Below are 137,916 nucleotides of genomic sequence, written 5' to 3'. Positions count from 1 at the left end.
TTCCTCACTCCTACCAGTGAAATCAAGTGTTGGGCAGGCTTGGGGGTCATCTGTTACGTCTCCCCCCTTCCCTGAGCAGGCTAGGTTTGGGGATGTCAGGCAGAGGAGAGAGACTGAGGAGCAGCACGGGGCCCTGACCCACTTTCTCTCAACCACAGGGGAAGAGGCTGCTGGGAGTGACAGGCTCATCCATGAGCGGGACCTGGCCTGGCTGCAGCAGGCAGATGGTGAGGGGCCCTCCCTTCTACTGGCAGACTCCCCTGGGCGTTAGATCCCCTGGACACACCTGGCCTCCCCACCTAGAAGGGACTCCCTAGAGCACCCCCTCGCCCCATCACACCCAGGCTCTGTCATCTCTCCCTCTCAAGGCCGAGGGTGAGCCTCGGTCTCATCTTTCTTCCCAGTGGTTGTGGCAGAAGTGACCCAGCCATCTTTGGGTGTTGGCTACAAGCTGGGCCAGGCTGTGGCCCTCAGTAAATGAATCCTGTGCCTGTTCCGCCCGCAGTCTGGCCGAGGTGAGCACTCCCAGCCCTGGTGGCCACCCCTGCCTCCCTCCTCTGGCCACCCCTGCCTCCCTCCCCAGCTCTCTGAGGACCTGGCCCTCAGCTCCTTCCTTGGGGAGCCCTGAGGCCACTGCCCACCCCCTAGAAAGGGACAGGACTGGGAGCTGAGACTGAGGGCAGTGTGGGAGGGAGCCTCTTTCACCTCCCTCTGCCCTTCCCAGAACTTTCAGCCATGATCCGCAGAGCAGCTGATGGCTGGCGGTTCCAGGTGTGGGACTACGAGGAGGCAGAGCTGGAGGCCCTGCTGGACCGGTACTTTGAGGTGGATTCTCCTGAGCAGGTGGCTGCCTCCCCTGAGCCGACCGCTTAAGTCAAGTTTACTTGACTTACAGTTTACTACATTCTTCTGAGCCCACGCTCTGCTCTAGTACCATTCCTACTTCTTAGCCCCTGAACCAAATTAAAAGGTAGGTTGATGATTCTCTTTCTGTCTGTATGGGGTGAGGGGCAGGTCCTCAGTAATATCCTCTTAACTCCCCCTTCACTTCAAGGTGTAGAGAGACCCTTTAAAAGTCTACAGGCCCCCAAGAGGAGGATACTTCCTAAAGCCCTCACAGCTCCCACCAGGAACATTCAAGAGTTTGGAGGAAGCCAGTCGTGGGGGAATGTCCATTCCTCACTCTGATGCTTGGCTGGGTCCCAGCCAAGTGTACCCGCCTGGACCTGGCCCTGTACCCTGTGGACCCTCATATCCCTTTGTCAGCAGTAGGTCATGAGGTCTGCTGTGGCCCCTCTGTGATGATGCAGTAGTATGGATGTCTAAAGAAAACAGTGGAGGAAGAGGAGGTTTGGGTGTGTGGGAGGGAGCGGGGAGTTGAAGCTGTCCAGCTAGCTTCCAGGGAATATATGAAAAAAGTTTATTCAGTAAACAGAAGGTTCCACAGACACGAGGAACCACCTCCCCCTGCGAAAGGAGGAAAGGGGCGCCCGCCCAGCCCCTGTGGTCTCCTGACTCCAGGGCGGCTCCAGGCCCCCTGCGTCCTGCCCCCTCAGTCATAGGCATCGTCATCATCCTCCTCGTCTCCAAAGAAGAATGTTTCCCGCTCCAGATTCTCAGAATCCTCGTCATAGGAGAAGCTGTCGTTGTCCAGCTCTTCATCAAAGTCGTCCTGCTGCCACTCGGGCATGTCGTCGTCTTCCTCCTCCTCCACCTCCAGCCCCGAGGAGCCCTGGGGCCTGGGAGCGAGCATCACACTCAGCCCCAGAGGAGGCGTGGCACCTCCCCCACTACCCGCCCCGTCGCTCTGTACCCCCTACTCACTGACTGCTGTGCACGTTGGACCCTTTTGCCTCCCGAGCCTCTAATGACGGACTCTGGAGTCCAATCCGGAAATCCTGGCAAGGAGACAGGGGTGGTGGGGAGCAGGAGAGGACGCTGGGCTTCTGTGCCTGGCATTCCTGCCACCCACGTTCTCTGAGGGCTTATGAGGTGCCAGGCCCCTGCCCGGACCAGGCCCACCTCCTCCCCTCACTCGGCACAGTACTTCACAAGCACTGCCTTTGTGGAATGGCTCAGAGGTGCTCTCCAGGGACCCAGGATACCACCCTGGCGCTTACCGTGGGCATTCATACTGCTTCTGCCCAAGTTACTTATTGCTCCGCGAGGGCAGATTCCTAGCTTAAGACTCAGTGTCAGTGGACTAGGGCTGGAAAGAACCTTGGATCCCTGGCCCCAGTCCCACGATTCTGAATCTACATCTGGGGAGAATCTTCTGAAAAGGTTCCCCAAGTGATTCTGAGGAGCAAGCACTGGCCAAATACCCTTGATCTAGGCTGACTCCTGTGTTTTGTAGGCGCCAGGCAGTGGATGGGCAGGCAGGCTGGCCTGGGAGCTGGGACATACGCCCAGGCCTCCCGGCACATATTCGCCCTCCATGCCTTTGCTTCGGATCCCCCCAGGGCTGGAGGACCCCACCGTGTGCCAAGTGCGGGGAGAAGGGCAGGTGGGCGGTACCTGGGTGGAGTGCTGCAGGATGGCCAGCAGCCGCTCCTGGATTCGCCGCAGCAGCTCCAGGCCCGTGTTGAGGTGCTCGGGCCGCAGGAGGCGCAGTGAGGAGGCCAGGTCTCTGCCTCGCAGCAGGGTCTCCTCTGTGAGGGGGCAGAGCACAGGGGATCCCTCTCTTCCCTTCCTTCCGCGGACACCTACTGACACCCACCCCTCTACCAACATTTACCAGGCATAGGCCTGGCCACTCACTCCCACGGGGCTTACATTCTAGGGGTGGGGACAAGTTGTGTCAAAGGAAAGGTCATCTGAGGCTCTGGCCTGTACATCTGCAGACCTGAACTTTACAAGGCTGATGGCAATCAGGCTCTGAAGCACAGGAAGCGTGAGAGGTGGAGTGGGGTGGGTGCCAGGGCAGGGGCCTCACCAAGGAGGATCTGCAGGGCGTCAGTGTGCAGCTCCAGGTTCTTTGTCTGCTGTTCTACCACATCCATGTGCTCTGTGTCCTGGTTGTAGAAGCTGTACACGCAGGCGTAGGCGAGCACCTGCGGGGGCCGTGTCAGCCCACTCTTGCCAAGGCTGCCTCCTCCCTCCCCAACCTGGCCCAGCAGCCCCCCAGCCCAACAACCTTTCGCGCCTGCTCAAGACCCCGGCAGGCATCGCTGAGGAAGGTGAAGGACTTGGGTGGGGGCACCTCATGGATGGCAGATACACGGTTCCGCAAGTTCACAGCGAAATCCTGTTGGGGGTGGGGGGTCAGGGCCAGCACAGGCACCCCCGCCCGCCCAGTCACACCAGCCCTCCTTGGACCTCTGGCCCTGCCCGCCTGTCTGGCCCTGCCCTCTGACCCCCTCACCCACCCAGGTGTCCCCTCCCTGCTCACCCGGGCCTGGTGATGGAAGGTGCACCGCTCGTTGTAGTCCTGGAACCGCTTCTCCTGGCGAGCTGCTCTGCTCACCTGGTGAGGACAGGTGGAGAGGACTGCTGGGTGGTTGGCAGGATAGGAAGAGATTAATACTCAGACCAGCTACCATTCATGGAGGCCTTCTGACACTTCAGCCAGATTTCTGCATTTAATCCTCATAACTCTGAGGGAGGTCGGCCTATCAACCCCTTCTACAGATGAGGGTGCTGAGGCTTAGACAGGTTAAGTGACTCCGCAGTGGAGCCAGGCTCTGACTCAAGTCCTTGCCCTGCCCTGCCCTGCCGTGCCCTAGTACCCCGAGAGTGCCCGGCCCACCTGGCTTCTGTAGCCACCTCGGTGTGAGAAGTCCAACTCTGGGGCTGAAGGTCCTTATGCCCAGACCTCCCAGGACAGAACTCCTAGCACCTGCAGGCCCAGGTGGCTTCTGTCTTCACCCCACTGAGCCTTTGCCCCAACAGCTGCTCGGCTGCTCTGGACACAGAGCCCTCTTTCCCCAGGGCCTAGCCGCAGCATCCCATCCTGACTCCTCCGGGAGCCAGCCCCTTACCATGGCAGAGCAGTTGTAATAGTCCTTGTGACTTGGCTTCCAGGACTTGAGGCAGCGCCAGCAGAATCCATGGTTGCACTTGGCACAGGTCATGCTATGGAGGAAGCTAGATGGTCCGAGGGCTCCTGGCTCTGGCCAGGGCCACGTCAGGAGCACTAATAACGCACCACTGAAGACACCTTGACCCCTCCCTTTCCCTCACAGTCTTCTTAACCTGACCCATCCCTACCGACCGCGCCCTGGCTTCTGTTTCCCTCACGCAGCACAGACTTAAGAGTGGGGGAAGGAACACTCAGGCCCAGGAGTTACTCTAGAGGGTGCCGAGAAGGTGGCTGAGTAGCTGCCCTTGTGTGCCAAGCTTTCTGGTAAGCCCGCAGCCCCTTCCTTCCGCCTGGCCTCCCACCCTCTCCCATGCCCCCTGACCCCACCGGTGCCACAGTAACCCCTTCTTACTGCAGACACCCCTCGTTCTTCTCAATGGGAGCCTGACAGCTGGGACAGCGCTTGGAGATGAGCTTGGCCAGATGTTTGCTCTGGGCCTCGACGCTCATGCCATCATAGTAGCCGCCGTCATCAACCCACTGAGACATGTGGCCACAGCTGGCAGGGTAGTGTGCCTAGAGCAGGAGGGGGCAGTGAGGGCACAGTCCAGCCCTTACTGCGTGGGAGAGAGGGCGGGGGGGTCACATCGGGGGGACGGCAGCAGGCTGAAGACAGGGCCACAAGGGGTATAGATCCTGGCTGGAGGGCAGGGCAGGGGTGGGCGCCCACCTCAGGGAAGCTACAGTTGAAGCAGGAGGCCCAGCCACACTTGGAGCAGGTGGTCCCACAGCCCAGGCCCTGGCGGCACAGGATGCGGTCGCAGCCCTGGGGGTTGGTGCACCAGGTCAGGTTGGAGCAGCTCTCCACGTAGCCACGCAAGAGGGCCTTCTCGTACTGGGGGGATGCAGGTGGCAGGAGGTGAGGGCCTGGGACGCCACACCTCCAGGCCCCCCGTGCGTCAGCCGGCTAGATCCCTGGGGCTGTGTGCCGGAGCCTCCCAGGGCAGGGGTACCTTGGAGATGACTTCTGGCGAGGAGACGATGGCGCGGATGAAGGCTCCTGTGGGCTGCGCGGGGCAGTCAGCAATCGGGCAGGTGCAGTTCAGCACAAGGTTCTGCTCGATTCGAGTCGTCAGATACTCATTCCAGCAAGACTAGGAGGGACACAGGAGGGGCGGCATGGGAGCAGCATAAGAGTGACTAAGCCAGCGCCCCTGCCGGGGTGTGCGAGGCCACACACAGCCTGCTTCGACAGCAGCCTCAAAGCGGACCCTAATCTTTCCGGCTCCCAAGGGTTTTCCTGAGATTGGCCCAAATTTCAGTTCACTTGGAGGACGTACAGGCTGGGGTAGTAACCTGAATATAATCATTGTTGAGGTGGATGTGAAAGGAATGAGTGAAGAGAATCAAGAAAAAGGAGAAGATTCAAGTTGTAAGGAAGATTTGGAGAAAGCAAGAAGGGAGGTCGGGGGGCCGGCCGGGGCCACCGCACGGAGGCCTGTCCTGCTCCATCTGCTCGCGTCACTGCCCGGCTCCATGATCCTGCCTCCCCGGACTCAGCCTCCTCAAAACAGCCCCACCTGCTGCACCCCCAAACCCTCCTCAGCCACCCCGCCACTCCCCCATCACCAGTGCTGGAGCCTTCACAACTCTCAAATCCTTTTCTTGCTCCCACATCCCAGGCCATCATCCCCTCTCACCTAACCTGCTGTGGGAGCCTGCCCTGAGAAAAGCTCTTCCCACCCTTCTCCCCACGCTGCCGGCGACGTGGCCTGAGCACCTGAGCCTCCCGAAGACTCCATTAACCACCCCATCCTTACACTGCTGACTGCCGAGCCTCCCAGACAATGCAGCTCGACTGCAGGGGAGCGGATTCAAACCTCCAAGAGAGATAGGAAGTACTTTACTGGACTATTTTCACTCAAGGTATTAAACAAAGCAAACCCCTTTTTACAGTGAGACAAGCCCAGGTAAATCGGGAAGTTGAATGCAAAATTCTTGTATTTTTGAGATCATACAGAGAAAATTTCTCCAAATTCGGAAGCCCACACTGGCAGGCACACAGGTGCCGTGGGCTGGGAGCACTGCTCTGAGGGACAAAGGCCAGCATCCCAGTCCGGAGCCCGCACCACTCCCCCAGGGGGCCCCTCTGCTTTGAGCCTGCCCTTGGCTTACACTGTCCCCACTGCCCGGCTCAGATGGAGTGCGGTCTCCAGCCTGGACTCCCCATCCCGCACCCTGCCCCGCCAGCTTCACCCTGGGAAGCCTCCTCCAGCTGCTGCAGACCCCAGGGTTTCCCATCTCTGATGGCTCCTGCTTTGCCACTTGTGCCGCTCAGCTGTGACTTATTCCTAGGCTCCTCCTTGCCTGAGACATATTCAATCAGCCTGTCTTTCTCAGTCCCATTTTCAGGTTCCCTGTCTCACGTCTATGGGGTCGGGGCATTCCACGCTCAGTGCCCTGGGTGGTACCAGCCAAGTCTCTCCACTTAATTCCAGATTCAAGAGTCCACTGTCCACTGTCCAGTCACACACAGTGTCCAACAAAGCAGCTCAAACTACATGTGGCCACAACAGATTGAATTTCCCCTAAAAAACCTGCCCTCTGCCCCAGCCCTAACATTTCCTCCAACCTAGTAAAAGATAACATCCCATCCTCCTAAAGGCTCAGTTCAAAACCCCAGGAACTGCCCTGATTCCCTTGTCCTAAGTCCCCACCTCTCACCCTGTCAGTGCCACCTCCAGACATGTCCCAACCTGTCCACTCTCCCTCCACTGTCCCTACGCCAACTGCCACCATCTCTTGCCTTAGTACAACAGTCTCTGAACCAGTGTCCCTCCTTCCACTCTGGTTCCGTCCAAGCCTTTTCTCCACATAAAGTGATCTTTTCAAAAATGGAAATCGGATCATATCACTCCCCTGCTTAAAACCCACCATGGCTTCCCATGAAGTAAAAGCCACTGTCTCTGATGTCAACCCAATCGGGCCCCTGTCTGCCTCCCAAATCTCCTCCTCCTGCTGTCCCCCAGCATTCCTGGGCTTTAGCCACCAAGCTCAGCTTCTCTGCACTTGCCATTTCCTCCATCTGCCATGCTCTTCCCAAGACAGTCACCTCCTCAGACTGGCCTTCCCCATCCAGAGTCCCTGATAAATCCTTCATCCCACTCCTAACCTTTGTCACCTCCTATGACATGACCCCATTGTATTATCTTCCCTGCACTTATAGGAGTGTGGAGGGGGCGCCCTGGGGTGAGACTGCCAAAGTCCACATCCTGACTTCGGGCAAACTGCTTCTCCTTTGAATGCCTCCATCTGCTGGTAAAATGGGGCTGTAAAAACACGTACCTCACAGCACTGCTACAGGAATTTAGCAAGACGATGCCTGTAAAACAGCACAACAGCACAGAGAGAGTCCCCTGTGTGTCAGCCGCGGTTATTGCTCTCGGGTCATCTGCTGGCATCTCCCCGCTCCCTCGCACAGCACCCAGTGCTAGGCACGGAGTGAGTCCATGAAAAGTGTTAGTTGAATGAAAAAGTGAAAAGTGTAAAGGAAATAATTAAGAACCTGGAAGAAGGGAGCAGAGGCAGCTATGTGAGAAGAGTAGCCTGGAGCCGAGAGAAAGGGAAGGAGAGAGGGACACGCACATGCCCAGGCCACCCACCACCGGGGGGCGCTGCGGGGACAGGCGGCTAGAACTCATGGCAACAAGGCGCTCCTCCAGTTACGATGGGTTTGGACCTGGCAGCAGTTCTAAGAGCTGTGAGGCACCTGGGGGTGCCTGCCTGTGGAGACTCCATCTTCAGCCTCTCTGCTTCCACTTTACAACAGCCTGACTCCTCCTACTTCCCTTCTGCTTCTGTGCTGTTTTCTGGCTTAAACCATTTCTTTTTATCTTTATATTAAATAAGAGTATATATGATAAAAGAAGTGATGTTCTAGGATAAAGAGCCTAGAATGGTGTTAAAGAAACCATAAACCATCGTCATCAGCAATTTAATAACACTTCTCATTCGCAAAGTGCCCTGATGTATATTCTGTATGTGTGTGTATATACCATCTACCTACCTACCTACCTACCTACCTGAGTTCCCTCCCTCTCTCTACCTGTCTATCTCTCTATCTCTAGTTCTCAAATCTGGCTGAACATTGGAATCACCTGAGGAGTTATTAAAACTCCAGATGCCTGAGTTTCTGAGTTAATTGGTCTGGGTACACTGAGCAGCAGGATTTTAAAGGCTCCCAGTCATTACAATATGCAGCAAAGTTTGAGAACCACTGATACACGTTGCCAGATCCTAGCAATCAACTTTCAGAGTGTCACAGCAGGTGACACATGACAAAACCAGCTTAAGAGGGACTAAGAGACTCGTCCAACATTATCCAGGGTGGGAAATGGCAGTGCTGGGGCTGGAACCCAGAGGTTCCCGAGGACTGTGCCCGGGGAGGAAAGCAGGGGCAGGAGGGAGCGGGGCCTCACCTTGCAGCAGTAGTGCATGCAGCAGAGGGACGGCAAGTCATCATCGGGCTCCAGGGGGCTCACACAGACAGGGCAGTGGTCGGGGCGTGCGGGGGCGGCCTGGGCCTGGGGGACGCACAGCCCAGCCGCCAGCAGCAGTGGCTCAGGGTTTTCGCTGTAGCTCTGCAACAGCTGTTCGGCACCCCAGTGGGAATGAGCCAGCAGGTGCTGAGCCACATCGGGCTCCAGGTTCAGCGTCTCCTGCACCTGCTGCACCATCTGCTCCATCAACCCTTCCACCTCCTGGGGGCTCATGGTGCGGCCTGCGGGCAGCTGCAGGGATGCCAGGGCGGCCACAGCTTCTGGGCTTAGGGGAGAGAGCAGTCAGCGGTCAGTCTCTTTGCCCTGCGTGTCCAGCCTATTAGCTGAACCCCATGCCGGCCCCGCACCCCCGACTTGTGCATCCCTCCTCGCGCTTGCTTAACCAGCCTGAGGCTAACCACCCAAGCCACGTGTCCGAGCACAGCCCCCACAGAAGCACCTGTAAGTAGGGGTGGGGCTGGCTGCTGCAGTGATCTGGGCACTACCGGAATCTAGAGGGCAGGGGTAAGGACGCCTTGCTCCTCTCCAAGGGTGGTCTGTGGACCGGCAGCAGAGGCGTACAGGGAGTGCTGCTGACTCAGGATCTGCATTTTAACAAGACCCCCGGGCGCTGTGTGTGCACGTGAAAGTCTAAGAAAGACTGTTCCAGAGAACGCACTTTACACACAGCGCAAACAGCGGGCATAAAGGTAGAGCCGTAACAACTTCTGGTGAACTGGAGCTGACGAAAAAGCTTTAGGGGTGCCAGGTAATTAGGGGCATCCTATGGCAAATTCCTCTGTAGAACAGATTTCCTGAAAACTGGGCTTTGTGTATTTCATTGAGCAGAGTGCACAGTTAGTATTCAGTACCCATCTGTGTAAGATTTCAATTTTGCTTAGAGTGAAAGACACCCAGAAAGGAGGTTACATGTCTGGGTCCCTTGCCTAAGGGCTGGCTTTAGGAGGATGGGGACAGCAAGGCCCCCAGCTGGGAAAGAGGCAAAGAAGGGGGTGACAGTGCTGGGAGCAGGGGATGAGGATGAGCAAAGTGGGGGAGATACCAGAGACAGGGAAAACCGGGTTAGACAAAGAAAGAAGCAAAGCGTTTTTCCACTGGAAGCCTGGCTTTGGCACTACGACCCCATGCACATCACTGCAGTGCCATCTGTCCTGTGGAGCCCACCCCTCTCTACTGGCTTGGAGCCCAGCAGCAGGGGGGCAGGCTAGGGGTGGCTACCTAGGCTTGGAGGTCTCGGAGGTCTGGCTGCCATAGAAGGGGACCTCTGCCTGGCCCCGGCAGGGCCCCATGGGCTGTGGAGAGGCATACGTCAGGATCTGGGGCCGGTCATCGCGCCGGTTCACGTAGCCCTGGCCCAGGAGGTGCAGGATGCAAGAGAGGACATCTGTACTGGTACAGGCCACGCCCCCAACAACAGCACGGCCCAGGCTTCCAGGGGGATTTGGACCCTTCTGCCAGGCCTCCAGCACCTGGACGGGAGGAGAGGAAAGAGGCGGGCCGCTTTAACCTAGATGGGCCAGCCCGCCTGGGTTCAATGCCCGGCTCTGCCACTTACCAACTGTGTGAGTATGGATGACTTACTAAATCTTGCCTCACTTTTCTTATCTGTCACATGGGGGTAATAATAATAATAACAACAATACCATCATCTATCTTATAGAACTTTTGTGAGAATTAAATGACTTAGTCACATACACTCTTCGAATAGGGCCTGACACACTGTCAGCACTCACGTCTGGTCTCTACCTTCTAAGTGCCCGTCAGGAACAGAAAACGCAGTTGGAAATGTCACCCTGCAAGGCCTCGTACTGACTTTGCCTTCCCTGTGATGACCCCAGGCTCCAACCCCCAACCCCGAGCATGACGCCCTTCCCGCCTTCCTCCCTGGTCCTCTCTGCCTACCAGGCAAACCAGCTGGTCGACGTGGAGGCCCTTTTCCCCGTGGGCTTTGAGAATACGGACAAGAAGACAGTTCAAGAGGTTCCTCTTCTGCTCCAGGGTCCGGCCCTCCTCCTCCTCTACGTTCAGGTACGTCTGGGGAGGCAGCAGCCACAGGGCCTCCCCACAGGGCCGGGGCCCAGGCTCCCGGAGCCGCAGCACACCTGGAACCCACTCCCAGTCAGGACCTGAGGAGGAGAAGGGGCCCCATTCTCGCCCCCTATTCTACCCCCACCCAGAGAGCCCCACCCCCTCGGAGCAGAGGCTCAGCCCCGACCCCACTGACCTACCCCCGTGTGGAAAGTCCTGACCCTCGTGCAGGGTCAAAGGGCCACTGTCAGCGGTGAGGGGCCCGAGTGCCTGGAGCAGCAGCTCGGGGCTGAGGTCAGACGTCTTCAGCAAGCTCTCTACTGACACCTCCTGCTCAGGAGAAACACGGCCAGTCAGGAGTAGGTAAGGGAAAGGAAAACAAGAGGAAGGATGGAAGGAGGAACAGAGTTTGCGGGAAGGACAGAGACAAAGGAGAGGAGAAGACAGCGGGAGGTAAGGGGCTGCGGCACCTCCGCCCGGTTGAGCTGCAGCAGCAGCCACATCTGCATGGTGGACACATGCAGGGTCTGGTCCCCAGACTGCAGCTCAGCCCGGCCCAGCCACGTCCACTGCAGCCGCCGACGCGGTCCCACGTCCAGAGCTGGATGCTTCTGACCTGGGGAAGTGTTGAGGGAAGAAGTGGAGACAAAGAGGAGGGAAACAAGGGGTCAGGGCAGAGGCGAGGGTGTACCGCTCAGCAAGCTCTGCCCGTCTCCGCAGGGGCAGGGCCCAGCAGTCACCGTCACGGAGGCGCCTCGTCCAGCCTCCAGAGCTCAGCCTCCTCTCTGCCTGGCCCCCTGGCAAACCGCAGGGATCAGGGGGCCCACCCCGTGCCCAGCCCTGTGCCAGGTGGGCTCCATGGAACAAACACCAGAGAGCAGAGCTGCCCCAGGGAGCTGACAGTGCCCTAGGCTGGGTCTCTTCCTCCTCCTATGAGCCTGGGATGTTTGCTCAGACTAGAAAGCAAGGACGCTGTGGAAGAGAGAGGGTACCAAAAGGGGCCAATCTGAGAGGTGCTCTCTGGCCAAAGACGGGACAATGTGAACAACAAAAATATAACACCTATGATGGACTGAAACACACAAAATATTTTAAAAGCCACAAGTTCATTATATATTTTTTTAAACAGACCTCACAGGTCATCTTTGGAAAAGGCTAGAGAACCAACATGCTATTTTGAAAACTGGTTAAAAACAAGGGAGAGGAGAAAAGAATCAAGCTTCCTGTATAAACTGTACTTCAGGGTAACCAAAAAGTTGACGAAAGGAAGTTTCTCCTTATAGAAAAGGCATTCCAGCTAATAGTTGAAGAGGGAGTAACAAAAGCAGAACATCACTAGCTCATACCCTAATGGCAATGAGATTGAACGAGTGTCTAGTGAACAGCTGATGGGAAACTATAGGCAGTTTACAGATCAAACTGACAGCACCGAAACCCACTGGCCCACCTTCACATCACAAAGAGACAGCCTCCCGGTGGAAGTACACACCACCACCTACGAAGTGTTCTTGCCCAAGAAATAGACCCTGACCCTGAATAAGCTTCTACTTCTAAATATCGGTTTCAGGAAATAAAGGAGACAGAGGACCATGGCAGAGGACACCGTGTGGATACAATCAGCAGAATCCAGCCTGTGGACAACTCAATTTGGACAATTCTATTTGGCCAGCACCAATTTCCTCCACAAACAACCGCAAGGGAAGAAAACAGAGGCAGGAACCTACAGATGAAGGGAAATGAAAGATATCACTCATCAAATGCAATGTGTGGGCTTTGTTTGGATCTTCAATAGGCGAAAAAAAAATTTTTTTAAAGCTCGAGACAATTAGGGAAATATGAATACTGACTGTATATGTGACATTAGAAACCGCTGTATTCATCATAACTTTGATCATTGTAGTGTCCCTGCTTTTAAAAAGTGAGTCCTGATGTTTTAAATTTGAGGGCTGGGGAAAGTGGGCAGGGTACAGATGAGGCAAGATTGACCATGAATTGATATATGTTGGTATACTGGAGTTCATCTATTCTGTCTACTTTTGTATATGTCTGAAATTTTTCATAATAAAAAGATCTTTAAAACGAGGGTGAAAATAAGCCATTCTAAAATAAAAACTGATGAAAGTTTTCCAAAAATATTCCCTCAATGATGAAACTTCTAAAGGATGGACTTTAGGAAGAAACTGAATTTAGAAAAGAAGGATCAAGATACAAAAGGCATGGTGACTAAAGCAATTGGTATGATGGCAAATCTAAATATCAACTGAATGAAACAATAATGAGTAATTGGGAGGTTAAAAGAAGATAATTTTAAAATGCTGAAAAACAGTAACAAGTAAGATGGGAGTTAGAGCTGGAATTAAGATTTTCTATGGCCCTTCTATTGTTCAGGAAAGTGGGAAGTGATATTAACAAGTCAAACATATTAAAAATATAGGGGCAATCAATTACAGAAATAGAGTGCATAACTTCCAAAACTGATAGAGACCAAAAAGGAATTTTAAAAAAATCAATCCAAAATAATAAAATGCACAAAAACCCAGGGCAGAATCACATCTATGGTGTTTGATTTATTAGTCTTATTTTAACTGCACATGTTTTATATATTTTTTGTGTGTATGAAATAACTAAGATTTAAAATGGTAAGAAGGGTAAATGAAAAATAAGATGTTAGAAATAAAAGCCAAATATATCATCACTTATAATAATTATAACTAGGCTAAAACTGACAATTCAAAAAGAGATTAAGTTAATCATAAAATAAATTCTAGGTATTTACAAGACACATTCCTAAAATACAAAAGTATGGCAAAGTTAAAAGTAAAAGGATACTGGGGGGAGGGTATAGCTCAGTGGTAAAGTGCATGCCTAGCATGCATGAGGTCCTGAGTTCAATCCCCAATATCTCCATTAAAAATAAATAAATAAACCTAATCACCCCTCCCCCCTAAAAAAGTAAAAGGACACTGGGGGAAATTCTGAGAGGAGCATACCAGCATGTTTTAAAGTATATTGCTGCAGATTGCTTATTAACAGCACCAATGGAAAAAAAAATTAGCTACACAGTGGGGAAGTCAAACAACCTCTTGACTAGGTTGTCAAGATTAAAATCACTAATGAGGGACAGATGGTAACTGTGTGCTGAGAAGTATAGAAGATTGCTTAGCTAATATTCTGGCCAGGAATGCATAACTTGAATCTAATCATGATGAAACATACAAACTTAAAATGAGGAACTACTTAGAAAAATGTAAAGTACTGTATTCTCCCAAAATGTCAATATCATAAAAGACAAAGAAAGGCCGAGGAACTATTCCACATGAAAGGAGACTAGAGACATGACAACTAAACGTACAGGTGATCTGAAACTGGATCCTGTCCTGGAATAGAAAAAAATAAGATGACATCATGGAGTCAGTCTACAAAACGGGAATATGGAAGGTAGACTGAAAGTATGACATGAATGTTAAATTTTTGAGATTAATAAATGTACTGTGACTTAATAAGAGAATACTTTATTCTTAGAGAATTTGTATTAAAGTATTTAAGGGCAAAGGGCCAACATATATGCAATGATTCAGAGAAAAATGTATGCCTATATATGTATATATGTGGATATATATACACACATGTATACATATATACATACTTTATATACACACATATATACATATTTACATATGTATATATACACAAAGAGCAAATGATAAAAGCAAATGGAGCAAAGTGTTAACAAAAGATAAACTTTATAATAAAGAGACTTCAATAAAAATATATTATAAAAGAAAAATTTTTTAAAGTATATGAGGGCTTTTTGTATTACTCTTACAAATATCCTGTAAATTTGAAATTATTTCCAAACAAAAAAATTTTTAAGTAAAAAGAACGGAATTGTACACTTAAAATTGTTAAAATGGCAAATTTTATGCTATTCATATTTTACCACAATAAAAGAGACCTAAAACAATTATCAATCCAAAAAAAAAGTAAAAGGATAGAAAAAGATATACTAAAAAGTTACAAATCGAAGAAAGCTGGTATACTATTAATACCAGATAAACATAGACCTTAAGAGGAAAAACCTTACTAGAAAGATGGTCATTTCATAATAATTAGGCTTAACTGACCGCGAAGATTCTAAACGTGCATAGTCCATTACAGTAGCCACTAGCCATGTGTGGCTTTTTAACTTTAAACTAGTTCAAGTACATGAAACTAAATACTGATTTCGTCAGTCACACTAGTCACATTTTAAGTGCCCAACAGCCACGAATGGCTATCATAATGAACACTGCAAAAAAGATTTTCCCATCACTTGCGGAAAGTTCTACTGGATAGTACTGATAAATGATTTTAAAACTTGTATCTGATAACATAGTCAAAAATATAGAAAGCAAAACTGACATGAATATTAGTTTAAAAATTCACTATTATAATGGCAGATTTGTGCACACCTCTCAGTAATAGATCAAGTAGACAAAAACGAGTAAGGTAGCAAGGTTATAGAGGATTTGAACAATACAATTAGCAAGGTCAACTTAGTGGAATATGTAGAATCCTTCAGTCAGGAGCTGAAGAATATAAAATTATTCTTAATCACACATGGAACACTTATAGAAACTGACCATCCAGTAGGCGATAAAAGAAGTCTCATTAAATTGCAAAGATTCAGAGTCACAGAAATTATGTTCTTTGGCCACAATGGACTGAGGGTTAAAATCTAAACCAAAAAGATAACCAAGCAAAAAAAAAGCTTAGAAATTTAAAATATACTTCCAAAACTAATAAATCAAAGAAATAATAATGAAAGTCAGAAAATTCTTAAACATAAACAACAAAGTGCCACATGAGTAAAAACTTATGCAACATCCCAAAAGTCCATCAATAGCAGAACGGGTAAATATATTCATGCAGTGGAATATGACTCAGCAATGCAAAAGAACAAAGTAATGATACAACTGACAACCTGGATTAACACCCACAGACATTATGTTGAGTAAAAGAAATCAGACAGCAGAATACATACTCTATGATTCCATTTATATGATGTTCAATTACAGGCAAAAATCTCTGGTAATAAAAGAATAATCATTTCTCTTGGTAGATACTGACTAGAAAGGGGACACAAAGGAGGAAGGCTTTTGGGGTGCTGGAAATATTCTGCATCTTGATCTGGAGGGTGATTATGGGAGGGCATATGGATATTTATAACCAAAATTCATTAAGCCATAGTTAAGATTTGTGCACTTTACTGAATACTAATTATACCTCAATTAAAAAAAAAACTAAAAAAAAAAAAGGCAAAACTTATATAATGCAGCTAAAGCAGTGCTGAGAAGGAAATTTATAGCCTTAAATACTTTTATTTGAAAAGAAGTCTGAAAAGACTAAAAATTAAGTAAGCATGCAACTTGAAGTTAGAAAAAGAAAAATAGAACAAATTCATACAAAGTTGAAGAAAACAATAAAAGAGGAATAAAGATCTAACCCACACTTTTCACCCTTCCCTAGGAGACTGTTGTCTCTAGACTACTTTTTCTTCATATCTACCCAATCCTGTCCAAAGGTCCTCTCCTCGTCCTCTCTTGCCACCCCAAATCTCACCCCAATCTCCAACTGCCTGTCCCTATCTCCTCACTCTGGTTGTAGAAATTGGAGAAGTGGTCAAGGGCATCACAGAATTCTGTCGGAAGGCACTTTCTGGGATGGTACAGGTAGCAGAGTGGGGAGACCGGCCAGCAGCGTGGTGACAGGACCAGTATAGAAACTGTTGGACTTGGGTCTTCGATAAATAGTTCTTTCTCAGCCTCCTCTTCCTCCTCTTCCTCCTGAGAGAAAGAAGGATTTCAAGGGCTCTTGGGCTCTCTTCTTTGGTCCAGTCTTCTCTGCTCTCCTATTCTCCCACTCTCTTCCCTTGCTCTTACCTCCTCTTCTTCCAGGCCCTGTTCCTCCTCATCCTCCTGCTCCAAGAGCAGCTTGTCCAGCCGCTGGAGCTGGAAGAGGCGGAACTGACGCTGCAGCTCCTCCGAGGTGCTCAGGCTCCGCAACATCTGCTGGGGGAGGCGGTTGGGGAAGCAGAGGCCGATCTGCTCCAGCACGGCCCCCTCCAGCCAGCTCGAGCCCACGCCCAGGAGACGGTCCGCCATGTAGTGCCTGCAGCACGCACAGCCCAGGCCCAGCCTCAGTGTGGGCGCTCGGCATGGCCCAGGTCCAGCCTCCCCCTCCAGAAGGTAGGTCCCTCTGCTGTAGCCTGCCTGGATCACAGGCCATCACTCACCTCGTCCTTCCCACCAGCGCCACGGCCATCTCTGCATCTTAATCCTCGCCTCCCCACTGCTCCTCCCTCATCTTCCCTCTAAGACTCAAATCCTCCCCCTCTCTAGGTGCTAGGCCTCCCATGCGTGACCTCTCCAGACCTGCACTCACTGGTAGAAGTGCTCAAAGGTAGTGGCCAGCTCCAGGCCAGAGAGGACCATGATGGGCTCCAGCTGCCGCTGAAGCCGCCCCAGCATTTCCACCCCAGGGGCTCCGCCAATCAGGCCACCCTGGATCTGCTGGTCGATGTGCCTGGCAAACTGCTCACTCATCTAGGGGTGATGGAAAGGGAGGGAGCGGAGGAGGAAGGTGGAGAGTAAAAGGACGTGAAAGGGCAGAGCAGAAAGAGACAAGCTTCCAGCCCGATGTCCCGGAGGCTGGTGGTCCCCAGGTACTCACATGAGCAGCAGTGAGAAAGGACTGCTGCAGCAAGGCGCCAGAGAAGCCGCTGTGCAGGGCTAACGCAAAGGCCGCCCGGGGCCCAAAGAGCTCTGAGCCTGCTCTCTGCAAGCGCTCGTAGAGTTTACAGTAACGGGGCACGAAGTCTGGGGCCCTCCAGGCTGCAGCCAGGAACCTGCTGACCTGAAAAGAAAGGGGAAATCACATCAGAGGAGCAGCCCCAGGCTGTGGGCAGCCCAGCAGCCCCTGCCCCTGCCCACCTGCTCCTGCACCACGCCCAGCCAGCACTGGGTTATGTTCCTCAGGCTACTGCTCGGAAGCACTGGTGAAGGCCCGGGGCTCCGGTCCCGACCTTTACTGTTCCTGCTGACTGTGGAGACAGAGCACAAGGGAAGGGTTTCATCTCAGCCCCAGGTGAATCCTGGGGTCCTGGGTACCGACCCCTGGAAAGGCCCACAGCAAAGCAGGTAGGAAGACTAAAACCCCGGAGAGGGAGGAGTCGGATATCACCACTGCCCGGATTCTTAGCTCAACCTGCCATGACTGGGACTCACGGGGCAGAGCTGGACGGCTCAGGAGAAGGCGCGGGAGGAGGCTCCACGTGCACCAGCAGGTGGCACAGGCGACGGACTCGGGAAGCAAAGGAAGCTGCTCGACTCAGGGGGTTCTGAGAGCTCTCCCTTTGTTCTAAGTACTGATCCAGCAGCCAGCCCAGGGAGCTCATACCTTCTGCATCTAAAAGAAGATGAGTCCCCATGGGCAATGGGTAACGGACAGTCCAGGAGGAAGAGAGAGAAGGAGCAATCGTATAAAAAAGGATTTGGGGGTAGCAGGGCCCTAGTCCTCCCCTCACCAAGGTTTGCTTCGGCTAGAGTCTGGGGCTACGGGAACAGGTTGGGGTAGGGGGGAGGTTCAATACCAGAGTCTCAGGGAGCAGTCCCTGGGGCAGGAAGGAGAGGAACACTGAGGAGTCAGGCCTTCAGGGATAAAGACAGGAACCAAGAGAATCAAGAGCATTAACTCAGGTCATCCCTGGGAATAACTAACAAGGATGGGTTAGTGGGGCCAGGGGACAGGGTGGTTACCGGGGGAGGTGATGTTCTGCACCAGGGGGCTGACCAGGGCCTCCCAGCAGGTCTTGCCCAGTGCTTGGGCGGCCTCATCATCAGGGAGGAAGCGATCGGCAAAATTCTGCTCGTGGCGCAAAACCCTATTCAGTCTGGGAACAGAGTATTTGGTCCAGGATTAAGACTTCCCTGAGGCCTCTGCTCAAGCGCAGTCAACTCCTGATCACCCTCCCAGTGCGGTCCCTCACCCTGCTCTCCCCGATCATCACACACTTCTCACCTCTGCCCTTTCCCCTCCTGTCTGGCTGCTGCTTTACCTTTCAGACACCCGGGGAGCATATCTCCTTGGCGGTGTCCTGCTCCTTAACCATCCTTCCTCCCACCTCAGCCCTGCCTGCGGCCTCCTGCCCACCCACCTGGGACAGAGCTGGAGGAGGCGCCTGCGGTCCTCCGCAATGTCCTTGCTCCAGGCTTGTGCCCGAATTGTGTAGAAGAGACACGTACGGCGACACAGTTGCTCTCGGAATAGTGGCCAGAAAGTGGGCTTGGGGCCCAGGACCTCCACACCCCGAACCCGGGTGTCGATGCCGCCCTGTAGTGTGAACAGGCCTCACACCCTCAGCTCCCTGGAGGCATTTTCGCATCTCTGGACCCCAACAGATACCTGGGCCATCCGGACACAGACCAAGGAAGAACCTTGGCCTGACCCTGGCTCCCAAATGCTGGAGAGACCAGCCATAATGGAGACCCAGTGCTACCTCCCTGTCCCTGGCCCCCAGCCCCACCTGCTGGCAGCGCTTTATGCGGATCTGGATGACAGGCCAGAAGCGGGTCAGGTTCTCCAGGAGGATCACCCGGCTGGCGGAGGGCATCACACTCACCTGGCGGGGTTGGGGAGAAGAGAGAGCTGTCAGCTCCAGAAGTGGAGCTAAAAGGACTGTTGACAGCGACCACGTCTGTGACAGGAAGTGCCCTTCACTTCTCCCGCACTGCGCTCAAGGACCTGCGTGCTCCACCACCCTCATTCCACTCTCGCCGCTTAGGAAGCAGTGCCTGCCCCAGAGGAAGGGATGTGGGCATTCCCCTGGGGCTGGTCCTTCCGATAAGGCCCTGGGACCAACAGAAGGATGGAGAGAAACATGAAGGGAGGCCCAGGGTCCCCACCATGTTGAGCTCTGTACTGATGCAGCTGGCATTGTCACCCCCAAACACCATCACCCTGGCTGGCATGTAACTTGAGTCCTCACTGGACACCAGCAGAGTCAGCTGCCTGGGAAAAGAAAAAGGAATCAGTCAGAACCAGGGCTCTGGTCTTGATGCAAAACAACTTCAGACCCCCACGTCCCCCTGGGACGCCTGTCCCTCTGCTTGAGTCAGTCTTCCCCAGAGCCCCTGCTCGTCCCTTTATCCTCCCCAAAAGTGACTTCATTTAAACCCATAGTTTCAACTGAAAGTTAACAACCTAATGACTCCCAATCCATATCTCTACCCCAGACCACTCTCCTGAGCTTTCATGCTGTGCATCCCACAGACATTTCTACACCACACCCCAGGGGCACTCAGAGTCAACACACCCAAATGGAACGATCATCTGTTCGCAGAAAACTGCTCCTCTTCCTACTTCTCTCTTGGGAAAGAAAACTGCTACCCACCCAGTAGTCACTGTGACTTCCCCAGCCCGGCTTCCCGCATCCAGCCGATGGCAGGTCCCGTAGACACAGATGCCACCTCTTAAGACCTCCCAGTCCATCACTTCCTTGCTATCCATTCCCGTGCCCTCAACCTCATGGAACATTCATCTCAGCTCAACCAGGCCACTGCATACACCTTCCAACTCTCTCCTGGCCTGCAACCCAAACTCCCAGAATTATCGGAGGCCTCTAAATTAAAAATCTACTTTTGTCTCTCCCCTTCTTCAAACCCTTCAATGGCTCTTCAAGTTTCAGAATAAAACTCAAACTCCATCTCCTGCCACTTCACTACACACCCTTCATTCCAGCCAAACAGTCCAGTCCCCCCAGCACGTCACTGTTTCTTGCTTCCATTTCGCACACATGCTGTCCCTCCACCTGGAGTATCCACTGCCCTCTCTTTATCTAGCTAATTTCTAGTTCAAACTCAACCCGGTCAGCCCCTCCTTCTGGAAACCTTCCCTGACCTCTCAGTTGGCCTCAGGATCCAGTACACTTGTCAACTGTAACTTTTTTCTTACTCTTTGCTCTTCCTGATTTACCAGCCTGGCTCCCCAACAAGACTGTAAGTTCCCTGAAGACAGGGCCCATACCTTACTGTTTGTATAGCTCCAGCCCCTAGCAGGGTGCCTGGAACAGAGGATACATTAAACAAATGCCCACAAGAAGAGTGGGTAAGTGAGCTGTTGACTTCCCTCAACCCGAGCACAGGGCGCTGACATCTGACCTGTGAGGGGAGCACGTCACAGGCTCACGGAGTGAGATGTCTGCACTTAGTACAGGAAGAGCAGGTCAACGTGTCTATCTGTTTGCTGCACAAAATGGGTTTGAGTGGGTGCTCAGGCACAGGGGTTAAGTCGGGGCTGTGTGTATGTGGGTAATCCGTTACGGATGTACACTGGGGCACATCAGAGAGAGTGTGTGTGTGTGTGTGTGTGTGTGTGTGTGTGTGTGTGTGTGTGTGTGTGTGTGTGTGTGTGTAGGCACACACATGGACACGGACGTGCTCACACCTAATGAGAACCCCGCGGTGCATGTGCAAGGTGATGTAGTGGGAGCCGGTGCTGCCGTTGGACTCCCAGTAGGTCTTGGGGTTGCGGTCGGTCAGCTTGCTGGCCCGGTGCGGGTTGGAGGACACCTCCACCTTCTCCCAGCACTTGTCCTCCTTCACTTCCACGCTGGAGCCTGCGGGCAAGGGGGAAGCCTGGGTAGTTGAGAGAGAAGAAAGGAAAGGGCTAGGGAGCAGGAAGGGAAGGGGAGCAGATGCTGGGGTGGGAGCCAGGAGAAAGCAAGTCGGGGTACGAACCCTGGCAGAGATGCCTGAGGAACACGTCAAAGAAGGGGATGTTGATGGGGCGGTGGGTTCGTCGGTGGTCCTCGATCTGGCCCAGCACCATCTGCACCAGGACAGCAGAGAAAGGGTGGGGGACAAGGAAACACATATGGAGAAAGAGTCAAGGGGCAACAGAACACTCTGCCCTGTTCTCCCCAAATTTCTTTAGAATAGAACCACATGGGGTAAAGGTTGTGGAATAAGTGTCCTAGATTTGCCACCTACTTGTGCCAAACAGGGATGCACACTGAATCCCCTTCCTTTGCTTCTGGCTTATGTTCTCCCTCTGCTCCAGACCCACCAGCCTCCTCACCTGAATGCAGCCAGCCAGGATGCTGGAGGTGAGGTTACTATAGAGCTGGGCGTGTTTCTCACACTCTGTCACCAGGTCCCGAAGCTCACAGGCCAGCAGCGGCGGAGCCGAGTGCTTGTCCAGGACTTTGGCGAGGGCCTCTTTGGCTCCCAGGCAGCAGAGCACCACGGCATAGTCCTTGTGCATCGAGGCCAGGTGATACAGGAAGCAGAGCAGCTCCTGAACAATCTGGCCCAGAGCCACAGAGGTTACCGCGAGGAAGCAGAGGGCAGGCTGTGTACAGGCCAAGGGGTGGGATCAATAAAGGGCGTGTGGGGGCTGAGATTCTGGAGAACCTGAACGCCAGGGGAAGTGGAGCACCAAGACAGGCTGGCACAGAACCCTGGGGCGCCGGGACTCCAGCATGAGCTGCCAGGGGCAGAGTTCAGGCACAGCTTCTTCCTGTTAGGGCCAAGCTGCCTCCAGAGCCAGTCTTGGTGCCTGAGCCCTGCTACACAAGGCACAAGCCCCGAGGATGGAGAACAAGGACGGTGGGGACTGGTGAATGTGGGCTTCTCCTAAGCCCAGAAGCTAAAATTCAAGTGTAGCCAAGAGTCCCAGTTCTGGAGACTCAGATGACACTGGCCTTGTCTTTCCCACACACATCCCCCTCCAGCATCCAGACCCATCCAGAAAGGCTGTGTTGTGCCCTCTGGAGCCCCACAAGGTAGCTGGTACCCAGAGGCTGCCCTTCCTTCCCCCACCTTTGCCAGGGCCCAGGTACCTCAGAGTCACTGCTTGGGCCACTCAGACAGCTGAGGCAGGGCTCCAAGACCTCGTGCCAGGGGAGGACCATTGCTTCAGAGTGATCCAGCAGCCGGGTCATGACCCTGGCGAGGGTTGCAAACAAGTGAAGTCCCTGTGGTCAGCCAGTGCCCCGGCCTCTGACGCACAGGCACCCCCTCCAAGCAGGCCCCTACCTCAGCGCCGTCAGCAGCAGAGTTTTGTTGGGCCCAGGAGCATCCAGGGTCCGCAGAAACAGGAGGAAAGGCTGGCTCTCCTGCTGGAGGCGCTTGAGGAGGGGCCTCACAGCGCCCCCAGGGCTGCCCTCGTGGCACAGCACGCGCTCCAAGTCCAGGAGGAGTTCTGCAGACGGGCCCCCCACCAGGGATCGGATCAGTAGCTCAGGGGACCCATCCTGGCCCCGGGCGCCAGGGGTCTCCAGTGCTGCTGCCCAGACACACAGGAAGGAAAAACGGGTATGAAGAAAAGTCATACAAGTCAGTCAAACTGAGAAATGGGCAGAGGCAGAAAACCACTCCCAGATTTTCTTCCCATTGTGCGTTGTGGATGTCTGCAGTTTCTACCCAATTATGGGGGATTTTTTTTTCTGGCCCCTAATATATACGTAGCTATATCTGAAAAAAGAGTCTAGCACGGCAGACACTGTTAAGTTAGTCACAACACAGTTTTAATCTCACAGTCATGCAATTACCTTTTATTACTGAAAGTCAGCTGTGCTATTCCATAAGCCAATAAATATTAGCTATTATAGTTACATCCACACACTACCTAGTGTGGTGGCTTCACACGTACAGACTAGAAGACACACAATGCTCACTCTGGTTTCCCCCACACTCCTGGGTTTTTACTTACTTGTTAAATACAGAGGGCTTCTTCACTATGACATCAGTATTTCACATTCTAGTCACAAACTCTCTACCATAAGTTACAATTCCTCTAAAAAGAAGGTCTCTCTAGAAGTTATTCCAACCAATCTTCCAGTGTCCAATAAGAGAGGACCAGACCCAGCCCAGGCAGACAGGCATCCTCATATATTTAAAGCCATTCAGAGAAGGCAATTTCCTTGTACCTGTTCTAGAGGCCCCCTCTCCTCTTGGCCTGGAAGCTTTCCTTAGGACCTAACTTGAGCACCAAAACCCTCACTCATTTGCTGAAGGTTCATAGTGTCTTTCCAGAAGGTACCAATATGTACAAGTTAGCCCTCCTGGCCACGGGCTGGCACTGATTCCTCAGCACAACCACCCTGTCCACAACCATACCTGCATGCTCGCGACTGCCTAGTGGCTCCGAGTAGCGATTGAGAAGCATTGTGAGGATGGTGCGCGTGGTGGGCATGGGTTCTGTCCCCGGTGCCATCCCCGAGTGTCTAAACAAGGTGTCTCTCAGCTCTTGGGTTATAATCTGATCTCCCAGAGTGTGGTGGTTGCACAAAAGCAGATTGAGCAGGAGCAGGCCGTTTCTCACAGCAGAGGAGCACCTGGGAGGAGGGAGGTAACCCAGGAAGAAATTGAAAGAGAGTAAACGCGCGCTGGAATCTGGAAGCAAGGACAGAGAGGAAGGAGGGGCTCCAGGGCTCCCTCTGAGGCCAGACATCTCCCGACCCTAGCAGGAAGGGCAGGGTGTCTCTGCTCTCCCTGGAATGTCCCTACCCTCAACTACTTGGCCTCTCTTCCAACAACAGTCGGAGAGGACGACCAGCATTTTACCCAGAGGTAACAACGGGAGGGGAATTTCTGGGGAACACATGAGACTTGGGCAGGAGCAGCAGAGCTTGGGGCTTAGCAGGAGTTTGGAGTTTGGAGGATAAGGTCCTCACCCCTCTGTGTTCAGCATCAGGACCACGGCTGCAGGGATAGTGAGGAGCAGGCTCTCAGAGCCCGGGCGGGTGGCTGAGTCAATGCTGGCGAAGATCTCTCTGGTCATCTGGGCATCAAACAAAGGGTGGGCAGAATCTCGGCCAGTAACAGAAGTGGGGATATCCGAGGAGCTGGCAATGGCCAGCATCTTCAGTGCCTGCGAAGGGGTGTGGAAGCAGAGTCAGAAGTGGGCAAAGCCACCAGGCAGAGGGAGAAGCCATCGTTCTAGACCTAAAACTTTGGGGCAGCTGAGCTGTTTGCAAATAGGTCAAGGGGGAGATGGAAAAAGAGGTAGTGATGGGACATCAAATGCCAAAAAAAAAAAAAAAAAGAGAAGGGAGGGGAGGGGAGAAGAGGCAGAAAGGACGGGGAAGTAAGCCAACAAAAAACCCTAAGGCTGGATGGAAACAGAAACCTGCAGCTTCTCCCTGCCAGCACCGAGGCTGGCGGGTGCCAGGGTGTCCGCCTGCTCCAGAAACTCCCCCTCGGAAGGGAGCCCTTCACAGCCTCTACTTGTCTTCAAGGCTTTCCTTGAAGTTGTCTTCCACCTCACTGGACCACTCCTCCTCTGTAAAATCTCTATTCCCTGGAGTTCCACAACTTCTCATCCTCCTGGTTGTCCTATCTCTCTGGACTTCCTCTGCATGGTACTTAAACACGGAAGTTCCTTGTCCCCCTTTCTCTTCTCTCTGCGCTCCCTCCCTATGCAACCTCATTCCCTTCCACAGCCTCTGCTGCTACCTGCACACCTGCGCTCCCACACCTACATCCCCTGGCCTCCAAAGCCAGTATTCAACCCTCCCGGACAAGGTTACTTGGGTTGATCACAGGCAGAGTGGTTAGAAGTATATGAAAAAAACACTTGTAATGTGTAAGCTTGTTTGCTGTTACTAGAGAGAAACCTCAATTAAGATGAACACTATACAATTAGGATAGAGAATGTCTTGGCTGGTGAAAGGGTTGACTCTTGAGAAGAAACCCTCTAGGGATGCAGTAAATTAGAATTAATTCCCAGGACAATCTTCCTTATGAAGGCTGGACCCGTCAAGCAAATGCCACCTCCTAATGAGGCTTTCTCCTTTCAGCTACCCTACTTTCCCCTAACTAGCTGAATTCTGTAGACCTTAAGTTATTTTTAAAAAGGATGCAATTTTGTTATAGGGGAAGAGTCTGAGTTTAGAGACAAATGTTGTAGTTTGTTCATGCAATTTGAGAGGACCAGGGAATTCTTTGAGCAGACATGACCTAGACTATAACTGCTTGGCTGCTCTTGGGGGGACCAGCACCTAGCTGGCCCCATAAAGGAAAGAGCCTCCAGGCCTCTCCTGGGACAGCCTGCCCTGAGAGGACCTATGCTCCCATCCCCGCTGTTGCCCTTACACTGTCGGAATCCATTCTCAGAACTGCTCTGGACGAGGCCTACCTGACCCCAGGGGGTCTCTCAGGTTACACAGAGCACACCCTGCCCATACCTCCCTAACAGCCCCACTGCTGTCTGGGCTACTCAGGAAGCTACTTCTCCCTCCCTGAATGTGGGCCTCCCTCCCCATTCTCTGGGCCCTGGGCAGCAAGACAATGGCAACGCTGGCTTCGCCTTACCCGCATCTGGTAGGGGAGGGGATCTTCAGGGTACCGGTACCGCTAAGGTACAAGGGTTAAAACATACTGTCACATCTAGAAAATTAGTCTTTAATCAGACACTTAGTTATAAATAAAAAGCCGCAGGAAAATCAGCACACCTGAAAATTCAGCCTGAGCTTCTCCCCACGCCTCTTCCTCCTCCAACATTCTCCCACTCAGCAAATGACAACCTCATCCTCCCTGCTGCTCAATTTTAAACCTGGGAGTCACTCCTAAAAACATTCTTCTCCCTTTCTCCAAATCCACAATCTCCAGGACAGTCCAGCTGGAACGCCTCAATCCACCTGCGTCTTTTCATCCCAACGTCTCCTCATCTGAATCCCCATAGAACCTCCCAGGATCAGCAGCCCCGCAACCTGCCTGCCTCACCCATCACTCTCTACCGCCAGGTCCAGTCCACTCACCGCCAGCCCTGCCTGCTGCACCAGGACGGAAGTCTTATATTCTTGCATGCAAACCAGCACAGCATAGATGCCACCCTCCCTGGCGAAGAGGGGGCGCCATTCGTGCTTGGTCATGAGCAGGTAGAGGAGGCGCAGGGCCAGCACCACCACCATCTTCTCTCCCACCTGGTTGGTCAGCAGCTCCACCAGCGTCTTCACTAGCTTCTCTCTGAGAGAGAGAAGAGACATAGGGGTTCCCCCTCCCGAGGAAGGCCTCATTACCTGTCCAACCCAACCCATGAACATCCAGTCTATCACACCCACGCCCCTCCAATCTATTCTCTCTCCCTCAGCTTCATTTCATCCCAATCCCTCTCCTCTGCAATCTGTCTCGGGCTCTTGACCTCATGAAGTAGGCAGTAGAGCAAAACGGTTATAAATGCTGGTTCATCTTTTCAAATAAATCTATAAATTCAGTGAAATTCTAATCAAAATGCCTAAAAGATTTTAAAAACATGATAGACAGATTCAGGCACAGGAAGAGAAAACATGCAAGAATAGTCAAGAAATGTTTGGAAAGAAGTAATGGTAAACTTGCCTACTAGTTACCAAAATACAAATAAAAACTTTAGTAATAATGAAAACCCTGGAAACTACACAGGGTAGCCAAAGAGATCAAGAGACGAGGAGAGAAAGGTGGCATCTCAGACAGTGAGGACGGGAAGGAGCACTGGAAACATGAGGCAGGGACACGAGACTGCCATCTGAGAAAGTGAAAGCTGGAGCTCTGCTTCACTCCATTTGCAAAAATAAACCGCAAACAGATTTTAAAATAAATGTAAAAAGTAAAACACAGATATTTTTAGAAAGTATAGGGAAATATTTTTATAATCCTGGAATGGAATAAAGCCTCTTAAAACCTAGAAGCCATAAAAAAAAAAAGTTGAAAAATACAGCAACATGAAAATCTAAAACTTCAGCCCAGTGAAAGGCACTACCCACAAAGCTAAGAGGGCCCCGCGGGAACGCTGATCTGAAGGAAGGAAGAAGTGCCTCCTAAGTGCCTAGACCCGCTGCGCTTCACAAGAGGAGAAAGGCTGGACTGACATCTTTCTCCGCAGTGACAGAGACGCATATCGAAGAGATGGCCTGGGAACTAGGGAGGGACTAACGACAAAAAGAGAAATTCTGAGCAAGAAGGCAAATAAAGGTACTGAGAAAGCTCGGCCTTTTCTCATGAGCTTTATGATGACCACATGTGAACCAAATGTGCTTCAAATATATATTCCCCTCTGGTAGCCATGATTTACTAAAAATAAGTTAATATACACATGTAGGTAATACATATGAATAAATATAGAAATATGAATAAGGATGTTTACCAAAATGTTAACAGTGACTATCACTGTATGAGGTGTTTTCAGATGATTGCTATCTTCATAATTTTCTAATTTTTTTTACAGTGAACGGATATTATTTTGTATTCAGAAAATAAAAGTTAGTATGATTTGGGGGGAAAAAAGACAAGCAAAATATTTGTAACATATGTAATGGATTAATACTCAGAATGTCTGTAAATCAACAAGAAAAAGACAAAGACCCAGTAAGAAAGTGAGCGAAGGATAAGAATATTTACAGAAGAAATATAACAAATGCATGCAATATGCCTAACTTCACTAGAAAGAAGAAATTAAAACAAGGAGCTACCAATTATTTTAAGTTTTGCCAATCTGATAGATATTTAAAAATGATAATATCCACTGGTAGCAGATGTGAGGGAAAACAGATCCACTAGAGCACTGGATTCGAACTTAGATATAATCATACTGCAGCGCCCGAGGCAGCAGTGGGGATGAAGCAGCGCCACGTGGACTGATGTGGAGAGCCCTCCCAGACACACAGAGCACAGGGGGAAAGCTGCAGGAACAGGCAGCGTGTGAGCACGTACACTGAAGCACAAACTCAGAAAACACACGAACAAGTGTACATCTCTAGAAGGTCTGAAGGATACATGCTGGGACGTGTGACAACAATGGTAAAAAGGGACTCTGGCTTTTCATTCTCTGTTCTCTTATATCCTTCAGGATCTTTTAAAGTAGAATGCAATCATGCATTATTTGTATAATTAAGAAGTATGTAATAGAAAGAAAGTAGGGAGGGAGGAAAAAGAAAAAGGAAGAAAAAGAAAAGAAAACTCAAGCTCTAAAGCCAAAAGGACCTAGGTTTGAATCTCGGCTCTGTGATCTGTCAAACTCTGGGTAAGTTTAAATTCTCCAAGGATCAGTTTCCTGACCCGCACAATGGGGTGAGAATAGTGTCAGGTCTTCCTCAGGAGAGAGGATTTAATGAGAGAAAGCTTATAAAATTCTAAGCACAGGGCCTGGCCCAGAGCAAAAGCTCCAAGAATATTAACCATCGCAATATTCCGCCCTCCTGCTCAGCACTCCTCAGGCTGACCCTTCTCTCCCCTCAGCCTTTCTCACTCTTGATCTCATAGCTCCTTCCCTCCCACCACCAACCTCCCCCACTGAGAGCTTAAACCATAAGCCCTTCCCTCCATAGCATTCTAACCTCAGGGATCTGTCAGGATGGACCAGAGGGTGGTCCTGCTCAGTGACCTCCTCCACGGCCTGAGAGAGGGCAGAGAGCCCTGAAAGCTGCAGATTTGTGTCCAGACTGGATATCTGCACAGTGGCCACGACCCCTGCCACGTGCTGATCCAGGGTGCTGCGTGGACCGGGACTCCGCAAGGCTCTAGCCATTTCTGAAATTGATGAGCGAAAGGCAGTGGCTTAAAAAAATGGTGGCACCTCCACATTGGAAGTCTTTAAAGGTCAAGCCCAGTGATCCTACTGACATTTTAAGACACTGTTCACTACTGCAGCTTGCATCCAGAACTTTTCCAATTCTGTGTGAGGAATTTAAGAGTCCAACAATGAAGATGATGATACTCTGGAAAATGGGCCCTCCTCTCCCAGGAATATGAAGAAAGGGAGTAGTGACTGAGTAGACATTATCAAGGTCAAAGGAAGGAAAATGGATGCAAGCTTCTAAAGCAACTTCCCACACAAAAGTGACCTCACTCCACGCTTGCCTGCTACCCTGACTATCCACTTCTCTGAGGACTGCCCCAGGACTTGTTCCAACCTCTCTGCCCTCCCGTCCCAGCACCTGACTCACCACTGGCTGCCTCCTTCGTCTCAAGGGGCAGAACCATCCCCTCGGTCACCAGAAGCTGGTTGAACAGCTGTGAATCACTCTGTGCCACGGAGGGCTCAGTTTTTCCCTTGGCTGGCTCTGCCTCTGCCTTAAGGGCCTCAGCCTTTGCTTTGGGGGTCTCAGTCTCTTCCTCTGAGAAGCTGGCCTCTGACTTGGACTCCTCTTCTGCATCTGGGGTACAGGAGTGACTTTGTGAAGAAGACGAGCTGCTCAGGGTGTCGGGCAGCAGTCCGTACTTGGTGTAGATTTGGGAGTTGACCAGGTCACTGAGGGTGCTGCCCTCAAACCGATTACTGAGAACCTGCAGCAGACCCTCAGCCATCGTGATGGGCACGGAGATCTCACCGAGGGCCTTCTCACCCAGGGTCTGTCAACAGAAATGGCATGTATTCCAGGAACAAGCAGACACAAAGGGCCTGGGGACAGTAACAGGAAGGGTGGCCACCTCTCACCGTGTCTTGCATACCTTCCACGTCTAGATCCTCCCAGCAGTTGTCTCCTCCCCCAGCAGGACCCCGCATGCTGTCTACCCTCTAGCTCCAGCCTCCCCTCAAGCAGTCCCACGTGGAGAACTACCTCAGAGAGCCCCACCTCTAACCCCGCTCCAAACCCCCCAGGTATCTCAGGCCTGCAACACCTCATCCAGGTTCTCCTGAAGATTCTGGAAAATCGGCTGCTGCTCAGATACATCCAACTTCTTGATGAAGAAGAGCAGCTCCCACCACTCAGCCTGGGTCAGGTACCCCAGTTCATTCTTCCGAGGCTCGGGCTGGAGGTATGGCAAAGAGTAGAGCTCGTCCACCGGCTTCCAGTCCCAGGAGGGAAGTACTGAGGAGACAAGTATAGCGGGTCTCAGCCCCGCCAGGAACAGAGTGGATTTCTGAAGCTCTGGGGCAGATCCTGGTCAGGAGCGGCTGCATCCCAGCCACTCCTCCTCTGTTCAGAGACATGATGCCCCTGTCCCCGCCAAGGCTCACCTGTGCCCAACCCTGTAGCCCCTGCCCCCTTCTCCATGGCTGCTGAAGCTGTATCCTCAGCAGCTTCCTCAGGGCCCAGGATCTCCAGCATATACCAGTGCACCCGGCAGGTACGGCCTGTCGACTCCCAAAAGACCTGGTATTGAGGGAGGAGGCGAGAGAGAAGGGAGAGGGCTCGGCCCTCTGTACCCTGTGCTGTGCAGGCTTGACAGGACATGGCCAGCCCTAGAGCTTGGGCACACAGCCCTCAGATGCACACCTGGCTAGGCTTGTGAAACCTCCAGAAACAAAAGACTCCCTTCCCCCATCAAGGTAGGTCCTGCTTCTCATCTCTTCCCAATCCTGACTCTGCTCCAACACTCCCTCCAAAGCCAACTCCACTGGTCGGGGTGAGGGTGTCTGGATAGGTGAGTTACGCTTCCTGGGTGTGAGTCCCTCCTTGACCTCACAGCCCACCCACTCCCGCCAGATTTTCTCAGCCCTCCAAATGGCCCCCTCTCTCAATTGCTGACCTCTTTAAACATTCTAATTCCCTTGGGAATTTTCTCCTTGGCCGGCCTATAAGAGTCCCTTGCATGGATGCCCCAGCTGTGCCCCGCCCAAATAAGGCTCCCAACAGTGTCCCCCCACCGCACACTCACTCACCTGCACAGGGGGCACACGATTTTTGCTCCGCCGGAACTCGCCCTCGTCCCCAGCATGAATCTCCTCAAAATCATCCAGCATCCTCACTCGCATCCCGGGCTGTAGCATCTGCTGCACATACTCACTGTAGCGCTGCAAGTAATACTCACTGTAGCCACTAAAGAATTCACTAGAGAATTCGGAGCGCTGGCGGAAGGCCCGTCCTTGCTTCTTGGGGGTGGCAACAACGGTGGGCAGTAAGGGGCTGGGGCCTGAAACGCCAGGCTGAAAGATGGACCGCGTTGGCCGGGACGGTGGTGTGCCCTGTTTGTTGAGGTTCCGGGCCCAGCCCATGCTCCGCACCAGCTCTGAGATGAGGCTGCCCACAGCCATGCTGAACTCCAGCTCCCGCTGCCCCCGGCTTTTCTCCCGGCCCAAATCCTCCCTTGAGGATGGGGAGCCTTGGTCTCCAGCCCCTGGCTCCGGACTGTTATTCAGCTGATCCAGCAGGGAAGTGACACACAGGTAACGTTTCACCAGGGAGAAGAGCTGCTTTCCTGGGATCTGTAGGACACAGTCTATGGTGTGGGTTCCCCTCCTCCCAGCTTGAGCCCCTCTCCTTTCCCCTCAACACCATCCTCTACAGAAGAATATAAAGGCTTCATCCCCACGCCTGTAGTTCTCAGACTGTGAGTCATGTAAGAAACACACCAGGAGTGCCTTAACACAGACCCTGAGTTCTAATTTCAGAAATTCTGAGCAGGAAGGGTAGCGTGAACCTTCATTTTAATAAGCTCCCCCTGTGGCTCTGGTGCTGATGCAGTCCTGAACCACATTTTCAGAAATGATGCCCCAGGACTTGTGCACAGCATTTCCCCCACAGCTGCCAGGGTACCTGAGGCAGATGAATGCCCTCAAAGGCCATGCAGTGTTCCTCAGAAGATGTGGTCTCTGCAAACAGCTCCAGCAAAGTATAGCGGCTGTCAAAATCCATGTGCTGCTCGATGCCATCTTGCTGGCTCAGTGACAGAAGGACGTGAGCCCGACTTCCTGTAATCCACACCCAATCCGTGTCTTCTCCATCCCTGATTCTCCTTCCACCCTGCCCTCTTTCCCCAGACTCTCTACACAACAGGCTTTCAAATTTCTTTGTGGCTGAGACTCACAGCAACATATACATTTTTCTGGGGTAACCTGATACAACTGTGCACATGTGGAACTAAAACAGTTCTTGCTACAAAACTTACATTATTAAGTGCTACATGCTGATATTTTACATCAAAAATGTTGATTGTAACCCACCAAATTGACTTCACAACCAACAAATCTCAAACCAGTTTAAAGAGATAAACTTACTCCCTTCTCTTCCCTGCTACTGCCCTGAGAATGGACAGATAAACCAGATTAAAAAGCTGTCATTTTATCCTGCTTATGTACCTGTGGTAGCCTATTAATCTTATTTTCCCTTTGCAATCAAATTGATATTCAGCAAACATTAGGTGTTTTGACAGAGTTGAGAAACCCTTCCTCCACCTGTTCTTACTCCTAGTGGTCCCATTCTCTCCAGTGTTTTCCTTCTTCCCCTGGCTGTCTCTTACCAGCATCATGGGCTGCCAGAGCCTGTAGCATCTTGCCTGCGCTCCGACGGATCTGAGGCTCAGAGTTGCATAGCATGTGCATGAGCAGGTCCAGGGCTCCCGTCTCCCTAAAGACCCCAGTGAGGGGCCCGATGCTGGCGTAGGCACTGAGCACATGGATGGTGTGGAGCACAGCGGCCGTGAGGCTCGAGGTTCCCCCTTCTGCCAGCTGCCTGGCAGCCCTGTGTACCAGTGCCCGCACATCGGCTTCCATCTCTCCCATTGCCACAACATCCAGGCCTCCTGGGTCTCGCGGAAAGCTTCCTGAGCCTCCAGCTGTTTCATGCTGAGGTCCCTTAGATAATGCCCGCTCGCCTAACAGCATGGGGCAGTTGGCGTAGACCTCGGGGGCTGACAGCCACATGAGGATGTGCTCTGCCTTGCCCTCTTCCTCACTCACTCTGCCCACTTCCCCACACTTCAGGACAGTCCATCGGATCAGGTATTCAGGACGGCCATCATGCCCAGGCCGCTGTCTAAGAAGTTCTTCAGGATATGCCTGCAGCCGGGGCCCCAAGGGCACCATGAGGTCCCCAGTGCGCCGTTCCCCCACCATCCTGACCTCCTAGGACACACAAGGAGAGAAGTAAAGGCAGTATGGGAAAGGGAAAAGACTTCATGTAGGCAGTGGAATCTTGAGGCATAGACAGGATGGGTGGTGACTGGCAGACTGTATGGAATTTAGAAGCCAAAGAGAAAAGGTCAAGAATAGGCTGAAATAAATTACTTAAACATACTCTGGGATTTAAAAGAGAGGCAGAATGGAGTGAAAAGAGAGGGAAACAAAGAAGTTTAAGAAACGGAAAAAGTCACAAGAGAGGATGAAAAGAATTACAGGCAAGGTATCAGAAAGAGCTGAGAGTTAAGTAGGACCGCCTGGGCAGTCTGCATGGCTGAGGGGTACAGATCAGGACTTAGGGTGACACAGGTGAGCAGGGAGGACGGCAGCCTGTAAGACAGTGGAGCCAGAACAAGTGAGGAAAGTCAGGACGGGGAAAGGACAGGACAGGGAGTATAAATGGCAGGACAGAGCTGGAATGTGAACATGAAGGGTTGGGCCATGGCAGAGAGAGAGATGAAAGGAGGCCCCTGTATCCAGATGGCTGGATGGGAAAAGGGTATGAGACTACTGTGAAACGGGGAGGGGCTTAGGGGGCCAGATAAAATTATGGGAGAAAAAGACCAGGTCCCACCCTGCACTTATGCCGTATGAAGACGTAGGTATAAGTCAGGTAGATATAGATGCAGGTGGTAATCCCGGCACTGAAGGGTAGGGAATGAGGTCAGGAGATGGTAGAGGTATTAGACAGGCAATACAGCACAGATTTCAGAATCAGATAAATGTGACTCTGAATTCTGGCTCTTTCACTTACTGTGTGTGTAGTTTTGGATAAGTTACTTAATCTCTAAGCCTCAGTTTCCTCCTCTGCAAAAAGGTAATAATATTCATACCCAACCCATAAAGTTGTAAAAACTTATTAAGATACTATATATAAAGCATTCAGAATAGCCTCTAGCACATAGTGAGAGGTCTGTAAAATATAATCTAATATTAACATTCTTAGAGAAGGTAAGGGCAGTCCTCAGATAAATGCAACATTACTAAGCCAGAAAAAGATTATAAATGATGGCTATGCTAGTGATCAGGGAAAGATACAAAACAGTGTAGGGGCAACGGGGAATGGTGAGAATAAGAATGGACTGCAAACCCAGAATGAAGAAAAGGTGATCAGGGCAGGGGTCATGTTGGGGTACAGGTAAAGAAGATGAGAGTAGAAGGCGTGAAGAGGAGGGGAAACAGATATGGACCTCAATTGGGATAGGGGTCCAGTTAGCATGGAGGGCAGGACTGAGAGATAATCAGTGACATGCGACGCACAGATGATGAGCAGGGTGAGGTAACAAAATCGGAAAGGCCTAAATGGGGAGAGAGCAAGGTACTATGCCAGGCCTAGAACAGGAGCAATTAATTGAGGTGTGAGGGTGAGGTGTGAACGCAGGGATGAGACAGCAGGCAGGCGCAGGTGGCAAGGTCAGGCCCAAGCTTGCAGACCAGCGGGGGTGGTAAAGGAGGCTCGCACCGCCGGGGGAACGGGCTGCGGGGAGGGGGTGAGGGGTGGGGGGCGCGGTCGGTGGAAGCTGACGGGACAGAGCGAATCTCAGAGACCAAGACCTGGCTCCTGTCGTCAGCCCCACGGAGAGTGGGCAAGGGACTGGGGACGGAACGGGGCAGCGGCCGAGGGGTGCAGAACTCGCCTCTCACCTCCCACCGCCGTGGCCCTCGGCCCTCGCTGGGATCCAGCGCTGGTCCGGCCGTCCTGGCCCCGCCTCCTCAGCGGCTCCCTTCCGGGTCACACGGCGAGTGCGCGCACGGCTGGGCGGCTACGGGTCCCACCGCGGCCCACAGTCGAGCGCCGCGGCCCCGCGCGCAGGCGGAGCATGCGTAGTACCCGCGGGCCGCTGCGTGGGGGCGTGCTGCCCGCGGAGCCCGGGGTCGTGGTGGCTTGGCTCCTTACTCTGCAGACATAGGCAGCCCTTTCCATCCAGTATCAACTTTGAACCCCGGCCCTCCCCTTCCCTAGGTCGGCCTTCCTCCCCTGGAAACCTAATAACCCACACTCCCACCCTAGGTCTGTCCTCCTAGTTTGCACTAGGTCACGTGGCCATGAGTTTCCCGAACTGGTTGCTTTGGATTCGTTGAGTCACTTTTCCTGTTAATTAAGATTTCTCATCTCTGTGTTGACTTAAGTACCTAGTGAAGCTGGGGCCAAAGATAAAGGCCCCAGCCCTCCCAAATGTTCCTTAATTTAAATCGCAGAGTTCAACAACCCAAAGCACCTGTTAGCATTTCATCAAGTAGCTCGGCTTGCTTCTCAGAGCAGCAATTTTGGGGTTTGATTCGCGCTGGTACCTCCCACCCTACCTCCCTTTATGGGAAAACAAAGGCAAAGACCCCACAGTCTGTGCACAAAAATGATACATTTATTGAAAGAGTATTTTTTCTTAATACAAAAGAAAGCTCTGTACATAGGACTGTGACCATGTCCACTATTCCTGGGTCAGCATCCCAGGGGAAGTAGAAACCACTAACATACACACCCCACATTCACACACACACACACATTCACTCAGGCACGCGCGCGCTCAAGAGCGCGCGCGCACACACACACACACACACCCCAGAGCCACCAAGGAAGGGAAACACCAAGGGTTGCTGCGCATATAAATGCCACCTCATTCCTGACGCACGCATGTTCTCCCAAGGGCACGCTCACACAACACACCTTATAAGCACTTCGCCTGACTCACTCACTGGGTCTGTCTTTTGTGGGAAGGAGAGGAGGAATTCATCAAGGTCTCCTCCCCTGGGTGGGGGAGTGGGGAGTGAGTGAGTGATGGTGGAGTGAAACAAGAGCAGAGAAAGGGGCTGGGCAGTTACAGACCTGAGTCCCAAGCTCCCCCACTCTCTGGCCCCTGATTTGCCATGCCCCAATCTTGTAAGCCACCCATAAGCCCCCAGCTATCTCCAGGAGAAAGCCAGAAAGATGACTTGACTTCCATCTTGGCACCCCAAGTTGGGGCAAGACAGCAATGGGGGTTAGAGATTCGGAGGTTCTCAAACATGTTGGCAAATCATCCCCTTGATAGCTAGGCTCTGCGTAAAAACTTCCCCCACCCCTTCACCTAATCACAGAAGCAGGCTTGTTCCTACTGAAGGCAGTCCTAAGGGGCTAATTAAACTCCACCCCACAGCTGCCCTGTTCTGAAACAGCTCCCTCTCTGGATACAGGTGGTGAAAGTAGGCTCTGACACAGGGACCCTCTCCCTATGTTGGCCCACCCTCAAGGTCTACTCCAAAGTGGGCAGAGGGGGTGGGGCACGGCCCCTGTACAAATTACATAAATACTGAGGTTACACTTAGAAAAATAAAGTCATTTTCTTCAAGGCTTTTTGTCTTAATTTTAAAAAGTTACAGTAGCTGCTCACTCCCTGGGAGAGCTGCCATTTCTGGCTCCCCTATCGCTGCACTCAGCCCAAAAGCTGCTCCCATTTCTTCTGCCCCCATTCCTGCCTCTCACCCCCTCCCAGACCCCACCCTGCTCACTGCAACTTGGGCCCCAGGCAGCTGCAGGCCTGGGGGAGCACAAGGCTGCAATGCCCATGCGTGTGGCACAAATGAAGTCAGTTGCCTCTGAAACCCTCCCCCCACCCCCACATTTGGTCTCCCTCTTCCCACTCCCTAGCACAGCCTTGAAGGGCGAAAAGAGGCCCAGGGCTGTGGGTCGCCCTCCCCACCCCGTTGGGGCATGGCCTGAGGGCCCCTCCCCCGGTTCTCTCCTGGAAACAACCCAGGACCGGGCAATCCCAGAATCTCCCCCCCACACTGGCGGGCCCCGAGCTCGTGGGGTAGCTCTGTCCCCAGAGGCCCAGCCAGTTCTGGGGAGCCCCAGGGCTCCCCAGGGAAGGGGAGCTCGGGCAGGGAGGGGGACGAGAAAAACGCCATAAAAAAAAGTTAAATATTTTAAAAATATATATTTATAGATTTGTTTTCACTTCGTCTCCTCAAATAAAAAGTTCAAAATCAACTTTAAGTAAAGCAGCTGGGAGGAGAGGGGGGAAGACAGGGGAGAGGGAACACTGGCGGTTCCCTCCAACCCAGCAGCCCCTGGAGTTCCCGGGGAGCAGCAGGGAAGGGCAGGTGGCCCCAGGACCCTGCTTCATGCACAGGCCCCGCTGCTCAGGAGCTGCAAGGGCAACAGGTGCCACTTAAGGGAAGACACCACATCTCCCCAGCTGGCTCCCTGAGGGGCAGGGGTAGGGCTCTTTCGACCCAGCCTGTGGCAGACAGTGCTGACGTGGGGTCAGCAAGGAGGCTGGGGAGAGGACCCCAACTGCTTCCTCAGGGGGGACACAGTGCCTAGTCCCACAGAGGCCTGTGTCTGGGAAGGGGAGCACGGTCCCACGGGTAAGCTAATACTCATGGCAAACACGGAGCCAAGCTGGCAAGAGGAGTCTGAGGAGGGAGGACAGCCCCACCATCAACAGAAACGGGAGGTGGAGCGAGAAGGAGGGGAGGCTGAGGGAGGACGGGGTGGAGGGCAGGCTGGCCTGTTTCTTTGGCTGGAGTGAGAGGGCTCAGTCCTGTGGCTGCCCACTGCTCCTCCCTGCCTCCCTCCTGCGGCCCATCAACGTGTGTGTAAAGAAAATGTGAAAAGGCAACAATAAATAAGTGGTGCCGTCCCTCGGGCCATCTGTCCAGGGCGGCAGGGCGGATCAGTCACTCTTGGTGCTGTGGGCGGCGTCCAGGTTCACCACCTGTAATTCGGTGAGGTTGCTGCTGCTCCCGGCCTGCTGCCCGATCACCGCCATCTGGAGGGAAGGGGGTGTGTCAGGAGGGGGTGGGGGGCTGCCCCCTGCTTGCCGGCCTGCCTGCCCCCCCACCAAAGGCCCATCAGGAAAATGGATAGGCCTCCCAGCTAAGGATCTTGGCTTGGACCACCCAGTAATGGAATCCCCAAGGTCAAGATGAAGGGGCTGGGCTGGCCATCTGGGATTGGGTGAAAGGTGGCCCCCACCTACCTGGTGAAGCTGAACTGCAGAGACAGGGATCTGCACTGTCCCAGATGGCGCTGTCAGGAACACCTGGGGGACGCCACCTGTGTTAGCACACAACAGGAGAAACTCAAATCGATTGCTCAAGAGAAACTTCCAGATATTGGAGGAGTGGTGATAAAGGCTTTAAGTGACCAAGTGAGTCTCAGATAAAATGCCCAAGAGTGAGTGTCCAAATGTGTCTTAGTGTGCATGTGAGTGTGAGTTCCAGTGTGCATGAGTGTCCGAGTGGACAAGATGGGTGTTGCAATGTGTGTGTAAGCCTCGGTGTGTGTGTACATGTATGTATACGTGTGAGCATCTAGTTTGTGTGTGTGTGAGTGTGCACATCTGAGTTGTGCAGAGTGTTTGAGTATGTGTGTGTGTAAAGGAGGAAATGGTCCTCCTTTCTTCAGCCCTGCCCCCCCAACTCACCTTGCTCCTGGACCTGGCTGTGGGACACCTGCATGGTGGACGGTGCCTGGGAGAAGGCATTGAGCACGGTGAGGCTGCCATCAGCCAGGCCCGAGGTGGGTGCATACATCACCGCATGGGGGCTAGGGTACATCATGTGGCCACCCACAGTCGTGGGCACGGATGACGTCATGATGGTGGCGGGCAATGTCACTGGCAAACACAGACACACGTCAGGGAGGTGGGCACTGGTCCCTACTGATAACCCGCGTCCCACCCCCGGGAACTCCAGGCCTCCAGAGCTCTCTTGCCATTTCCCATTGCTGTGTTCCCCGTCATAGACTAAGAAAAGCCCTATTTCTTCTTGAACACAACAGCGCCAACCTTTAAGTGTATCCTCTCACATCGTACTATTTGATTATCTACCTGTTCTCTTCCAAGACCCCAAGGCCCTGGGAAAAAACAAAGATTACAATGTCTGACCCTACCCAAGGAAACTCAGATGCTCTTCTTTTAGAGAGCTCCTTCATCCCATTTTTTCATTTGTTCTCACTCTTCTTTCCTCTTCCTCAACATATGGCTGACAAATTCACCTTTTAAACAAGCACTTCTCAAGTGTTAATGTGCATACAGTCACCAGGGGATCTTGTTAAAATACAGATTCTGATTCAGTAGGTGTGGGGTGAGGCTTTAGAGTCCACATTTCCATCAAGCTCCCAGGTGACACTGGGGTGGTGCTGGGATGATGCTGGTCTTCCTTCCATAGACCACACTTTGTGTAACAAGGTTGTAAACAACAAGAACTTAAAAGTAATTTTATTTTGAAGTGTCTCATCATTCCTGAAATGACTAGAGACACAGAGGGGAATTATGGTTACTCAAAACCTAAGACGCCCTTTCATAAGGAGACAACTGCTCTGTAAAGTCTCCCTGGTAATTGAGCAAATGTGTGTCTCTGGGCAAATACCTTCTTTCTGGGCCTCAGACTTCTCAGCTGAGTAAGGAAGAATGTAGGGTCAATGGTCTCTAATTTCTTCCTGAAAACCACAGCCCTACTGCAGGGCAGGATTCAAAACCCAGCCATCCTTACCTGACTTTATTGTAAGGATTAGAGTAAGGGTTAACCCCAAAGCCTCAGTGTCCACATTCAGAAATTCTCTGACCTTAGTTATAGGACGGATACTGCTGGACACCTGCTGTTAGGCCTCATGAAGGAGGCAGAGCAGGGAGGTGACAAAGCTTTGAGCTATACCTGTCCCGCTGGAGGAGGTCTGCGTGAGGTCTGTGCTGCTGTCGCGAGAGGGAGACGCTTGCTGTGGGGCCTGGTGCACCTGAATGGCCTGCACTGGGACCTGCTGGGCCACTGCCCCACCTATGAGACACAGAGACTTACTCGTGCTCTGTCCTACCCAGCCACCACCTGCACCACCAAGCACCCTCAAACACCCCCAGACCCAGGGTCTGGCACTCTATCCCCGACTCCCATCACTATCTTTCCTGGGTGCCTTCATGTCCAGAATTGTGTCTCCAGGGGTTTCCACACTCTGCTCTTGCCCTTCCCCCCTCCTCCCTCCCCAGGCCCTGCCTCTACTGTCTTTGGTTGACACAGGAGCAGGCACTGACCCATCAAGGACATGATCTGCCCCCCAGTCAAGGTAGGGAGGTGGTAGGATGTCTACTGTCCCTGTGGCAAGGAGGGCACAGGGCTAGGCTTGCTAGACAAGGCCAGAGTGTATGGCTGAAACTTACTGACAAGGACAGTTGGGGTCGCAGTGGGGAGGGCATGCCTGGCAATGGGACATAAGAGTCTTCTCTCAGGCTCTGGCCCTAGTTCACCTTCCTTCTGAGTAGGGAAAGAGGTTCTTGTGCCAGCCCTAAACCCACTCTTAGCATGCTCAATTTGCCCCTTGTGACTCACCAGGCATGAGGGTGAAGCTGGTAGGCAGCTGCATGAGGCCCCCAGAGGAAACGGGGCCACTGCCTGTACTCTTCAGCACAGTCCCGTTGGCACTGCTGACAGCACTGGGGCTGACGCTAGCAGACACCGGTGCCAGGTAGTTGGTGATGGGGAAGGAGGGGCCGCTGCTGACTTGCATGGTGGTAGAGGTGCTGGGTGCTGTCTGGATGGTGGAAGTGGTACCCGGCAGGTTGGTGACGGTAAACGCCGGTTTCAGTGTATCCTACACCCAGAGTAAAGATGGAGTGGTGAGCCTCTACCAGACCCTGCCCCTGCAGGTGTTCTGTGTAGATTGATGGCCCAGAATGGAACCACTGTGCTTGGGATCAAATCCCAGGTCCACCATTTACCTGGAGCCTGACCCTCAGGCAAGTTACTAAGTTACTGAGCTGCTGAGCTGCTTTTTCTTTACAGTTTTCTGTCTGTGAAAGGATAATACCTACCCTGTAAGTGTTGTGAAGATTAAGTAGGTTATCATATGGTAAAGCACTTAGAACAGTGCCTGGCTCATAAAAAGGGCAATAATAATGTCACCATCATAATTCCCTGAGTTCTCTGCCCCCAATGAACTGTGGCAATCACATTAACTGGGGATCAGGACACTCAGGATCTGTTCCCAGCTCTAGCAGTGCCAATCTGTGTGACTTTCTTGGAAAATTACTTCCTCTTTCTGAGCCTCAGTTTTCCTCTTCTGTAAACATGAGGGGGCTGGTCTTTTAAAAAGGGTCCTTCCAGCTCTGATTTGCCAGGCTTCTGAGATAGGGACTGACAATTTTTCAGGAAGCTTAATGTTTGAGAGCAATCTTGGGGGTTTGGCAAGGAAGCACTTTATGCCGAATACTTAAGATTTAAACTACCAAAGGAATTTATTCATTCAGCAAAATTTCCTGGGAATAAATGAACCCTACTGCTAAGAGTTTGAAAATTATTTCTGATGCTATACCACTAAGACAGTAGGGAGCCTAGAGCACTGACTCTCCCTTCAGGGAGCCTTTGTTCTTAGAAGGGGACGGAAGAAGCCACGAGCTGAGCCGAGAACCAAGCCCAGGGAACTGAGGGGGCTCAAATACTGCGGTGGGTCAGCGCGGGATGTTTGCTAAGCAGCGGAGCTCGAAGCCCCTGATTGGCGGACGCGTTGCTAAGGCAAACAGTGCCGCTTCCTCGGATTGGTCAGTTAAAAGGGCCACCCGGAAGGTGGAGCTCCCCAGAGCAGCAAGGGAGGAAGCCCCGCCCCCTCTCCTTACCGGGAAAAGGAAGGGGGAGGCGTAACCAGGGCCGGCATCCCTAGCAGCCTGGCGAATAAGCTCCCTAACGTGCGCAGGCCCGGACATCCTGAAGAGGTAGGCGGCTGGCTAGTAAGATAGTCTCCAGCCCAGTCAGCCAGCCTGCCTGCTGACAGAGCTGGCTCCCCAGAACCCTGGAACCCATGAGTGCTCCCTTCCTACTCCCCAGCGACCCAGCCGGCCAGGAGGGCAGGGCTAAGCGATGCCCCCGCCCCCAGCGGGGAGACAGCTGGCGGGAGGAATGCAAGGGCCCTGCCAGGCAGGCGGGCTGCAGGCGGGAGGCCGGCGTGGAGCCGGAGCCGGCCTTATATGGGCACGGAGGCCGCCCGCTTATCTAGGGGGCCGGCCTCCTGTCAGGATAGCGAGGATGGACACCTGTACCCTAGGATGTGGGGCACTAAACCGACTCCATCACGGGGCACCTATCCACCTGTCCTGGGTGAGGGAGAAAGAGAGAGACCCCCCTCCTCTCTCTGCCAGTCAAGTCCCTCCCCTTCCTTCCCCTTAGATAGAGGACCCAAACATACCTTGGTCTCCCCACTGCTGTCGGACTCCGACACCTGGTAGGTGAGGTCTGTCTCTTCAAAGCCCGTGGCACTCATTCTCTGGTCTGTGGTGGGGTCTGAGCGGGGCGGAGAGTCTGGCGAGTTGAGGCAGGTCTGAATCAGTGCCTTGCCAGTCTCACTGGTGATCATGGGCTGCAGTTTGCGGGTGGCAAAGGTATACACATGGCCTGTCTCACTGGCCACCAGCAACAGCACCTGTGTCCCTGTCAGCGTGGACAGCTCATAGGCCTGGGGGTAGGGGGGAGGAGATGGGTAGGTCAGCAAAACTTTTAATCTCTACCTTCCTTGGGAAGTAGGAAAGAGAGGGAAGTACACAGTGATATCAAGCCCCCAATCCCACAGTGACCTTCCTCTCCAGTGACTCTAAGGGGGTCCTATCAGGATATCTGAAGGTGAGCTGAAGAGTAGAAAAACCCCATGCTCCTTTGAGGAACAGCTCCACTGACCTGCAGATACCCCAAGCAAATAGTCACAGCTCCCAGTGACAGAACATACAACCTAAGCAGACACGGAGGGGCCCAGGGAGCTGCTCCTCACTACAGCTTGGTGCCCAGAGCCTCATGAAGAGATGACTCCCACCACCTCCTCACGGTCACAGGGACCAGGATGAAGTTGCAACTACACTGGAGGTCACAGAGATATTAGGGATAAGGGGCCACTTAGGCTCCAAAATGTCCATGTTTCTTCCCAGAAACTGCACAGGTGCTAACCTGTTGCCATTTGTCCTGTTCTATAATACTAGGCTCCCCTTTTTTTCTTTCTTTGTCTTGATACAACCGTGTCTGAAGTGATGGGAGATGGCAGATAGATTAGCAGCTACCCCTGCCATAAGCCCAGGAAGGGGACCTTCAAGGATGGCCCCATAGGTGGCATCCTCACTCCTAACAAAGTTCCACAACCTACTCACTGGAAGCAGCCTTGGTTTCTATATGGGACAGATATAAACACCAGCCAATGTTCCCAGAGTTCTAGCTTCTTGTTTCCCAGTTCCTCTGCTTCCATCCCTCCCCGTATCTTCTATAACCCAAGATAACTCCTCTCCTCATCCCTTTCACTGCACAATCAGCCAGAAGAGGAGGCATTTCTAGATACTTCTACAAAGCTTCTCCCCAAACTCCATGCACAGATTTTTCCCTAGGGCTGGATATCCCAGTTGTCCCAAAGGCTCTGAAGCCTGCAGGGAGTGTGCCGGCTTCCAGTGGATGCACAGAAGAGACGCGGACATTGTTGGACCTGGTTTCTGATATTCAGGGCAGCATCAGTTCTACTGCCCTGCTCCCTTACCTGGGGCTTTTGAAACCCATTCGGTCATCAGCCCTGTCCGTCCTTCCAGCCAGCACTACTCTAGTGATGCCCACCTTCCTCCCACACATGTTGGCTCATTGTTATTATGCAGCTCCAGCCTCCTCACCCCCATACCTTCTCTTCTGTTCCCTGCTTTTCCGACGCCCTCCCCCGAACACCAGAGCGCACTGGACCTACTGACCCCCGGGTCTCATTAACTACCTCCCCGGCAGCCTCGCAGCCTCCCACTACCACTCCTCATCCCGCCGCTCTGCAAGGGCCCCGTTCCTCTCTCGCGCCCGTCACTCCCACCTAGGTGCCTTTCCCCTCTTTTCCGGACGTTCACGGCATCTCCCCTCTCCCCACATTTCCCTGGCGGCCCCTCCCCTTTCACCCTTCCCGGGGCAACAGCCATCCCCTCCCACACACCTCCTGCAGACTCGCCGCATCTCACCTCCGCCTCGGCTCTGCCTTCCTCCCGGGCTCCCCTTGCGCGTCCCCACCCTCCCGGTCCCCCGTGGCCAGCCAACCTCCCGGCCGGGTACCTTCTTCATGATGCCCGTCTTCCTCTTGCTGAAGGTCGTGTAGCGCCGCAGCTTGTTGTCGATGAACTCCATCTTGATCTTCACGCGGCCCCGAGTCTTCTTACCCGGCTTGGCCCCGCTCACCGCGCCGCTCACCGGCCCGTAGCCCCCGGTGGCCGCCGCCGCCGCCTCGGGCCCACCGACCACCACGCCGAGCTCCATCTCGCTCAGGCTCCGCTTCAGGCCGCGCCGCTCCGCGCCCAGCTCCTCCTCCTCGCCCGACTCCGAATCACCCTCGCTGCCGCTGTAGAGGGCCCCCGCGGTGGGCGCCGGGGTGGTTGTCGCTGCTGCTGCAGCCTCCCGCTCGAGCCGGCCGGGCCCGAGCCCTGCGCCGTTCCCGGGGACCCGGCCCCCGTTAGCCCCGCGAGTCCCGCCGCCGCCGCCACCTCCACTGCCCGGCCGCCCCGTCGGGGTCCGGTTCAGGCTGCCCCCCAGGGCCGAGCCCCGGCCCAGCGCCGCCGCGGCCCCAGCTTGGCTCGGTAACATGGCGCTCAATGCAGGAGGGCGGACGGGCAGTCAGCGAGGAATCGGAGCCGCCGCCGCAGCCATCGGCTTCCCGGCTCAACCCGGCGCTCCAGTTGCTGATAGTGCCGCTATCGCTGCCGCTGCTGCCGCTGCTGCCGCTTCGAACCCGGGGCCCCTGCACGCCCGGGCCGACCTGGGCCCTCACTTTCCTGCCCCTGTGGCCCGGGTTGCCCCAGGCCGCGCGGAGCGCCCCCTGTCCGTACGCTAGGGCGGCGCGCCCGGCGGCCGTCAGCGTCCCCCGGGGGGCAGGGGCTGCTGGCCGCGGCCGAGACGGCGGGTGGAGGGGGCCGGGACCACGCGCTGGCGGCGAGGGATCCCCCGACCCTTCCCCCCATATAAAGAGATACAATGTTTCCTTTTATGGCGAGGCCGCTCCTTATATGGTGAGCCCCTGCACCCCCGCCCCATTGGTCCGCGGTTCCGGCACCTCCGCTCCCCATTGGTCCACAGGGGGCGCTTATTTGCATAGACATACCGAACTCGCTGCTGTCATCCCGCGTCAGACGGCAACTCCGAAGGGGGAGGAGCCGACGCCTCTTAAAGGAACAGGAGAGGAGGTACGACTCCGCCCCCCCCCCGAACCAAAGAATGGTAGAGAATTGGGAGGAACCTACGGAGAAGGCTGGGAGAGCACTGGAGCGCAGTCTTGCGGAGGAGAGGGAGCAGCACTCTGAACTCGGCGCTGGAAGGGCTTGAGGTTTACAGTGGAGTAGTCCCTGAGCGGATTGTGCGGGTTGCAGTAAATGATATACCACCCAAATTCCAAGGGAGTGCAGGGATTGGAGCACTTCCCCACGCCTTCCTAAGGGAGTTTAAGTTACTGGCCGAGCCGAGGAGGCTTGGGTCCCGGCTATCCAGCCCCGGCCTCTAGGCTCTACCTCTTCCCCTCCCCACCCCCCACGACTTCCTTTCCCTTTCCCTCTCTTTTCAAGGCGAGAACACTTTCCCACCACGCCGGCTCTCGGGTCCTCATTCATCATCCTCTGTACTGGGATGGGGGCTGGGGGAGTAGGGGGCGTAGTGTCAGTCTTTGGCAGACGTACATCTGGAAAAGACCGGGGGAGACAGTCGGCCTCCCCTTCCTCAGTGGGGGCAGGGAGAAAAGATGGAGATCAGTGAAGAGTTCCAGCTGCGGCCTGGGCTGGGGGAGGGGGTAGTCCCAGGGATAAAGCCCACCCCTCAGCCAGTGCAAAGGCATGGGAAAAAGTGTAGACTCTCTCTCTCTCTCTCTCTCTCCCTCTCTCTCTCTCTCTCTCTCTCTCTCTCTCTCTCTCTCTCTCTCTCTCTCTCTCTCCCCCCCCTCTCTCTCTATCTCTCTCTCCCTCCCCCCCCCCTCTCTCGCCAAGAAAAGCCCATGAAGGAAAAAAAAAGACTGCAGTGCTGCAAAACCCAGGGTCAGGGTCAGGGTCTCGTTCTTAACTCCAAGGCAGTGAAAACTTAGCTCCAAGGCAGTGAAAATAGCTTGAGCTCTGCTATTACACAAGTTATTATAATCTGGAAGCTGCCTCTTCCTAACCTTGAGTCTGGAAACAAGTGTTCCACGTCTCCAAACTCCCCATTGCTCATTGTTGGTACCCATCCCATGAAGTTCTTAATGAAGATTACATGAGTTAAGCACAGTGGTGGTCTGAGTAAGTGGTCAGTGAGGTAATCACCTCATACCCAGGATAAACGTCCTCTTGTGTTTAAGATGGGAGATGGTGATGATTTCTGCTTAAAAGTTGTTGTGAAGATTAAATAAAGCCCTTGGAGGGGGAAGGGTATAGCTCAGTGGTAGAGTGCATGCCTAGCAAGGTCCTGGGTTCAATCAGTACGTCCATTAAAATAAATAAAAACCTAATTACCTCCCCTGCCAAAACCAATAAAAAATAAATTAAAATTTTAAAATGTGAAATTATTTTTAAAAAAGCTTAAATAAAGAGGTTGGTTGTGAATCATTAGTAACAGTGGTAGTGAAATCAATTTAGTGTACTGCAACCAGCATTTAAAATAATAAATTAATTGGTATCACAAAAAACAAGAGCAAATGTTGCATAAAACCTTTGTTTGCATAAATGTTAGGTTGAACCAAATAAAATTGCCATTTTATAGGTCCAGAGGGTGGGATATTGTCCATTTCATATGGTTCAGTGGGTGTGTGTACTGGATGACAAACTGCATTTCTGACTGAATCACAATGTAAAGACTTTGAAAAATACTGAAATAAAGTATGTTCAAGTGATTTGTGAGCTAGCACATGTGTGTATGTACATACACATACATACACCCATTTATTAAAAACCTGGGCTTGTTCATCACCCTAAATACAGGAATTAAAAGCCCTCCTCTTCTCCATTTCCCAATAGTTTTTCAAAGAGTTTTTTTTCTTTTCCTAATTTACTCTGCACAACAGGTAGTTAAACATATGGAATGAGTTAGCTCAAGAGGAAGAACAGGTCAAATAGATAAATAGGTTCCAGAAGGGCTTCAGGGGCCACAAACGGTTGCTTGGGATTTGTCTGAGTCACAGTTTTACAACCACAGCCGTGGGGGGTCATGCCTGCCTGGCTTCTGAAGACTTTTTGGTTTGAGATGTTGAGTTTAGACACACAGGGAGGCAACTGGAGGCAACCGGCAGCGGTGGCATCCCAGAGAACAACAGCTGTATGTCACACCCACCCAGAAGGGTGCCCGGGGGTGAGAACAGCTCCCATCTTCCCTTCACATAGGCTGCCCTCTCTCAGAGTTCACCCAACCACAGGGCCACTGCACACCAGTGTTAGTGCCACAGCGCCTTTGCCTGCTTGGAATGGCTTCATCTTCACAGCCCTTTGTCACCAAAGGGCAGAGGGAGAACTTACACCATACTGGATTATTGCAGGTTCAGGTGCCAAAACCATTGATGTGGATAAAGTTAAAATTAAAAACTGGCTCATATATATGTCTTATTTGGACCATATTTTAAAATCAGGAGGTTTTATATAAACATCTGAATATCCGGCATCTCTCAAAAAACTGGAATTTTTAGCAACTCAGGGCCTTTGTGGCCACAGGATCACAATAGCCTGGAGCGGAGTTGAATGATGTGGCTCGCAGAAGAGGCATCTGCTCTCAGGTTCACTACAGACTCTGCACAGCCCACCAAGCTCAGATAAGTCCCCGGCCTGGCCTCTCTGGAATGTGAGTTTGGTGCTTCTCCGATAAGGCCTCAATCACAGTAGCCCCCTGTCATGTCCACCCAGACTGTGAAGGGCCTCCAGAAGGGCATCAGAATTCCCTCATACCACACCATTCCCACCCCAACATTCCTTTCTTTCTCCTGGTTTTATCACCCAAATAAAATCAGAAGAAAAATTAAGATTGCTTTTAAAAAATTGCTATCACCCTCTCCCCCTACAAAATGACTAACACTCTGAAATTGTTTTCATTGGAAATTAACCTTTACTCAGGGATTCTTAACTTCACACAGAAGAAAAGAGGTCTCAGTAGGGATGGCAGTATTAGAGGAAATGGAAAGGTTGCGAGTCAGTGTGCCCAGGCAAAGTCAGGAAAGCCATGTTCCAAACATTAATAGCACTTACGGCCAGAGAGTAGGGTTTGGGGACTAGAGGAAGGTGTTCTTTGCTTTATACAAGTCTGGACTTTTTGACTTCTTCTATGGTCAGTATTACTTTTATGCAAATTTTTCCCTTAAAACTGAGCAAAAATAGAAACAGGGCATAGGTAGCATAAGCAGATCTTGGTGACAGGCTGCACAGGGAATGGGATGCGCAGAGAAGAGGGCTCATGATGGATTGAGATGCTAAGTAAGGGTGACTATTCTCCAAACAGTGGTACCATGAATGGAAACAGGAAAGTTGGCTGGAGGAACAGGATTGGGAGAGAGGTAAGTTCAGTTTGGAGCCAAGGAAACAGGTAGAGAGAGGTGTCCTGTAGAGAAAGGGGAATGTGAGTCTACAGCTTGAGGTAGAGGCTGGAACTGGAGCAAATGCTTTAGGAAGTGTCTACACCAAAGGGCCAGTTAAAGCCACATGAGGTAAGATGAGATTCCTGAGGTTGAGAATATAGAGAGAGGAAGGCCAGAGACAGAATCCAGCCATCCTGGGGGCAGGGAGAGGAAGGAAGCCACAATCAGGGCTGGAGAAGGCCTGGTCAGAGAAGGTGGATTCGGTGTACCATCACCAAAGGCAAGAGAGGAGAGTTTAAAAAGGCAGATGTGGCCAGCAGCGAGAGCCACTGCAGACTGGTCAAAAAGACTGGGAGTGAGAAGAGGCTTAGTGATTAATGACCTTCTAGAGTAGTGCCCCCACCACCACAGTAGGCAATCATTTTTACATTGCAACCTCGGCTGAATTTGATTATTATTCCCAATTTTCACACCCACTGTTGGAACTAGATAGCCACATCCTTTGCAGTCCCATCCTAGTGGTGCTGATGTTGGGTTTTGACACGTGACTTGCTTTGGCTGATAAAAGTGTTAATAGACTAAAGCTTTTGAATGTGCTGGCATGATCTGGTTGGACTTCTTGTGGTCCTGCTACTGCAGGAGAGCATGCTCTGGGGCCGGCAGAGTAGACCCAAACCAGACCTACAGCCTGGTGCCAAGCCCAGCTGAACTCAGCCAAGTCCAGTCAAGACCAGCCAAACTTCACCAACTTTCAGATCTGTGAGTAAGAAAAATAAATGTTATAAGTGACTAAGACTTATTATGCAGCAGCACCACCCCAATAGCTAATATGTAACCCAATATACACAAACACATATCCAACAGAAGAACAAAATTTTGCAAAACAATACTTACCTTTAAAGTATACAATATACTGTGATACATTTTATTATGTTTCACGTTTTTTAATGCTTGTTGCAACCCATAGTTTGAAAAATATTGCTCTAGAGAAACTGTTCTTGGTTTGTTTGTGTTTTTTCTTTCACTTCAACACACCCCAGGGATGTACCACTCTGTGTATCAACAACAGTGGCTCACTTACTAGTTGTGTCACCTTGGGGAAATTACCTGGCCTCCTTGAGCCTCAGTTTCCTAATCTGTGAAATGGGAACAATAATATCCAGCTAATAGGGTAGTCGCAGAAATTCGATGAGATAATGCAAGTTAAGTGCTTAGCAAAGTGACTGGTACAGAGCAAGTATTTAATAAATAATAGTTGTTATTTTCATTATTGAGAAATTTGGTCAGGAACAGAAGGAACTAGAGCAAGTCCAGAGTTCAGGACTCATTTCTTTAGGAGGGGACCATGCTGAAGTTACCATAAGGTAGAGTAGAACTGATGATACCCTGTCCAGGTAACGAAGAGGCAGGATCTAATCCAGTTGAGGGCTGAATGCCTGGGGTCCATGAAGCATCAAAGCACATCTCTGCTCAGTCCTGTCTCCTCCATCACCTTCTAAGACTCTTAAAAGGAATCAGAGACCTGAATCTGTCATTAACTCCTTCTCCAATCCTGTCTAACTAGTCCCCTCCTCATACTTTTACGCTCCCCACCTGAGTGAGTACTAGGCCATCAGTTGGCAGACAGCAACACAGGGTCATGTGAACAAGAGTTGGCCTCGCGTCCAAGCCCACACTCAACTGCTCCGCAAACTAGAGAGAAGGACCAGTGTCTGCCAGTCATCCCTGCCCAAGCCCCACAGACTCTGGGAAGGCACATGGCCCCTTCTGATAAGCAAGGAAAGAAGGGACATCATTCATAGGCAACAGTAGGGAATGAGCATCAGCAGGAGGTTGTAAAAAAGGCTTCTTTATTGAGAGCAGCAAGTGTAAAAAAAAAAAAAACAAACAAACAAACAACAACAACAACAATAAAGGTGTGAGGCTGGGGTGGCCCACCCTCCCATCTCCTCCAGGACCCACCCCTACCTCCCACGCCCTCCCACCCCACGCTGCAATTACATAGAAAAGCCGCCCATGGTGCATACAAAAAGGGCGGGTTATATAGTGTCAAAAGCTCCTGAAAACTCCTTCATCTGCCAGGCACTTAGGATGAGGAAAGGAGAGAAAGGTGGGGAGGAGGCACAGGTCTGGGTCAGTGTGCACAAGTCCACGGGGGGAGGACTCACTGGCTGTGTCCTCCGTGATCCTAGTACAGACCCCAAAGTGGGCCCACCCTGGGCGCCAGAACTAACCAGGAACTTGAGTATAGTAAGGAGCTCCCCTTGAACCTGGCTCACCTCCAGCCTAGCCCTCCGGGGATGAAGTTGGCAGGTGAGTGGCAGAACTGGACCCGGTCAAGGGGAGGAGACCCATGCCAGAAATTGGGGTTACCTGAGGCACCCACACTGTCCCTGATGGGGGAAGGGGTGGCAGAGAAAGCTGCCTAGCCCAAGGCCCTAGTCACCCAGTCTGGGTCTGAATCAGCCTCCCCACGGGCTGAGGATGAGGAAGGGGAAGAAAGCCCAGGCCCTGCCAGACCTCAGCAGTGCCTGGGGTGCCAGGGCAGGGCCCCTGGGGCCCAGAAGGACGGGGATTTGCCCGTCATGCTGTGGGCACCCCTCAGGAGGTCCTCCCCTGCCCGTGCCATCCTGAGGCACAGCCTGCCTGGGCTCCCTCCTCACGGCTTGCTGTCTGCAGAGCTGTCTCCCAGGGTGTTGGTGATCTCACTGAAGGAGGGCCTGTCCTTGGGGCTGAGGGCCCAGCAGCGCTGCATCAGCCTGTAGAGCTTGGAAGGGCAGCCCTCAGGCTGTGGGAGCCTGGCCTTCCCAGCCTGCAAGTCTGCAGAAAGATGGTGGGAAGAGGGTTGGTCAAAATATTTCACCTGTCGACCCTCTATGGAGCCTGCAGTTCCCACAGGCAGCACGTGAGGGAGACCCTGGGGGGCACCAGCCAGTATTGGGGAGCCCTGACTCAAGGAGTTTATGGCAAGTATCTTGCAACCAAAGGGGAAGACCCGCCCTGGCCCCAGCTCCCTCCGGATGGTGGGGGGCAGGGTCCACACAGCACAAGCAGCAGCCAATGCGTGGGGGCTGAGGTGTGGTCAACAGGCAGGTGTTAGAGTGGCCTGAGTGAGCAAGGTCTATTTACCAAGCAGGATGAAGGTATTTCAGTGATCTAACAACTGGAGTGGCCATACCCGTGGACCTGCTAACACCAGCCCTGAGAGAGGAGGCAGGCTGAACGGGCCCCGGGACTCAGAGCAAGTTTTAGAGAGCATCTGGAATTGTCCCTTGGAAATGCAGCTGCCTACCTGCTAGCACTTCATCGTCTGCCTGCCCACCATGGGGCATCTCCCCGTGGGTGAACACTTCCCACATCAGCACTCCGAAGGCCCAGACATCAGACTTGGTGGAGAAGTCGCCATCCAGGATGGCCTCGGGGGACATCCAGCGCAGGGGCACCCAGGCCTGGCGGAAGTGGTAGTACTCACTGCAGCACAGAACGACACACAGGCATGGGGGTGGGGTGAGGGGCACAGCCTGGGATGCCAACCTCATCCAAGGTCTGGGTCTCATACTCAGGCTAGGGCCCCGCTTTTCTGTAGCAAGACATTTGGGGAAATTGGAAACATTTATGCTTAGCATGGGGGGTGGGAGGGGCGTATACTGCATGAAATCTGGGGTCATCTACATGGGGTCTGATGGTTACAAAATTCCATGAAGAATCAAATGTTGCCTAAATGTCACTATTTTTAAAAAGCTAACTAACAGACATACTTTTTGCATTAGTTTTAAAATGTGGAAAACGAACACATTCAATGAAAAGAAATGTTAAAGAGCTTTACTAGTGATAAACCAATCATGACTAAAGCAACAGACAGCTGGAGTGAGTCAGAGCTCGGCTGACTGCAGGGGAAGTTCGCGGAGGCACCACGTAGTGTGTATGGGCATTCCAGAGCGATCTCCAGCCCTTCGTGGGTGCTGAGCTTTAAGTTTTAGGCTTCAAAATAATAATTACTGAATTCAGGAAGTTACAGAGGGAACCATATGAATAGTTAAATTATATAAGCATTTATAAAGTTCAACTTTTTTTTCAAGGTTTGTAATTTTTTTTATCACTAGAGAAAATGTGTAAGCATCAGGGACCTGTGTTCCTCTCCCACTGCACCCTTGGGAGAAGGTGGGAAGGTTCTGCCCGTCCCAGGCTCTCCAGCTTTGGCTAAGCCCCTTCCCATACACCCCAGCTGAGTCTGCCCTCTGCGCCTCACATCCCTCCCCGTGCCCTCTACCTGTTGTACACGTCCTTGCTGAGCCCCAGGGCCGACACCTTCACCTGTCTCTGAGCGCTGACCAAGCAGTTGCGAGCGGCCAGGTCCTTGTGTACAAAGCGGTTGTTGGACAGGTGCTCCATGCCCATGGCCACCTGGGTGCACAGGGCCACCTGGAGAGACAAAGGGGCCTGTCAGAGCAGCCCAGGACCAGAGGGTTGGGGTACCGCCCTCAACACAGCCCTTGCTGGGGTCTCAGTGCCCCCACCTCAGTGATGTGATGTTTCGGAAGCCCCAAGGCAAAGGAATAGCAGCCTATTTCCCTCTCTGTAAAATGGGAATAATAGGACCCGCCTCACTGGGTTTTTGGAAGAAATGAACTGAGTGAAATAAAGCACTTGGCGCCGCTCCCACCACAGCAGGTGCCAGATTAAGTGAGTGGCGTGGGGGGGCGGGGGGAAGACACAGTAACCACCTGCAGAGTGAAGAATAACTGGGCAGTGATCACCGCTCACATCTTTACGAGCTGCTCCTTTTTCTCTTCCACTTCAAAGTTACATATTTTCTACTAGTTGTGTTTCATAAAAAAAAAATTAACAGTCACACACATATATATATAAAATGTGGGTGAGTGAAAGGAGATGGAGACACACACACACACACACACACACACACACTGGTTGCCTCTGAGGAGGGGCGCTAGAGGCTAGAGAGAAGGTAGAGAAATTTTGGTTTATATTTGTGTTGTGAACTACATCTAGAAAAGTTCATAAAACATACGTCTACTTTCACGAATAATTAGAACGCCCACACCCAATGAAGAGTCACCAGGTTAATAAAGCAAAAACCAACAATGTTAGGTCGGGGAGGGCTTAGTGGTAGGGTACGTGCTTAGCATGCACGAGGTCTTGGGTTCAATCCCAAGCACTGGTAAGTAAATGAATAAACAAAAATAAACCTAAATGCCTCCCCCTCCAAAAAATTTAAAAAAACACAATGCTAGGACCCCAGAAACTCCCAATGGCTCCTTCCCCATCACAAATTCTTCCTCTCCTCAAGAGGTAATCGCTATCCCAACTTTTGTGGTAATTTCTTGGCTGTCCTCTATAGTTTTACCACTTACACATACGTTCCTAAATAGCATAATCCCGTTTTGCCTGTTTTAGAAGCAGATAAGGCTGGAAGCATACAAAAATGAATAATCTTTTGTGCCTTGATTCTTTCATTCAACATTGTGAGATTCATCCTTTCTTTGGGATATCAGTGAACTGCGTTATTTCTCACCATGAATACACCATAATTCATTCATTCTAATGCCAATGGATATTTGTGGGGATCCCCCCCCCCTGCCGATTTTGGCTATTAAGGACAGTGCTGCTGTGAATGTTCTTATGAGTGTACACATGCAGGAGTTTCTCTAAGATACCTAGGCATGGGGTCATGGACTGGGAGTATCTCAAGCATTTCAAAATAATACAAAACTATTTTCCAAAGTGTAAGAGGCTTGGGAGATTTTTCACTGATACCATTTAAAAGATTTTGAGCTATGTGAATTATATATAACACATTATATAACATATTAAATGTAATTGTAATTAAGATACACTGACACTTTAAAAGTATACATCAATGCACTGAACAAATATTAACTGAGCAACTACTGTCCGCCATACACCACTGGGTGCTGGTGGGATGTAACAGGGACGGCAAGACAGGGCTCCCGGTGACAGGGCAGTCTAGAAGGGAGATAAGAATTGTACCTGCAGAAGGGTGCCACCACCTGGGGGAAGGTGATTCATGCCAAACAGAGAAATCAGGAGACTGCTTGTAGAGACCAATGGCCCCTTTGCGTCCGTCACCTTATCCAAACCTTGGGAGCAATGACCAAGGGACATGTAGGACATGCAGTACTTCCTTGTGTATGAAAACAAGGCAGACAGAAATGCAAAGAGGTCCCCGTGGAAGATTATTCAACAAGTTACTGGCCAGCTGCATGTTCCTTGCAGCACGCAGACTCACTCTCAGGATCCATGAGGGAGAAGCGCCCCAACACATGTGACATGGAGAGAGAAAGAGAACGTGACCATTGACCGGTAACTTGGGTGATCTAGAAAAATACTAGTAAGAACCAACAAGGTATCATTTCCCACACAGCTGACTGCAGAAGGTCAATTCTGCCTCCAACTTATCTCCAATGGTTCAGAGAAAAAGCTGTAAGTAATATACAGACACAGAGAATAATAAAGCAAAGGAGCAAAATGTAAACAATTGAATCTGGATAAAGGTTTTGTAGGAGTTCCTTGAACCATTCGTATGGTCTTTTAAGTTTGAAATATCGAAATGAAATTTAACCACACACATACAAATGGCCAATAAGCATGTTAAAAAATAAGAATAAGTAAAAGCAGCCTGTGTGTGGACCAATAACGAGAGTATGTCACAGATTAACCAAGATTGTGGTTAATCTGATTCTATGTTCCTGAAGTTCAAAAAGGAACAAAGGTGAATGTGAGTGGTAGAGGGGCTGCTGCCCTGTGACTCAGGGCACAAAGGAGACCACTGAACCAGAGAAAAGGGGATGGAGAAACTTGTTGAGCACCTACTGTGTGCTGGGTCCTGAGCTAGGCTGGCCGCTCCCCTGCCTGCACTGTGAGGTGTACTCATCCTCAGCTTGGCCCACGGTCCCAGCTTAATGCCAAGGCCTGGCTCTTTCCTCAGCACCACAGCCACCTCTCCTGTCGGCCATCAGTGAGCCTAGGGCCGCGGCACTGGCTACGGACTAGCCCTGCAGCATCCAGCTGCTCCAAGCAGCTTCACTGGCCTGGCTCACGGGGTGACAGAAAGGCTGGCAAAGGAGCCGGGTCCAAACACTGGGAGAGGGGTCACTGCGAAGATAGATCTCAGTCTGTGCGCACCGGCCAGTGACATCCCTGCGGGCCCCACGACCTCCACTGGAGGTTTGCCAACTGTGGTCAAAACCTATGTATGTCATAAAACCAATTTAGTGAATCTTAACCAGCATTTTTTTTTAATAAAATGGAGTAGAAAATATCAGTGTATCACACTTGGTAAGGGTTTGAAAATTTTTTCTTTTTCTTTTTTTTTTTAGAGTAGAGAAAAGTTTATTCAAGGATCAAGCAAGAACAGGCAGCCCTTGCTCCAAAGACCTGAACTCTCCTTTTTTCAATTTTTATATATGTCTGTATTGCACTGTGATGTATAATGGTTTGTTTTTGTTTTTGGGGGGTTTTTTTGTTTTGTTTTTTTGCTACTGTAGGTCTCAGTCAAGAACAGTTTAAAAACAAAGGTCTACACCAGTGCTGTCCAAAAACGGTGTCCCCTAGCCCCATGTGCCTATTTAGGCTAATTAAAACTTCATAAACTTGAAGATTCAGTTCCTCAGGCTCTCTAGCCACATTCTCAGTTCTCAGTAGCCACGTGGAGCTGGTGACCACCGCGTGGACAGCACAGGTGTGGGATGTTTCCACCACTGCAGAAAGTCCTATTACAGCCCTGGTCTAAGCCACCAGCAACCTGGACCCGCTACATAGCCAGTGTATTGATGGACATGCCCGTGCAGAGGTGCTGAATGCAGCTGGGGAAAATCTCATCTTATTGGTGCATTTTCTTTATTAAAAGTGAAGCCACAAAATCTCCAGATAACTTCCAACCAAATGTGTATAACCAGTGAGAAGAGATCAGGTCAACAGGCCCGCCAGGATTACTGAGCCCTCCTTGGGTGCAGAGCCCAGCACTGTATCGCCAAGGAAAAGTAGAGGCCTCGCTCCCAAAACAACTCCCAGTCTGCCATCCTCAAAATGTCCCAGGTGCCACTGGTGGTAAACGGGCATCATAAATGGACAGGCTCTACTTTAGGCTTCAAAACCCCAGGGCATTGTTGGGCCTTGCCTGGTTGTCTGTAAGGGGCAGACAAAGGCTTTTGTAATGTGCCCTCATCAGACTTGCCTTTCCCCTCGGCATGCTCTCTCCGCTGTAGCTCACAAGCTACACAATCTGCTGCTAGTCATGGGAAACAGAAGAGGGAGGACTTGGCATGGTGACTAACTTGCTATCTTTCCAGAGAGGCAGTGCTTCTGGAAATACTGGCTAAGCGAGGACAGTAAAAGGGAATTCTGTTAACCCAAGCCAATTAAGTGTTTCCTTACTACTGGGCAGGCCGCCATCAGATGGCCACGGGATTAATTTTCAAATACTGTTATAAAGACCTGCACTTTGGTAAAGACCAGACCCACCCCGCCTTTCCAACTTTAACACCCCGAGGGCTAGCCCGAGTTCTGGATAAGCCACCGTGATGCTTCTGCTCTCTCCCCACATCAGGTTTCTGCTTCCCATCGGGGCATCTGGCTGTTTAAAGCAGAGCGGTGACCCCAAGTGTGGTAATCTGCCTCTGCTCCTCATCCTGCCATCAGCTTGCAGGTGATCCGTGGAGAAATCACAGGTTACAGTGCTTGGGACTTCAAAATCTCCATCATCTTATCAGCTACTCTAACAAGCATCACCTACAATTATGCCAACACCCAGGGCCCGTTGTCTTTGATTTCGATCACCATCCCCCTGCTATCCCGGAATCCTGCTGGGGCTCTCCCCAGCCCACCCACACCAAGTACGGCGCCTCATTCCAGCTCTAGCCAGGCCGGGAACAGCCTGCCTGCTCTCCACCTTCCTTTAAAAACTGAACTTTTTCTCCGTCCACTCCCCTAGGGCCCTAGGAATATGAAGTGGCACAGCAGCTCACTGAATTATCAGCACAAGAAAGCGCCTACAAGTTTTAATGTATCTTTTCTAAGAATCATTTTCATGGAACTTTGAAAAAAGAGTATTTTTCAAACTACTGATCGAGACCCACACGACTCTCAAAACCGATTTAGTGAGTTAAAAGAAAAAACAATAGGATAGGATAGGAAACATTAAGTGCATCAAATATAGTGTGAGAGATTAACTTTAGCTGTGTGTGTATTGGGCCATAATTTAAAATGCATTTCTTATAGGGAACTCTAACCAAAAACCATTTCAAAGCCACTGTCCTACCCCAGGGCTCCTTGAACCTTAATGAGCTTAAGAGTCAGCTGGAGAGCTTGTCTGAGAAGTACAGGTCCTCAGACCTCACTCTCAGATAGTCTGCCCTAAAGTCTGAGGTATGGCCCAGAAATCTACAATTTTTTAAGCAATGCCCTTCCCCCACCATCTAATGCAGAATATTGTCTGTGAAGAGTGTGGAACCCAACTTATTGAAGCTCCCCCACTAAGTTCGAGATGCTCTGGCAAAGAAGTATGGGAGAGATCTTTGGCAGAGGTGATGACTTGCAGCAGAACAGGGTCCCTCAGGTCATGTGATGGTGACAATCCTGTCAGCCCGCCTATGTCTTCATCCCAGCCACAGCAATGCAACTAGACCCCCCTCTCCTGATGCCATCTGCTTCCCACCATTCACCTACTTCCTGTCCTTGAGAACTGAACTCAAATGGCTTTCTCTACCAGGAGACCACAATGTCTGTCCACCTAAAGGATGTGGACATCTTCCATATCTTTTAATTTATGTCTCCCACTTGCTTTCTGCGTTTTACCTGAAGTCAGTAAGGAATACGCCAAACTCACGTACCCAAGCTCTCCCACTAGATTCTGAGTGCCCCAGGGATGTCTGGCAGTTTTAATTTTGCATCATCCCAAAGGTCCTTAGGGCCATGACAGGCTCAGTAAAGATTCACTGGCTCCATGTGTGTCCTGATTTGTGAGCTCTGGGTCCAGACGTCCCCCCAACTGGAGAGGCATGTCCTGTCCTGTGGCTTCCCATCTACAGCCACGGCAGGTAGCCCTATGGCTTCTCAGAGATGCAAGCAGGGGCCCCATATCAGGAGGCCAGCTGTAGGTGACTGGGGCCAGGTCACTAGCCTTGTCTGGGCCTTACTAATTCACCTGCAATGGGAGGAGGTCAGCCTGAAGGACATAGAGCTGCTCCCCCAGAGATCAGGGGCAGCTGGGGTCCCACTCGCCTGAATGATCAACCAGCCCCGCCTTTCTGCCCAGCCCCGCCTTTCTGCCCAGCCCCCAGAGTCTGTGCCCTGGGTCAGCCTCCAGGCAAGGAACAGTCACCTGGAAGGGAGGTCCAGCAGTCGGCCTCCCTGCCCTGGGCTTTGATTGGCTGAGCAGTGACTTCGCTATCACCTTGGATGTAGAGTGCCTGGTCACATGGAAGGAGGTAGGTCCATTTCAGAGGGGAGTGGAGAAGGCTGTGGGCAGGAAGAGCTGGGCCACAGAAGGTATTGTCTAAGGTGGGCAGGGGGTAGTAAGCAAACTTTCCCTTGTTCACTGTTTCAACCCAGGTCTGCTCCATCTCAGGGCCCCAGCCAGGGCTCTGTGCCCGGAACCACCCTCTGCTCAGAGGCACGAAGAGGAAAGGCCGGACAGCCCACAGCCCAAGTGAGAGCCGAAGTGTGAAAACCACAGAAGGTGAAACACGGGCAGCTGGTCCACAGCAGGGTCATCCACACTCAGGGGAATGAAGAAACGCACTCAGGGCCCCGCCAAGCCCTGCAGCTCCTCCAGCTCAGCCCCCACGGCCAGGGGCAGACGTCCTACTCCAGCAGCCAACACGAAAGGCAGCTCTTCTCCATGAAGGTCATATGGCCACACAAAGCCACCTGCAGGCTCTATGACTGAGACAAGTCCCTTAACCTCTCTAAACCTCAGTGTCTGCCCCCATCCTGGCTGCGGACAGTGACGTATACTTCAAGGATCATTGTGATCACAGAGGTACCACATGTGAAGCACTTACCACAGGGCCTGGCCCACAGGAAGTATCAATCAGTGCACCTCTGTTCGGGGACTGCCCCTGCCTCAGGCCCACCCCGCCCTCACCTTCTGCTTCGTGCTTAGGGGCTGAGACTTCAATTTTTCATCCTTGCTCTTGGAAATCCTCAGGAACTGTTTGAGGTCTCCCTGGGGAAAAAGCCAAGTGTTTCTGTCAGGTCAGAGCTCAGCTGTTATCTCCAAAACATCAAACCCAGCAGGTGCTCACGGGGTGCCAGCCCCGGAGGTGGTGAGGAGCCCTGACCTGAATGCCCAACCCAGCCCAGACCCCCACCCGTAGGGACAGTCCAGCAGGAATGAAAAACATATAGGAAGTGCCTCCTAGAAGCTCTCAGAAAGGGAGGACAGTCACTGCTACCATCAGGGAGGCCCCCAGACAGGCAGGTGAAGAAGCCTGTGTCCCTAGGAGCCAGGAAGAAAACACAACCCCAACCCTCTGTCTTCACAGTGGCAGCTGGAGGACTGGGGGATGGGTGGGGAATGAAGAGTGAGGGGCAGATCTGGGCATGACAAGGGGGTGGGAAGAGAAGGTTGGTGGCGGGGCTAACACTGCCCCTCGGATGGTACGGGCTGCTGGGAGGGAAGGAGAACCAGGTTCCGGTAAGTTTATTCTCAAGGGCTGACAAGCACTGGGGAGAACAAAAAATGACAAGCCAAAAAAGAACCAGAGTCAAGGAAGAAGACACGAAAGGCATCCATGCAGTGCCCAAAGGGAGAAGCGGGAAGAGCCCCAGACGTGGGGCTGACAGACAGGAAAGAAGGGGGCAGGCCAAGGAAAGGCAGGTGTCGGAGGGGGGCAGGAGGCTGAGCATCTCAAGATGGCAAAAGCAGGCAGGCCGAGGTCTCGGCTGAGCTCACACGAGATGAGGTTCCCACAGTGCCCCCATCCCCTGCCCGAGGCTCCCAGGGCCCCCGCCGACAGCATACCAGGTCCACATACTCCAGCACCATGTAGTGGGGCTCAGCCTCCCGGCACAGCCCCAGGAGCCGCACCACGTTGGCGTGGTTCAGCTTCCCAAACATCTCGAACTCCCTGCGGAAGTCCAGCTGCTGCTGCTCGTCCCGGCTCTGCAGGCTCTTCACAAGCACCAGGGTCTCTGGCACCCCCTCCTCCAAGCCCTGCGCCTTGGCCAGGAAGACCTCCCCAAACTCGCTCTTCCCTGCAGGTACAGGGCTGAGTCAGCCGGCTGCCTCCACCTGAGCAGGGGAAGCCCCTTGACCTGGGGAGGTGCCCGGCCTGGGTCACACAGTCGGGGGTCTCTGCCACCCTGCCCTCCAGACAGAGAGCAGCCCCGGTTCTGTGTGACCCTGAGCGAACCACTCCCTCTCCCACCCTGGGCGACAGTCTCCAGCAATGAAATAAAGGAGCTGGATTAACAGTATTTTCTAGAAGGTGGTTTGTATGCAAATTTTAAGTGGCTCACCATAAACATGCCAGTTATGTATTTTAAACTGTGCTCAGAAAATTTTTTTAATTTACTCTTTCTTAAAATATGATTTTCTTTTTACTTATCTTTTCCTGATTTTTAAATTTAACTTTACCTGGGGGGGTAATTAAGGTTTTAAAAATTTATCTATCTGTTGGAGGTACTGGGGATCGTTCTATCTTTCTATCTATCTATCTATCTATCTATCTATCTATCTATCTATCTATCTATCGGAGGTACTGCGGATTGAACCCAAGACCTCCTCCATGTTAAGCACGTGCTCTGCTACTGAGCTATAGCCCCCTTACCTCGACCCCAGAAAAAATTTAACTAGCACAAATCCGTAACTTCTCACAGTCTTTTCTAGAAAAAAGCTAAATGTTTTTTAAACTTCAGCTGAACGTTTTTTAAAAGGTGAAGGGGAGTCAATCTAAAGAAAACATCAACTAAATAATACACAGGAATGACAAAATCTGTAGTGGGATATGGACGACAGGCATGGGGAACACACTGGACCAGGCCTCCAGATGCTCCCTCCATTTCTAAGGTTCTGGGCTTCAGGGATTTCAGAGCCACTAGCCTAACGTAGCCTCAAGACAAGCAGAGCCTTTAGTTAAGCAGGGGTGATGGTGGCCAAGGCAGTGTACCCAGCGTGGTGATGGGCTGCAGGCTGGCCCGCGGGAAATGCATCTTGTCACTCGTGCTGTGGCGTTTGTTGGTGGCCGCAGAGCCGGAGCCCAAGCTGGTCAAGGCCACCTCCTCTTGGATCTCTGCTGAGGGCTGTCCATTCTGCAAAGGCCCACCTGGGAAGAGGGGGCATGGGGGAGCGTCAGGATGAGACCTGACACACAGGCCACCACGGGGACCTCAGCTCTTTCCAGCAATCTCCCACTTCTACCAAAGGGGTCCAGTCCTGGTGTTCCACACAAAATCCACACACAGTCCAACAGGTGAACTGATGGGGCTAGGGGCAAGGGAAACAGGCACCCCTTAGGGTATGAGCACTTACTGATGCAGCCAATTACAACCTCTGAAATGGAACAAACTGCACAAGTCTCATCTGAATCATTGCTCCCAGGACACCATGTTGACATAAGGGGTTTTGCTTTCATAGGGTCTCCTATGTACAAAGCTCTCAACAGGCACAAGGGGAAAATCACAAAAAGGGAGACCCAGGCCCTGCTTCCTAAACTCCTAAACTGATGGGGGAGACCCTGCAGTGTCCCCAGGGGGCTCCCAGTCAGAGGAAAGGGGGAGTAGGGGGAGGGAAACAGGCAGACAGATCACCCTTGGGGGAACTCAAATACTAATGGGGGGAGATAAGATGTGCAAAGAAACATGAATACAGATACTAAATACGTCTGTGGTTTAGAACTGCAGGGAGAAGGCAGGAAAACACAGAAGGCTGGCCCAAGAGCCTCCAAGGAGGAAATCTTGAGCCAGGTTGCTCAGAGGCCAAGGCGCTGGGAATTCACCAACCCCAGGCTTCCAGCTGGGGGCGGGGGCGGGGGCGGGGTAAGCTCTGTTCTGGCTCCAGCTACCAGCACCTCGCGGCTGGCGGTTCCTTCCAGCGCCGCAGCTCTCTCCCCCGTAGCCACGGGAGGGCGCTCAGCACCTGCGCACGGGCACCACCTCCCTCCTCCAAGGCCCCTCACCGTTGAGGCACTCCATCTCTGGCTCCTCGCCCTCCGGCTGCTTCTGAAGCCGCTTGGCCTTACAGCGCTTCTTGCAGTAGAACATGAGCCCCAGCACGGCAATGATGTAGGCCACCGCGGCGCCCACCGACAGCCCGATGGTCTGGATCATCTTGTAGGGGGGAGGGCTACCTGGGCCTTCAGACTCCTCCAGCACTGGCTTGTCTGAGAGACACACAGAGATGTGAGCAGATGCCAATGAAGCACACCTGGCCCTACTTCTTTAGTGGTTCCCTCCTCATCACACATATGACAACCTCCCAGACACTCATGACGAAGCCAGAGTGACACTGGGAGGGTCACCACCATCAACTGGACAAGGGCCAGGTCCTAGGGGCCCCACCAAGGTCAGAGGGGGCTCAGCAGGAGTTGAGGCCAGGGATTCCCAAGCTGGCTCTGCATCTGGACACAAGGACCGGGACACACATAAAAAGCACACCTGTCAGCATCACCTCAAACCCACACGGTTAAGATGCTTTCTAAATGACTTGGTACCATGACTCAGGTCCTGAAGAGCTGCATCTGGGAACTGCTGGTTTAGAATCCCAGATATCACCCAGCACAGAGCAGGTTCTTCAAGAAACGTATCTGCAGAAGGGATCTTCTAGTCTAGGGGATTTCAATGGGCTCGGATCCCACGGAGAAAGAGGCCCAAGGGGGAGGCCATGAGGATCCCCAGCCCCCACACACCCCCAGTGGCTTCAACCAAGGGGCTTGTCACTTCACTTTATCCACTGAAAGATCCACATAAAACTTTTAGGAAACCATTTCTGCTGCTAAACCAAAGAAGTCTGAGAATCTCTCATTTAAAGCACTCCCATCTTACAGATGGAGAAGCAAGCTTCTGGAGAGGAAATAAAACCTCTAAGGGCACCGAGCTGGTTAGCAGGAGAGGCCAGACCGCAATCCCGAGTCCCCGACCCTAGTCAGAGCCATTCACCTGACACATCCTCCTCTCTGGGCTCCAGGGCAAAGGAAACTGCGCTGCTGCCTCCTGACCTGACCCGGGGATATGTGCGGAGACCCGAGAGGACGCATTTTAGGGTAAGAGCATCCCCTCCAAGAGGCACACCCCCCCAGCTGTGGGATTGAAACGACAGCCCAAGTTTAGGCAAGGAACCGGAGACTCTGTAGTGGCCCGGTGGTGGGGACACAGCTGAATCCCTGCCCCTCTGCCCCACCCCCCAAAATAGTTTCAGTGCCTTCTGTGTACAGGGGGCCAGTGAGTACAGGGGTGAGAAAGAAGTCCAGCCCCACCACTGGTGCAGGACGCCCCTCCCAGGCCCGTACCCACGACGTAGAGGGGGGCCTCTGTGTGCTTGATGTTGCAGCTGTTGCCCGCGATGCAGGTGTAGCGGCCCGAGTCCTCGGGGGCCACGTCGTGGATCACCAGAGATCCGTTCTGGAAGATGTGCATCCTGCCAGGAGAGAAGCCCTAGCGTTGCCCACCTGGCCAGCTCCCGGGAGACAGGGCTGCAGAAGTGGCAGGGTGGGTGTGGGAAGGGGACAGCCTACCTGGGTCCTAGCTTGGTGGGGTCCAGGATGCGGTCTTTGCCCTTCCACTGAATGAGTGGCTTGGGGTCCCCCTGCGCCTCGCACCGCAGCAGGGCTGTGTGGCCTTGGTACACAGTTGTGCGCTCCGGCTCCACTTTGAAGGTGATGAACACTGGATGGGAAGAGTCCAGCAAGGAGCAGGGAGCAGTGAGCAACGGGGCTGGCGGGGTGCATGCTGCCACTCCACAGGGTCAGCCAGCCCCAGCCCCAGGGCCCTGTGCAGTCGCACCTGCCACAGTGAGCTGGACGTGGGCACGGATCTGGCCCTGCAGCCCATTGGAGGCAATGCAAGTGTAGTTGCCAGCGTCATCGCGGGTCACCCTGGAGAAGTGCAAGGTCCCAGCGTTGTCTGTCACCCACTCTGGGAGGCTGCTCCCATCTGCGGGGCAACATAGGGAATGATGGGACTGACCAGAGCTCCGTGGGTGGCTGGCAAGGCCCCCAGTCCCCCACCTCTACTCAAAAACACTCCATCGCTCCTAGCCACCCTCAGACAAGGTCCAAGACTCCTGAGCTGGGCCTTGGGAGTCCCTGTTATTTACCCCTTTTCTAATTTTTCAGTCTCACCTCTTACTGCCCTGTATAACAGTCCACTTCTGCCAAACTGGACTTCTGACTGGGCCTGGAGCTGGCCTTGCTCTGGCCCTCACTGCCTGTCATTCCTTACTCCTAGAAGCCAGTCCTGCTCTTTGCCCTCGTCCCAGGCTGCAGATCCGCTGTGAGCCTCAGCTCCCATAGAAAGCTCCCCCAGACACCTGAGCAGACAGCGCCCACTTGTTCCTCAGAACCTATAACCCTACCCTCTCTCTCACTGTTAGTGGGAATGTAAAAGCCCTTTTAAAAAAAAACAATTTGGCCATTCGCATCAAGGGTTGTAAAAACGTGCATACCCTTTTATACATAATTATTACATTCTGGGAATCTTTCTCAAAGGAAATAAACCCAAATCCAGAAAAAATTTTGGCTCAAAGATGTTTACTGCAGCAATAAAAAGAGAGACAGAGACAGACAGAGAGAGGGAAGGAGAAAGGGAGGGAGGATGGTTAACAACTCAAATGTCCAACATTTAGGGAATATTTAAGTAAATTACAGTGAATCCAGTCATTGGAATATTATTGCAATCATCCAAACCAATGTTTATATACAAAAACATGGGGAAATGCTTGATAATGTTAAGTAAAAAATATATAAAATTACCTAGTTTTCTGCATCTTTTATGTCTATAGTAAGCATGACTTACTTATATAAGCATAATAAGTGAAAATTATACGTACAATAAAACTGCTATGTAAAAACAAAAAGATGTGCACAGGAAAAGGTACACACCCACAGATAACTGAAGGGGGGATTATGCATTATTTTCTCCCAAAATTTTCTAAAGGATTACTTTTATGTTGGAAAAGATGACTATTTTGAAAAGGACGAAGGGAGGACTTTATAGCCCTGTCTGGACCAATCCAATCACTTGATGCCTTGAGTCGTCTTATATGTTGTCTAATGCTGTAACCTGACCTCTTTTGTTTCTGGCTTTTTTCTTCCTAACTGGACTATAAATTGGCCCTTACATTTCTTGTCTGTCCCACAGTTCCCGGCAAGGTGCTGGGCACTCAGCTGGTCCTCTGACAGGCACGTGTCTGACCAGTGGACTGCCCAGCTGCCCCCCACCCCACACCCGCACAGTACCCACCTGCCCGTACCCACTTAATAGTGGGCTTCTCTCGGCCTGTGGCTGAGCAGGGCACTGTGGCCTCCTTGTCAAATTCCATGCACTGCTGCGGCCGGGGCGGTGGTGTGAACTTGAGCTTTTCTGTTGCAGGAGAGGGGAAGAGGAGGAGTTGGGGTGGCCGGATCCTGGGCCCTGCTGCTCCTTCCCTTTCACTCCCCTGCAGCCAGGCCAGGCGCCCTCCCCCGCATGCCAGCTCACCCAGCACTTGGACCCGGGCCTGGGCCTCGATGCTGCCTGCAGGGGTGCTGCTCACGCAGCGGTACCACGTGCCATCGTACACCTCCACGCTGTTGATGCGCAGGGTCCCGTTCTTGGAGACCTCGAACCGCGAGTCCTGCAGCATGCGAGATGTGACCACCAGCGCTCTCAGCCTGCCCCTCACCAACGTCTCCCTGGGGCAGCCTCGGGGGTGGGGGGAAGCAAGCTATGGAGGTGAGCATGGAGGATGAACTCTCCTCCCTTGCCCTGCCCCCTGCAGCAATCCTCGTTCTCACCTCTGAGATGAGCATCTGGTTTCTGTACCAGACGACTGTGGGTTTTGGTGTTGCCTGGGTCAGGCAATGCAGATAGCCTGGCTTGCCCTCCTCCAGCTGGCTGTCTTGGGGCTTCTTCAGCCACATGGGCACAGCTTAGAGGGACAGAGAAGAAGCAGAAGGTTGACTCACATGTCTGCAAAACCAATGGATCCAATCCCAAGAAATTCTAGTAACACCCCCACCCCCACCCCAGGCCCTGAGTTTAGAAACCCTTGTCCTATCTGGTGATAACTGAAGCAATTATTCCTTAGTGAAGGCCTATGTGCCCGCCCCTTTTGAACACTGTCTTAGTTATGGATCAGTATAAACTCCCCAAGGTATGTGTTTCCATACCCACTTTACAGGTAAGAAGACAGAGGTTCCAAGAAGTAATGGTAATTTACTAACACATGCTAGAGATAGGATTGAAAGCTTTGGTATGCATGACTCCAAAATCCTTGCTTTCTTACTACACCGTAACGTTCCAAGCTCAGTCCTCAGATCTCTGTTCTGCTTTAGCCATGTTCATTTCCTGACTGATCTCATCCAGCCCACGGCCTTCAATACTATCCAAGTGGATGAGTCCCACATCTACAGTCTGGCTCCTGAGCTCCCCCCATGAACTTCACACTTGCAGATCCTACTAGCATCTCCCACTGTGTATCTAACAGTCACCTCAAGCTTTCTATGTGCAAAAGAGGAGTCTTGATCCCTCCCCAAATCTGGTCACCCCGGTTTTCCATATTTCAGTAAATAGCGCTACAATTCTGCCAAGCATACAAGCCAAAAGCTAGTACTGACTTCTCTCTCTATGGCTCCCCCACACCACATTCATTCTTCACAAACCCTGTCTACCTCGGCTCCAAAATAACTCCTGAATTTCACCACCTTTCACCTCCACTGCAACCACTTGTTCAAGCCCCTTCAACACACATGCCCTGCAGGTAATTACAGTCATCTGCTAACTGGTTTCCTGTTTAGACTCTTGACCCTAACAGTCTAGTCTTCTAGAACAGCCAGAGTGATCTGGAAATGTTACTCTTGGACTCAAACCCTGCAAGGACTTCTCACCTGTGACTTGGTGGGGCAGACTGTTTGCAAAGATGGCTGTAAACGGTCCTCCCATCCCCCACGTCTTTTTCTACCATGATGTTGCCACTTTCCCATCAAGGGGCGGGGTCTAGAATCTGGGTGGCCAGCCACGTGCCCTGTCCAATAGAATATAGTGGATGTGACACTACACTTTCTAAGCCAACGCCTTGAGAAGCCTTATAGCTTCCATTTTTGTACTCTTGGAACCCGGTGTCCATGTAAGGAAGCCTGAGCTAACCTGCTGGAGCAGCCATGTGGAAGAGAAACAAGGCACCCTGGTTGATATTCTCTGTTAAGTGCCAGAAGCCTGAGTGAGGACATCAGGGAAGAGCCAGTCACCAGATGTATCAGTTGACTGCATACACACCCCTAAGCCGAGTCAAAAGCACGAAGAATTGATGAGCTGTCCCAGTTGAACACTTCCCACAGAATCATAAGCAAAACAATGGCTACTGTTTCAAGCCACTAAGTTTGGAGTGGTTTGTTACACAGTAGTAGGTAACTGATACACTTGCAATACAAGCCAAAGTCCTCACTATGTTTTTACAAGGCTTCATGTGATCTAATTTCTACCTCTCAGACAACCTCAGTCATAGTCACCATCACTTATTCAACCCAAGCCACACAGGCTACTGCTGTCCCTCCAACTTACAAGCCCATTCTGTCTCTGGGCCTGTCCACATGGTTCCTTAATTTAAACACTCAAATGCCACCTTCTAGAGACGTCTCCCCTAAATTCCGCCTGGCCCTTACGCCAGCTCTCTGAGTCACTTACCCTATTTTATTTTTCTGCATGGCTCTATTGCCACCTAAAATTATAATATTGTTCATTCAATTGTGTTTCTTGTTTGCTCTGTTGCCCCTATTAGACTACCAGCTCCACAAGGGGAGGGATTTTTGCCTGCTTTGTTCATCACTGCATCCCAGTCCTGGGAACAGCGCCTAGCACAAAGGAGGCACTCTATAAACCTGCTGATGGAATGGAGGGATGGAGCCCTCCTTCCTCCAAACTATACCCTCCACCTCTCTGCACCTGGTCCAGCCCTGCCTGCATTACACACTCTCTAATTTCACAGGCCTCCTTCTCAAGGGGCAGTGCAGGCACAGGGCATGGCTCAGTTGGTGCTTGTAGATCAAAGCCAGCATCCCCACATCCAGCATCACCTGGAGCACATGTTAAAGACTCTCTGCCTGACCCCACCCCCAGAGAGTCTAGGGCAGGAGATCTGGAGTAGGATTCTAGAGTCTGCATTTTTAAAAGTACCCTCAATGATACAGGTGATCCACAAACCCCATCTGGAGAAGGGCTGACTGCGGCTGCTTGCATTTGTCTGTGTGTCTTGGTGGAAGTTTCCTGAGCACAGGTTACCTGCATGCTGCAGTTTCCCACCAGACCAGGGACCTGACCACGAGGGTGCATGTCTCTGAGGTGTCAGTATCTTAACGGGAATGGTATCATCTCAACTTACAAATGTACAAAGCCCTTTTTATATTTGAAATCTTTTTGAACTTTTGAAACTTACCTACTTGGAAAAAAGAAGAGGTAAGTAGGAAGAAGCAGGTCACAAAATGGTGTGTGTGTGTGTGTGTATAAAAGTTTGTCTTGTGTATCTTTTTAAATTATCACAAAGGCTTTGGCACAGCCATGCTGTAAATAAGTAAATCTCCATGCTTGAAGCAAGGGTATATAAACCTTTATCATAGGCACTTACAAGCATTTTTATTACTTTTTCCCCTCTTATTTCACAAATTGTATGTTCATTGTAGAAATTTGGAAACTATAGCAACATATAAAATAATGACCCTATAACTTTGTCCACCAACACTTTCCCAAAAAAGAAAAAGAAAAATCCTTTTTAACTATTTCACTGATCTTTCTGACCACCTTATAGGGTAGAGAGTTTGTTATTGGCCCCATCTTATGGATGAGGAAACTGAGCCCTAGCAAGGCAGGTGACGTTTTACCCGTGGTCACTCCATGCACTGGGGACAGAGTGGGAGCCACTGTGTTGACTGTCCCCTGCAGCCAGAGGACCGCTTTTCTGTGAGGGCTATCTCTCCAACCTTTGTGCGTGGCTCTCCACTGTCTCCTCCAATAGCACCTCCCAGCAGCTGACTGGTTCCCAAGCCAGCAGGGCTAAGAGCTGAGAGTGCCTCAGGGGAGCACCACGGAAGCCTCTGTCCAACACACCCAGAGCCCAAGCCCTCCTGGGACCTCGGCTCCCTTCCTCCTCGCCTCGCCCTTCAGGGCAAAGGTGCTCACTGGCCACGGTGATGTTGACATCCTGTCGCCGCTGACCGGCCAGGTTGGCTGCATGGCAGGTGTAGACACCAGCATCGCTCTCAGCTGTGCTGGCAAACACCAGCTCGTGTCCCTGCTGATAGACTCTGCCATGGGCAGGCAGCTGGGCTCCTGCGTGCTCCCACCACACACTGGGCTCCGGAAGACCCTGGGGGGGCGGGCAGGCCACACGCTCCTCGCTGCCAGCTGTGAACACCCGTGGCTCAAAGGGCGGCATATCTTCAATCTCTGCAGGGACAGGAGCAGACAGCCCAGTTTCCGTGGGTCCTGGGTACCTGATGTTCTCCCACAGCAAGCTTTGCCCTTTCCAGCACAAGCCCTCCCCATGACCCTCAGCACCTCCTCTCCCTACCCCCGCATCCTCTTCCTCCCAATGCCGTCCAAGCCGCTCTGAGTGAAAACAAGCCTAGATCTTTACATGCCAACAGCACTGAAGACAGTTCCTACCTCGGCACTTCAGACAGGGACCTACCTGCCAGGTGGAGCGTGGCCTCCAGGATGATGGGAGGGCCCCTCTGCCCCTGGCCGACACAGCGGTAGACCCCTGCATTGCGCGGTCGGACCTGGGTCAGCAGCAGGGACCCATTGGCAAACACCGTGGCTCTGCGGAGGTGCGGGGGACTGCAGAGGGGAGAGGGTGCTGTTTGAAAGGAGTGGCCTCCTTCTGGAAGGGAACGCAATGGAATCCCATCCTGCGCTGGTTAGGCATGTAGGAAGGAATCCACCAGGAACAGGACAGAAAGAAGGAAGCCGACATGCCACACTGGGGTGTGTGTGTGCACATGCATGTGTGTGCACTTGTTCATGTGCTGGGGGGGGCTGTGTGAGGCGAGCAGCAGGGCAAGTGAGAAGCCGCGAGTCATCAACAGTGTGCACCTGCGGAGACGGAGGGGCCCCCGCCCCCCCGGAGTCAGATAAGCGTGCTGGTGAGGCAGCAGCCCCAGCAATCAGAAGCTCCTCGGCTGCACCAGATAAACTACTGATGTCCTCAGGGCTGAAGCCAGGTGGGATGCCAGCCCCTAGTCTAGGGAGCCACATCCAGCACCACAAAGGGGATCCCTGCTCTCATAGGGCCTGGATGAGGATAGATGTTCTACAGAGGCACTGGCACCTCCTAGCACCTTCTGGAAGTGTTTGCTTCCCCAAAAATATATGCATGTGTGTGCATGTGTGCACATCTGTGTGAGTGTAAATAAGGTATCCTTGCTATCTGGGACCTTCCTACCTAGACTGTGATTGCCCAGGGATCCCTCCAACCCTGAGACTCTACCCCTATCCCAGAAGACCCATGTGGGCAGGAAGCGGGTGGTGACGCAGAGCCACTGCTGGCTCACACGGTGTCTCTCTGGGAACTGGAAAAGATACCCTTCCTGGAGACTCTTCCCTTTGCTGGACTCATTTGGTAACAGCAAGAAATTCTATTGCCATCTGCTGGCAAGTTGAAGTAATACATGTATAGATCTCCGATGTCTGTGATAATATCCTTCCCTTTGAGAGAACCAAGTGTGCAGTACACAAGCTTTACCACCATAAAGGCTGCTGCCAGATGCCTTACCGACTGCGGTTAGTGATGGGAGTCTCATCCTCAAAGATCCACTGCAGGGTTGGGGAAGGCTGGGCGGAGAACTGACAGTGGAACATAGCCTCCTCGTTCCTTGCCACGACCACATCCTGGGGCGCCAGCACCACCCTGGCAAAGCTCTCATCTGGAGTGGGGGGAGTCCAGACATGTAAGCAGACAGAGTCGGGAGGCCCCTCCCATCCCTCACCTCACCCTCCCCATCCCTGCCCCAGGCTCACCAGCAATGCTCAAGGTGAAGTTCTGGCTGCTACAGGCCTGGCCAAAGGCATTGTGGGCACAGCAGGAGTAGATGCCACTATGCTCAGGGCTGGCCGGCCGGAGGGTCAGGTTCCGCTCCTTGCTGCTGACTGTGTGGTTGCTCTGGCCATCAGCGAGGGGGCTCCCATCTCGGAACCACTGGTAGGTGGGCCTGCAGGGCCGAGGGGGTCAGCAGCAGGGGGACAAGGGGTTCTCAGGTGGCCAGTGGAAGGGTGCAGAATCAGAGGGTCAGGGCTAGACCCCTCAGTTTACAAATGGGGGAACTGAGGCCTGGGGATGGGACATGACTTGCCCTAAGGCACACAATTCAGGGGAAGAATCAGACTGAGACTCTGGATCTCCCAGCTCCCAGAATCCAGGACCCCTCTCCAGTGACCAGGGGTCAGCATGGAGCAGCACGTGGGCGGGGGTAGTCACAGAATGAAGCCAGATACAGCTGAATGGAGTTCGGAGTTTGTAGGAGACAGCTCTGCTGGTCTAGAATAACCCTTTCTCTCCCCATCCACAAAGTCGGCTTCTTACCGAGGGTGCCCATCAATGTGACAACGCAGTGTGACCTGGGTCTGTGGCTGGATCTCAGCTTCTGAGGCTGGATGCTTCAGAACCACGGGACCGGTCTCAATCCCTGGAGCAGAGGCCATGGTTGCAGAGTGAGGGGCGGAACAGAGCAAGGGTGGGAGGGCAGAAGGGAAAGGATGGAACCTGGAGGCTCTGGAGCCAAGAGACAATTCAGGGAAACCCAGTGAAGCTGAGGCCAGGGATACTGATGGGGACACCAGAGATGGAGTGCCAGCCTGGTCCCCAGCAGGTCAAAGCTGACACTTTGCTGCATGGCTTCACTGCTCTTGCCATTTGCAAAAGAATCCAGCAGATCAATGGGTCCAAGACTTGAAGGGGAAAAAAATAACTTGGAAAAATTATAATGTTGAATTTTCTTTTATCAATCCAAGCCAAGAGCTAACCACAGCTACATTCTGCCCAATCCATTCAACTGGAAATGGGAGAAGCGGAGGGGAAGGAGGGATCCCGCAGGGCTCAGGAGCTGAGGGTCTAGCAGCGGGTGGGCACAGCCCCCTGGCTCTCACATTTGATGTTGAAGGAGGCGTTGGCACTGCGGGCCTCCTCGCTGGTGGAGTCATCCCGAGCCACACACTGGAAGGCACCCGAGTCCTGCAGCCGGTCCACAGCTGTGAAGCTCAGGCTGCTGCCCTGGGCGAAGCGCCGCTCCGTGTCCTGGACAGGGGCCCCATCCAGCAGCCAGTACACATGCACTGGGCCTGGGGCCTCGACCTCACAGCGGAGCAGCGCCCGACGCCCCTGCAGCGCATCCTGGGAGGACGGCTCCTTGATGAAGACAATGGCTGCCTGGGCACCTGCAGATGGGGACCGTGGGAGAGGCAGGGTCAGGGGGAGCTGCAGACACTGCCCTAACATAGGCCACCCATCACCCTGTGCACAGGAGGAGGAAAGGGGCTGTGTACACAGGGGGTGTCCAATAAGTGCAGGTGAGAAGGATCATGAGACCATAACTGCCAAGGGTCCATTGAGGAATGTTTACACTGTGTTGGGTGCTCCGCAGGATACGAAGATGCAGTACCCTCCAGGACTCTAGTCTGGAGGGAGACATAGGACAATTACACAGGACATGGCAAAGCTCGTGCTAAATGAACGGTGTGGGCATTCAGTGCCTCCAGAGCACCAAAGAGGGAGGAAGCCCCAAGGGCTGAGGGTGGGGAGGGGCTGAGATGGCACATGGAGCAGCTCCCTAGAGGAAGAAGGCCTTGGACCTCCAGGACCAGATCATAGGAGGTCCTAATGCCAGACTGAGGAGCAGGGGATATTGGCAAGCAACTCTCCCCACTATCTTCAGAATCCAGGATATTGAGCAAAGTTAAATCATGATCCACTGAGCTTCTTGGAAGGATTATGGCACTCACACACCCACTGACAGTCAAGCATCAGAGATGGCTTTGATCCTCCTATGGCAAAGGCCAGCTCTTCTGTGCTAAGTGAGAGGTGAGCCACATGGTCCTAGGTTTTCACCTGAATCCATTCCCCCTCCTGCACAGCTACAGTGCAGCTGTGGCCGGGAGCAGGGGGCACCCTCAGAGAAGGTGCCCCTGCAACGAACGGTGGAATCATAGCCAAACAAAGGGGAGAGTGAGAAGCCGGTGCCGTGCAGCAGATGGGCTCAGGAGGCGGAGGGCAGGGCCAGGCAGGTGGCATGGTTACAGGGCAGAATAACACCCTGGGCTTTGTTCCTGGCCTCTGTGGACGCCCTGCAGAGGCCTGGAGCTGCTGGGCCTGGAACACCAGCCACCATCGGGTGGGCAATGGCACAGAGGAGGCCGTGCCACCCCTCCAGGGAGAAGAAACAGGCCACCTGGGGCTGTTAGGTGAAGAAGCAGACTCTGCCTCTGCCCAAATTGGGCCCAGCAAGGGCAGGAAGGAAGAGGCCAGCGGAGTCCCATTTGTCCCCTCTCAAACCACTGGAGAATGATCTCGGCCCACAGAGCACCCTTCCAAGTCCCAGGGGTTGGGGAAGAAGAGTTGGTTCTTTAAGGCACAAGAACCAGTCTTCCATTAAGTCAGTGTCAAGATAAGTCCCAGATGCCCCAGGGCTGGGTCCAGAGGAGGGGCTGTCCCTGATGTTGGTCTGTCTCGCAACATTCGCAGAAGGGCCAGTCCAAAAGACACACGGAGCTGGAAGCAGCTCAGAGCACCTCCATTACTTCTCCCTGGAGTCCTGCCAGCTCTCTGCATAAGACAGTTCTCCAACATGCTGGGCTACCCCACCCACTGCACAAGTTAGCAAATCTGCCCCCAGTCACCCAGACAACAGTGTGTCAGAGTGTGGTCCTACCCCCGCTGAGCAACTTGGTACAACCCCTTTGTAGTACAGATGAGTAAACTGAAGTCTAGAGAGATGAGGGGATTGGCCTGAGATCAAACAGCTAATCTGTGGCAGAGCCAGGACCATGACCCAGGGAGGCCAACTCAGAGCCCAATGCTCTTCCCAGCCATGCCCAGGACCTCAAAACCAACCCCAGAAGTATCTGATCCCAGAATGGGTCTCACTCCCTTTCGGCCAGGTAGAGAGGTAGACACGCCTCGTGCAGACAATGCCAGGCGCACACAGGTGCTCAGTGAACACTGGCTGAACCGAGGTGACCTCAAAGGAAGTGTGGGGCAAGAGAAGGCAAACACAGCGGCGTCTGGAACACTTCCAGACGCCTGAGCTGACACAGATGGGCAGGCTCAGGCTGCAGCCCCATGGGCCTCTTTCAATGTGGATCTCCAAAATCTTGAGACCCTCAACCCAGAACTACAGATGCTCATCAAAGAGAGAGATCACCTGTGTCAAAATTTGACGAACCCCTACTTCCCCTCTCAGCTTCTCCAGACCCAGCGGGGAGCCAGGAGTCTCATCCTCGCACAGGAGCCTTAGCCCAGGGTTTGTGATCAGACAGGTGCAACTCAATCCTGGTTGTCCTGCTCAGTGTGCCTGAACTTGGGTAAGAAACACACACTGTGCCCCAGCTTCCTCTGCCTCTTCCATGCAGCTGTCAGGAGTCGCGAACTAGGGAGCGTGGGTGAGGTTCCTTGGAACAGCTGACTCGGGGCAGCTCCCGTGATTGTGACCATTATCACCCTTCCTGCCCAAGGACTCAAAAGGCTCCCCCAATGCAAGGCCCAGCACCACTCCCAGACCCAGAGCTGCCACAGCAGAGAAGTTCAAAGGAATAAGCAGGTAGAGGGGTGGGTAGGATGGAGGGAAAGGGGCTGTGGGGTTGCAGGAACCACAGACCACTTGCCACAGAATCCTGAGCTGGGAGAAGAGATGGCATGACTCAGAGGGACCCCAGCTCAACCCCCAGCATCCCATCCTGGAGCTGTGGCGAGATGCTGCATTCCCAGACTGCCACTCAGAGCCCCCTGCCCCCACGGACAGGGCCTGGGAAACATCAAAGCCAGCCCCGTGGGGCCCTGTGTCCTGACGTAAGCTCACAGCAGGTCCTGGTTAGTGCTTGGCTGGGGCAGACTTTAGATGTTACAAAAGGCAGGGAGGGCAGCCACCAGGACCCCTCCAAGACCCCAGCCCCTGCTCGGAGCCCCAGCCCTGGCCACCAGGGCCTGGCCCAGTGCCATGGCACCCAGGTTTACTGAGAAGACAGTGGGAGATGTGCCCAGTCCTGGCCATCTGCAAGGGCTGCAGGAGAGGTTGGTCTGTTGTTTTGTTTGCGGTGGGGTGGGGGGTGACGGAAAGACGAAGGAGCCCCTGGTAGAAATGCCAGACTCCAGACGAGGAGGGGCTGGGAGGAGAGGAACTCTTCAGAAGCTTTAGCTGAATGACAGAGGAGGAGGAAGGCTTGGGGATAGGGTGGTACCTGCCTTGAGGTGGCACGGCCCCCAGCACATCCCTGTCCCTGTATCACCTCTGATGTGAGGATGCCCCCTGGGCTGGGGTCTGGGGGAGGCCCACCCTGGAAGCACACTGGTCCTGGTCTTCCCAAAGCTGCCCCATTTCTCAGTCTGCCCTCCGTGCGTCATACATTCTATACACAGGCCCTCACAGAACACATGGCCCACGTGGCCCTCGAAGCAGCCGCTCAGTATACAGCAGCTTCCATGCTGCCTGGTGGTCCTCCTGCTCTGTGGCAAGGCCACCTTAGCTGGTCTCTTTGGACCCCTTCCCTTGCCATGAAACGAGGACCCCACCCCTACCACTAGGGCTGTGTGAAGCTAAGTGGGTTCACACGTGCAAAGCCCAGAGCAAAGCCCGGAGCACATGGTGGGTTCAGGGTGCCCCCCGCCCCCACGACTGGCAGACAGAGCCATCTGCCCACACCAAGCACGATCCCAACAAAGCTGGAGCAGCAAATACCCAATAAGGACATTTTCCAAGCCATTTCCTTGGCTCCCCAACAGCCATCTATATGCAGACACTCACTCTGCCTGCGCCCTGGCCCCAGCTCCTTGAGAATGGGCTGTGTGGGCAGCGGCCCAACTCCTGCTCCCCACACACCCGCCCCTCAAGCTCCTGGTCTGGTGCCCACCCTCCTTGCTGCTCTCTGGGCCCCAGGCCCAGTCGACCCATGTGTATAAACTGTGTGCATGTGTGCACACACATATGTGTAAACATGATTTTATGGAGCGCCGAGAGCAGCAGGAAGTTTTTCTGCTCTGAAGTAATTTTAGCTACTCCAGGCCAAGTACCCATCTGGGCCACTCAACAACCCATCTCGTGGGGGCTAGTCCTCTTGGTTGAGGAAAAACACCCCCTGGACCAGTACAGATCCCAGAACCTGACCAGGTGATTCCATCCACTTTCTCTCTCTCTTACTAAAGAAATTTCACCCTTTGGACAGCTGCCTGGGGACCAAGCCAAGGTACCAAGATGACCCTGGCTGGCTCTGGCACAGGCATTTTGCACAGGTATGCGTGGTCACAAGTGACTGTGACCCCTCCCATGCACCAGGCCAACCAGCCAGGGGCAGGAGGCTGACTCCTCCATGCCTAAGACTCAGTCCCTGGCTTCAGGGCCCATATTCCTAGGGGGACATCCTGCCTCCCAGGTGACCCTGAGAGCCCAGGCCAACGCGGCACCTACTGGGGCACATGGACCCCTGAGGGAGAGGTTTGCCAACTTCCTTCATCCTGCCTGGGGCAACACCATCAGGACATAGGCCAAGAGAAGTAGTCCTCAACACAAGAGGCACAAATGCTCTGTTCCAGGAAAGAGAGTGGTCCCCACGCCTTCTCACCCACACGAGGTCAGCCCTGCTACAAGTCCCCTCCATCCAGAAACTCTAAGGGCACCAAGTGAAAGGTCCCAGGGGTCCCAAGGTCCCTGCCCCACACCACCTCCCCCAGGGGCCCTTAGCCTCCCGAGGTTTAACTGGCACACTTTCAGCTGCTCTGGGGCGCTCCAAAGATCCATGGTCCATAAGAATTAGTCTCTTTTTTTGAGGAACAAATCTCAATCTCTGCAGGAGTAATTCGCTTGGATGAACAGCAAGTCCAGTCATCCCCTGGTTTACCTGGGCTGGCAGAAACTCAGAATGCTGCAGTGGGACTTGTGAGTCAAGGGGTCTGGAGTGGCCCCCTCAACTACCACCAGTCCACCACTAGTGTTCCACACGTGGTTCTAGCACCAACAAGCCTGTCTGAGGATAAGCCCAGAACGTGAGAGCTCAGAGGGTTGCTGAACATTGTCCACAGCTGACTCCGAGACCCAGAGGCAGAGCACAAAGTTCCATTCCCCTCCTGTGTCCCCAGTGTCCACCAAAGGCCCCGGACTTGCTGCCAGGAGCCCCGCAGCCCACCACAAGCCATCACAGCCCTGGCTCGGAGCTGTGCAGGAGGGAGCAGAGCCAGCGAACCAGCTGAGTTTTCCTGCCCTGGGATTTAACTGTAAATATCTGGAGAGGCTCCCACATCCGGATTAGAGAAACAAAACAAAATCACCAGGGATTAGGGCCGAAACAACCGAGCAGGCCAGCTCTTCCACCTTAGATGAAAACCACAACTCGGCCCTGCCCGCTCCTTGGAGGCCCTGGAGGGGGCAGATCAACCTCTAACGGCAGCAGCGGGTCCTCGTGTCCAGTATCACATGGCATCTGAGCCCAGAGGGGCAAACACACCGGTCCGAGGTGTGGTTTAAGAAGCTCCTCAGCCAGCAGCCACGCCACCTGACCCTGGAACCAGCCTGTCTTCTGCTGGGGCTCAGAGGGCCATACCATGCCCAGGACACGTCTCTCATCCTTAAATGGCTACGATGTCTCCAATGAAGCAGCAACGAATTAAAAACCCAGCCAGAGTGAGGCAGTGTGATCAGGCAAAAGGAGCTTGGGGTAGAGAGACCTGGTTTCCAGTCTTAACACAACCTATAACAAGTAGGGTGACCCTAACTAATCACCACCCCACTGCCAGGCACTAAATTAGAGCATTGAGAGTATGTGGCTGAATAGTCACCAAGACCTAGCCCAGAATTCGCTGCGATGAGCCTCAGAGGCAGTTTCAGAAACAAAGGGCTCGCTCCCCAGAGTCCTCTCCCTGCCCCCAAGCCTCCAGCCACATAGCCAACTCCTAGAGTCCACGCACCACATGGAGGGCCAGCCTGGGAGGGATTAAGAATGATGCTATAAATGGCAGGTGTGCGGTTGGAGGCAGCTGGGGTTGCAAACTGGGACCTGGCATCACTGCTGACAAGCTGCTCCCGTTCCCGAGGCTCAGCTTGCATCCTGCCTCCCAGGAGATCCCGCTTCTGCCTTGGCCACACACTTGCACTGATAGCTCACTGCCTGCAACACTCCTGATATTCACGCCTGTGCTGTGACTGAGAGCAGTTCCTCCTAAGCCAGACAGTAAGCTCAAGGGGAAGGGAAACGTGCATGCACAACATGGTATGCTGCGCCCCTCCAGAGTGCCTGGGCCACAGGAAGAACACCCCAGAAGCATTTGTGGGGGGACAAAGGACCTGAAATCTTGTCCTACCTCTACCTTTATCCAATCTTAGCCAACTTAATTTTCCTCTCTGGGTCTGTTTCCTCATGGGATTTTAGTGATTCTTTTCAGGTCCCTAAAATATTCAAATTAAATCCACATTAGGTATAGACACACAAAAGTTGGCATATTTTTCACAGAAGTAAAAAACCCCAGAAGTTCTAGGGAGCTGTGGACCCCAAATGAAAATGTTCTGGGTAAGGTGATCCCTGGGGAGTCCAAAGTCCTGGTGAATGGAAGGAGGCGGACGGCTGGAACAGAACCACCAGGAGGAAGCAGGCGTTCTCTGCACCCTCTATGCCCATTCTCAGCCCCAAGGGGAGAGAGAGAGAGAGAGACAGCAGCCAGCTATCCTGAAGACGCCAGTGAGGGGCCCACGGAAATAATATACATTGCAGGGAAGGCAATGGGGCTGCTGGGCCAAGAGCCTGGGAAGTGAGCCAGGAGCTCAAGCCCAGGAAGTTCTCAAGGATGCTCAGCTGGTGTGCTCCGGGACCGCAGAGGGGACAAAGAATCCGCCCTCACCACCCAGAGAAGATGGAAAGGGACTCGCTGCAGGCCCAGACCTGGGGCCCAACCAGGTCTGACTCCCAGCTGCAGCAGGGAGGGGCTCTGGGGGACCACAGCGAGAAAGGCGCTGGGGTGAACCTGGAAGTGAGCTTCCACGGTCTTTCCTATGGAAGCAGAGGGCAAACTAACTGACAGCCTGAGGATCACTGGGAGTGACTGGACCGAAACTTCGTCCACTGATTTTCAAAACAGGCTCAGAAAACTCTGGGAGACTCCGTTTTCTGCTTTCTTTTTACCCATCTCTAAGGCAGTAAGCACACACCATACAGCCAGCCAGAGTGGCCTCCGCATTTCACTCCAAGTTCCCTGTTGTGGGGGGAGACATGATTCCCTGCCCTTTAGGTGGGGTGGTCTCAACTCCACTCAAGGAGGAAAGTCCTCTCTGGCTCCTGAAGGAGTCAAAATCTCTTCCACCCACTCTGTCCAATATGGCAGCCACCAGCCACCTGGGGCTATTCAAATGCAACTTAATTAAAATGAAAATTCATTTCCTTGGTCACACTAGGAAGTACCTGGGAGCTGCCTGTGGCTAGGCAGCCACCATACTGAACAGCACAGACATAGAAGAGTTCAGTCCCTGTACGTTCCATAAGTCAGCACTGCCTTAGCTCCTCTGACTGTCTGCTTCTTGCCGGCCCTCATCGCACAGACACATCATTTCTCATCCAAAGAACCCTCCACGTGGTTCAGCCTCATTGCACAGAGGAGGAGACTTGGGTCAAAGCTGTCCCCGTAAATGGTGGGGCCGTTCCCCTGGATCTGTCTGGCTCCCATGTCTGTGTTCTTCCCACGCTGGCTACTCTTCATTTCTTTTACTTTATTTCCTTTTATCCAAATCCCCCCCAACCACCATTCTATCCTGTTTAATGTAAACCCTCCCTTTGTCCGTGCTCTGCTCAAATGTGTTGCTGCTTCACGTGGGCCTATTTTGAACCCCTACAAACGGTCTTGCATCATCTCTCTGCTTCTCACTTTATTTCATTTAGCACTACGTTTTGAAACGCCTTCCTGATGGGCATCACTTACATCCTGCCTTTCTCCCCAGCAGAGGAACATACCGCTGGGCCTGGGGAGGGAGATGAAAATGAAATTTTTTTAAACAAGTAAGTGGCTGAACATAGCTGCCCACAGTTTAAAAATCACTCTTTGAGTCTACACCCTCCTCTCCATGTACCCCCAGCACCCTGCCTGGGCCTCTATCCCTGCACCCAGCCCCTCTCTGTTTGCCCCACACATCTGGGTACCATCAGCGCCAGGGAAACACACACGCAGGCGCACCCGTGCACACACACACACGAACACCAGCTTCTCCTGTGCCCCTTCCCCCTCCCCACAAACCCAGAAAGTGACTAAAGAGACTGGCCCTCAGCTGGTTTCAAAGGGTAAGAGAAAGACGCGGTCTCATACTTTTATATTTAGACGGGCTCTGCAAACCACTTCCCGGAGCAGACAAGAGTGGGGAATGTGAGGAAATCGCTCTGCTATGTGTGATGTGGAAAGCACGAGCCACACAGGGCCTGCAGCAATGGGCTGCATTTGCCACACACTTGATGACACGTGGCGATGCCCGACACACGTGCAAGAGACGCACGCGGCCCTCGGCAGCCTGGCCATCCCCTCCGGGGCCAGGGGCAAGGCAGGCCCAGAAGTTGAAGCTGGGCCCTGTCCTCCAAGCACCCCTCCCCCAGCCTTCCTTTCTTCCGCTCCCCATCTGTCTGACCAACAGCTGCTTCTGGAAACCCACCCTTCTCTCCAGGGAAAGGGATGCTCCAGGCTTTAAGCCTCAATCCGAAACACAAAGAGAAGAATCCAGACTGAGGGAGGAGGCTGGGAAGAGCCGCTGGCTCTTGAAGAGGCAAGGGTGCCCTCCTGGCATCTAGGCTGCCAGGGAGAGGAGTGGGGGGCTGCCTCCTTCCGAAGACAGATCTGCTTCTGCCATCAAAAGCCCTCCTCTCAGCCCCAGCTGCTACCCCGCGTGGTTGGGAAAAAGGAGGGGGAAGCTCTCTTGTGGTGGTCAACCACTGCGGCCACGACCACAGCTCCAACATTACCCAGACGAAACGGAGTCTGGCCCAGTTAGGTGGGGTGGTCGGGAAACAGTGGGGAGGGGAAGGCAGGCCAGCTGCTTAATTAGAGTCAAAGCATCAGACACTTCTGTACTCCTTATAAACTTCACTTTACGGCTTCAAATATAAACTCTCCAACAAGGCAAAACTAATTGTATTGTTTTATTTCTTAACTGTATTACTGATGATTTGTTCCTTTATTTTTTCAGGACAATAACCAAAAAAAGAGTCAATTTTGAAAAATCAGCTGTTTTGAAAAAGCATTTTGGCTAAAGATGGCAAAATGCGTATTTCAATCTCCAAATCAATAACAACAGCTGAAAAAAATACAAACTGATGAATAATGGGACAGAAACAATTCCTTGTAAGTTATTTTTAAAAGCACCAAAAACTTGCAACTCATTACCAGATGCTTAAAGCCTAGGGATTGCTGACTTTCGGGGGAGGGGATGCTTTAAAACATAAAGCACACACACACAAAATAACTGAACGGGAAAAAAAAAAAGAGTGGCTGATGCAATAACTGAATAGCCAAAAAAATGACAAAGACTTAAAGTTTATTTTATGTCTACTCTGTCGATCTTTAAGGCACCAAGATCTGGCTTCACTTAAGTCTGGAACTGGCTGTCCCTCCATCCCAGGAGGTGCCTCTTACAGGCCTCTAAAGTCACGCAGAGAGAGAGAGAGAAGCAGACACTGACGAAGAGAGACAGATGGAGACAGGAAGATGAAATAAAGGGGCTGGAGACTGACAGAGAGCAAAAAAGGGAGAGAGAGAGAAGGGGGGGCAGGGAGAGGGAAGGAGGTAGAGACAAAAGAGGGAGAGAGACAAAGAGAGACCCAGATCCAGACAGAGGGGGACAGTGACAGATCAACAGGTAGAGGGACACGGACAGAGACAAACTGAGAGACAGAGTCACAGAAAGACCCAGAGAAAGAGACAAGAAAAACAAAAGACACAGAGCACACAAATGTGCACACAGAAGCACACATAGGGCTCCCTACGCCTGTAAAGCAAGGCCCCAGCCCCACATTTACCCCAGCTTCCCTCCTGCCAAGGAAACCCCCACAGGGCTGTCCCTGTGTCTCCAGTGGGTTGGTCCCCACCACCCACTCCTGCTACCCTCCCCAGTGGCCACAGGGACTTCAAACTCAGAGTTCCTGGCTACAGGCCACAGGGCTACCCAGTATAACACTGGACCCAAAAGGTTACAGCTGATCTGTATCTGGGAGACCGGGGAGTGAGAGGAGACAGGAGGGGGTTCTAGCTATACCTGATTCAGACCACTTATAATGGAGAGCCCTCAAATTAGAGGCTCCTGGTAAATAATTCACCGGGAAAAGCACAGTACCTTCCTCAGGCTCATCTATTATTCACCAAGATAAATGTACCATATTGTTACACTTCCTGACATCTAAAAATGGTCGGAGCCATTAGGCCAGGAGCAAGAAGATAGCGGGGCATTTTCCACCCAACTTTTCCAGAACTCCTGACCCAGCAGTCCTGCTGCTCTTGGAACTCAGTCTGCTGTTCCTCACCCAAGGGCAAAGAATTCATCTTCCAGAAAGGGCCAAACTGGGCTCAGACCAGGAGATCCCGAAAACAGGCCTCCACACAGCCCTCAAGAGCCCGGTGCCAGAAGGTCAGAGCTGTGCCCAGGAAATTCCTGGGTTAAGACCAGCCCCTCCCAGTTTACCAGACCCCAGAGATTTGGGCCCTCTCAAAGGGAAGAGGCAAGCACTATTTCCATCTGTCTGAGGGCACTTCTGTTCCCAGTTCAGAGAGCCTGACTGTGACACCACATGAGTGTCACTACCAAGTGCAGAAAGACCTGCATATGAGTCGTGTTGATGGCTCTGAGCAAGTCAGTCTGTTCTTCAGGCCTCAGTTCCCCCATCTGTAAAACCAGCTGCTCCTTCCCCTGATGAAGTGCCCTCTGGAAAGTCTTAAGAGGAGCACCACTTTGAGACCCCAGCCCACAGTGTACAGACCGGATGGAGATGGGGCAAGAGCTCAGAGTCTGGAGTCAGACTGTCTGCACTTCAATTCTCCTCTCCCACTTACCGAGTATATGACCTTGGGGCAAGCTGTTTATCCTCTCGGTGTCTCCATTTTCTGTAGCTATAAAATGGTGCTAATAACAGTATCCACCTTCTAGGCTTGTGAAAAGTAAATTCACATGGTAACCAACGCAGCCTGTTTGGAACAGTGCCTGGCACATATTAAGTATCATGTGAGTTTGGGCTCTTAGCCATGATTTCTTGTCATTATTATGTTCAAGATTCTTTAAAAAAATCTTTTAGGAACTCCATCCCATCACAACCATCTCTTACCCCGCACAGGCCTCTGTTGGCATTCCTCTCATGCAGACCATTTGGAGCTGCCAGGTGCCCTGTCTAACATGCCACCCACCCAATGTCCGCTATCTGGACGTTGAGGTTTTCTCTGAACAGACCCTGAGGTCTCAAACTTGGCCCCACGGCTGCCTGATAGAGCCTAGGAGCCAGCTGGTCACAGCACACACAGCGCAGGGCTCCGCTGGGAAGCTGCTGACTGCGGGGAACTTCGCACTCTGTTGCCCGCGGCCCTGGGAACCTCCAGGCAGTGCCCAGGTTAACAGCACCTTCAACATGAAGAAGAATCAGAGTGTGTCTGTCTGGGCAGAAATGGACCCAGACCACTCTGGAATGAGGCAGGCCTCTGGCCTCAAGGGACACAACTGTAGTTCGGTGAGGACAGCACAGCCAATGCTCAGGCATCAACTAATGCCTGGAGACAACTCTCAGCTTCAGCTTTCTGATCCTGTAAGGCCCCAAGGACAACGAGAGGGGACTGGAAAATTCCTTGCTTTGTAAAGGAAAACATCTGACTACATAAAATAGAAATTGTAAACAAGTCTCAAAGGCAAACAACGAATTAGGAAAATTATTTCTAGCAATTGACAGAAAAGGGATTGCTGGCCTTGATGCACAGTTACAATCAACCACAACAGCGACTAAGATTCGAATAGAGATGTGGTCAAAACAACAGGAAGAGTTCTCAAAACAAATGTACATGATTAATAAATATAAGAAAACACTCCAACGCACCAGTAACCTGATGAATGCAAATGAGAACATAGATGCAAATAAGAAATGCAAATTATTCCGCCCTCCCAAATGAATGCCAAGTTCTTTAAATAACACTCAATACTGGTTGAGTGCATGGAGAAAATGGTCATCATGCTTTGCTGATGGAAGTGTAAATTATATTAATTCCCTTCTGGAAAGTGGTTTGGTAATATTGTACTGATATCCTAAAAAAGTCATGCCCTTCCTCCTTGGAGAAGTACTTGACTCCAGGTCTGGGGCAGGAGATGTGCAGGGTGAACCTGGAACATCTTCTCATTGAAAGAAACGAGCAAGATGAAAAGGGTCACATCAAAAGGTTCAGACCCAGCTTGACGAGGCTTCCAACAGACAAAGAAGGGACCATTTAAGCACTCAACAGGGTAAGAACTACATGGCCTTAACAAATTGGATAAGTTTTAAATCCATGAGTTCATAATAAGTGTTTTAAAAAAAAAAAAGGTCCAAAGCCCTCCACTGGCCACCTCTGAAGGATGCTAGAAAACTAACTCACTATTTTTAAAACTGGTCAAGAAGCATTTACTTTCCCTTTCTTGAACAGCTATACCTCAGGGTGAACCAACGGTTAATGAGGAGAGGTTTATCTTTATAGAAGTCTCCAGCTGATAAACAGAATTTCACCATTTTACAAACCCTAATGAAATAATGCATCTAGCAATGATTACTGATGGCTGCTAATTCCAGAGAGACAACCAGATGTCATGTGCCTACTGATGAAAGTATACATGAAAAAAAAATCAAATCTGAACATGACGACGCCTCTAGATCTACGTTTTACGATTAGAACAAATATGGAAAACAAAGATCCAACTAGTTCACTGTGAATGCACATTCTCTGTATCCTCTTTTGCTCCCACAAACAGTTATTAAGACCTAATATTGCTGTTGTTAACATTTCATGGGCTTCAACTCTCTTCCCCACCAGATTCTCAGCTCCATGAGGACAGGGGCTGGTCTTCACTCTTTCATCCCTTCACTGCGGATGCCTGGCCCATTGGAGGTGCTCAGGAAACACCAGCTGATCCGGCCCCTGTGTGATGTGGAACCAGCAGAGGGTCAAAGCCCAATATGGGATCCTGGTAGACAATTATATTAATTACCATCATTAATTCAACAAACATTTATTTAGCACCTACCATGTGCCAAGTACTCTGCAAGACACTGGGGACTGTGAGAGAAAAACACAATTACTGCCTTTAAGTATCTCCGTTTAGTAGGGGAGTCAGAGAAGTAAACATGTAATTATTACAAAAGCGAATGCTTACTGACCACTTATATTTGCCAGGCACTGTTCCAAGAGCTTTAGCCACATTAGCTTGTTAATGCTTATGACCCAGTTAGGTACTGTGATCCCCATTATGCAGATGAGGAAACTGAGGCACAGAGAGGCAATGTCACACGCCCAAGGTCACACAGCTAGTAAGTGACAAATGCAGGATTCAATTCTCTGGTCGTATGGCTCCAGAGGAAAGCCTCCTGTAATCACTAGGCTTTACTGCATCATCACACAGTGTGGTGGGTGGGTGCACAAGACAAGCTTTTAACTCAGAGTTGGGGTATAAGGGGGTGCGGAAGAATCCTGGAAAAAGGCCCTTCAAAACAAGGTTTTCAGAAGGAATTGGGGCTTGGCAAGACAGAAGCACAAAGACAAAGCATGAACTCGGGGAAATTTAGGATGCTTAGAGTTTAAGGGATGATGAGGGGGTACACAGCAAAAGGCCGCTGGAACACTGGTTTGTGGGGAGTGGAGGAAGCAGAGGAGGTGAAACACAAATTTACCTGGCTCAGGCTAACCCCTGACCAAAAAATCACCAAAACAGGGAGTCCGTGTTTCCAAGGAGGTGGCTGTTAAGGTAGAAAGTGGACTGAAGAAGCTCTTTGTCAGGGAGACAGCAGCAGGCGCACACACAGAAGGCGTGACTACGGGATAGCGCCATACCTGTTATATTCGGTTCTTAGGGCGGCCGGAACAAATCACCACAGCTGGGTGCCTTAAAACAACGGAAGCTTATTCTCTCACAATTCTGGAAGCCAGAAGTGCAAAATCAAGGTGTTGGCAAGCTTGGTTCCTTCTGGAAGCTCCAGGAAGAGTCTGTTTTGCACTCTCTCCCTGCTTCTGGTGGCTGCTGGCAATCCTTGGCGTCCCTTGGCTTGTTGCATCTCTCCAGTCTCTGCCTCCACACCACATGGCCGTCTTCACCGTGAGTGTCTGTGTCTCTTCTCTTCTTGTAAGGACACCACCAGTCATGCAGGATTAGAGCCCACCCCAATTAGGCTTCTCTTAACTCGATTACATCTGCAAAGACCCTATTTCCAAATAAGGTCATGTTTACAGGTCCCGGGAGTTAGGACTTGAACATAACCTTTTAGGAGACACCCTTCAACTCATGCCACCTGCTGCTATTCTGCAAAGGGCTTTTTTTTTTTCCTGCTCTGTCGTTAACCAGATAGCTTTCCATGTCTGTCCAAATGGCTGTAGCCCATTCATTTCAACCACTGTGTATTATTTCACTGTACCAGTGACCCATAATCTATTTTTCTAATACCCTAATAATGGACATCCAGATGGTTTTAAATTTTTTGCCATTACAAACAATGTTCCAACTGAACCTTTCTGTACAGGCACCTATAAACATTGGCAATGAAAATGTTTCTTGTAGGATGACTTCCTAGAAACAGAACTCCCCTTGGACAAAAGAGAATACAATTTCAGGTTTTTGGCAAATGACAAAATGCTCTTTAAGAAGACTGTGCCAATGTATGCTTCCTTATCAATGCTGATACTTATTAATCTTTGCCAATTTGAAGGACGTAAAATAATACTTCGTTTTACTTTGCAATTCATTTGAGACATTTAGTTTGTCCTTAGCAACATAAAGCAATCTTTCCTATGTTTACTGTTCAGCTGAATTTTCTATTCAACTTCCTGTCTACCTTTTTCCTTGTTTATTTTTTACTGCTATCTTTTCCCTATTAATTTGTAATCAGTAAGACCACGAATATAAGGCCTTTTCTGCATTATGCATCCTACTTTCTCCCCCTGAAAATAGTTACTGAGTTACTGAGTGCCTGCGAAGTGCCAGGCATTTGTTCTAAGTGTTGGGAAGACAACAGTGAACAAGACAGTGAAGGTTTCTGTTCTAATGTTATTTAACTTCTCAGAAGAAAATGTGTATGGCCCATGATTGGGGGTGGGACATAGACAGGAAGTAAATCTTCACCATTGGGTGCAGAGCTGCCTTGGAATTAATTTAAATACTGTCCTGAGAGGAGGTGGGTGGGCAGGCAGGCCAGGAAAGAATATATACCTACTGTCCTGATGTGATTCATTTGAGAGTCTTCTGGGGAAAAATCTACTGTGTTCCCCAGGTGTCCTGGAAGCATCCACAAAGGAGCGGTGTGGTTAGTGGAGGTGGACGCAGGATCAGTGGACCGCTGCACCCTTTCTTTGAAAGGAAGAGCCACACCCCCAGGCACCTACACCCACCCCCAGAAGTCCAGGGCCTGTGAGTTCAGAGAGCAAAGGAAGTTTTAAGGGGAATAACTCCCTATTTCAGTAGAGTGGGTACCATCGGAGCCTGACTCCGCCGCCTCCCACAAGTTCCAGGGAGGGGTGATGTCTCACTGAGCTTGTTTGGCTGATCCTTCCTCCTCTACCCACTTGGGTTGGGGAAGGGATATATACCCCCTGCAGATCGGACACATTTTACATAGGTAGCCTACACATACACACACTCTAATTCAGGGATGAATCAGACAAGATTATTCTCCTCAGATTAAAACCTTGTTCCTCAACCTAGCCTTTATCAGTAATAAAAGATACACTAATTTCCATCTGTCTAATTCCTGTCTGTCTGTCTTTCCTTCTTCCCTGCCTTTACTGGTTTCAAATTCAGAGGGGAAAAAAGTGACAGTTACTGACTATTCTATTGCTTTATGCCTGAGTATTTTGGTTTTTGCTGTTGTTGATTTTGTGAATGGAATGAATGTTTCCATTTTATTTTCTAAAAGATTACCTGCTAGTAAATAGTGAAATTTCTGGGTTTTGTGTAGTTTTGTATTTGGCCAAATGACTCAACTCTTACTGATTCTAATGGTTTTCAGTTGATTCTTCAGTTACACACATTAAAAATGACACCCTCTGCAAAGAGCATTAACTTTGTTTTGACTTTTATTTTCTTATAGTATTATTTCTTCTACAGTTTCTAGAATAATATTAGCTAGTAGCAATTTTATTATTTTAAGGTAGTGACTTCTTTAAAGAGAACAGCATTATAATTTCATTTTAAAATACAATGTTAGCTGTGGTTTAAAGTAGAGAAAAAGGATATTAATTTGTATCTAATGTCATTTTTGCATCTGAGATAACTACATGACTCCTGACTTATTTTGATGAATTACGTGAGATTAAACCACCTGTGCATGTTTGGAGTAAGTCTTAATTGTTTACGGTACATTATCTTTAACATAGTATTAGATTTGCCAGTATTTAACCTTTGCCAGTGTTTACATTAGACTTTCACACCAATGTCTCTGCATCGTGCATTTCCCTTTTCTGAACTATCAGTCAGCATTTGGGAGCAAGGTTTTATAACTTTGTGACAGGGTAGCTGTCCATCTGTTCCTTGGCTCTGTGACAGCCTATAAAGGATTACAAGTCTCCATATTCCTTAATGTTTTTCTCAATTTCCCTTCAAGACTGGCTGATACAGCAGTTTGGTGGAGGACTTTTTTGTTTGTTTGTTTGTTTGACTATCTTTTAATTGTTTTTAATAGTTACTGGTCTAGTTAGTCATCCAAATGGCTCTTGAATAAATTTCAGTAATTTGTATTTTCCTAACAGAATTCTTAGCATAGCATTGTACACAGTAACCCTTGATAATTAAAAAATCTTTTCCATGGCAATTGCCACAACCGTATTATTATACACATTTTCAGGAGCCCTCCCCACTGAACAGTAAGCTCTATCTCATTCCCGGCTCTGTGTCCCCAGAATCTACCAGGTACCTAGTAGGTAGGTACCTAGTAGGTGCTCAAGAAATTGTTGTGAAGCCACAAATGAGGTTAAAGCCTCTTTTTCCCTTCTTGTTTTGCCTATTGACCTTTCTTCTCTTTTTCTTGATTGGATTTGCTTAAGTTGTATTTTTTATTATTTTTTAGAGCAATGGAACTCATCAATTCTATATTTTTATTTCAAATTTATTAATTTTAAAGTTGTATTCAGAATAAAATTAATAATCTGAAGTTATTTCCTAAAAGAATTAGCGAAATAAGTTAAGCCATCGGCCTTAAATTAGAAAAAGAATAAAACAGACTTTGTCAGTATCTTAGGTTTATCTCATGTAAAGAACATGAAATTTTTCTAACTCAATTTTAATTTTGTCTTAACTCAGTGGGAGACACATTCCACTGAAATGAATCATACTAACTGATATATCTGTCTTTGCTTTTGTTTGGTTTATGTTTCAAAACTCCAATTCTTCCTTTGTTGTATGTATTGTGTTTTATTTGCCTCTTACGACCTGCAAGGTATACTTCTTGCTTTTTAATTCTACTTGTATATCCTTTGTTTATTGCTTTTCAAAATCTTGAATCTATTTCTCTAATTATCATGTTTTTTCCATCATTTTCATCTCACTGGACATTCTCCCCTGGATCCCGGGAGCTCCTCCACGGCAGGACACTGATTAGATTACCTGTCCTTTTACTTCAGCTCCTTCCAGGCTGCACAGGAAACTCAGTTCCGCTACTGCACTTTCTGTCTCCTCCCTTCTTCAGTATCTCAGCCAGCCCCCTTTTTACTTCTCCACCTTTGTTGGTCAGCTTCCTTTTTATCTCAGTCCATTGCTTCTCATCTGATGTTTTTATCTCAAGTTTCATAAAGTGCATGTCTTCTTGACACTTTTGAGGGGGGCGGGAAAGGATGCTGCCTTCAAAAATTCACTTCTTTCCAGCAGTATTCCAAGGGAGAAATGCCAAGACCTTAACAAAGCCACAGACAATGGGACAGAAGGGGGAACAGGTACGAGAGCAATTAAGGGGGTGGTAATAAATGGAGAAGCGGAAAAAACAAATCTAGACAGCTAGCTGTGCCTTACGGGCCCCCAAGTCTATGTCAACGTGGGCCACTGTGAGTGTCCCCGAAGCCCACCTCCCACGAACAAAGGCAACACCATACCCCCCTACACAAACTTTCCTGCATTAGACCCTCACCACAGCTGTGCGAGGTGAAGATTATCATTTTCATCCTGCAGATTAAGAAATGGAACTCATAATACACTGCTTCCAGAACTCAAATCCAGGTCTTGGGAATCCAAGAACATCTTGGCCAACCCCTGAGCACCCAGGAAAATAGAGGTCAGGAATCTGACCCACCCTACTAGGCTCAGCATCAAGTTGAGAGCAACAAAAAGGACATGTCTGCAGAACAGAAAACAAAAAGAAGCAGGTAACTCAGAGCTACATGGTGCAGAAGAGAGAATACACAGGTCTCAGAGATCTGGGGGAAACTTACCAGAACAACCCTGGCTTATGCTGGTTGTTTTGGCGTAATTATTAATAATAATGCCCCAGGTTGGATGATACATTCTCCAGTCACCCTAGCAATGCCCCACATTTGAATCATGCTTACCAGTTTTCACACGTTAACCCGTGCGATTTTCGCAGGCCCACTGTACAGCAGTGGTTCAGAAATCTGATGAAAGCTATCAACTCCCTCCCCAGAAAAATAACATAAATACAGGACTGTGTACCCAACTTTGATATATTCCCACCCTTTGACAGACCAACTCCACTTCAGGGAATTTATCCTTCAGATACATGAGCACAAGGGCACGGATAGACACAAGGACATTTGCGGTGGCGTCATTTAAAAGAGCAAACCCTCGGAGACAGCCTGAAGTCCATCAGGAGAGACGGGGGTGGGTGGGGTGAATTTAGACAGCACTTGCTTTAGGCCAAGCTTCCCCTAAAAATATGTAGGAGCCTTCCTGCCCTGCTTCCCCCCCTCCATGCCCCCAACTCAGCAAGGTCCCAGGGGAGGAAGAGACACGAGCGAACTCGCAGGAGGAGGCTAAATAATGAATTGTAAGTGTGTGTTTTCTTTGGCCAGGGCAGTCTGGCCAAGCTCTGGGGGCTGCTGGGCAAACATTTTTCATATTTTAGTAGCTGGCCTATGCCCAAGGCAGTCAGAAGTTAAGTAAGCTTTGAATGAGCTGCGCCCATCCTCTCCCAGGCCCCAAGAATTCTTAATGAGGCTCTAAGGCAGCCTCCTCCAGCAAACCCAACGTGTTGCCTTAAATATCACTCGCCCTTCACTACTATTAATGAATGCAAATGATTCAGCAACAAAACACTTAGCCTGGAGTGAAATCCACCTTTGTGTGGCTGGTTTCTCCAGCTTACAGCCCAGCTCATGCAGGGCCTCACCAGGGGGGCAGCCCAGCAGAGCCGGGGTGCCCAGGCTAGCCCAGGCAGACTCCTGCACATCCAGCGCAGTGGGAGCAGGATGCAGGAAGCGCACAGCATGAGGGAAGACCACGCCTCCACTGACTCCACCCACCACCCCAACCACCAGATGCAGACCCTCACAACTCCACCTCTTTACGACTCTGGCTCCAGGGCAGAGGAAAGTGTGAGCGGAAAAACAAAAGGTATTTCTTTGATCTAATGAATGGGGCTGGTCCCAGGCACCTCAAAGGCCTGTCCGGTCACCACACTTCCTGCATTCAAGGGCACTTCACCCCCACACTCCCACCTCTACCCCCTCTTCACCTGATACCAGGTACCAGAGGAACCTGAAAATCTCCCTTGGACCGGTGCCCTCCTCCACCAACTTCATGGAAGCAACAAAAACAGAGACAGTGTAAATAACCCAATTTACACCCTGTTTTCAGAGTTCTCTTTTGGCAGCAAAAACTGAAAGCAATTTGTCAGGAGTCTAAGAGCAACTTTTCAGTAATTTACTTCCAACCTGGGGCTCGGGGGATTTGTTGCCCCATCAACCTGATCAACACCTCTCCCGGGGGCTGAGGCCGAGACCAGGCCCAGAACAGGCAGCTGTTAATTCAGCTGCCACCGTTGGTGCCCCGCAAGGCCAGCAGCTGGCAGGAGACCCACAGAGGTCCATGCAAGTCCTCTCAGGGTTTTTCTGGTTACAGATGTCATTAAGGAATTGGGGTGTATTAGACCCAAACTGGGCAACTGGTTAAACTCAGGACAAGGGAGAGCCTGAAGTTATCACTCTGGGTACCTCAGATATAAAAAGGGATTCAGAGAAATTTGTTGACCTGGTTTAAAAAGAACCACTGCCTCCCAGGACAGAAGATGGGAAGATCAGCTTCCCCAGAATAAAACTCACGTGGAGTTTTAGAGTTTTGTAAAAATACATGCTTATATCATCAAAAATGCCCTTACCCCTATATCAAAGGCTTTCAGGAAAAGAGGACTGGAATTTTCTTAACCTCAATGCTGTTCTTCCTGATTGTTCAAGGTACATCATATACAATACTTCATTCTTCTTTAAAACATTCCTAGAGGGAGTAAAGAAGGGCATTCATTCACTCCATAGAGGGGCTGGGTCTCCAGACCTGGGACTTCTGAGTTCTTGCCCTCCAGGCGAGCCGTTAATCAGCCCCTTTCCTAGCTGGACACACCTACCAAGGGTTAAAATTTTGGGTGACCACACAGAAAGAATGTATTCTGAAAACTCCATAAGATGGAGTGCCTGAAACACGTATCTACACAGCAATCTATTTCAAAAAAGGAAACTTTGCTCTAGATATCCACTAACACGTACAAAAGGGACATAGCATTCTCCCTTCATATACCATCCAAACCCCAACCCGGCAGCCAATCCATCCCACCACCGAATGAATCAGAACGCAACCAAAGGAAGAATTCCCTAGCCTTTGGGAGTTCTGAGTTGTGTCCTGAGGGGGAACGGTGCCATCCAGCCAACGCTTGGGTAGCACAAAGCAGTATGATTAGCACCAGCTGTCTCCACAAGGCTTAGATCAGCCCTGCACAACTGTGCTGCTGGGAGGGGAGGACAATGCTATCTCTTCCTGTCTCCCACCTGCCCCACTCGGGTCTCCATCCTCTGAACACCTGGCATTTACTGTGTCCCCCTCTTTGGTGCCTCTCTGTATCCTTGCCTTGTTCATTACTCTCTTCTGGTTCTGCCTCAGTTTGCCTACCAGACAATCCACTCCTGGAGTGAATCTCCAGTCTCCCCAGGAAGAGCTCAGCCTTTTGAAATGGAGACTCAACCATCAGAGAGGTATTTTCTTTCCACAATAGACCGTTTGCCCTCTTAGGGACATCAATCTCCTCTTCTAGATTATCTCTTGGTTTCTAAGGTTTTAGGAGAAGCCCAACCCTCCCCTGTTACCTATCATGACACCTCTGCCTTAAACATTGTTTGTTATTTTTGCGCCAGACTAAAAGGAAAACAGTTTCTATTGAAAATTACTGATAGGAAACAAAAACAGGCCTGTAAATAAATCCCCTCCATCACATTTGAACTACCTTTTATCAAGAATTCACTGATAAATGCTGAAGAGGGTGTGGAGAAAAGGGAACCCTCCTACACTGCTGGTGGGAATGTAGTTTGGTGCAGCCATTATGGAAAACAGTATGGAGATTCTTCAAAAAACTAAAAATAGACTTACCATATAACTTAGCAATCCCACTCCTCAGCATATATCCAGAGGGAACTTTAATTCAAAAAGATATATGCACCCCAATGTTCATAGCAGCACTATTTACAATAAGCAAGACATGGAAACAACCTAAATATCCATCGACAGATGACTGGATAAAGAAGTTGTGGTATTTTTATACAATGAAATACTATTCAGCCATAAAAAATAAAATAATGCCATTTGCAGCAACATTGATGGACCTGGAGATTGTCATTCTAAGTGAAGTAAGCCACAAAGAGAAAAAAAAAATACCGTAAGATATCACTTACATATGGAATCTTAAAGAAAGACAAATGAACTTATTCACAAAACAGAAACAGACTCAGACATAGAAAACAAACTTATGGCTACTGGGGGTTGGGGGAAAGGGGGTGGGAAAGGATAGATTGGGAGCTTGAGATTTGCAGATACAAACTACTATATATAAAACAGATAAACAACAAGTTTCTACTGTATAGCACAGGGAACTATATTCAATATCTTACACTATCTATAATGAAAAAGAATATAAAAACAAATATATGTATGTGTATGTATGACTGAACTATTATGCTGTACACCAGAAACTGATATAACATTGTAAACTGACTATACTTCAATTTAAAACAAAAAAAAAAAAGGAAGAATTCACTGTAGGACAGACTAAGTCCTTTACACATACAGAATTTCAAAGATGTCACTGATCTTAAGATGCACCATTATTTATGTTCCACCAAAAAGAAATGGTACCAGTTAAACTAAGACATAATACTACATAATTATATTACAGCTTAGTTTCAAAGATCTGAAACTGGTGCCGGGGGAGCAAGGGGAGTTCATAAAATACAGTACTATCTCACTCAGTTCTCACAAGAAATCTAACAGGATTGAAATTATCACCCTCATCTCACAGAAGAAGAAACTGAGGCTCAGAGAGGCAAAGTGAACTGTCTAAGGTCTCTCAAGGAGCAAGTTGTGAAGCCAGAACCCAGTTCCTAAACATATTTCTGAATTTCCCTGGGTGGTAGGAGGCCTCAGACAGGCCATCCTTGGTTAAGCTGTCCCATCAAAGGCAAACACTTGCTTGCCTGATTCCTAAAATCAGGGTCTTTTTGCAACTGCACTGTCAGAGATCCTACTCCCAGAAAACAACAAAAGGAAAACAGGTTTCCCGAACTCCTTCCTCACAAAACGGGCCACAAATGAGGGGGAAGCTCTCAGCCAACTTGTTATATATAAAAAACATTTAATGAGCCTTTCAAGCTCTGGGAGTGGGAGAAGGAAAGGTTCGCTGGAAATCTGATACTTTGGCAGCCAAGTGAGAGGGACAGGCCCTTAGCATCAGCCCTGGGGGATAAACACCATCCCAAACCCCTTTGTCTGCCAGACGGAGATACTTCCTGGGGGGCAGGAGGCAGCAATGCTTTTATGACAAACCCCACCTAACAACAACCCTCCACCGGAGACCTGGCTGGGGCCTTTGTACAACCCACCTAACCATAAACCCTCTGTCCTCTCCCAAACCTGCTGGGGTCCCTCTTCCCACAAATACCTGTGACTGTCATAAACGCCCTTAAACAGCCCCCGTTTACTGCCCAGCCTGCCTGCTGCTAAATGAGGGCATTTGTTTCAAATTTGCAAATACCAAAAGCTCTGGAAACCTAAGTCCACTCCTAAAATGAAATGTTCTGCATTCCTCTGGGCCTGGAGCCCCGCGCTTCAAAAGCTGCAAGAGGCCCTGGCTGTTTACTCATTGGTGGGGCTATTGCGAGAGGTATTTCCCTGCTCCCTGAGGAGGCTGCTTTGATTCTGGCCCGGGTGGGAAGGGGACAGAGGGAGGTGCCACCCGAGCCCAGGCTCTCCAGACCCCTTCCTGGGTCGCCGGCAGCAGGTTCAGGGGCCAGGAAAGTGAGGCTCCCGGGGAGGCTCAAGCAGACGCTTGCTGGAGAAGACACAGAAGGCCAGCTCAGCGAGACCTCTCAGAACAAGAGTTCAAAAGATCCTCAAAACAAAGGTAACGAGCATAAGGGAAGGCATCCAGATTGAGAAGCAGCTGACAGCACCCCAGCCTCTTACACAGAAATAAAGGGGCAAAGCCCCACTCATCCCTCTCTTCATCAGGCAACTCAGGACAATGCATCCAGGCTGGGTGCGGTGCGGGTGTTTACTAAATAAAAGCCTTTTGTTTTAAGTTTTCAGAAAGGGGGCGGTGGTGGTGGAGAGATGACAGAGATCCTGCTCCAGGCCTCAGGGGCTGTTCCAGGGCACTGCACTCCCCCCCCACCCAGCTCCTCCTGCAGGAGGCCCGGACCCCTAGGGTGGAGGAGGCGCCCCACCATCACAGGCTGCAAAGCTGCTGGCAAGTTGGGCATTTTTTAAATTGGTCAGTTTAATAACTGGTTTAATCTGCTAAATTAAGCAAACAGAATGATTTGCTCTTTGTAGCTGGAGCTACAAGACCAACAGCATTTCCTTTTTTTTTCCCCCAAGACTGCAAGACAACCGTTTTCTTTGTTTGTGATTTGTTTTGTTATTCAGGTGCCTGGAAGTGAACTTGGGATCACAAATGCCATCCTAGTGCATCACCTCTCTAATGACCTGCTGGGCTGGAGAGGCTACTCTTCCTCCTCCCAGCCGGGACACAGCTTAGCTTTGTGTTCTTTTAATACATGAGCTACAACAGAATCAGAACACCAAAGTGTCGCTTTGTACCTTCCCACGACAGAACATAGGTTCCTGGGTTGCAACCTCAGAACTTCAGAAGCAGAACTTTAGAAGCAGAACAAACTCAGTAGGACTGCCAAGAGCGGTCAATAGCTCAGCCAAAGGGAACTTACGTCTTCCAGGAGGTCAGAGGTCATTGTCCAACCTCTTCTGAAATCTCTTGAGAATTAAAAGACTTGCCTTCCAAGTCAGAAATGGAAGGGAAACCTACACCCAATGTGCCCCTACTATGTGCCAGGGCCTATACCACCAAGTGTGGGCACAACTATCTGTACAAAAGGAGTTAGAGGCAGCAAACTCAGAGCAGAGGTGACTATTACCACCTACGTGGTCTCCACCACAGCACAACCCCAGCGTACAGCTCTCAGCAGGCACACCAATCTGGAATGCGGCAGCGCACCTGCAAGCCGGGGCCTGTAACTGCTGCCCGTGACGTGACCTTCCAGAAGCACCAGGCGGAAGACGAAGGACTCACAGGCACATGAGAAACACTCCAATATTGGGGGTGCTGGCACAGGGTCCTGAACTTCTAGATCACATACAGTCTGGCCATAACTAAAAACTTTAAGATGTATGCAAACCTCTGAATGGGCCACTGAAAACTTTAACCTGCCTGTTTTGTTAAAAAAAAAAAAAAAAAAAAAAGTGAGGGTGAGAAAAATTGGCAAACCTGAATGCTGTGGCCCAAAAGCTCTCTCTAGGTTTATGTCACTGACACACTCCCTCTGACTCTAGAAGACTGCTCCTAAACCCACCCCGTGAGTTAGCTCAGCTGCAGAATCCTCTCCACAACGTTGACCTGCTTCCGAGGTGTGTGTGCAACATTTTATAGCTTCTACTGGTGACGTACATACAAGGATACCTGAGAAGACGGAAACAGCTCTATTACTTACCAGCTCTGCAGGCCTCAGCAGATCATATTTTGTGCCTCAGTTTCTTTACCTGTCAGATGCTTCCCAACCCAATTCTTCCAGGAAAAAAACAAACAAACAAAAAAAACCCAACCACCCTCATCCTGCCTCTGAGCCTTGTGGATAGGATGGAACGTCAACGTGAGTAAAAGCACTCTGTAAACTGCAAAGCTGGGTACAGCTGTCAGGTATCACAGACAAGGCTCTCCAGAAGCACACCAACCCCTTCTTCCCAACTCCCTTCTGTGCAAAAGAAGAAAAGGGGTTCCCCACCCGGGGCTGGTTCCTCAAATGCTGAGGATGAACCAGGTAAGTATTTCTGCCTTCCCATACCCAGATAAAAAAGTCTCGTTTTGTTTTTTCTCATAAGAACTCCCTCCCCAAACTCTCCAAACCTTTCCATTCCCCTTGGCACCCAGGGAATTACACTCTAATTCCAGCTGATCGAGTCTGAACACATGTGTGCCCACGCGCTAGAGCCTCCAGAATAAAACGCAGCCCTCAGATGAAAGTGCTCTTCCCAAACCCAAGGGCGAGGAGGACAGTCTTACGAGGTGTGGGAGGAGCACAGCTGGAGGCTGTGGATGGCAGGACTGGGTTGGCCTCAAAGGTCACCACAAGAAACGTCCTCCAAGATCTTTTCAAGCTAAGGCCCAGGAGGTAGGTGCGATTTGTCCAAGGTCACACAAGCAATCTGGGGCAAATGTGGGAAATAAATTCTGAGTGGCTCTTCTTCCCTGAAGACAGCCAGCTTCCTACATCAATTATCACAGCAGGCTAGAATCCTGAATCTACAAGGCAGCAGAAACCTTTGGCAGGGAAAGGAGCCCAGAAACATGCTGAGACCTCCAGAGCCACAGACATACACTGTGGAGTGGGTACAGCACTGGTGGCCCAGCCTCCCAGGCTTCTCTTGTTGTATATTATGAGCAGCAGTGCCCCACTCCACCACCACAGGAGGCAGAACTGTAGTGGAAAGGGCTCATCTGAAACACGTTACTAGAAGAGAGGCCGCCAAAATCATCATGGCCCACCAACTAGGAAGCAAAGAGCCACAAGTTGCAAGGCTCTCATTCCAATGGGACAGTCATGTATGACTGTACAGGTTGTGCACTGCTCAAATGCCCGGCCGAGGGGGACGTATTGAAACACTGCCTGTGCTCCATTAGCCAAAGCCCTGTGTCCTTGTGCAGGGCTGCATTCACTTGGAGGAAGGGCATCTATTTCTAATGTGCAAAAAGACACCTGAGAGCCAGCTGCTACAACCCCCCAGCAGTCCCAAGAGCAGACAAGCATTCTCCTCATTGCCCACCCCCCAACAACAACCCAAGAAGGGGACAAAAGAGAGCCGGTATGTCCTCTGGAGGAGAGCCAGTGTATGCTAGTGCCCACTCTGGCCACCTTAACCCCCCGTAGGGAGACCACACAGCACCTCAGGAACCTCCCCATGGCGCTCACTGAAGTTCCCACAAGTTATATAGAGTGACTACTGGGGAAACCCCACAGCCATCCTGCAACGAGAGAAGCCCTCCCTCAGGGATTATAAAAACCTGCCTCGCTGCAAAAAGCACAGTTTACTACTCATTCCCTGGAAGAACTTTCGCAAGCCGGGGAAGATGGTGGTTCCAAACCAGCGCTGACCACCTGGGGAGAATCTGCTACTGGGATTCAGGGAGGAAGAGTTCCCACCAGGGAATGCCAAATGGCTGTGCCCACATTGCTGAGCTGCTACTGGAATACTGAGACCCATTTAGAAAATCTGTGCTTTCAAATGAGAAAACTATTTCTAAAGCTGCCAGTCAGAGCGACTTGGTTGAACCCTCACAAACCATTTCAGAGACGGGACTGGAAAGAAAGGCTGACACCTTCAAGGGAGAAAAAAGGTCAGGGAAGAGACATCAGGGCTGGCCAGAGGGGCTGCTTCCCGGGGTCAGCCGCCTTCACAGCTGAGAGCACTACACCATAACTTCCAGAGGCAGCGGGCAGGGTAGGGGGTCAGTATCATCTGCATTTTGAAGATACAGAAACCAAGGCTTGGAAAGCTTAATGCACCAGCTCAGGGTCATGCAGTAAGGCAGCAATTGAGCCAGAATCAGAATACAGAAAAGCAGGTGTCACAGCACCACAGATATCATTTCTCTTCCTTTGTCACGTGTGATATTAGAAAAGAACCACCCAAGTTTTCAGACTCCTGGTCCAATGCCTTTCCGTCAGAATGATGGGTCACCACAGACAACCGCTACTGGCAAAGTCTGAAGCCCTCCCATGCTCCATGTGCTCCTGCATTATGGATTCACCTTTCCACACATTCTGGAATGTTCTTCTATCTACTTAGCACTTTACCAACTGGTGTTTTTCATTATACTTCATCTGATTCTTATCATCTTGTCTCCTTCCTGCCTCCTGCCCCACAGCTTCACTCACAGAAGACCCCCCAAAACTTCGAACTGAGCCCACCCTGAACCCCTTGGATTAATATCAACCTCTTTCTCATCACCACACCTCCACTTCTGACAGATAAGGCCTCCTGACGGGTAGGCAGTTGTTTCCAAACTTGGGTGTAGATAAGAATCTCCCGGGAAGCTCTTTTAAAATGAGTTTCCTTTTAAGACTTGAACTATGTGACTGGTTGGCTATTCAAAAATCACAATGTAATGTAATGAATGAGAAAATAAAATACTTGTCCCGGCTCATCCCCCGATGATTCTGATGGACAGACCTGCAGTAAGGCTCAGGTACCCCAAATTTTAATCAGTACCTCTGGTTACCCGCTTTCCCACTATATTCCCCGATGATCTGTGGACACATTTTTGAGAAACACAAATCCACTCGTCTTAACATGTGACTCACAATCCCTACCCCCATGACTCAGGACCCACTTATCAGAAGTTACAGAGACATCTAAACCAGCAAATGCATGTTCTGCTCACCACGATCCAAGCTTCCTGCAGGGAACTTGGATCTGCAGGACACCTGGTAGACTGCATTCTACTCACCTGTGTGTTCATTCGGTGTTAATGCATACAGGGACACAAGGGCTCAGTGACTCCAAACCAAGCTGCAAGAGGGGAGAGGCCCCCCGCCTAGATCAGCCCTTCCAACAAAACTTCCTCCCTGCCCCGCTGCTGCCGGGTAGCATTACTGGGAGGGAAATGGCCTGAACTCAGAGAAGAAAAGAGGATGGAAAAAGTGACATACTGCAGAGGGCTTCCTCAAACCACTGATTAGCTGTAGCAGCTCCTGCGCCAGCTCCACCAAAGCACTGGGGGGCTCAGCGGAGCTGAATGTGGGCTCAGCGGAGCTGAATGTGCACTCAGCAGTGAACTCAGAGAACCCCAAACAGGGCTCTAACCCAGCCACCATGCAGGACTTCCACACCCTCAGGAAAAAGGACCAGACAGATGGGAAGTGGGGAGTGGCCAGAGCAGGACTCAAGCAGAGAGGCCGGCGGCAGCTCGAGGGCCAGGCTCAAGACAGCACCAGCAACTGTGGCCCCACCACGGAGCTCTGCTCGGGGCACAGCTGCAGAGAGGCATGCACTGAGGTTAGGGAGGGCCCAGGAACACGGGCCAAGGATACCTACCCCTGTTTAATGACCCTTTCTTCCATCAGGAACACACCAAAGACTGAATCCCTGGCCCCAAATGCTCTTGGCTCAAATATTAAGAGTCTGAACTGGCCAGCCTCCATCCCAGATGAATCTCACAGAAGCTGCACTGGCTTAAACACACACAGAACTCACACAAACCCGCCTCACTCCAAAATACGAAATCCTCCAAAACCTTAGTAATTACAACAACTGTCGCAGCCCAGTGGACACATTGCCTCCATTGATGGACTAAATGTATTCCTGAATAAAATAAATAAATAAATAAAAATAAAAATAAATAAATGTATTCCTGAAAAGTCGTCCACAGACCAAAATTCTACCTAACAAATCCAGTTTCTCCACTGGCTCTCATTATAAAGTGAGACACGCTCCCCTAGGAAAAGCAGAGGCTCCAAGAGGAATTGAACTTTGCACTTAATGCTGAACACCTTCCGGAGTCACACATTTAGTGGATGCATTTCCTGACACAATCTAATTCAAATGCAACCCAAAATGAAGTAATTTTTAAGTGTATACATAGCACTGGAGAGTGTTCACATGACCTAAAAGTTACTGAGAGTGAGTCTTCAAATAACATGCAAGATCTAGGGCCCCAGATTCCTATTGTTGCAACAGGAAAGCTCTGTACCTTGCATTTCTGTATTAGGAGCGACGCTTCAAGCAGGACTTCTGGAGCCTTGAGTGCAGTCACCTGGGGCATTTGTTAAAATGAAGACTGGTACTCCAATTCATGCTCCCAGGGAATGCTGATGCCGCTTGTCTTTGGACGTTGTTTTGGGTGGCAAAGTTGTGGACAGTCCAGGTCTCTGTTACAGAGCTCATAGTTGTTAAGCTGTGGCCTTTCCGGGCAGGTCAGCTTCATACAGAGAGCAGATGCCCATGCCCAGAACTCTTGGAGAAAACCCGAACCCCTGCCACAGCAAAACTCAGAAAACCACCACAAAGGACAGACAGCCCAGAAACAGGGAAGGAAGATCTGGTTCCTTGATCGCGTCATGGTAGAGCAGACAGAAGGAGGGGAAACAGGCAACCCCAACCCAGAGAAGACGGAAAGGGCACAGAAGACCCCCTGCTGCCTAGCAGGCAAAGGGGCTGTTTACCTTTGCACTGGTCACTCTGCCCTTTACCCGAAAGCTTCATTCACCTTTTAATAAACCTAGATAAGGACCCACTATGAATAAGATACCGTGATGAAAGTTAAATCTCGTCATTAAGTTAAAACCCAAGTGGGGCCAAAATATGGAAGGTGTCCTAAGAGACCAGAAGTTCTCTAGGCGATCGTGTTCTGGGAGGAAGCAGAGGTGGGGCGAGGCAAAAGAGAGGGGAGGCAACACATACTAGGGGACTGGCCAGAAAGGAAAGAAAGGTCTGAAAGAGCCGAGATGGGCTGGAATGGAGGGTTTCAGTGAGTGGAAAATGTTTATTGTTGGGGTGACTGCACAGCTGGGAAGGTATGTTGGGAGCACACCACTGGAGAGGAAGAACAAGAAAGGGCCCTTTCTATACGTCATTACATTTAATCCTCAGCACAACTCCAGGAAGTAAGTCCCTTGACAGAGAAGGCAAACTGTGAGGTTAAGAAATCTGCCAGGGCCACAGGGCCTGTCAAAGAGTTTGAGTTGCTGTTTTGCCAAACACTGCATCTCCACAGCCTGGGCTCTCTTCCCCACTTAACCCTGCCCTGAATGCTAGGAGTGTGACTAGGTCCTCTGGTTAAGTGACATGCAGAGATTACCCTTGTCCTCCCGCCATACTCCCTAACATCTGAGAAAGGCCTGAATCACTGATAAAAGGCTTGAATTACAGGCTGCAGAAACTATCTCAGGACGTGACAACTCAATTTCCCCAAAGAAACAAGAGCCTAGAGGAAAGTACCCAGAGAGGGGGATGGGAACAGGGGTGGGCAGTGACCACAACTTACCATTCCAGCGGCGGGGTGAAGAAGCCCAGGTTTCAAACGTCAAGCCCCCTCCTCCTCCACCATATTTATCACAATGGGGATCTCAAAGTTTGGAAAGATCCTCAGACATTTACAGCATAATTACCCAAACTTCAAAATGGCCTAATCCACAAAACTAGTCGGCCTAGGTCCCTTACTCCAGCCTTATTAACAGCGGGGTCTCACTACAACTCCAGCTAATTACACAGTTAAACAATGAGATGGAAAAATCTACTGTAATCCATTTAAAAATCGTTGCCCCCCTGAAGTCATGTGTCCAGGGGTGGGTTGAGTCCCTGGATTTCACTGGAAGACAGACAGCAGGCGCCCAGCCTCGGCTGAAACTGTTTACAGCACACGGGCAGGTTCCACACCAAGGCACATTTGGTGGAACTGATTTAAGGCTCTCATTAAAATGTTCCTTTGTTGAGCACAAGACATCTCTCACCCCCAGAGGAGATTCCAGACCTCCAGTCCCAAGCCCTCAGCCTGCCCTAACTTCCCCCCGACCCCCCGCCCCTGACCCCCAGGAACCCTCCCTCCGCCCCTGCTAAACACCCGTCACCGGATTAACATTGATTAACATCAGAGTCGTCTTCTCACGGAAGGAATTTAGGAATTTGGCATTTGTTGAACAAGAGCCCGTCTCCACCAGAATCTTCCCTGGACTCCAGAACTCTAAACATCAGCAGTGAAGGCAGCCATATCAGGTGACCCACACACCAAAACTCGAACAGTCCACCGACCTAGGAAAGCTGTGAGCTCGGGCTACCAGCCCATATGGCTGGGCCCCCAATCCTGGCCATGCAAAAAACTTTCATACTTCCTCTGGGAGCAGATGTGGGTTCTGCCATGAGCTTAACCATCCCACACATCAGAAGGAACACAGAGCGGCTCCAGAAAAACCTACAAATCCCGAGAACTTGTTCTTACCTCGGCCCCAGGTGACAATTACCTCTCCTTTTACAACTAGGGGTAGAGGAGAAGTTGATTTCATCCATACCAAACCCCCTTGACAGCTGGCAGGCCAGGAAGATGTCAGAAAAAGCAATTCTCTACCCCCCACCCTCCCCATGGCTACTCTTCAAAGGAAGAGGAAAGTGATAAGCCAGGACCAGGTCTCCTGGGCAGGGTTCCCCAAGCAAGGGCTGCTGCCAGGATCCTCACCAAAGATTTCGTGTTTTGGAAGTGGGGTGGGGCAAGGGTCAAACTTCCACTCCAGACTGGTTGGGGTGTGCGGGTAGCTTGGCGCTTTCCTCTAAAGCACTTCAACATCTCAGTGGTGACTCTCAGGTGTGACCTGGCCAGGAAATAAAGGTGTGTGGGATAGAGGGGTCTCGTCCAGTCGGCCCCGGAGATAGAGGCCGCACCCTTCTCAAAATGCTGAGGCCCTCCAAGAAGACAGAATGAACTCTTTTTTGCCTTTCTGCCCATAGAAAAGAGAGATTTTCTTTCCGTGTGGGGAAGAGAGAGGATGGAAATCCAGGAAGGAGCAGAACCAATCCCGTCCGCACCTTTGCAGGCCGGCCATGCCCGATTTTGGCAGCGGCCTTCACACATTAGTCACCGCGACAGCCTGGGATTCTCAGCTCCCCAGATCCGACCCTGGCAGGGAGAGGGTTCAGGGATCGGGCCCAGGAGCTGGAGGAGATGGGGCGGCCCCTCATTCTTCCTTTCTTCCGCCCTCACCATCAGGGCCATCGGGGTCCCAGCCTAGCCCAGGAACTTGGAGGAGGGAAGCCGGGAGCGCCGGGCCGGCATAGGTAACAAAAGCTCCGCGCCCTGCGCGCCGCAGGTCGATCCCTCATCCGGCCCCAGGCCAGCCTCCCTCACCTAGGCTGAGCCTGTCGCGGGGACTCGGTCTCCCCCACCGCCAACTACCGAGTTGCACCCCCTAAGTGGAGGGCAGTCGTTTCTTTCCCTCAAAGAAACTCCCCACCGGGGCCCGGGAGCCGACAACTCCCGAGCAAACTCTCGGCTCAGGCCGGGAAAACTCTAGGGAGGCTGGAAACGCGTCCTCGAGGGCGCGGGGGCGAGAGGGGCCCTGGGCGAGTGCCGGGGGGCTTCGCCACCTCCCAGTTGCCGGGACTTCGCCCCTCCCCAGCGAGCCCCTGCCCTACGTCCGGGTGTCTCTCCCGCTCCAGCCGCCCAAGCCCACCTCCCCGGTGCTCACTTTACCCCGCGGGGCTCCCGCGCTCCCCGAGCCGAGCTCCCCCAGCTCGCCGGGACTCACCGCCCAACAGCGGCAGCAGCAGGACGCTGAGAAGAGGCAGCCGGCGGGGGCTCCTCAGGGCTCCGCGCGCGGCTCCCATCGCCGCAGGCCCGGGGAACGGAGTGGGCGGGAGCACGGCGGGCTTGCGGTCTGCACTCCCTGGCGGGCCAGGAGGCCGAGCGCACAGGAGCGCGGGCGCCGCTGCAGCAGCCGGAGCCCGAGCCCGAGGCGTCCCGACCCGGAGCCGCGCGCGCCGGGTACCTCCGAGTCCTCGCGCGCCGCCGCCGCCGCCGCCGCCGCCGCCGCCGCCGCCGCCTCCGCCACCGCCTCCAAGCCCCGCCCCGCGACGCCCCTTCCCCGCTGTGTTGGGGAGGAGCTCGCAGTTGGGGGAGGGGTCTGGAGATGGTTCCAGGACAGAGGGAAGGCGTCCCAGGGGAGTGCGGGGACCTCCTGAACGAGGTAGGGGAGCGGAGGCTGTGCCTACCGCCTAGTCTTCAGGGAGTCAGGGGGCCCAAAGTGACTTTTGTGATTCCATGGCTCCTGCGGAAGATGGTTGGTTCTGGGCTTTCTTGAGGGCTCTGACCAACACTTCCCCCAAATTCTCTGGGTAGTGGGGAGAAAGGTGGACTCTAGCTCACTTCTCAACAACCTGAAATCCTCAGGGAAACCTAGAACAGAAGAGTGTCCTTGGTGTCCCTAAGCAAGGTACCCTGGAGGTACTGTGGAGCTCCAGGAGAGATGTAGCCTGGAAAGTGAGGGACCAGTTAGTGCATGACTAGGGTCTGGTTTGACTCTGGACCAATCTGAGCCCAAAGGTGTAAAGAGAATGGGCTCTCTGAAGGCTGTTAAACTGACAAATTCATCCCAAGTCCATCTACAGGCAGTCTGGGCTGTGTCAGGGCATGGCCAAGTCTCCAGCTGTGGGGAGGCCCAGTACAGCCCTTGTTCCAGGCACCCCCCCCCCCAGCGACACCACCCCCACATTCTTTCTTTGTTGTGAAAGCAGCAAGGGGTGTAGGAGGCGGGTCAGGAGGAGTCAAGCTTTAGAAGATGGGCCCCAGCTGCTGCTGGGCCTCCAGGATATGCTGAGAGGGGATGGATAGTTAAGTGCCTCGTCCCCCTCCGGAGCTCTGGAGGGCCCCCCAGGCCTTCTTAGACCTCCCTTCCCCCAAGCAGCTGGGGGGAGGAGGGGCCGCCACAGACGGCCTCACAGGCTGGGAGCAGTGGCGCCAGGACTCCAGGGTCCTGACACGTGGCTACCACATGTCCCTGATAACCCAGTACACAGCACCTTCTCTTTGGTTTTGGGCCTCCCCCACCCCCCAGATGCCTTCCTGCAGGCCCTACTGGAGAGGATACAAACAGGGGACGGACGAAAGAACAGATCCAAGAAGCAACGTTCCTCCTTCCGCCCCATCCATCACTGCCCTTCGCCCTCCTGGGAAGGGCCCCAACTCAACCCTTGCTTCCTTCCCTTTTCAATCAGGACTCCTGTGGCTGAATGGTTACCTGATTCTTTTATTTAAGAAAAGTGAAATACATGGACCTGAAGTGAGGCAGCAGAGGGAACAAGGAAGGCCAGGGCAAGGCAGGCTGGCTGGCCAGCCTCGAACCCTCTGACAGAAAAGCCAGCAGCACGCTGCATCGGAGGTGCGTACCTGCTCCTTGCCCACCTTGGGGGCCTTGGAGCTATCTACTCTAGAGGACCACAGGATGGGGAGAAGATGTCCTGAGGGTCCTTCCTGAGGGGGATTCCTGAGGAGGGAGCCAAGACCCTAAGGGCAGCAGCAATCTTCTGGTTATCTGCTCCCCCTTCACTGCCCCACCTTGGGGTTGGAAGAGCTAGGAGCAACAGGGAATGCTGTGAGGGCTGTGGGGGTACCCAGCAGACCTGGGGTGGGGGTTGAATGTCAGCTGCTTGAAGAGAGGTCCATACTGCTGGCGCTGAGGCCCCGGGAGACCTGAAACCAACAACATCATGCCATCAACCCAGGGACCTCAGCCTCCCAAAGACTGTCCCCTGGAGCCTGTCCATCTCAAGGCTGCAATCTCTCTCTGGACCTAGGACGGACCCTGTAACCTCAACCCAAGCTCTGGGGCTTTGTTTAGCCTTTACTGGGATTTCCCAGAAAGCCACAATGTGATGGAGAAAATACCTGGAAGAACCACATGAATATTGGCATATACTTTGAATGCGTTGATACAAGTGATTATTTCCCATTAAATTGTCATTGCTTGATAACTCACAGAGAAAAAAATGTGACAATGAGTGTGTATATGTCCATGAATAACTGAAAAATTGTGCTGAACACTGGAATTTGACACAACATTGTAAAATGATTATAAATCAATAAAAAATGTTAAAAAAAATTGCCATTGCTGTTTGCTCAAATGGAGATGAGTTAATACTTTTTTCTTTTTCCTTTCTCATCTACAGAGTCCTGAGTCCCCCAGGTGAGGAGTGTGGTGGCTGAATAGGAAAAGCCATTAGTATCCCCAAATCATTCTTGAATGTTCAGAGAACATCAATTCCTGTTCCCCTCCTGATTAATTTATTTGCTACTATCTCTAGCCCGAAACTGTCCCTTGGTGGTCACTACCCACAACAAGCTGTCTGCCTGATTCCTGTCTGCCCACCTCCAATTCCCTGACAGAGTCTTCATCCCAGATGACTCTCCCCTCCCCCACTGGGCTTGTCCTTTCCTTCTCACCCACCAATATGCTTACGAGCCCTACTCTCACCTGGAGGGGTGCTGCACTGGGCTGGTTCAGATAGTTCAAGGAGGCTGCCCGCTTCATGTTGCTGCTATGATGGAAAAGAAAGAATTGAGGCCTCTTCTCTTCCCTGTGGGTGGCCCAAAAGCTATGGGCCTCTTGGGCACAACCACCCACCGGAAATGAAATCACTGCCTCTCCACTATCCGACCCGCCGCCCCAACACACACGTACAAGCTCTCTTATCTGCATCAGTAGCCAGCATCAGCTCGGGTGGTGTTCCCCCCCAACACCCCGACTAGGGTAGCCGTTTTTCCCACATTCTCTGTCCATGCCATCCCATTGACCTCCTCCACTTTTCTCTCCAAGACACTTGTCCTTCAGAGATGAGGGGCCAAGAGGAGCTGGAGGCCAGGGCTCACCTGGCTGCTCTGCCACATCTCAGTCACACTGTGTACCTGGAGGGTCGGGGCTCGGTCCCCTGGAGCTTTCTCACCAAAAGTTCGCTGCTTCTACGAAGCACATCCCGGATCTTGCCTAGAGAGCCACTCCTCTGCAGGGCCCCACTGCCATCCTGGCAGAGAGGGATGGGGAATGGAAGCTAAGGGGATCCCAGGCAGACTGGCTTCTGGGTCTCCTCCTGCCATTTATTCTGCACATCTCCCCCGGCTCCCAAAAGCCCAGTGACTGACAACGAGAGCCCTGTCCACAGCTGGCTTGCAGAGAGACCCCTGAGAAGGATGGGAGAACTGAACTGGGATGGGAACAACGTGCCCTCATATCCCATCCACATCCTACGGGATCACACTGGCAGCAGCAGGAGGGGCAGGAGAGAGCAAGGGGAAATGATCAGACTTACCCCTGACCACTCCACAGCCACGGAGGCATCTTCACCTCCCCCAAATTTCACGCTGCCTCCAAGACCCTCGTGGAAAGTCCTTCCACTGTCACCCTCCCCAAGCAGCTCAGCCACCTTGGTCTGGCTGATAGGGTCAGTGCCCTGGAAGGAAAAGGAAGGAGCTGGAACTTCCCACTTCTGAACTCCTCAGGGTGGGGCTTTCCAACTTCTTCACCATCAGCCACAGCAAAGACAACATTTTCCCTTGTGCTGCCTCAGTACATTCTGGAAAGGAAATGCCCACCTTTTCTAACTGCAAAGCATCCCTACATATAGATTCACATCTATCTTTAGCCATGGCCCACGCTGAGTGGATTTCAGGACTCACTAACGAGCCAAGACCCGCAATTTGAGAAACTCTGATTTAGGGCTCCCCTCAACTGCCACCCTCTCACCCATTCCACCATGCCCCTCCTCAGAAGGTTCTTCATGTTGTGAGAGAGCAGGGCTTCCCTGTTAATAGTCCCATTTAGTGGAGTGAACCTTGAACCACAAACGGAAGGTAGGGGGTAAGAATACACTTAAAAACAACCACAACCACAAGAGTGTCTCACCTTCCTCTCCTCGTCTTCCTCTTTACTCTTCAGAGACTCACAAGAAGCCTCAGTGGTTCCCCGTCCCATCCCAGGGCCCTACCTTCCTGACCTCCTTCCCCTCCTGGTCTCTGACCTGTTTCCGGGAACGCAGGGCACATTCCTCCAGGGTCTCAGCTGCCTCCAGCTTTCCCTGGCGCCTGTACAGAGCTCCCAGGTTTCTCAGAGTCGTGTTCACTGTGGGGCTGTGGTGGGTGAGACCAGGGAAGGAAGAGAAGGTGGGTTCAGAAAACTAGGAGGGAGTGGAGCTAAGGCCAAGGGAAGATGAAAGGGAAGAGGGGGAAGGTCCAGAAGGCTGGGATCTGGGCTCCGAAGACATCGGAGCCAAACCGGCTTCTCACTGGCAGCTCACCTGCTTACTTTGCAGGCCTTGTACCAGCCTCCATACTCAGCATAGGGTGTGCTGCCCTCTCGGTGCCGGCTCTGCGGGAGGACAGAGAGGGAGGAGAAGGCAGAGATGAGAGTACAGAGATGCTGGGGTGCAAGCTGGCACAGGGCTGGGGTGCAGGCTGGGCTGGGGAAGGCACCGTGCATCCGGGGCTGGTGCTCATGTGGGAAATGAGGAGCTGGGCTGGTGCAGGGGAAAGTCAGAGGCCCTGGTAGGCTCAGGTTCCCCAGGCTGGGCCCCCTCACTCACTTTGCTCATTTCCTCCCGCTCTTCTGCATGCATCCAGATGGGCTTGTGGTTGTCTGGGGGTGATACATGGGATGGGAGGGCAAGATTAGAGAACAGAGCTGGATGGTGTGGGGGGAGCCAGGACCCAGAGGCTGACAGAGCTGGACTAAAGGGGTCTGGCTCCCTCGAGAACCACTGTGGTCAAACCCCCAACCTTTGATCTGCATTTCCTTTCCTCCCTGCCCAGGCCGTCCCCACTCACCATCCACAGACCCAAACTCCTGCACGTGGGCGCGGGTCAGGATCTCTTTATAGAGCGTCTCAGCCTCAGCATATTTGCCCTGTTTCAGGTAACAGGAAGCCTAGGGCAGGAAGGGAAAAACACAGGAGCAAGAGAGGAGGTCAGGACACAGCCAGGTCTGGGATGTCCACGTCTTGGTCTCTTTATGACTCTCCCCAGAGATCCTCCTCACACCTCCTTTTCGAGCTGCAGGGTCCCAGGTGTTCCCACTCCACTCTCAAGGGGCAATGGCCCTTCTGCCTTCCCACCGGGAGGAAGCAGAACCCTCAGCCCCAAAGGCAGCCCCAGAGATGGGCACAAAGGCGATGAGGTTAGTGAACCAAACTATGATGCTTCCTCCAACCCCCGCCTCCTCCCACGGCCCTTACTCCTCCATCCCTTACCAGGTTGTTCTTGGTTCGGGCTACATTAGGGTTGTCCGGCCCCAGCTGCCCCTCGTAGATGGCCAGTGCCCGCCGGTAATAACGTTCCACGGCCTCATACTTGCCCTGGTTTTGGCACAACAGGGCCAGGTTGTTCAGCTGCTTTGCCACATCGGGGTGGTCGGTGCCCAGGACCTGAAGGGATGCAAAAGATCAATAGCTGTGATGTGTGTGTGTCTGTGTGTGTGTCTGTCTGTGTGTGTGTATGTCTGTGTGTGTGTGTGTGTCTGTGTGTGTGTGTGTGTCTGTGTGTGTGTGGGCATGTGCCCATGCAGGGAGCAAGCGGAAGGGAAAGATGGAACAAAGCACAAGGCAGAGATGGGGGGTGAGACAAAAAGAAGTGAGGGAAGAGGGCAGACTGGAAGAGAGACCATGGAGAAGGGGTCACCGCAGCATGCAAGGACGGGTAGAGGGCACGAGCACCTGTTCTCGAATCTCCAGTGCCCGCTGGCACAGCGGCTCCGCCTCCTTATATTTGCCCCTTTTGCCATAGAGCACAGCCAGATTGTTGAGTGTGGCAGCCACCTGGGAAGATAGGCCTGTCGCCATCAGATGCTGATGCTGCAACGGACCTCGAACAGCAGGGCCAGAGGTAGGGGAAGGGACACTGCCGAACCCAATGGCTCTAAGTTTCCCCGTGAGGTGAGGGTGGTCTCCCCATCTAAGGAGAGTGTTAAGACATTCTGGGAGCAGGGTTTTTTTTGGTTGCCATAAAGATTGGGGGCACTGTTAACCTTTGGGGAGGCAAGGATGTTACAGATGTTGTGCATGTGTGGGACAGCCCTGCCAACTTTTAAATGTCCTGCCAGACATTCAAACGCTGAATAGATGCTTTGACACTTGCTGGGATATCAAAACAGGAGTTCTGTTTTCTGAGATGCATCACCCCTGTCTATCACACGGCATAAGACAGGGAATTATTTTCACGGTCAGCTCATTTTCAAAAATAGCTGATTTCTTATTCCACTCTGACAATCTAGCATTTGTCTTGGCATATTATCCCTACTTAAGGTTATTTCTCTCTTTCTCTTATCATGAACAACTAAATCTGGTTTGTTATTACTTATTCTAACACTGGATTTTAATCTCATATGCATCAATTCTTCTGCTTTGTCATTTTCCTGGTACATACTTTTACATAGAATGACTTGCTGGCTTTACTTCTTCTAAATCTAAAGTTCTTCACTCGTTACGTATGAGACTACTACATTATGTCCTCCACTGTTGCTATACTCAATACAGCTGTTCTTTCATTTTATTGTGATTTAGAAATTATATGTATCATTTTATTATAAATTACTTTCCTTGATTCTCTTTCATATTAATAGAGTATCATTCAATTTTTTGGGAAACTATATGTGCAAGTAGGTTACATTATCTATGAGTTAAATTTCAGGAAAATACTCATTATAAGAAGGGGTCATTGGGTGGAGGGTATATAGCTCAAGTGGTAGAGAGCATGCTTAACGTACACAAGGTCCTGGGTTTAATCCCCAGTACCTCCTCTAAAAATAAATAAGTAAACCTAATTACCTCCCCCGACAATAAAATTTTTTTTAATTAATTTAAAAAAAAGGAGTCATTGGGTCTCAGAGAGTTGAGAACCACTGGGATCAGCAGCCAGTGCCTGAGAGAAAGGCATCCTCATGCCTCTTTCCTGAACACCCCCAGGGAGCGGGCTGAGGGCAGAGGATGGACAAGCTAAGAAGGCACAGGGTAAGGAGGGCAAGGACTACTGACAGCAGGGTGGTCCGGGCCTAGGGTGCGCTCTCGGATGCTGAGGGCATCGTTTAGCAGGTGGGCAGCTTCCTTATACTTATTCTGGTCCCTGTAAGAGGACAAAAGTGAAAAAGGGTTACCCTGAACTCTGCCCCCAAGCCATCTCCTTACCTCCTTCCCTTTGGGACAACTGAGGTACATTTAGGGATTGGGGTCCCCCATGAAGGGAATCCTGGTGGGAGGGGTGAGAAGGGTTCACCGACACACCTGGAGTGTTGCCATGCCCAGAGGAGGCCACAAGTTACAGGACACAAGAGACAAAAACAGAGAGAAAGAGACCCTGCCCAGAGCTGAGGGATGTGTATTCTCTGAGGTCAAGGGCTCAGGGATGAAAGCATGATTCCTAGTACAGGAGAAAGCCCCCTGGTGGGGTACACCGCGGAGGGGGAAGAGGTACCCTATGGAGAGGAGTAAAGGGAGCCAAAGGTGGACGAAGGTGGGAACGTAGAGGCAGGTTTGGGCAAGGAGGAGGGCAGTGCTCACCGGTACACCAAAGCCAGGATGTTGAGCATGGTGGCCACATCAGGGTGGTCGCGGCCAGATGTGCGCTCCAGGTCCTCCAGTGCCTGCTTACAGAGTGGCACAGCTACCTCGTAGCGACCCTGGGCTGCATACTGGATCACCAGGTTGTGCAGAGTCCGCAACCTCGCTGGGATCTCGTAGCCGCTGTGCTGGGCGCCCCGGCCGCGGGACACTGTATCACCGCAGAAAATGACTAGGAGACTTCCTCAGACAACGCTGCCTCTCCCTTTGCAGTTTGCCCTCCCCCACTCCCACTCCACGTCTTGTTCTGGGCCTGTGCCCACCCCCACCAGGCTCCCTCTAGAGACCAGCCTCAACTACTATTCTTTTGCCCATTCTCTTGCCTCTGTGTCCAGCACAATCCCATCTGCTCCCCCAGTCATTCATTCAACAAACATTTACACAGCCAGCATGAGCCAGGGGCTGTGCAGGGACGAACTCATGCTCTTCCCCTCCAGGGTCATCCTCCCACTCGACAGTGAACTCCTTACTGGTGAGACCTGTGTTGTGCTCATCGTGGTCTCCCTAGTGCCCAGCACAGTGCCCAACACACACTAAATACTTAATAGATGTTGATGAATAAGGAGGAGGCTTAGGAAATCAAAGCACTGGTCCCCAGCCCATCTCCAGGGGAAATGGAGAACCTATCCCTGGATGGTGAGCACCCTGTGTTCAGGGTGAGCCACAGCTGGGACCGGCCTCCTGCTGCCCCTCTTCCCCCTCCAACTCCAGAGGCAGACTCACAACCATTGCTGGGGTCCTCCTCCTCCTCATTGGGGAAGAGGTCATCCAGAGAATCTTTGGAGGCATCACCTTCCTTCTCCTCCTGGAAGGGAAGCAGTGGCATATCTGGGCCAAGATAGTCCCAGTGGCCTCTTCAGGCCCCCTCTAAGCCATGAAATCGCTGACAGGTGGGGCTTAGGCTAAGTCCCTTGTTCAAGTCCCCGCCCCTGGGAAGGCCAGCATCTGTCCCACCAAGCTTAGGCCTCTGTTGTTTGTAAAATACAGAGATGCTTCAGCTAGAATCTCATGACTTTCCCTTCCTTCACATCCAGAGAGGTTCCTTCCCAAGCACCCTCATCCCCCAGCCTCCACCTCTCTCCCCCTCAGCTCTACTAATTATAGTCCCGTGTTGATCCCTGTGTGCTTACACTGATTATACGTCTGTCCTGTTTCTCCTGAAGGCAGGGCTGTGTCTGACCTTATGGACACGTACCTGAAGTGTCTAGTTCAGCCCATGCCCCTCATCAGCCACCACTTACTCTGGACTTAGTACCCAAACCTCACTGTCCAACCTGCTTCCACACTGGGTAAAAGTGCTTTGCCCCTCCAGGCCCTGCAGCCTTGTACAAACACCTCCAACTCTCCTGCTCAGATCACCAGTGTGTCCCATACAAATCATCCCACTGTCTCTGGGGCAGACCACCTTTCCAGCCCTGGAGCCTTATCTGTCACACGCACACACACACTCTGTCTAGAAAGCTCCACCCTCTCCCTCCTTGACCAAAATCCACCCCAATTCCTAATCCATTCAAATAAAAAAATCCAACCTAAATCTTACCCATCCCTGTACGCCCCTCCTCTGTGAATCTTTCAGACCATTCCAGCCCCCATGAACCTATCTCCTTGGAACTCCTCCCACCCAACCACTCCTCCAGCACCGGGCACTGCTGCTTTGTGTGTTCACATACATGTTCCCACATGTAAGCCTTGTTCCTACAGCTACAGTATAAGCTCGAGAGGACAGGAACTCCCTTTTGTGGTTCCTCACATCTACCCGATAGACATCTTGCACTGCCTAAGGCACAGAGATATATAAATGCCTGTTGAACGAGGGTTAAATTCCACATACTTTGAAACCAGATTTTAGAAGGACTTGTTCAACTGGGCTGTGCTCTCCCTAACTGGGGTACTTAGGATTCTGGATTGGAATTGCCTCGGTGCTTATCTGTCTCCCCCATAAACCTGTGAGAGCAGGCTCTCGGTCTGTCCTGTTCATTGTCCATCCCCTGCAAGTGCATGGTGCCTGACATGTTCATAGTCATTTCATCGAATGTTGACTGAATGAGTGACTATTACTTCCCCCTTGCTGTCATCTGGAGTGGCGTTGGGACCTGAATTCGGCCAGGCTGGGGCAGGTGGGGGCTGCTGGCCCTCGAGGAGGACTCCTGGGGCGACCCCGCCCCCGCACGCCCTGCAGGCTCACCGCAGCGTGCCCATCCTCATCGTACTGCCGCAGCTGCCCCAGGAACTCCAGGTGCTTCTTTTCCTCCTCCAGCTGAGCCACCGCCTGTTCACTGCGCTGCAGCCGCTGCTGGGTGCCCGCCAGCTCATCCCGGAGCCACTGGTTCTCCTGGCACAGCCGCCGGACCTGAGCCCGCAGCTTCTGTTTCTCCGACTCCACTGTGCTCAGGTGGCTGGCCAAAGCCAGCATCACCTAGGTGGGCACATCCTGTGAGTGTCAGACTCCGGGTAGGAGTGTTATGGGATAGATGGGAGGGGAGCCTACCGGGAGGAGGCAAGACTGACAGGGGTCAGGAGGTAGCTTGGAGAATGATGGTTCTACTTTCAAAATATATCCTGGATCCAACTCCTCACCACTGCCAGAGCCACCGCCCTGGGCCAAACCACCATCCATTCCTTCCAGGATGACGATCATAACCTCCTCTCTGGCCTCCCTATTTCTGCTCTTGTTCCCCTAGAATCTGTTCTCAACCCTGCAGCCTGATGGTCTTCTTAAAGTGTTAATTTAGACCACATCACTCCTCCGCTCAAAACATTCCAATCGCTTCCGTCTCACTCAAAGTAAAAGCAAGGTCCTTTTGATGGCCTACAGTTCCAAACACTCTGTCCCCTGCCCCCACCCCCATTACTTCTCCAGCTTCATTTTCTGTTTTGCTTCCCCTCATTCACTGCACTGCACTGCACCGCACTGACCCGCGTTGAGCTCATCGGGAGGACTCCAGGTCCAGGCCTTTGCACTTGCCATCTGCTCTGCTCAGGATGCTCTTCCCCCAGTTATTGTACATCTCAACGTCTCATTCCCTCATCTTCAACTCTCTGCTCAAATGGTGCCTTTTCAGTGAGGCTTTTATCGACTATTCTAACTAAAATTGTATCCTCTCTCCTTGCTCTATTTTTATCTTTTAACCTTAGCAATTATCACTCTGGTATACTGAATCACTTACTTATTTGTGTATTGTCTACCTCCCCTAGCCAGAATTTAAGCTCCAAGATGGCAAAGCTTTATGGCTGTTGTGTTCAGTGACGTGTCTCTAGCATCCAGAATTGTAGTGCCTGGCACACTGTACAGGCTTACTACGTATTTACTGGATGAATGAATGCAAGCATCTAGGACATGGGGATCCCAAGTGACCCCAAAGCTCCAATCAGACAACTGCTCCTCCATCGAAGCTAGGCCACTTGGCACTACCTCTACCCCCTTACCTGCGCCTCACTCAGCCCCAGCTCGATGTTTTCCATGGAACGGCGCAGCTGCCGGGCCTTCTCATGCACCAGCCCTTCTTCATGGCCTCCCTGCTGCAGACACTCGATGGTGTGGGAGAGGCTTTGCAGCACAGCCTGGTGTTCACTGTGTAGAGCCTCCAGCCCTTGGCTCACCAGACGGGTGCTCCCCAGGATCTCCTCCTGGCTGAGCCGGTGCCCTGCAGTCTCATCCCGCTGTCCCAACACCAGGCCTGACATCCTGGCAGGGGGCCCTTGCCTGGGCTACAGAGAAACAACAGAGCTCAACTGGAGTAAAGATAGGAAAGAGTGGCTGAACGCCTTGGGTAGAGGGTGGTGGGGATCCAAATGAAGGGATGAGAGTGAGTGGGGGGGGGGTCCCCTGTGGTTTAACTGGAGAGAGAGAGAGACCAGCGGGGAGGCAGCTTGCGACACTAGACACAAAGCTAAGGTTGTTGGAAAGAGACAAGAAGAGGAATTGAATTGACTAAGAAAGACTGCAGAAGGAACAAAGGTGCTGAGAAGTAACAGAGGGATTTCGAACTAAGGAACAAGAGAACAGAGAAGCTGGAGAGAGAGCTTGGGTTAGGAAAGGGAATCAGGAGAGGAGAGGCTGCACTACAGGGAACACAGAGGGTGTCTGAGAGAGTTGCAGAAGCAACGGGGTTAAAGCAGACAGGAGATACACAGAAAAAAGTGCAGAGATTTCAAAAAAAGGGAAGAACAGCTTTCAAAGTTAAATGAAGAAAGAGAAGGGAAGGAAAAGAAGAGGAGCCTTCACCACAGGACCCACATGAGAGGCCCAGAGGCTCATGGTCTTCAGGCTGCTCCACCCACGGAGCTAAGCCCAGCATCTCCAAACCTGGTCAGCCCTGCTTCTTTCCCCACTAGCCTGAAGCCCCAGGTCTCAGGATGTCTTCCTACTTCCTTGAAAAGGCCTCCTTTTTCATCTTTGAAATCTTCTTACCCTATAGATAGCCCTTGGTTGTGGCGTTCAGGCAGGAGCCCGGAAGAAACTGTTCTAGCAGCCAAGGATTCAGAAGGATCTGCCCTGCCCAAAGTCCAGAAGTCCAGCGTTCCCACCCCTTCTCTCACAACTTCACAGCCACCCAGAGGACTTGGCACAGAGCCCCACCCAGGACAAATGCCCTCCCACCTCCTACCTACAGATCTTCAAAGACGACCAATGTCCCTCCTCCTTCCCCAAGCCAACCTCCTACCCCAAGCCTGAGGAGTTATTTTCTCCCAAGAACGAAGTGAGATTTGATCTGAGACCTGCAGCAAGGGGCGTGTCTGGGAATGGGCGAGGAGGAAGACCTGGTCACTTCTATGGCTTTGTCTCTATCATGATCACACTCTAATAGGCTCTGAGAGGAGTCACCTTAGGTTGCCTCCCAGACGCCTAATGATGCAGGGAAGGATGGCAGGTCCGCTGAGCGGCTGCGGGATCACAAGGATACGCACCGCTGGGGGTTGGTCTCGCGGGCCTGGGAGTGCGGTGAAGTTTCCCAGGCTGTCGACATGCCCTGAGGCCCAGGGTGGGGATAGAACGAGATGCGCAAGAGTGATGGGAAGAGGTCCGCGTCGCGAGCGAGTACCCGGGGCCAGACAATCCCGAGGTCACTGAGTCAATAGGTAGCGCAGGGGGCGGGGCAGACCTTCTGTCTGTCTGTCTGGAGGCCGAGGGGCGGGAAGAATCACGGGGGGCGGAGTTTTTGAATCTAACTGGAGTGTGTGAAATCCGACGGAGGGGCTCATTTGGTCATCTGCCCGGGAGTGCAGGAAAGAGGTAGCGGGACCTCAACTCTCAGCCCAGAGGACCCTCAAAGACTCACCCGCAGTCTGTCGGTCTCGCTGCCACCCTTGCCGGTACTGCCCCTTTAAAACCATCATGGCTGCCGCTCGAGGCAATTGTTTTGACTGCTCTGAGGGGCGGAGTCTGCTAGCCAGTCACGCGACCTAACAGCCACCCCGGGATTGGCTCTGACCACGCGCAGGGAGGAAAGGAGTGTGTGTCCAACTTGGTCTTGGGTTCTCTGCTTGTCTCTCTTAAACGTCACGATGGAGCGACAGCACCGAGACCTGTTAGCGTCATCCAGCAGCGCCAGGCGGCCTGTCTAAAGGTGATGGTGGTGTGCTGAGCCCGACCGATTCTGGCCAAGCTCATGGCCCTGCGGGTACTGACCCGTGCTCTTGGCTCTCTGAGCCTGACGCCCCGGATCGCCGCTGTCCCCGACCCGAGCCTGCTACTGGCCACGCAGGTAATCCACCTTACCCGGAAATGAGGCTATTTCCGTTCAGGCTGCCGGAGAGGGCACCAGGAGATGGGAGTTGGGGGATGAGAGTCTGGTTAAGAGTCATGCCGGCCCGTGACCTTGGATAAACCACTCCCAGCCTCTGCTTTCTCCTTTGTAAGCACAGCTATCTCACAGGGTCGCTGGATTCCTCAGACGAGATATTGGAAATGAAAGTGCTTTACAGTCAAATATTGTACCGGTTTCAATAATAACTTACATTTTTTGAGTGTCTGTCATAAGCCAAGCATAAGTAACAGACGTTTTAAATCAATGAATTCCTTTCAACCACTCTATATTAACATTCCCACTTTACATGAGAAAACTGATATGCAGTCCAAGGTCATACACCAACTATAGGCAGTCTGGCTTCAAAGCCTGGGCTCTTAACCATTATTGTAACCATTAAGGATGAGTTACTACTGAGATTAGAGAATTCAGGGTAAGAGACCAAGAAAAAGAGTCTAACATGAAGACATCACAAGGTCCTTAGAGGGCAACTAAGTCACAGAAAAGAGAAGTTAAGTCTTACCTCTGGACCTTTCAGACTGATGGTTTGCAGATGCATGCTTAAAATTCAAAACCAAACCAATCTACTCTGTGAAATGCTGGAAATACAGCAGGGAACAAGACATAAATGATCTCGCTCCATTCATATCTGGAAAACTCAGAAACAATGCAACAAAATGGGCAAAAGGCATTGGTGCTGATGGTGGTACATGGATGTGTGGAACTTACCAGCCCTGGAGAAGGGAGTTGTTTAGGGAAGGAAAAGTTTCTTGGAGAAGGAGAGTTTTGAGCCAAATTTGGAAGAAGATGCACCAAGGGAGAACATTCCATTGAAGAAATACTTCAGAGGTGAGAGGATCAAATGAGGAGAGGTAATCAACACACATAAACCTTGATAAACATCCCATTCTGGCATCTGTGCAAGCTGTGAAGGCGGGTGGAGTTTTTGGGCAGCTGGTCTGGGGCAGTTCCAGGAGGAGGTAGGCTACAAGCTAAACTTTGTGCCCTCTCCCTTAGTTCTCTGAGGCTTCTCCTTCAATTAGCTTTCAAGTGAAAGAGATTTCTGTTTATCTCTAGGTGACAAATAATGTTCTCCTTCCGCTGCCCTCTGCCTCGATGTTGCTTCCCTGTCGCCCATTCCTTACCTCTGTGGCCCTTAGCGCTAAGTTTGTGTCCTGGAAGAGTCGTACCAAGTATACCATTATGCCAGTGAAGATGAGGAAGTCTGGGGGCCGAAACCACAAAGGTGAGAGCAAGGGCAAGATTTAAGCAGTAAAGGGGAAAAACATTGTAGGACCCGAAGCCTGTATTTTAATACAGGCAGAGAAATGTAATCAAAAAGCATTTATCAGACTCCTTCTGCATTCAGTATGTGCGTGAGAGTAAGAGAGTAGAATACAGACAACAGACAAGTGGTCCGTGTTCCCAAAGATAATCTAGGTAATTGAATTGGACATACTCAGGAAGTTCCATGACATTTTTCTTCACACCCGTCACAAATTTACAATGGTTGAAATTGAACATGAGTTACATGGCTCTCAGTAAACTTCCTGAGTAATTTGTAGAGATTTTATCTGAAAGTTTTATACAATTGCAGTATCATGTTTTTTACCAAGCTCCATGTATGTGTTCACCCCCACTTACCCCATTGTGTTGTGCAATTTTTTTTTTATCATTTCCTGCTAGTGTCATAATGTTGGGAAGCACTGCTCTCTGCTTAGGATGGGCCTGTTCCTAGTGCTGGGAACTGATTTGTCTGACCTGGGTCATATCCCCCGCACTGTCCTGACCACAGGCCAAATCCAAGTGCATGGTATTGGCGGGGGCCACAAGCAGCGTTATCGCATGATTGACTTTCTGCGGTTCCGACCCGAGCAGGAATCCAAGCCAGGACCCTTTGAGGAGAAGATCATCACCGTCCGCTATGATCCCTGTAGGCAAGTTTGGGATGTAGGGTCATGATGGTGTGGCTGAATGACTGCTCTGTGGCTTTTTAGAAGACGTGAGACTGCCTAGATGGTCTGCTTACCTGTTCCTCACTCTGAACAGGTCAGCAGATATAGCTCTGGTTGCTGGGGGTAACCGGAAACGCTGGATCATTGCCACAGAAAACATGCAGGCTGGAGATATAATCCTGAACTCTGACCACATAAGCCGAATGGCAGGTGAGAGATGGCCGCCAGATGTATGTGGGCTGGGAGGCTGCAAGGGTTCTGGTGCTGATGAAATTCTGTCTTTTAGTCGCTGCTCGGGAAGGGGATGCCCATCCTCTTGGGGCTTTGCCAGTGGGGACCCTCGTCAACAATGTGGAGAGTGAGCCAGGCCGGGGGGCCCAGTATATTAGAGCTGCAGGTATGAAAAAAGGAGCTGCTTGGGGGTCTTACAGTTTGGAAGGGCAAGGGGTACCTGTGGCCACAATTCTCTGAACGCATGGGCCCACATCTGGTCCACTGGCAAAGAAAAATGGGGAAAACAAGGACGAAGAGATGCTTGTGTTTTGCCCTAAAACCTTACATGTATCCTGCTTCAGGGTTTCTACTCCTGAAAGGCAAAGCTGGGACAGTGTGTGGGGTACAGCCCCTTGAAAATCTGCTCCCCACCTCCTCCTCTGAGGAGGGTGGCAAAGCTATTTCTCCCTTTCCCAGGAACCTGCGGTGTGCTGCTACGGAAGGTGAATGGGACGGCTATCATCCAGCTGCCATCCAAGAGACAGATGCAGGTGTGTGGGTGTGTGGGTGCAGGTGGGAGGGATCATCAAAGGAGGAATTTTTGGAATGTGCCTTTCCTGGCCTGGATAGCTCCCAGGTGTTTTATGTTAAGAACTGCCTGGAGCCAGGTCTGTCCTTTTCTGCCATGTGACTAGGCACGCTTGTCAGGCTGGCACCCTCAACTACTGCAGGACCTGCACTCAGATTCAATTGTGTTCTGCTTTTCCTGTCCTCTCTATTCTCTCGTTGAGTATAGGAAGCCGCTCAAGAGTCCAGGCCCTCAACAGTGTGAGGCTCTTTCTCCCCACAGTGCATTCTCCCCCATCTGCTTTCACTGTCAGGTGCTGGAAACGTGCATAGCAACAGTAGGCCGCGTATCCAACGTTGATCATAACAAACGGGTCATCGGCAAGGCCGGGCGGAACCGCTGGCTGGGCAAGAGGCCTAACAGCGGACGATGGCACCGCAAGGGGGGCTGGGCTGGCCGAAAGATTCGGCCGCTGCCCCCCATGAAGAGTTATGTGAAGCTGCCCTCAGCTGCTGCCCAAAGCTGATATCCCTGGACTCTAATAAAGTGGCCCCTATTTTCATTTGTTTCTGGTTTTTGGGGGGAGGGAAGATGGTACATACTGGGCTGGGGCGGGGGCAGACAGGAACAAACAACCGTGGAGGGGAAGGGAAGGAAAATAAATGGATCCAATGAATGGGGCAAAAACTGAGGCTGCCCCCCTTGCCTTGGTCCTTTTCTATGTAATGGAGGAGAGGAAAATAAATGACCTCCATGGTTTCTTCCAGTTCCGACTCTGGGAAGCCGGGAAGTCACTTCCGGTGGCAGGAGGTAGGGGGAGGGATGAAAAGGAAGAGGAAAGGGCGGCGCGGAGGAGGAGGTGCCGCGCGTCGCCGAGGTGGCACCTGCGGCTCCGCCCCGGCGCTCTCCCCGGGCCCCCAGCTTTCCGCTGGCCCTGGCGGAAATGAGCCGCAGCTCGGAGCGGGCGGGCGGCGCCGCTGCCTGGGGTCAGGCCCCGCCCTGCCCGGCCCCGGAGGCCGCAGACCCGCGCGCGGGCGGGGCGGTGACGGCTGCGCGGCCCCAGGGCGCTCGGTCCCTGCGCGCCACGCCCCCTGCTGCCGCCTGTCCAGCGGAGACACGCCCCCTCCCGCCTCTCCGCCTCGACCCCTTCGGGGGGCCCAGGCGGGGCCCAAATCTCCTCCAGCGCTGCCGCCATCGTCTGCGCCGCGTCCCTAGCTCGGCGAAGGACAGGCCTCGCGCCAGGACCCCCGTCGACTTCTGAGGTGGCCAGAGCCCCGTCGCGGCCCCCTGCCCCGAGCCCGTTTTCCTCCGCCCACTCGCCCACAGGGCCTCCCATCCCCCGTTCCACCGCGCCTCGGGATTCTGGCTTATCTGGCCTACCACCCTCCCCCACACCTTGACGCGCGCCCCGGTTTCTCGGGTCTTCCATCCCGGTCCCCCGAGCCTCGCTCCTGTTACTCATCGGGTCTCTTGTGCACCCTGTTCGGGGCCTCGCGTCGCCCCCACCGTCCTTGCTGCTCCAGTACCACCAGTCTTTGGCGCCTCCAGCCTTCCAGCCCATGGCTCTCAGCACCCTGCCTCCACCACCCAGGTCTCTGGGTCTTTTGCCTCTGCAGACTCACTCCGTTGCTTCAACCATTGGACCTAACAGCCCTTCCCATACACACTCGGAGTCTCAATCCCCAGCCGTCCAATACATAACAGGCCTCTGGGCTTCGCGTACCCTCTTTTCCCAGGTCTGCTGCAGCCTCTCCCAGGGCTCTGGGATTCACTTTAATTCCAAGGCTGCCCTGCCCCCCACCGCCCCCTTCCCACTGCTCCAGATGAACTCACTCCATGCTGCATGCAGGGCCTTGGACCCTCCTTTTAGCCTCCAGATTTTGAGTTCTTTCAGCACAAACACCCCAGCTTTCCTCTCCTTAGGCCTGGCCCCACCCAGCCTGCAGCAGGCAACTCCTGGGCCCTGAGTTTTACCCTACCCAGCCTGACAGCTGTTGCCACATTTGCTGCCCTAACTCCTGGGTGTCCTTGATTGTCTGACCTTCTCTCTCACTTTAGCTTGCCTGTTCTCTTTTCCTTGTGTTCCCAGGTGCCAGGATGGTGGGGGAACTCCGATACAGGGAATTCAGAGTGCCCCTGGGGCCAGGCTTGCACGCCTATCCCGATGAGCTGATCCGCCAGCGTGTGGGCCATGATGGGCACCCTGAGTACCAGATCCGCTGGCTCATCCTCAGGCGCGGGGATGATGGGGAAGGGGGCTCCAACCAAGTGGACTGCAAGGCTGAGCACATCCTGCTATGGATGTCCAATGACGAAATCTATGCCAACTGCCACAAGATGCTGGGCGAGGATGGCCAGGTTATCGGGCCCTCCCAGGAGTCAGCAGCGGAGGCTGGCTCCCTGGACAAATCTGTGCTAGGGGAGATGGAAACCGATGTGAAGTCTCTTATTCAGAGGGCCCTTCGGCAGCTGGAGGAATGTGTGGGCACTGTTCCTCCTGCTCCTCTGCTTCACACTGTCCACGTGCTCAGTGCCTATGCCAGCATTGAGCCCCTCACGGGGGTCTTCAAAGACCCAAGAGTTCTGGACTTGCTCATGCACATGCTGAGTAGTCCCGATTATCAAATTCGCTGGAGCGCAGGCCGGATGATACAAGCCCTGGCCTCCCATGATGCTGGTGAGGGGCAGGGTGGGGAGGAAGGGGGAGCAGGAGAGGGGCTGTGTCAGTTTAGGGTCTCACAGGGCACTGGGGATCTCTGATCTCATCAGTACACAAATGATTCTGTTGCCCTTCTCTTAGGATTGGAAGGAAAGGAGGTGGGAGGGTGAGTGGACATCTCTGCAGAAAGAGGAGACTGAATCCTCAAGGACCTCATATTAATGGTCTTTCTATGCAAAATAAGAGTCTAGACTGGTTACTTATAAGATAATAGTAGTTAAGAATAAGACAGTAAGCTTTGGCTTTTGAAGCAAATCAGCAAATCATGTCATTCTTAGTGTGTGGTGGTAAAAGGCTTGGACTGAGAGGGTCCAGGGTCCAGGAGAGATGCCTGGGACAGGCGACGTTAGGGAGCTGTTACTGATTGGTGTGTGGGTTACAGGGACCCGGACCCAGATCCTTCTGTCACTGAGCCGGCAAGAGGCCATTGAGAAACACCTGGATTTTGACAGCCGCTGTGCCCTGCTGGCCCTGTTCGCACAGGCCACGCTCTCTGAACACCCCATGTCTTTTGAGGGCATTCACCTGCCACAGGTATTCTGTGGGGAGTGTTGGGAGGGAGCTGTGGACAAAATCTAAGAACCAGGCGTTTGCACCTGTCCACAGAGGACAGTGTGGAGAGAGGGGCTAAAACTGGGACAGGGTGGACTTAGGCCAAAGACTGTGTCCTACAGGTCCCAGGAAGGCTGCTCTTCTCCCTGGTGAAACGCTATTTGCATGTCACATCCCTCCTGGATCAGTTGAATGACAGCGCTGCAGAACCAGGAGCCCAGAACTCTGCTCCCGAGGAGCTGAGTGCGGAGAGAGGCCGGCTGGAGCTGGAGTTCAGCATGGCCATGGGCACCCTGATCTCAGAGCTGGTGCAGGCCATGCGCTGGGACTGGGCCTCAAGCAGACAGGGGCCTGCGGCCCGGCCCTCCTGTTCCATCTTCCAGCCCCAGCTGGCAGACGCAGGCCCAGGGCTCCCACCTGCCCAGGCCCCTGCCTCCCTCAGGAGGTCAAGGCGATTTCGCCCTCGCTCTGAGTTTGCAAGTGGCAATACCTACGCCTTGTACGTGAGGGACACGCTGCAGCCGGGGATGCGAGTGCGGATGCTGGATGATTATGAGGAGATCAGTGCTGGGGACGAGGGCGAGTTCCGGCAGAGCAACAATGGCGTGCCCCCTGTGCAGGTGAGCCAGTGTGCGGTGGGGGTACACCATTGGGGGGGTCTGTCTCAGATGGGGAATATCTGGGGAGCCACTCAAAGAGAAAACCTTCAGTAAGCTTGGGTTGGTAAAAGGGGGTCAGCAACTGAGAGTGGGGCCCATTGGCAGGCTGAGAAAATCTGCCTTTAGGAGACTCAGAGGTCTGGAAGACTCACTCCCAGGAAGAGACTGATCTATCAAGACTTTCCCAAAGGTCAAGTTGAGGAAGACAGCGTGGTTAAGGCCAGGACGAGTGTAGGGGCATAAGACATCAAGGACAGGCCATTTGGGGAAGGCGTCCTTTGTGTGCATGCACATGTTCTCCATATGCCATATGTTTTGTTCTTCGGAGGTTTTTCCAGACCTGGCCAGGTGGGCACCCTGAGGACTGCATGTTATCATCCTTGGGCCACTGCTTGTCATCCCTTTCCCTCTCTTTTTTCCCATATCACCCAGGTGTTGTGGGAGTCGACAGGCCGCACTTATTGGGTCCACTGGCACATGCTGGAGATTCTGGGCTTTGAGGAAGACATTGAGGACGCGGTTGAGGCTGATGAGTACCAGGGGACAGTGATCAGTGGAGCCGTGGGTGTAGGTGAGCCCAGAGAGGAAGCAGGGGTCAGCTCTGAGTAGACGAGCTGCGGTCTGGCGGGTGGGCAGTGACATCTCTGGGCCTCACAACCCATCTCCACAGCCCTGCCCTCTTGGCGGTGGAAGCCCATGACAGAGCTCTACGCCATGCCCTACGTGCTGCCTGAGGATGAGGACGCCGAGGAGAGTGAACACCTGAGCCAGGCCGAGTGGTGGGAGCTCCTCTTCTTTATCAAGAAGCTGGATGGACCCGACCATCAGGAGGTTCTCCAGATCCTCCAGGAGAACCTGGATGGGGAGGTAGGGCCAGGAGACACAGAAGCTGGGGGGCTGCCATGTGATGGAGCAATTGGAGCACTTGCACTTGGGATGGGAAAGGGAGGTCAATACCTTAAAGAGCTTCAGGGAAGGGGTCTAGAATGTTTGGAGGTGTTGGCAAGCTGTTTGGGAGGAGCCAGCCATGAAAGGTTCAGGATGTAGAAGGTGTATGCAGAGATCCCTTCCCCTGGCAAGTGCCTTTGGAGCCTCTGGGCCAGCAGAGCTGCCTGCAGTGAGAGCTTCTCCCTAATGACAGATTCTGGATGACGAGATGCTTGCTGAGCTGGCCGTGCCCCTGGAGTTGGCCCAGGACCTGCTGCTGGCTCTGCCACAGAGACTCGATGACAGCGCTCTCAGGGACCTGCTCAACTGCCGTGTCTACAGGAAATATGGTCCTGAGGCCCTGGCAGGGCAGCCAGCCTACCCATCCCTGCTGGAAGCCCAGGCCCAGCCCCAGGAATCAGCAGCCACAGCCAGAGTGGAAGGTGGGGGAGCTAAACAGACAGCAGCTCTGCAGACTGGCCTCTAGGAGAGCACTAGCCCAGGAGAGATACCTGTGCTGATTTTTGTGCAGTCCCCCCTGGAAGAGATGGCACCTTAAAGAGAACCTGAAATTTAGAGATAAATGGCGAATTGGAGAGGCAGACACTGTGCTGCCTCCAAAGAATAAAGGAGGGTGTAAAGTCAAAATATTGCAGGAGACTTGAATCCTTGAAAGCCCTTGTTGAATTGTTTCTATGATAGAGAAAAGAAGATTTCTGCATGCTTCTAGAAGTAGGGAAATGCTCTGTTGTTTGCAGATGGGAGGCTCCTCTGCCATTTTAAGAATGAAAAATAAAAATTTGTCGTGGAGCTGTCGCATAAGTACATTGAGATGCTATGACATTCCCCAAGCCTAACTTTTAGGTGGACAAAAATAATGAAAAACATTTTTAGAAGAAATTAGGAAATAAGATCAAGAGTTATAAGTCTTGTCTCTCCTTTTCTGATCCTTCACATCTCATTGGCTTACTCTTGTGACCTCCCCATTTCTGTTGCTAAAGAAGCTCCAACTCAGTGCCCGGACACTCCCCTGCAGCAGCTGGTGGAGGGTTATGGTCTGGCTGGGAAAATCTGCCTGGATCTGGAGCAAGCCTTCAGCTCAGAGGGGGCCCGGGAGACCGACGTCAAGCCACTCCTGCTGCAGCTGCAGCGGCAGCCCCAGCCCTTCCTAGCGCTGATGCGGAGCTTGGACACTCCAGCAGCCAACAAGGCCCTGCACCTGGCGGTTCTGAGGTGAGGGGGTGGCGAGAGGCAGGGTTGGGCAGAGGGGTCTCTGAGGCTGGCTGTACATCTCTCTCCTCCCGCCCCCTGCTCCCAGAATCCTGATGCAGCTGGTGGACTTTCCTGAGGCACTGCTGCTCCCGTGGCACGAGGCCATGGATGCCTGCATGGCCTGCCTGCGGTCCCCAGACACTGGCCGAGAGGTACCCCTGCCCTTCTCTGGGGAGATGCTGAGAGGGACAGGATGCCAGGCAGCTTCTGGCAGGGCAGAGCCCCCTGGGCGGGGCTGTGGAAGGCTCTGTGGAGCCTTTGTGCTTTTGGTTTAGGTTTGTTTTTAAAATGGAATTTTATTTTTAAAAATAGGTCATACATTCACACAGTTCACCAATCAAAACAACATAACAAGATATACACTGAAAATTCAGCTCCCACCTGAGTCCCTGTTCTCCCAATGTCCTCCACATGCCCCACATTGGCTATTACTTGTGTTAATTTATGTATCCTTATTGTGTTTTGTTACACAAATAAGTAAACCCAAAGGTGGGATCTAATTTGCCATCTCCTTCATCACATAATAGATTATATCTGTATTACATTAAGAGTCTCAATGGTTCCTGTTTGGCTGGACCTGTGGAGGGAAGGGGGATGGAGGAGGCAGAGGGGACCATCACATCCCAGAGTTCCCTGCTATGGAGTGATCCTGGGCCACAGAAGTCTTGGGAAGGGGCCAGAGAACTAGGGTCACAGTGGCAGTGGGTGTCAGCAGCACACAGCTTTGGCTGTTACCCAGATTTGAGCTCTGTGATGGGCTTACTGAATGTCCACACACACATCTAGTCCCTCTTGCCCCCCTCATCAGGTGTCTTTGCTTGGGGCCTGAGCATCTCAAAACACAACCCCACAGCTGGTTCTTAGGACAGCTGGGCCTATAAAGAAACAACCAGGGATGCCCCCTGCACCTGCTGCCGGCGTAATCAGTAGTGGAGAACCCCTGGGTGGGAGGGCACCTCCTGCCTCTTCCATTTCAGTCTGTTTGGTTCTCTGGTTCCACCAAGCCCTCGTGTCTCCGCATCCTGCCTCGATTTTACCTCCTTTCGCTCATTGATTGCAGTAGCCCCGGCACTCAGCACACAGTGGGTGTATAGTCAGTGACTTGTGTCCATCCCGTCCCCATCACAGGTGCTCCAGGAGCTGATCCTCTTCCTGCACCGCCTGGCCTCGGTGAGCAGGGACTATGCTGTGGTGCTGAATCAGCTGGGAGCGCGAGATGCCATCTCCAAGGCCCTGGAAAAGCACCTGGGAAAGCTGGAGCTGGCACAGGAGCTGAGGGACATGGTGTTCAAGTGTGAGAAGCATGCCCACCTCTACCGGAAACTCACCACCAACATCCTGGGAGGCTGTATCCAGGTCAGGAGGAAGGGCAAGGAGAAGCCTGTGGGTTCACAGCTGGGTAAGAATATGACCCAAGCAGTGGCAGGAAAGGGGGGCTGTTTCTGAAGTTGGGAAGGCAGGTGAGTCCAGTGAGCCTGGAGGCATTTGTTCTCCTCCCCCTTCCCTGTCTGGTCCTGCCGTGCCAGTGTTAGAGACAGTCCCACTGCTGCTGGGTTTCTTTTGCATGTGTGTTTCCGAGCCCCTCCCCCCCCGCTGTCCTGCTGCAGATGGTGCTGGGCCAGATTGAGGACCACCGACGAACCCACCGCCCCATCAACATCCCCTTCTTCGATGTGTTCCTCAGATACCTGTGTCAGGGTTCGTGCCTGTCCCCACGTTACCCCGCATCTCCACACCCCCGTCTGTTTTCTCTCCACACCTACCAGGCTGTGACCTCCATCCCTCCTCCCTTGCCCACAGGCTCCAGTGTGGAAGTGAAGGAGGACAAGTGCTGGGAGAAGGTGGAGGTGTCCTCCAACCCGCACCGGGCCAGCAAGCTGACCGACCGCAACCCCAAGACCTACTGGGAGTCCAACGGCAGCGCGGGTTCCCACTCCATCACCTTGCACATGCACCAGGGCGTCCTTGTCAGGTAATCCGCTCCATGCATGTTTAGCCACACGCCCATGCTTTCTCTTGACTTCCCTGTTTGTCTTGGGGAAGCACCCCCACCCCCCGAACATGACCCTTGGCCGTGTCTGTAAGGACATGACTAGATGTGGTCCCTATTGGTTCCTCTGCCCCACTCGCAGGCAGCTGACTCTGCTGGTGGCTGGTGAAGACTCGAGCTACATGCCAGCCAGGGTGGTGGTGGTCGGGGGCGACAGCACCGCATCCCTTAACACAGAACTCAACTCGGTAGGGAAACTCGTCCCATGCCTTTAGCTACCCCCACAGGATCCAACCTCCTGCCCAGACCCCTAAATGCCTATATTTCTCCCTGTCTTGACCCCATAGAAGGTCAAGTCCATCCTTGTGCCCATGTGATGACATTAGGCCCTGAGCAGTGAGGGTGGCATTAGAACCTCCCTCCCCAGTCAGGACCCCACACACCCCAGGGCTAGAGGAGGGAGGGGCACAGCGAGCGGACAGCAGCAGACCCTGCTGCTTTCAGCACTCCCATCTACACACATGGAGGTGACAGCACTCTCTGCCCCCACCAGGTGAACGTGATGCCCTCTGCCAGCCGGGTGATCCTCCTGGAGAACCTGACCCGCTTCTGGCCCATCATCCAGATCCGCATAAAGCGCTGCCAGCAGGTGGGGCTGGGGGCTGGGGCTGAGGGCCAGGACGGGGTGCGGCCCCTGGGCCTGGACCTCTGCGCCCTGTAACTTGCGGATCTTGGGCCAGGGCTTCAACCTGGGTCATGGGCAGCTCCAGGAGTGGGGCCCCAGGGTGTGGCCCACCCAGCCAGTTTGGACGAGGATGTGGGGCTGGTGGCAATGGTCCTGTGTGCATTGCAGGGCGGCATCGACACGCGCATTCGGGGGTTGGAGGTCCTAGGCCCCAAGCCCACGTTCTGGCCGGTGTTCCGGGAGCAGCTGTGTCGCCATACACGCCTCTTCTACATGGTTCGGGCGCAGGCGTGGAGCCAGGACATAGCAGAGGACCGCAGGAGCCTCCTACACCTGAGCTCTAGGTGTGTGTGAGCGTGTGTGTGCCTGTGTGTGCCAGAGGTCAGGGCATTACAGAGGGCTGCTGGGCGGCTTCTCTGGAGGGTTATCATGTTTGGGTTGGGGCTGGAATGTTCTGCAGTTTGTGGGGGAGAAGAAAGGGCAAGAGAAAGAAGTTTCTGCAGTGGGCTGGGAATGGGGTGAGCCAGTGAACCAGGGGGGTTGTGATGTCCCAAGGGAGGATCTGGCTGTTCCTGGGGTAACCTGCATCTTAGGCTGGGTGCACACTGGGGTCACTTAGGCCTCCAGCCCCAACACCTTCCTCCTCGGTCCTCCTCCCCAGACTCAACGGGGCTCTGCGCCAGGAGCAGAATTTTGCCGATCACTTCCTCCCTGACCATGAAGCCGCCCAAGCACTGGGCAAGACCTGCTGGGAGGCCCTGGTCAGCCCCCTGGTGCAGAACATCACCTCCCCCGGTAACCGAGCCCGGCCCCCTTTACCATCCCATTGCTCAGCCCCACTTACCAGCCCCTTCTTGCTCTACTCTAGAGCCACCTGGGTTGTGCTTTTGGCCCTTTTGGCACCTGCGTTCATTTGGTCCCCCCAAGACCCCTTCTCACAGTTGAGGGGCCCCCCTTTCCCATGTCTCCCGGTTGCCAGCCAACACCACAAGGTCAGGAGGGGCCTTGCTACCTCCCTTCCCGTATTGTTCTGTCCCACGCTCTTTCCCTGCGCTCCCTCCAGCCCACTGCCCTGCAGACACGCCTTGCCTTGGCTTGTTCTTCCCATCTCCCAGATGAGGATGGCGTCAGCCCCCTGGGCTGGCTGCTGGACCAGTACCTGGAGTGTCGGGAGGCTGCCCACAACCCTCAGAGCCGTGCAGCTGCCTTCTCCTCGCGGGTGCGCCGCCTCACCCACCTGTTGGTGCACGTGGAGCCCTGCGAGGTGCCCCCTCCGGTGGCGGCTGCTCCTCCGCCCAGTGAGTACTGGGGGTTCAGGCTGGAGCTGGGCATTTCCCCAAGCCCCTGACTTGCATACTAGTCTGTCCCTCTCACCCTCTCCTCCCTACGTGCTCAGCCTGTTCCTGTACCCCCACCCATCATGTCTGGTGGCAGCAGGTCAGGAAAGGCCCCCCAGCTCAGGGGCTGCCCCTGCCTCCCTCTGCTCCTTCCCGTCTCCACAGAGGGCAGAAACAGAAGCCACGACTGGAGCTCCCTGGCCACCCGGGGGCTTCCCAGCAGCATCATGAGAAACTTGACCCGCTGCTGGTTGGCAGTGGTGGAAGAGCAGGTGGGCGGGGGAGGCGGGGCGGAACCCGGCATGTGGCCTGTGGGGTTGCCCTTCACTCCTTCACTCCACCCCTTCCCTCCCTCCAGGTGAACCGGTTTCTGACCTCACACTGGCGGGATGATGACTTCGTGCCCCGCTACTGCGAACACTTTAATAATCTGCAGAAGTCGAGCTCCGAGCTGTTTGGGCCACGGGCAGCCTTCTTGCTGGCGCTGCAGAACGGCTGTGCGGCTGCCCTGCTGAAGCTCCCCTTCCTCAGAGCTGCCCACGTAAGCCTCCTGCCCTCCCCTCACCCTGGGCTTCACCCTGCACACTCCCCTCCCCACATCCTCAGATTGGCCCAGCCTTCCATGCCCACTCAGCGAGGAGCATGTTCTGGTATAGAACCACATTATTGAAAATTCAAAATAAAGGGAAAAAAAATGACCCACTTTGTACTGTCCTAACATATCTCGGCAAACTTTCTTATATTTGTGTGTCTGATTTCACACGGTTTACTCATGAGTAGCGAAAATGCTTGATCCTCTTTTCTTCTGACCCTTACATTAAAAACCATTTTCAGTGTTGCTATTTGTCCTCACTTTTAAATTTTTACATAAATTCCATCTAATGGATGTACTGTAACTTACTCCACCACTCCCATCATTCCACAAATATTTAATAAGCGCTTAAAATGTGTCAGGCCCTGTGATAAGAGCTGAAGACAGATGAAGTCCCCTAGGGAAGATGCACAGTTAAGCAAATGACAAACTGAAATGCTGTAACGCCTGGGTAAGCGGAGAACAGCGACTGGGAGCTGGAAGCACGGCTGCTCGTGTTCCAGTAACATTGTGGTGTGACCATCTCTGCACATAAGTTACAAGCACACCTAGTTTTACTGCTCTTCACTATATCTTGCTTTGCAGATAACGCTTTTTTTTTTTTTTTTTAATGAATTGAAGGTTCGTGGCAACCCTGCATTGTCAGGAGATGGTCAGCATTTTTTAACAATAAAGCATTGTTCAGTTAAAGTGTATACACTGTTTTTTAGGCAGAATGCTTATTTCACACTTAATAGACTACAATATAATGTAAACATACTTTTATATGCACTGGGAAACCAAAAAATTCATGTGACTTGCTTTATTGCAGCAACCCTCCTCCCACTGCTTCCTGCAATATCTTCGAGGTGTGCCTGTATTTCCTCACGTTAAATTGTTGTTGTGTCGAATGTGAAAAAATACTTTTCATCACTGTTAATATTCTTAACATGCACAGTTGTTAATGACTTTTTAAAAGAGTTTTATAAAACTGTTGACCGGTTGATGAAGCTGCTGGCCACTCATGTCTCCTTCCCCAGACCCTCCCCTAATCCCACTCACCTGATCTGTGCTCTCCCCATTGCCCAGGTGAGCGAGCAGTTTGCCCGGCACATCGACCAGCGGATCCAGGGCAGCCGGATCGGTGGGGCCCGGGGGATGGAGATGCTGGCTCAGTTGCAGCGATGCCTGGAGACCGTCCTGATCTTCTCTGGCCTGGAGATAGCCACCACTTTTGAGCATTATTACCAGTGAGTAACACGAGGAAGTGGGAGGTGGGGGGAGGCAGTTTGATGGGCAGGGCCAGCTCTCGGGCCTGGGAGGCTGGGGTACTGGCAAGCGGGAGTCACGGCGCGGGCAGCAGTGCTGAGCGCCTGCACTGAGGCTGGGCCCGGGCTGTGCGTGCTGCAGGCACTACATGGCGGACCGTCTCCTGGGCGTGGGCTCGAGCTGGCTGGAGGGGGCCGTGCTGGAGCAGATCGGCCTCTGCTTCCCCAACCGCCTCCCCCAGCAGATGTTGCGGAGCCTGAGCACCTCGGAGGAGCTGCAGCGCCAGTTCCACGTCTACCAGCTCCAGCGGCTCGATCAGGAACTCCTGAAGCTGGAGGACACTGAGAAGAAAATACAGGTGGGTGCTGGGGAAGGGACTCAGCAAGTGGGAGGGGAGGTGGCAGAAAGAGAGGCACGGGGCAGCCCCGAGGAGCCCACTGGCTTCGGGGCACGCTGTATGCGGTCTCCAGGTGGGCCACGAGGCCAGCGGCAGGGCCCACAAGAGACAGAACGGAGAGGAAGGTGAGGAAGCTGCAGCTGTGGCCGCCACGGCGGAGGACGAGGACGAGGACGAGGACCTCTACTATGAAGGGGCAATGCCAGAAGTGTCTGTGCTTGTCCTGTCACCACGCTGCTGGCCCACAGCCTCCATCTGCCACACGCTCAACCCCAGAACCTGCCTGCCTGCCTACCTGAGGGGCACCTTGAACCGATACTCCAACTTCTACAACAAGAGTGAGCAGCTGGGCAGAGGGAACTGGGGGCTGGGAAGAGGATAGGACACTGGGAAAGACCCTGAGCTTAGGGGTGGCCCCTGCGGTGGGCAGCCTTGATGGGGTGGATTTGAGAAGAAAGGGCAGGCGCCTGGGTGGGGCTGCAGAACCCGACTCCCAGACTGTTGCCTTTTCTGTCTGTAAAATAAGACCCCTCTTTATAGGTGGTGGGGAGGACGGGGGGCAGGAGGCATCTGAGGCCACCAGAAAGGGCTTTCCCTCAGTGGTAGGTGTCTGGCTCCTGGTCAGTCACTGTAACCTAAGCTCCCCAAGGGGGGATGATCCTGAGACTCAGACCCTGCCCTCAGGGAGCGCCTGCAGTAGCGGGGGAGACGTCGTTTCCAGTTTGATAAGACCCCAGTCCTTCCTCATTTCACGGTCTTGTCTCCCTTAAAAAAATGGGGACTACTCGAAGGCACTGATCACAGCCTGCCCGGCACAGGGTGGACTCCCAGATACCTGAGGCTTACCCAGGAGGTAGACACAGAGAAGGCCAAGCTCTGGAAGCTCAAACCAGGAACCACAGCATCCATAAATGCTGGGCCCCACACTCTGCAGATTAGTGGGGACAAAGATCAAACCATGGTGTGTCCTCACCAGCCCCTGGCTCCCTCCTCCTCCCTGACACTCCTCAGGTCAGAGCTGCCCTGCACTAGAGCGTGGCCCTCAGAGGCGACTGCAGTGGACGTGGCTGGGCCGGGCTGAGCTGCAGTTTGGGGACCAGACTCTGCATGTGTCCACTGTGCAGATGTGGCTGCTGCTGCAGCTCAACGAGCTGAAGGTTGCCCAGCCCCTCGTGCCTTCGCGCCCTCTCCCGCCTGGTCTCTCCTCTTCCCTCCCTGCACTCTCTCCACTGGGGGCCCTGATGCTTCCCTTTCCTTCCTAAGGCCGTCTCTTTGGAGAGCCTGGTGGCGCTCTCGGGGCTGTCTCCAGACATGCTGAATCAGGCGATAGGGCCTCTCACCTCTTCTAGGGGCCCTCTGGACCTTCATGAGCCAAAGGATGTCCCAGGAGGTTTGTACTTGGGGCACTGGGGCTTCTACTCTGCTCTAAGCCTGGGCCAGCCTCCTCGTGGGTCCCCATCCAAGTGACCGGTGTTTATTTCAGGGGTGCTCAAGATTCGAGATGGCAGCGAGGAGCCAAGGCCGCGGAGGGGCAACGTGTGGCTCATCCCAGCTCAGACGTACCTGAAAGCTGAGGACGAAGAGGGTCGGAACTTGGAGAGGAGACGGAACCTTCTTAACTGCCTCATCGTCCGAATCCTCAAGGCCCATGGGGACGAGGGGCTGCACATCGACCAGCTTGTCTGCCTGGTAGGTGGGGGTGAGGGGGCTGAGGGGGGCCGTCCACAGGAGGAGATGGATCCACATTTGAAGCCTCTGGCTCAGTGTGGAGCCTGTGGGTGGGTGAGGAGTGAGGCTGCGGTGTGCCCCAGGTCCTCACTGTCCTGGCAGCGTGTGCTTGGACCGGAAGCTGTTGGGGGAAGCTGGGCACCTCTGACCTATTGTTTCCCCTCCCTGCTCCACACCAGGTGCTGGAAGCTTGGCAGAAGGGACCGTGTCCTCCCAGGGGCTTGGTCAGCAGCCTCGGCAGGGGGGCCGCCTGCAGCAGTGCTGATGTCCTCTCCTGCGTCCTGCACCTCCTGGGCAAGGGCACGGTGAGACGCCAGGACGACCGGCCCCAGATGCTGTCCTACGCAGTCCCTGTGACTGTGATGGAGCCTCACACCGAACCCCTAAACCCGAGCTCCTCGGGCCCCAACCCACCCCTCACCTTCCACACCCTACAGATTCGCTCGCGGGGCGTGCCCTATGCCTCCTGCACCGGCACCCAGAGCTTTGCTACCTTTCGGTAACTCTGGAGGCGCGGCCAGGGCTAGGTAGGGCCAGGGCTTTCTACAGAATAAAATGCAGGAGTTTGATTCCTTGACCTGTGTGGTGACTGCTAGGGATCTGACAAGGGCAGGGGGCTTTCCTGACTGACAGGGAAGAGCCCTCTGTTCTGAGGCTGCATCATGCCTGCTAGGAGCCACTCAGGGTGAGGATGGCAGCCTGAGGAGAAGGGCAGAGGGAGTCGGGTAGGACTGTGCATCCCCCTCTGGGCAGGGGGATTAAGTAGACTCCGCGGATGGGCCTTCTCAGAAGTGCTTTCACCAGGAAGGCTGGGGACTCAAGCCCACCTTGCCACGAGCTGGACAGCTTGTAACTTACGCACATCATCAAGCAAGGCTGTTTTCCTTGTTTGTGGAAGTGGAGCAGTCACTGTGAGAGTCTGACGAGTACCAAGTGTGGGAGCATTTGA

General features: G+C 52.2%; 7 protein-coding genes across 13 annotated transcripts in view; 3 read left to right on the top strand and 4 right to left on the bottom strand.

The window, feature by feature from the left end:
- DNPH1 (2'-deoxynucleoside 5'-phosphate N-hydrolase 1) overlaps positions 1-970 on the top strand; it is a 2,555-nt gene extending 1,585 nt beyond the window's left edge. Inside the window, 3 exon segments of the mRNA XM_032463112.1 lie at positions 159-227; positions 405-515; positions 725-970. Coding sequence (XP_032319003.1) covers positions 159-227; positions 405-515; positions 725-873 — 329 coding nt within the window. The 3' untranslated portion in view covers positions 874-970.
- Positions 971-1,396: 426 nt separating this feature from the next.
- On the bottom strand, positions 1,397-35,374 carry CUL9 (cullin 9). Its single transcript, XM_032463113.1, has 41 exons — positions 35,107-35,374; positions 32,805-33,408; positions 32,102-32,256; positions 31,228-31,770; positions 30,583-30,718; positions 30,243-30,433; positions 29,567-29,972; positions 28,958-29,150; positions 26,408-26,615; positions 24,323-24,519; positions 23,766-23,983; positions 22,683-22,929; positions 22,487-22,592; positions 21,724-21,951; positions 21,384-21,474; positions 21,091-21,262; positions 19,551-19,656; positions 19,172-19,267; positions 18,803-18,978; positions 18,405-18,538; positions 17,872-18,054; positions 17,580-17,689; positions 17,320-17,502; positions 17,032-17,192; positions 16,530-16,758; positions 16,244-16,433; positions 11,079-11,224; positions 10,809-10,938; positions 10,483-10,682; positions 9,799-10,049; positions 8,500-8,845; positions 5,035-5,175; positions 4,752-4,916; positions 4,434-4,597; positions 3,981-4,074; positions 3,392-3,466; positions 3,137-3,247; positions 2,936-3,053; positions 2,518-2,651; positions 1,825-1,898; positions 1,397-1,739 (listed from the first exon to the last, which is right to left on the bottom strand). The coding sequence occupies exons 2-41, from the start codon at positions 33,397-33,399 to the stop codon at positions 1,553-1,555; spliced, it is 7,590 nt and encodes a 2,529-aa protein (XP_032319004.1). The 5' UTR covers positions 33,400-33,408; positions 35,107-35,374; the 3' UTR covers positions 1,397-1,552.
- A 1,987-nt stretch (positions 35,375-37,361) lies between these two features.
- On the bottom strand, positions 37,362-45,404 carry SRF (serum response factor). Its single transcript, XM_032463111.1, has 7 exons — positions 44,485-45,404; positions 42,617-42,883; positions 40,768-41,029; positions 40,102-40,221; positions 38,871-39,062; positions 38,424-38,500; positions 37,362-38,213 (listed from the first exon to the last, which is right to left on the bottom strand). The coding sequence occupies exons 1-7, from the start codon at positions 45,007-45,009 to the stop codon at positions 38,118-38,120; spliced, it is 1,539 nt and encodes a 512-aa protein (XP_032319002.1). The 5' UTR covers positions 45,010-45,404; the 3' UTR covers positions 37,362-38,117.
- Positions 45,405-50,766: 5,362 nt separating this feature from the next.
- PTK7 (protein tyrosine kinase 7 (inactive)) lies at positions 50,767-106,782 on the bottom strand. 2 transcript variants are annotated; one of them, XM_032463106.1, is made up of 20 exons: positions 102,989-103,521; positions 73,247-73,534; positions 72,684-72,786; positions 72,122-72,312; positions 71,877-72,027; positions 70,794-70,942; positions 70,283-70,549; positions 66,907-67,040; positions 66,611-66,746; positions 66,374-66,493; positions 64,916-65,065; positions 64,648-64,798; positions 64,423-64,550; positions 63,094-63,297; positions 62,086-62,241; positions 60,939-61,171; positions 60,060-60,140; positions 53,205-53,356; positions 52,227-52,405; positions 50,767-51,754 (listed from the first exon to the last, which is right to left on the bottom strand). In XM_032463106.1, exons 1-20 carry the CDS (start codon positions 102,993-102,995, stop codon positions 51,594-51,596), a joined length of 3,141 nt encoding a protein of 1,046 aa, XP_032318997.1. In that variant the 5' UTR covers positions 102,996-103,521; the 3' UTR covers positions 50,767-51,593. The 2 variants fall into 2 exon arrangements, with proteins under 2 accessions (XP_032318997.1, XP_032318996.1); XM_032463105.1 differs by lacking the exon at positions 102,989-103,521 and adding an exon at positions 106,533-106,782 and having other exon boundaries at positions 50,768-51,754.
- Positions 106,783-108,009: 1,227 nt separating this feature from the next.
- Positions 108,010-119,769, bottom strand: KLC4 (kinesin light chain 4). Of its 3 annotated transcripts, none has more exons than XM_006190671.3 (16): positions 119,658-119,769; positions 117,805-118,086; positions 116,564-116,794; positions 115,102-115,183; positions 114,319-114,529; positions 113,797-113,884; positions 112,480-112,581; positions 112,018-112,191; positions 111,596-111,695; positions 111,355-111,407; positions 111,070-111,140; positions 110,794-110,902; positions 110,086-110,226; positions 109,685-109,800; positions 109,254-109,317; positions 108,010-108,472 (listed from the first exon to the last, which is right to left on the bottom strand). In XM_006190671.3, exons 2-16 carry the CDS (start codon positions 118,060-118,062, stop codon positions 108,422-108,424), a joined length of 1,851 nt encoding a protein of 616 aa, XP_006190733.1. In that variant the 5' UTR covers positions 118,063-118,086; positions 119,658-119,769; the 3' UTR covers positions 108,010-108,421. The 3 variants fall into 3 exon arrangements, with proteins under 3 accessions (XP_006190733.1, XP_032318998.1, XP_014419804.1); XM_032463107.1 differs by having other exon boundaries at positions 109,254-109,314; XM_014564318.2 differs by lacking the exon at positions 119,658-119,769 and adding an exon at positions 119,287-119,635.
- A 45-nt stretch (positions 119,770-119,814) lies between these two features.
- Positions 119,815-123,423, top strand: MRPL2 (mitochondrial ribosomal protein L2). 4 transcript variants are annotated; one of them, XM_032463108.1, is made up of 8 exons: positions 119,817-120,083; positions 120,664-120,974; positions 121,203-121,371; positions 121,921-122,062; positions 122,175-122,290; positions 122,367-122,477; positions 122,771-122,844; positions 123,175-123,423. In XM_032463108.1, exons 3-8 carry the CDS (start codon positions 121,242-121,244, stop codon positions 123,385-123,387), a joined length of 786 nt encoding a protein of 261 aa, XP_032318999.1. In that variant the 5' UTR covers positions 119,817-120,083; positions 120,664-120,974; positions 121,203-121,241; the 3' UTR covers positions 123,388-123,423. The 4 variants fall into 4 exon arrangements, with proteins under 4 accessions (XP_014419805.1, XP_032318999.1, XP_032319000.1 ...); XM_032463109.1 differs by lacking the exons at positions 120,664-120,974; positions 123,175-123,423 and adding an exon at positions 123,090-123,140; XM_006190670.3 differs by lacking the exon at positions 120,664-120,974 and having other exon boundaries at positions 119,863-120,083.
- A 331-nt stretch (positions 123,424-123,754) lies between these two features.
- Positions 123,755-137,542, top strand: CUL7 (cullin 7). Its single transcript, XM_032463098.1, has 26 exons — positions 123,755-124,123; positions 124,951-125,538; positions 125,963-126,114; positions 126,255-126,752; positions 127,224-127,362; positions 127,462-127,658; positions 127,933-128,161; positions 128,720-128,951; positions 129,037-129,142; positions 130,119-130,346; positions 130,598-130,688; positions 130,791-130,962; positions 131,123-131,228; positions 131,534-131,629; positions 131,834-132,009; positions 132,327-132,460; positions 132,781-132,963; positions 133,168-133,274; positions 133,361-133,543; positions 134,663-134,823; positions 134,984-135,200; positions 135,313-135,577; positions 136,251-136,396; positions 136,503-136,629; positions 136,723-136,928; positions 137,147-137,542. The coding sequence occupies exons 2-26, from the start codon at positions 124,959-124,961 to the stop codon at positions 137,468-137,470; spliced, it is 5,055 nt and encodes a 1,684-aa protein (XP_032318989.1). The 5' UTR covers positions 123,755-124,123; positions 124,951-124,958; the 3' UTR covers positions 137,471-137,542.
- Positions 137,543-137,916: the final 374 nt, after the last annotated feature.

The sequence above is a fragment of the Camelus ferus genome, chromosome 20, assembly GCF_009834535.1.
Source record: "Camelus ferus isolate YT-003-E chromosome 20, BCGSAC_Cfer_1.0, whole genome shotgun sequence".
NCBI classification, from domain to species: domain Eukaryota; kingdom Metazoa; phylum Chordata; class Mammalia; order Artiodactyla; family Camelidae; genus Camelus; species Camelus ferus.
Note: the sequence above shows the minus strand (reverse complement) of the source record. Positions and strands in the feature narration are given on the sequence as shown.

Coding starts and splice junctions, on each gene's coding strand:
- CUL9 (XM_032463113.1), bottom strand. CDS start 33,399: ATGGTGGGGGAACGGCGCACTGGGGACCTCATGGTGCCCTTGGGGCCC. Junction 10,939..11,078: donor TGCAGCTCAACCGGGCGGAG/GTGCCGCAGCCC, acceptor TCTCCTGAGCAG/GAGGTGTCAGTAGAGAGCTT. Junction 4,598..4,751: donor TCAACTGTAGCTTCCCTGAG/GTGGGCGCCCAC, acceptor CTCCTGCTCTAG/GCACACTACCCTGCCAGCTG.
- SRF (XM_032463111.1), bottom strand. CDS start 45,009: ATGTTACCGAGCCAAGCTGGGGCCGCGGCGGCGCTGGGCCGGGGCTCG. Junction 42,884..44,484: donor AGACGGGCATCATGAAGAAG/GTACCCGGCCGG, acceptor CCCTACCCCCAG/GCCTATGAGCTGTCCACGCT. Junction 40,222..40,767: donor CAGCTTCACCCTCATGCCTG/GTGAGTCACAAG, acceptor TGTGTCTCATAG/GTGGGGCAGTGGCCCAGCAG.
- PTK7 (XM_032463105.1), bottom strand. CDS start 106,611: ATGGGAGCCGCGCGCGGAGCCCTGAGGAGCCCCCGCCGGCTGCCTCTT. Junction 66,747..66,906: donor ACCAGATGCTCATCTCAGAG/GTGAGAACGAGG, acceptor CGCATGCTGCAG/GACTCGCGGTTCGAGGTCTC. Junction 60,141..60,938: donor TGCTGGAGTATGTGGACCTG/GTATGCTGTCGG, acceptor CTTTTTCCCCAG/GGAGACCTCAAACAGTTCCT.
- KLC4 (XM_006190671.3), bottom strand. CDS start 118,062: ATGTCAGGCCTGGTGTTGGGACAGCGGGATGAGACTGCAGGGCACCGG. Junction 115,184..116,563: donor ATGAGGATGGGCACGCTGCG/GTGAGCCTGCAG, acceptor CTTCCCTTCCAG/GAGGAGAAGGAAGGTGATGC. Junction 112,192..112,479: donor CACTGGAGATTCGAGAACAG/GTGCTCGTGCCC, acceptor GCATCCCTTCAG/GTCCTGGGCACCGACCACCC.
- MRPL2 (XM_006190670.3), top strand. CDS start 119,988: ATGGCCCTGCGGGTACTGACCCGTGCTCTTGGCTCTCTGAGCCTGACG. Junction 122,063..122,174: donor GTCCGCTATGATCCCTGTAG/GCAAGTTTGGGA, acceptor CACTCTGAACAG/GTCAGCAGATATAGCTCTGG. Junction 122,291..122,366: donor CCACATAAGCCGAATGGCAG/GTGAGAGATGGC, acceptor TCTGTCTTTTAG/TCGCTGCTCGGGAAGGGGAT.
- CUL7 (XM_032463098.1), top strand. CDS start 124,959: ATGGTGGGGGAACTCCGATACAGGGAATTCAGAGTGCCCCTGGGGCCA. Junction 130,963..131,122: donor CACCAGGGCGTCCTTGTCAG/GTAATCCGCTCC, acceptor CCCCACTCGCAG/GCAGCTGACTCTGCTGGTGG. Junction 135,201..135,312: donor ACACTGAGAAGAAAATACAG/GTGGGTGCTGGG, acceptor TGCGGTCTCCAG/GTGGGCCACGAGGCCAGCGG.